Source organism: Limanda limanda, chromosome 13, assembly GCF_963576545.1.
Source record: "Limanda limanda chromosome 13, fLimLim1.1, whole genome shotgun sequence".
Lineage (NCBI taxonomy): Eukaryota > Metazoa > Chordata > Actinopteri > Pleuronectiformes > Pleuronectidae > Limanda > Limanda limanda.
Window position 1 is genome coordinate 18245674 of NC_083648.1, and position 144179 is coordinate 18389852.

A 144179-nucleotide genomic window follows, 5' to 3' on the forward strand; every position below is an offset into this window, starting at 1 on the left:
TCTCATTTGAGCAATTCCCAACGTTTTCCCACACACAGAAGTGTGATGTACACTTATATAAATGACAGCCGAAGCCCAGCTAATGAAAACAATTCAATACGCATCCTTTAACGCTGAGACTAACACAAGAGATTTGTGCATGTGAGTGGACACATGTGCTTGAAGGCGTGTCCTCAGCTGATAACTATTGGATTGCAACAATTGGCTGGACCGAAGCCCAGTCTTTAACAGAAGTAAACTGAGCCCAGTGGTTCTAATCCAGGAAACATCTCTGTCATTGAACTCCCCTCACGTAACACACGTTATTTCTCCGAAGAGCCCTAAGAGCTTTCAATCTGCTCATTAGTTATACTAACAGCCTTACTGTTCTTTTATAGTGACACGTTTGTTTGTTTGTTTTTTTTCTAGCTCAGGTTATACACAGGCAAGAACAGCATTATATATTTAACAGAATGTGGAGCCATGACCTAACTTCTAGCTTTACAACTATTACACACTGTCACCTGAAAGATAATCATTATGTTAGAGCATATTTTATTGTGTGTATATTTGTATGTGTAGGAATATAGCCAATGTATGTTGCAAACATATTTGAAACCATATAAAGACTAAGATGATAAACCCTGATTGAATTGACAAGACAATTGGTGAAAGAAACAATCTGATGAATACAAATAATTGGTACTTAAATAAATGTACCAATACCACACTATGCAAAGTCTCACAATCATCTATATATTTTAACAAATTACAACCAATAAGCAGTTCACAATGGTCTGTGTCTGTGTTATAATATTATATGTTGTAGGGTTGCATTATTATTAATGATGCATTATCATAGTAGTAAGCAGTGGAAATGTGTTTTTTACTCTGATCATATCCTTTTGGATGGTTTATTACAGCACGTAACAACAGCAGATTGTTTTCTAACCTCTTCAATAAACGTAGTGGAGTAAAACTATAAAGTAACAAGACGTAATCAAAAGTACTCAAGTGACCCTAAATTATACTCAAGTACAACAATAACTATATCGTTATGATTTCTTTATTATCACTGTATAAGACTGAAATAAAAACAGACGTTTTCCTTTCCTTTTCTTCCTTTAAATGATTAATTTCCCCTATATTAAATTGAACTGATACTCACCCCGTCCTGAGACGTTGAACAGGTTGTTAGCAGCTGGCGGAAGTTTGCTATTGCTATGAGCCGTAAGACTACATTACCCATGATACCCTGGTCTGGAGAACTCTCTCTGATGATGCTCCTCGTCAACACGTCCTCTTTGTTTGATTCCTGTGTGACTTTTGTATGTTAAGCATTCTAATAAACCAATGGAAGCTCATTAACTCCCTTTGTGTTTTTTTATTTTGTATTTACTGCAAGAAACAATAGCGTTAAAGGACAAAAGCTGAAACAGCCAATCAACGAGCAGCTTGTTGCGGTGTCGGACAACTCTGATTGGACGGCGCCGTTGGGCGTTACTTCTATTCAGGAAACTATTATTTCTCTGTTTATTTTCCTCTTTGCATCATCAGCTGGAGGAGCCGTAGTTCCACAGACACCGTCCGTGTCTCCGAGGTAAGATCGTGTTTACTCACAGACGTTTAAAGGTTCACTTCCGGGGAAACACACAGAGCAGCAGCACGGGTCGTTTGTCAACGCTCTCCCCGGAGGGGGCCCGGCCGTCACACTCATGTCAGGGGTCCTCAAGGTGGGGAGCGAATCTGCGGATGCACCGGTGTACGATCCGTTAGCTCATATTTATAATGTCTATAATGTCTATACTGTTTACTAACCCTTTACTACAGCTGCTGCTTCCTGTGCTTTGTTTCAGCAAGTGAGAAATATACGTGGAGTCGTGGGCAAAGCGTTGTTATTGTCTTTTCATGCAGTTTCACATCAGTGATCAGTTTTCATCACAATACTGTTAATAGCATTGTTGAGTGGTTTTACTCAGGCATCTACATGCTACAGTACCCGTCTGATCCATACACCGTATGTCTGGCCTGTGCGATGAGATCAGATCAGAGGGCAGATCGTGAAAATGATCCCAAGTGAGGGAGCTGAGAAATAGGACTTTAAATATTAGTCAGCACATTTACAGCCATACACAGTGAAGTACAACAACTAAGGAGTGCATGTCTTTAATTTAGGAAATGCATAGGTTCAGTGCATTGTGTTACATCGAGAAACTCAGGCCCAAGTTTTGTTTTGTTTGACATTCATATGAAAGTACACATCATTCTCAGAAATGAGTGCACCTGAGCCAAATTGCAGAATTTCTCTCATTTAACTCAACAGATAACATCACAGCACACCAGTGTACGGACATCAACAAAACATCAATGCCCAGTAGGTTACTGAATAGATCTATAACAGCAGCAACGGCAACAGCAAAGTATATTAACAAGCCAAACAATGTTTCTTATCTGCATGTGTTTGTTTGATAGTTAGCAGAATTACACAGAAATTACTCATCTGGTTTTCATGACATTATGTGGAGGGGTAAGGCATCGCTCGGGGAAGAAGTCATTGAAATCTGGTGCAGATCCAGGAATTCTTCTTCACTTTTTATTGCGAGATCGTCTAATTTTTCAAAATTTTCTCTGATATCTCATAAAAAACACCTGTATTTAGGGGTCAATATTTCTCAGTTTGCACAATTTGATGCAGCTCTAAATAAAAATCGAGATCTAGTGAAATTATATGTGGTCTCATAAGTTGACTGAGTGCCATTCTTGTTTCTATATTAAATCTGAGACCTCAATCATCAGTTCATGTGAGCCATAACAAATCAATAGATACATAAAGTGCATAATAGATCTTTGGTAAATTAATATTCAAACATAAAACAGCCTCATGCAACCTGCTCAATTCAAGCCATTAACATATCATGTAGCCTGTAGATCCAACTAATACGATAAATGTCTCTTTTTTTTATTTAGCGAGAATTCTGAATCTCTAGTATATATAAATAGACTGTATCTTTATAAAGCCTATAGTCTATCCTCTTGAATATTACATTGAATCAAATCTTAATTTAAAATGCATGATATGGTAGTATCTGTATTGGTCCATCTTCACACTGTTTCTCTTCCTCTGGATTTCAGGAGTGCTTCATGGTGACCCATCAGATACAGCACACCCATGAAAAGAAAAGCTAGTACTCCCCTGCGTCCCAAACGCAGCAGGTCGCTCAGTGCCGGCGGTGATTGTGCTCCAGAGCCGGGCTCAGTGCTTAGCTCCAATGCACCACCAAACTCTGACACCGTCCCAGAATCACTCACCCGACACCTGAGGATGTCGAGGCACAGTCACAACCTCCTCAAGTTTTTGGATGAGGACCGGAGCCGGGGGAAGTTCTGCGATGTGTCTGTGTCTGTGGGTGGAACGATCCACAGCGCCCACAAGGTGGTGTTGGCTCACGGGAGCAGCTACTTTCACGCTGAGCTGTCCAAGAACCCTGCAATGACCAACGTGACTCTGGACCACGTGGAGGACTCTGTTTTCCAGCACCTGCTCGACTTTTTATACACCTCCGAGTGTGCTGTCACAGACACAGACCTCCCGGCTCTAATTGAAGCAGCACGATTTCTGGACATGATGGACATACTAAAGATGCTGTGTAAAGAAGGGGAGGTCCACCCTGTAAGTGTGATCCAGGCCCAGGCGGAGATAAGAGCGTCTTCAGAGGTAGAAATGACCTCCAGTGACTCACCAGCAGGCAATGCTGAAGTCCAGAGCCCACTTGCGCAGAGCAACCTGTGCAATCACCAGTTTAATGCAGAGAACTCTGTGCAGAGCCACTTGGCTGAGAGTCATGCTGATGTACAGCAGGAAACCCAGACAGAGGGAGAGAAGACAGAAGGTCAGAGGACTGTTCTCACACGGAGATCTGCTCGTAGGAGGAGAACACCCACTAAGTATAAGAGAGATGATGTCGAGGGCATTGTCAACACATCTGAGGAAACACAGAAGATTTTATCACCAAACGAGCGGCAAAAAGCCAGAGTAGAGGAAGCAGGAAATGCAGTTGTGGAAAAGCAGACGTCCAAACCGAGCTTAAAAGAGACGTCTAAACCAGCTCTCGACGATTACGTGGTGGAAGAGGAAGATGAAGTGGAGGAGGGAGGAGACGTGAACGAGGATGTGTCTTCCCAAAAGACAGCCGCTGCAGACAAGAGCGCAAGTCAGCAGTGTCCAGAGGGAGAAGGGTCAGAGTGCCTCGGTGCTCGAGAGGTGGAGGTGCAGGCGCCGGCAGCAGGAAGCTCCAACCAGAGCCCGGTGTACCCTGAGGGTCTGGCCCCAGTCATCATCCAGACCTCCAGCAAGAAGATTCTCATGTGTCCCAAATGTGACAAGACCTTTGACCGTGCAGGTGGGAGCCATCGAATAAAGTCTTCATTTTAAGTGTTGGGATTTATCTCTCGCAGTGGCAGTAGTAGTAGCAGTCAGATGTTGAATTTACAAAGGAATACGTTTGAAAAAAGACCAATTCTTTGGATTTGATTCACTTGGAAAGATGGAATGAGCACAACGTCTGGCTTTTTCTTATTCATGACAAATATTTATCGGAATACTTGATATTTTGTATCAGCCTTTTCTTCCTTTCGTGTAAATATGCACAAGAGGTTCTCTTTAAAGCTGCATTTGGTGGGATTTTGAAAACATAGGAGTGGGAAGGAGAAAATAGAACATTTTAACAGATACAACTTCCAGACCCCTCCTTCTGCTTCCTAGCTCCAAAACCGTCTCTGAGCTTAGCATCAGAAGCAATCAGACCCAACATGAACAGGAGCTTGTGATTCCTCCAAATTGCCTTTACAAACAGTGGGCGGAACCAGATGTTTTCAGATATTAGATTAGATTCAACTTTATTGTCATTGCACAGTACAAGTACTTATACAACGAAGTGCAGTTTAGCATCTAACCAGAAGTGCAAAAAAAGCATGGAATATTTAAATAAATAAGATTTACAGTAAGAAATAGATATGGAATATTAACAGTATTAGGAGGTATGGTATGATTTAAGTACGATGAATACACTATGAGCAAGATAAATGTATAAATATATATAAATATGATTACACTACAGGTGGGATAATACAGTAGTAAGAAAAAAATAACAGTCTAGTGCAAATATTAAAATGTTCAGTGGCTGGAGGAGGGTGTGTGGCAGTCCAAGCCAGGGTGGAGATCGTGTTTACTCACAGACGCTGGAGGAGGTGTGTGTGTGTATGTTCTACCGTCACATCATAGAGGCAGTTTCAACAAATATTACATAAAGTTATTCTCATAGATGTTCCCTACTGCCCTTTTAAAAGGTGCTCTCCTCCAGTTTTGTCCTATTGACAAGCACAGTATGTTTCCTTTAACCTGATTGGACACTCAGTAAATAATGTAGTGCTATATTCCATGAGAGTGCTGATACAAATGTTTCAAATGTGTAATCAACTGCTCCTGCCTGTTCTCAGGGAAGTACGAGAGTCACACCAGAGTGCACACGGGCGAGAAACCGTTCCAGTGTGACATCTGTTTCCAGCGCTACTCCACCAAGTCCAACCTGACCGTGCACAGGAAGAAGCACGCCGGCGACGCCCCCTTCCAGAAGAAGGAGCACAAATGTCCCTTCTGCAACAAGCTGCATGCCAGCAAGAAAACCCTGGCCAAACATGTCAGGAGGTTAGTCACTGCTATAGCTCTACATCCAGTCTAATGTCACTCTACATTCCCATTCATTTTAATGTATGTATTAATGTAGCCGTCTAAACTTAAGTATTCGGTTTCCATCAGTTCAGATATAGTAATGACTGACCAATAATATTTGTATCTCCTGGTTCAGGTTTCATCCAGACAACATCCAAGAGTTTCTTACCAAGAGGAAGAGGAAGAGTGAAGGCTGGAAATGTGCTGTAAGGACCCGTGTCAGAATGAAGAGGATTTTTAGCGATTAATAAATATAATATTGTATGTAAAGAGAGATTTTAACAAACTGTAACCCTTGAACTTTGTGACCCAGATTTGTCTGAAGACCTTCACCCGCAGGCCTCATCTGCAGGAGCACATGATCCTGCACACACAGGACCGGCCTTTTAAATGCACCTTCTGTGATGAGCACTTCAAGTCGCGGTTCGCCAGGCTGAAGCACCAAGAAAAGTACCACTTAGGTGGGAAATGCACCATGAAAATTAAATCCTAAAGCTCTTAGATTTAGAGATATACATTTTCTTTGACAAATGGGAAAAAAGTTAAGTTCCAAAGATGTATTAACTTATTTGTTTGGTTCTTTTGTTGTCCTCGTCCCTGTAGCTATATGTCTATATATGTAAGTACACTCAGAGAAATGTAAAGTCAAACATACCTTCTGATTCTATGTGTCTCCTTTTCAGGCCCGTTTCCCTGTGAGATCTGCGGTCGACAGTTCAATGACACAGGCAACAGGAAGCGACACATTGAGTGTACTCACGGAGGCAAGAGGAAGTGGACCTGTTTTATCTGTGGGAAATCAGTGCGAGAAAGGTACGTCTGCTCCATATGGAAGAGCACTGTGATGCTTTGGCTGATGCCAGTGGGACAGTTCTGTATAACTAAACTTTTCCAACATGCTGAGCCTCAGATTTCTACTTCTAGGACAACGCTGAGGGAGCACATGAGGATCCACAGTGGGGAGAAACCTCACCTGTGTAGTATCTGCGGCCAAAGTTTCCGTCATGGCAGCTCCTACAGGTGGGTTCACTGAGAGTGGAAGAAGGTGTCAACTGTGATTGTGATGTGATGTTATGATTCAAGCTCTCAGTTTGATTGGCTCATCAATGTGCCTTGGACAGGCTCCACCTCCGAGTACACCATGACGACAAGCGCTACGAGTGTGACGAATGTGGGAAAACCTTTATACGCCACGATCACCTGACCAAGCATCAGAAAATACACTCCGGTACAGTAGAACACACATAACAGTGGGATTCTTGTGTGTCTTCCTTTCGACAATTTTTTATTTTGTTATAGAACATAGAAGATGGTAAATATCACTTGTATGTTTGAAAGTCTTCCGCACTAGTCGGATGATAAGTTGCCAACCACCAGCAGATGTAAGCGACCACCAGCTGATCTCAGGGACATCAGCTGTGTACCTCCGCGCCATTGGGTGTTTCAGCCTTTTAATCATAAGACTGCTAAGGGAGTCCCACCACAGGCTGGGTCTGGCCCGGACATATTGGGTCCCAGTTGGGGTCTATTCTCCTGATTTAGAGCGTTCTGCAGTGTGTGATTTTTCCTATTTTAGCAGCGAGGTCAACATTGGTTCACTCACAAAGATAAAGTGTTATTTCTTATTATACATAAGGTATAGTGAAACATACTGTTAATCACTCCTGTCCTGTATTTTAACGTAGCCCACATCTGTTTCAGGTGAGAAGGCCCACCAGTGTGAGGAGTGTGGGAAGTGCTTCAGGCGCCATGATCATCTGACTGTCCACTACAAAAGTGTTCATTTAGGAGAGAAAGTCTGGCAGAAGTATGTTGTCATATGACGGACAAAGAGCATGTGGACATTACTCTCAGTGGGCCCTGCAACCTTCACCAAATGCTTTTTTATTTCTGACTTTTCTCTCAGGTATAAAACTGCAGTGCATCAGTGTGAGGTTTGCAAGAAGGAATTTAAAGGAAAGTCCAGTCTGGAAATGCACTTCAGGACTCACTCAGGTAAGGAAACCGAGACGTCAAATGATTTGATGATTGAAAAAGCCCTATCCCCTTTATCACGGCTGCTCGGCTTGTTAAGCTTTCTGCTCTTGCATGGCATGGATACAGTTTACAATGATAAAGGTCACAGATCCAGCTCTCAAAGGCAAAGTGCTGCAGTGTTACCACTTGTCTGCGATTGTTCCAAATCCTTTTTGGCTTTCTGTGTGGAGTTTGGATGTTCATGTCTCTGTAGGTGCCTGTGATTCACTGGTGACCTGTGACCCAATGTCAGCTGGGATTTGCTCCTGCTCCACCGTGATCCTCAAAGGATAATCTGTATAGATAATAGATGGATTTGTTCACCTCTCGAAAATTATCACAAGATTTGAAATTGGGGGTGTATAATTAAATTACCCCACTTAAGAAAAGCCGTAAGGAGAGACGCATCCTCACACTAACATTTCTGCTCGTGTTGCTGTGACAGGTGAGAAACCCCACAGATGTCCTGAGTGCCACCAGACGTTTCGGATCAAGAAGACCTTGACAAAGCACATGGTGATACACTCGGACGCTCGTCCCTTTAACTGTCCACAGTGCAGCGCCACCTTCAAAAGAAAAGACAAGCTCAAGTACCACGTCGACCATGTGCACAGCACGCGATTCACCGGGCAGCCCGTCAGCGTCCTCAGCGAGGACAAAATAGTCTCCATCCCTTTTGAGGACACCTCGAAGGCGTATCACGCTGAGCCCAAGTCGGCTCTTCAAAGCAGCCCGCTTCCCGCAATGAATGTTTGCCTGCCCGTCACTTTAGTTCCTATCCAGACGGCAGGAGGATCACAAGGTGAGCTGAACACATCCGGGGCGTCGTCTCTCTCCTCCCAGAGTCATAATGTCGTGAGCATGCAGGCTCAAGGACAGCATCAGAACTCCGGCTACCAGGCCGCCACCGACCTGGCGTTCTTAGAGAAGTACACCCTGACCCCCCAGCCCACCAACATCGTCCACCCAGTGAGGCCTGATCAGATGCTGGATCCACGAGAGCAGTCCTACCTGGGCACGCTGCTGGGACTGGATTCATCTTCCTCTGTACAGAACATGTCCAACTCTGGCCACAGGCACTGATGCTACTTACTCCACTGAGTCTTAAAGGAACCCTATCATTTGAATCAGAAGAACAAAACTTCAGTATTCACCACTAAAATATGTCTGCATTTTGAGACGGAGCAGCTTTTTGAACTGTAAATGACTAAATTTAAGTTAATTTGCTGTCCACACTATTCCTGAGTTTTAGAATTAGAGCCACTAAGACTGAGAAGCCTGGAAACACTGCTGATCCCGTTTTAGTCTTTAGACGTTTGGAAACAAAGACGTAGACACTAGGGCTGCACGATATATTGAAAATGTATCATCGGGATATCAACCTGCGAGATATACGTATCGCAAATGAAAGCTTGAACTGTGATAACTGGTGTTCAATGGGCCACGCAAACTGGGTGGAACTGTGGATTTATACCAGGGCGTTTTTTAGGTTTTTTTGCACAGTATAATAAACCATGACAAATACCACTTTAACTGTAAAATCAGGAGCTAAAAGTGAAAATGACAAGTTTGGGAACAGCTTGATACCAGTTACATGGTCACACAAAGTGGCTTTAACAATATGCACCTCCCAGACACTGCACAAAGGTGTGAGGACCCTTCAATACTGCACACAGCTTAGATTACATTTTAATGGTAAATCGTATGAAATATGATTAAAGCAATTCTGAACAATTTCCAACTGGGAAATGATTGAATTCCAGAGTGTAGTTTAAGAAAGAGACGACTTAAAATCCTGTGTAAACGTATCAGTTGCACCTCGAGGAGGTGTTGCTGTTTTAAATTGTGTCGCAGCTGTTATTGTTTTTGTCTGTCAATCAACTGAGTTAATATTAATGATCTGTTACAGAATTGATTCTGTTCTGAAACTTCGCAAACTCTGTGTCATGATCAATAAAATCAGATGTGAAGAACGTGTGTGTCATTAGCCTTGGGACAGACTAGACAGATGCATGATGGGTTGATTTCAGGGGAGGATTTAGAAAAACACAATACTAGAAAGACAAGAGATTCCAGTCCAGGTTTTAACCAAGCCGACTAACAGTCATTTGTGTGGCTTTGAACCAACAGAAAAACAGTTAACTCCAACTTGTTGTAGGAATTTATTAGAAGCCTGAAATTGGCTTTAGAAAAAGCCGACATGATATAATGTTACAAAATATGTATCATCACAGGCATAACTTCAGTTTTCCAGGCTGGCATCTGTTTTCAGTCAGTGAACATCCTCCTCTTCATCAAAGTGTCTGAGCAAGCGTTCTGGTCAAAAGACAGAGGTTTTACAAACAACAAACCATGATAAAAAAAGATATACAATAATAAAGATTTTATTATGAACCCATAGTCATACATGCATATGAATATAGAAGAGAATTACTCACAAACATTGCTGTGAGCCAGCTACAACCTAAAAATAATCATATGTTAGCACAGCAGTGAGTATTGTTCTATCAATTGAAGTCATTGACGATTCACTACAAGAAATGACACATAACGTAGAAATGTAAAATTCCCGTTTTTAGTTCCACCACATTGACACTGGCGTCGCACTTAATCACCAAAATCTTTCGAAAAAAGAACTTTCTGGACTCCCCCCCTGACCACTATAATAAGTTTTACCAGACTCTACACACACACACACATATCATAGCTGAAAAGGATTTTATGTATTTAGTACTGAGCATAAAGTGATACTTACATTCACGTAACCTAATTATTCCATCATTGCAGCGGACCTCAGAAAAATGATCTGTCTTCCAGTTGTCCACACATGCCATTGACACCTTCTCACCATCTTCCACATATTTCAGTCCATCAGGATGTAATTGAGGATATTGACGACGGTCCACAGAACAGTAGGTAGCTGCCCAAAAGGAAAAAATAAACACTTGTATTTTCACAATCTCCTGGACAGACCATTGCTATAAAGTCTTGCAGTGCTGACTTCATACCTCTGCAGATGGGCAGATCTGACCATGTGCCATCTGAATGACACACCACTGTCTTTGGACCCACATATTTGTAATAGCGGTTGCACGCGTATTTCAAAAACATCTCTCTTGTTTCCACAATATCCCCATTGGAGATACTGGGTCGTATTCCACAGCTTTTAACTGAATAAGAAAAAATGATTTAGGAAAATGTCAGACTGTAACAGCAAAGTTGATCAACTTAAAATTTGATTTTAAATTCTTCAGTATAACTGATTAGTGATCTAAGGAGAAATAACTTATTTCTCCTTAGATTAGATGATGCTTTATTCTTTCACTAGAATGACTTTTTTATCATTAAATTTCAAATTTATTCTTAAAATTATTCAGGGTTTTTTATCGACTTTGTTCCTGTAATATTTTTATTATTTTAAAAATGTAAATAATTATTGTAAATTGTTTTCATTATAACTTTATTCTCCAAATCTCTTTTGTACTCTTCAATACGGCCATAATACTTGTTTTGTATAGTAATAATAATGAATATATCAATATTTATATATATGTATCTATATAGCCTATACATACAAACATACATCTATATATAGATATATGACATGAAGCATAAACGTAGAGGGAGAGATGGATCGACTTTACTTGGTGCATTTTGAATCTCCTCTTCATTTGATCCAGAGCTGGTCGATGATCCTATAAGTTAGAGTGGAAACAGCAGTTTGTTCAATTTTAGTTTGTTATCACACCAGGATGTTGCTTTGCTGCTTTTATTTTTCCAGAAATGTTCTTCTTCTGAATTTAGATTCGTAACAACTTTAATTTGAGACGCTATGGTCTTCATTTAAATCTAATATAAAGGAAAATCTACCTCCACCCACAGGCCGTGTCCCACTGCCAGCAGATGTAGTACCTGTCCCTCCATGTCCACTACCTGGTCTGCGGCCTGAGTTGAATAAATAGATATACAATATATTGATATAGTTTGGAAGACATAAGATGAATCTATTTAACATCAATACGTGTAGGCTGTGTCCCACCGCCAGCAGATGAAGTGTGCCCCCCACTTGTTCCGCCCACTGCAGAGCCACCAAGATCAGTACCTGGTCCTCTTCCTCTGACTGAGAGGGAGAAAAACATTGCATTAATAACAAACTGATCTTTTATGGATCACAAAATGTAGATCTGTTAAAAGAACCTAGGAGCAATGACAAACCAGTATTTATCTAGCATTTTCATTGTGGCTGCAGAGGGCGCTGTTGCTTAGTAAAAGTTGCTTTAATGCCAATTAATAATAACATCACATTGTCCACTTACCGCAGACGGGGCCTTCAGTCCAGGTTCCACTTAAGCAGGTTATGTTTTTTTTTGTGTATCCATCCTCACATTCGTACTGCACTTCTGAATCTACAGCGAACAACTCCTGATAGCCCAAACCAGTGATCACAGCATGGGGGACTTTGGGAGGCTCACTGCAGGCGGACATACTTTCTGTAAATACAATAATAAATCATGAAGAGGAGCAAGGAAAAGGGCGACTAGATGGGAAACTAATGTCTGACACTTACTCTCGCAGACGGGCAAAGAGGACCACGTCCCATTTACACATTTGCCTGTAGCGTCGTGGTCTTTGTGTTCATACGCTTCGTCACATGAGATCCTTATTACGGTTCCGTTCCCGTACCAACCATCTGAGCTCTCAGTGTACTTGCCATTGGGTATGGTTGGTGGGATACAGGCATTTTCACCTGGGAAAACAAAACACAGTATTTCTGTCGACATTTTCAGACTTGCCACAACAACCTTCATAAATATGATACAGATTCTTTGGAGTTACACAATATTGACCTCGCATCACAAGTGACAATAATTCAATAATTTGATTTTAAACTATGTAGATTGTCAGAATAAAGAAGAAGAAAAAACTTTTCATTATTGTTCCCTGTAGGGAAGCTGCCAACAACTTGCTCTTTAAATGTTATGAAGAAATAATGTTATGCAATCAAATGTTTCCTCTGAATTTTTTTTTTTTGCCGTTGTATTTGCACTCGCCAAGTTGAGGTACTTCAAATCAATATGTTTATAGTCCATCTAAGAAAGATGCTTTGTGTTGGTATCCGCATTCACTTATACATTATATATTGCATTTAAACACAGTACTTATTGGCGTCTTTGAAAAAGAGCAGATATGTGGCATGTGTAGGCTGCTCCCATGTAATTGCTGAGATACTCTGAACGATGAAACACTTACTTATACATTGTGGCGTATGAGACCATGTTCCATTATCACATGTGCTGGTCGCCCACCACCCCTCCACAGCCGGCTGACGTCCAGTGTCACAGGCATAAGTCAGGTTGGTTTTATGGGAAAACATTTCTTGTTGAGGGACAAAATAACCTCCAGCCAAGTTGGGAGCACGACATAGCTGAGCTGCACTTTGAGCTAAAACAACGAGAAACAACTTGACTTCACCAAACACGCACTAAATGAATTCAAATGTTTTTAAGTGACGGAGCTGAATGTTCTTACCGTGCAGAGCTCCCGGAAAACACACCAGCAGAACAAACCCAAGATGTCTCACGCTCATCATGTCAGGAATTGAATCACAACGAGGGAGCAGAGTGAAGAGGCTGGTTCAGGTCACCAACGGTTAATGATTACTAAGGGGATTTACCAAAAGAGCCAATAAGTGAAGAAATAGTCAACATCAAGTTACTGTCATTATGCTTGTTGTTCAGATCGCAAACAGACAAATAGGCCACGTCCTATCAGTCACAATTGCAGATGTGAGGTTGGTTAAAAATGTGACTCGGACCAGTGTTGGGTTCATCTGCTGCTTCCTTAACTGTCAGAGTTTGACTTCCTCACTTGATCTTGTAGTAGAAAATTAACTCAGCAAGGTTGAAAAAGTATTTTATATTTGGATAGTAAGTGTTTGAAGCTTCTCAAGAGACTATTATGACTTGTATTTACATACAACAGATGTTTGATGACTTGAGCTGTTTTCTGGTGGGAACTGTTTATGACGTCAATACAGTGAGACCTTTTGCGACTTAATTACCCATCAAAGGAAGGAGTGTATCTCTTCTTATCACCTCAGGAAACACATGTGAATCAGCTGTTATGTTTAGTTTCCTGTCCTTCCCCCACCTATGGGAACCTGTCTTGATTGGATCAGAGAGACAGCCCTATCCCCTGGTATACAAGATCTGTGTATCTGACTGTTCTGCATCTTCACTCTGAGTTCTTTGGGACTCCCTGTGTTGATCCTTTCTGCAGAAAGCCCCTTATTAAATACACGTATATAACTTTGTTGTTTCCAGCCTCTTGTATCTCCAGATTTCCATCACAATCTCAAAGCAGGTTAATGATGTGCAAGAAAATGCTCCCCCTGTTATTCTGTGTTTGATTATTTGTTCAGGAAAATCCCACGGTGATTCATTTGTTCCTTCATTTCTCACACAGTGTTTCCCAGAACGAATCTATGAGATTGTTTACGGTCCAGATTTTCAAGTTGATTCCCCGGACTGTCGTGTTCAGAGATCGGCGCTACGGTCACCTCAGAGGATCCACTTTAAGAACAGAGGGGAAAATCTGTGACCATGGAATTGTAAAGCACAAACAAATGCATGTTCCTTATGAGGTCATTAACTCATTTACTTTGTGTTCTTATAGTTTGTTATTGAGCTCCAGCTCACACTGTGATCACCGTCCACTGCATCCTTGTGCTCTTGTTCACTGTGTCACTTCTAAAGCGGGGAGTTGCTTCACTTTCAGGGTCCTTGTATGTTCATGTGCTGGACAAGGATCCCACTGGCCCACACTGTCATCTGGCACACGTACTACATGGAATGATGGCACCTGGGTGGTCTGCTCCACAGCAAAATAGTTTTGTGATTTGGACAAAATTCAGCATTTACTACACGGGCCACTTCAGGTTCATATTTAGATTGCAACTTGCTGAGAGCACCGTATGTTTGCTCAAAAAGACAGACATTTGTCCATGGATATTTTGGCCACATTTGCTATTTTACAAGTGGGCAACTTTAGGCTCACATCCATTTTGTACGGGTCACAAGAAAGCCAGAAGTATTGCATAATTGCCTGCAGTGGCCCATATCAGTGTCATAACCACTCAGTAAATCCCCAAACCACAAATAGGCACAAAACCCCAAAGGGTTAAAGTTTTATTTAAAACCACGGTTAAGTCAGTCAAACGTCTCCAAAGTCTACATATTATTTATATTGGTTGAAGTCACTGATCACGCACCATGCAGGCGGCCCATCGATTGGCCCAGAGAAGGGGTCCATGTCTGGACCAATGGTCTGTCCTCATCATGTATTTGACACAGAGATCCTTAACTGTAATTTTAGGCAGGTGGGAGCTGAGAGGCATCAACGACAGAGACGAGATGATCTGTATCTGTAAATCGTTATGAATACATGTGGTAAAATGATCAATAATGTCTCAAACAACTTACTCTTCTACACTCATTCTCGCTCATTGTAACATATGTGCTTCTAAAAACACACATGCTTAGTCCCCTATGTCACAATTGTTCATTTAAGATCACGGCCAGGTCCCAAATCTCTGACTAATCACTGTTCGCCATTTTGTATTGTCTGAATGTTTTGAGAGGATTTTTATACCCTGTTTGTTGAACTCGTTATTTTTGACCGGTGTAGCAGCAATTTCTATTTTACTGCTACTGGTGGTTGAGTTGGGTTTGATCCTGACGCATGTATAAAAGATGAGGAGTAGAGGTTTGTCCGGTTGGTCCCTTTGGCCATTTATTGTAGAAAAAAGATGGTTTACAAATTGCTTGAAACAAACTAATTACATTCAACTAAAGAGTCTCTCGTAGAGCACATTGAACGTCACAAAACATGGTCAAAAAAGTGTTGCCTCGCTCAGCCACGCCCAGATGCTCTTGTGGCTGGCTCTTTAAGCCTTTCCTCTTGGCTCCACCCTTCGCCTCTCAGGTTCAGTTCAGGCGTCCTGTAGGTGGGGTAAAAACACCTACAGACAGTGTCACTCTCACACACACACACACACACGCATGGCTAATAAAGAAAGATAACAAAGCTTAATATGGCTCCTACATACCGGCCCCTAATTGTGTTTGTAGAGGCAAAGACAATTATTTAAATTACAAATGAGCCATTTCTACTTGCAGTTTACTTATTTTCAATCATTTGGCAATCTTAAACATGATCTCAAAATATGAACTCAAAGTGAATAAATGAACTTATCTTGAACTCTTTTGGTGTTCAGGATTTTCCTTACAGGAACTGTCATCACCCTCGAGCAGTAAACAGATTTTGGACACTGGCCTCTCCAGTACACTCGTCTTTGTTTGCAGCTTCACCACGCGGACATGGCCTCTGGCATCAGGCTTGGCCTCTAAGACTCTTCCCAGTAGCCAGTAGCTGCGAGGAGCGTTGTTATCTGCTATTAGTACAATGTCGCCTGGGACGAAGTTTCTTCTGGTTCTTGACCACTTTTGTCTTTCCTGGAGGAGGGGGAGGTATTCTAGCAGCCATCTCTTCCAGAATAGTTCAGCTATATACTGGACCTGTCTCCAGCGTCTTCTGTGGTAAAGGTCAGAACTTGAAAAGACTCCAGGGGGCAGAAGTGGGTTAGTTCTGTACAGAAGTATGTGATTGGGAGTTAGGGCTTCTAAATCTTGTGGGTCATCAGATACCTTTGTTATAGGCCGGCTGTTGAGAATTGCCTCTACTTCACAGAAAACAGTGGTTAGGCCTTCATCATCTAAAGTTTGCTGCTTCAATACTGAACATAAGACATGCCTTATCATTCGGATGAGGCGTTCCCAGAACCCACCATGGTGAGAGGCAGTGGGGGGATTGAAGCTCCACTGAACTCCGTCCTTCCTTAGAGTTTGTTGGATCTTTCTGTGTTCCATGGCTTGAAGTGCTTCTCTCAGCTCTCTCTCTGCACCTACAAGGTTAGTGCCATGATCTGATCTCATGTGTTGTGCTGTGCCTCTTCGACACAAAAAACGTCTGATGGCATTGATGCAAGAGTCTGTGGTTAAAGAACAGGCCACCTCCAGATGTACTGCTCGGCTGGTCATGCAGGTAAAGATGACGCCATACCTTTTCAGCATGCTCCTGCCCCTTCTCACCTCAAAAGGGCCGAAGTAGTCAAGACCAACATTCGTAAATGGTGGCAAGTCTGTGACAAGTCTTTCCCCTGGCAGATCAGCCATCTTTTGTTCACCAGGTTTTCCTCTGTTCTTTCTGCAAGTCACACAGTGAGAGAGAACCTTTCGTGCAGCAGTGTTTGCCTTTACAATCCAGTATGTTTTTCGTACCTGGGATAGCATATGGTTCCTTCCTCCATGTCCAGTTTGAGCATGGATGTGGCGCAGGATCAGAGTGGACACGTGGTGGTCTTTGGCCAGAATGGCAGGGTGTTTCCTTTCCTCCGGCATTGCTGATCTCCTTAGACGCCCACCCACTCTGAGGATGCCACCATCCAGCACCGGATCCAGTCTGTAGATGCTGCTGCCTTTTCTCACACAGGATGCTCCCTCTTGCAGCATGCTGATTTCCTGTGGGAAACTTTGTCTCTGCACATAGGTAAGTATTGTATTTTCTGCTCTTTTTAGATCTTCAGCTGTTATTGATTCTTTCATGTCACACTTAACTGACCTTGTGTTTATTCTGGTTGCCTTTTGATACTGACAGTCTTTCTTTGAGTCCTTTCTTTTCTGCACCAAGTTCCTCAATGCATTCTTCACTTTCATTATCCATGCAACAGCTACTCTCAACTTCAGCCAATCTGAAAAGTAATTGAGTAACTTGTCTGTGGGCCTTTCCTCACATGTCTGCATGATGGAATTAACTGTTACAGATTTTCTGACCTCTGGGTCATCCATACAAAGCTGACTCCTGTCTATTGGTTCATTTGGCCAATCCTCTTCTGATGACCAGAGGAACTCTGGTCCACAGATCCATCTTTGATTCCTCATGAACCTCTCTGCACTCACACCTCTAGAGCAGTCGTCAGCAGGGTTTCGCTTTGTGTTAATATGTCTCCACTGAGACACTTGTGTGGCTTCCCTAATCCTAGATGTCCTATTCGCCACATAGGTGTGGAAGCGAGTGTGGTCATTTGAGATGTATTTTAACACAGCTGTACTGTCAGACCAAAACACTGACTTATCTCTTGTTGATGGTAGTTCTGCTTTGAGCATTCTGTCCACTTTGACTGACAAAGCTGCTGCGGCTAGCTCCAGCCTCGGGATGGTCTGCCTTTTTAATGGAGCTACTCTCGCTTTGCCCATCAAGAATGCTACATGAACTTTTCCCTTTGCGTTAGTCATTCTGAGATAGCTGGCTGTTCCATAGCCTAGCTCACTGGCATCAGAGAAATGGTGGATCTGGCTGTGCACTGACTCACCAAAATGACTTGGCTTGAAACAGCGTGGTACCTCAAAGCCTTCAAGCATTGACAGACTGCTGTTCCAATTTGTCCACTGCTCCGATAGAGTGAGGGGAATGGTCACGTCCCATCCAAAGTTCTGTCTGCAAAGTTCCTGCAACAACAGTTTAGCTGGCAAAGTAAGTGGACACAGAAAGCCTAAGGGGTCGTATATTGAGCTTACCATGGATAGGATGCCCCTTCTGGTAAGTGCACGTTCACTGATTGTGCTGTTGAACTTAAAGGAGTCACCTTGCACGCACCATTGAAGTCCTAAGGCTCTCTCCATGGGCAATTGATCTTTGTTCAAGTCCAATTTCTTTACCTCTTTGGCTCTGTCCTCTGGTGGAACAGTAGCAAGGACAGCTCTGCTGTTGCTTATCCACTTTGATAAATGAAATCCTCCTCGGTGACAGACTGTGGTGAGGTTTGAGATCAGCTCTACTGCTTCCTTTTCTGTGGACACAGATTTTAAACAATCATCCACATAAAAGTTCTGCAATATTGTCTTTGTTACCTCAGGAGGGAAGTTGCCTGCATTGTCCTCTGCAGTCTTTCTGAGTGCAAAGTTTGCAATGCTGGGTGAAGAGACCGCTCCAAATAAATGAACAGTCATTCGGAATTCTGCAGGAGCATCATCCACATTTCATGTGGCCACCAAAAGAAGCGCAAGAAGTCTGTATCACCTTCTGTGACCTTGACCTGATGGAACATGGCCTGTATGTCTGCCATCAGTGCTACTGGCTCTTTTCGGAAACGTGTGAGCACTCCTATCAGTGTGCTTGTCAGATTTGGGCCCTGGAGTAGTTCAGAGTTGAGGGATGTCCCCTGAAATGTTGCACTGCAATCGAACACTACTCTGATGGTCTTCTTCTTTGGGTGATATACCCCATGATGAGGGATATACCAAACTTTCCCATGAGTTCTGTTCACCTGTGCTGGGGGAACCATTTCAGCATAGCCCTTATGAATGACATCATTCAGGAACTCTCTGTACTCCTTTTGATAATTCAGATCTCTTTTGAACTTCCTTTTCAGATTCAAAAGGCGTTGTTCTGCAATCACACGGTTGTTAGGCATCGTAACTTTATCAGCTTTAAAAGGTAAGTTAATGCAGTAGTGACCCTCTATCACTTTAACAGATTCATTGGCAATGTTCAAGAACTTCTTGTCATCTACTGACATTTCACTCTTTTCATCATATGCTCTCTCAATGAAATCAGTGTTGTATTGACTCACCAGAAGTTCTTGCAGGTTAACCAGGGAGATCCTATTAACAGTCACTGTGGTCTTGTCCACACCTTTACTGCATCCTCCCAATGGACCATTGACTACCCATCCTAGTAGGGTTTTTACAGCATAGGGCCCATCTTCTTGTGAGTTGATCACCTGCCAGGGTTCCATCAAATTTGCTGCATTCATGCCAATTAGTAAATCAATGTCAGAGTCTATTTGTAGTAATTGAACTTCACTGATATAAGGCCATTTCCTTAAATCCGCCTGTGTTGGGATGTCGTCCTTTGTCACTGGCATAGACCTTTGAGTGAAGACCTCAGGTAAAGGAAAGAAATTGTTACTTTTCAGTTCGCACACTTCTAGACCTGACACCAACAAACTCTTGACAGGCCGTTCTTGTGCCATTGTTTTTAGCAAAACAGTTGTTGGTTTCCCTTCCAGACTCAATTTCTGCGCCAGCCTCTCCGGGCAGAATGTTGCTGAACTGCCTGGATCGAGAAAAGCATAAGTTTGAATGATTCTGTTGCCTTTCACAGACTTCACTTGAACAGGTAAGATTGAAAGTGCACATTTAGAGTTCCCGGCCCCATTATGCCGACAAACATTGGACTTCACCTCTTTGATATTCTTTGGTGACTCTGCTAACTTTGAGGTCTCACCTTTGACCTGAAAGTTGATGTGAAGCACACTGGGATGGCTTCGGTTGCAGATGTTGCATGACAGACGCGCATGACAGTCTTTGCTTCTGTGTCCTATACGCAAGCATCCAAAACAGAGTGCCTTTTCCTTTAAAAGATTCAACTTTTCCCTGTGTGTTTTCTTCTTGAAGTCAGAGCAGTGCTCCAGACTGTGAGCACCATCACAGCAGAGGCATGGGGATTTGACATCACTGTCCATTTTTGAAGTCACTGGAGTGGTTACTGCCGCCACATTAGCTGCATAATTAACCTTGGGCCTAAACATGGGCTTGCTTTCCTCTGGCCTTTTACTCCTACTAGCAACTGAATCTTGGATTTCTCCAAATACTGGGTTGGAACATATCTTTGCCTGTTTCTCAATGAACTGTACAAGATCTGCAAATGTTATCCTGCTGTTGCCATCCAGTTTCTCCTGAGCTTTAGTCCTCCACTTATCCCGAAACTTGTAGGGTAATTTCATGACTAAGGCTTTCAAGGTAGATGCAACATTCAGTTCACTCATGTAATCCAGTTTTGTCATGGCATTACAGCATCCTTTCAGAAACAGAGCATAGTCATTCAATGCCTTTGGGTCTTCAGGCTTCAGGATAGGCCAATTAAGAGCTTTCTTAATGTAAGCGGTGGAAATTTTAAACTCATTGCCAAAATGTTCCTGTAACAAGCGTTTGGCTCTGAGATAACCCTGATCTCCATCCATGTGCTGACAGCTCTTTACTAGGTCCCTAGCTTGGCCCTTTGTATATTGTTCAAGGTAAAACAATCTGTCTTGTCCATTGTCTGTTTTCCTCTCAATGTTATGTTCAAAAGAGTTCATAAATGACCTAAACTCTAAGATATCTCCATCAAAGACAGTAACACTTTTAGGTGGCAATGTAGATAATTGCTGCTGTCTGAGAAGCATAGACGTGATTTCATTTTGTCTATTCAAGATCGCAATTAGACTAATGGGATCTACATTGTCCTGTAATGACCTGTACTGCCCTTGTTCAGGCAGCATAGGACCTGCCATGTCTTTCCCGGAGTTTACAAGATCAACCAGCGGTCTGTATTCTGTACTGAGCTCAACTTTGTCAGAGTGATCAATGGATTTCTCCTTAATAAGTTTCAGAACATCATTACCTCCTTGAGTTGCACGATCTGCCTGTAGATTCAATGTAGACTGTGACCTTTGATCTGGACCCACGGCCTCTGGGGTTTCCTGGAGTAACCAGTGTCCTCTATAGTCACCCAGTTCACCTTGTCTGCTGCGTGCTTGAAACAAAGGTATGTGTTTCACTTGATCCTTTGGTCGAACAATCCTTTCCTCAAATATGTTGGTTGTGTGAGCCACTTGTTGCAGTGTGTCGATGTTGTCGAGTTCCAGGTTCCTTTCCTCGAAGTACACATTCATGCCATCAGCTGGGGTAGAAGCCACTTGCTCCTCAGCACCAGCATACACTGCAAGCCTGGCATTTGTAGCAGACAATTCAGCTTCAAAAGTCAAAGTCTCCACTTGCCTTCTAATTTTTTTTCCTTTTTCTTCTAAAGCTTGCCTTTCTTTCATAGCATCAGCCTTTGCTAAAAGTGCTGCCCTCTCAGCCTGTGCCACCAGACGAGCTGAAGCTGAACTTGATATTGACCTTTTAGATCCCCTACTAACTGAAGAGATGCTGTCTTTGGGACTAATTTCATCATCTTTCTCTGTTGGAGGTGCAACAACAGGACATGATTGAATCCATTCTTCAGCCCTTGTCTTAAACTCCTCAAAATGAATCCTCTTCGGTTCATACCACTCTCCTGTGTCTGTAACACATTCATCCTTTGATAAAAGCTCTTGATATCCTTTGTGTAATTCATTAAACTCCTCAAACATAAATATATATTCCTGCAAGTTCTTCTTTACTTGCTCCAGGTTTGCTGGATCAGACATGAGTTCAGTCATCCTATTCATTTTGCGAGTCAAAGCAGCCAATTTATTCCTTCTAACTTGTTTTGCTTCCTTTTTCTCAAACTCAAACATTTCTCTTTGCCTTTCAGAATCAACAGAAATATCAGCATGGTCAGCCATATTGGAAACTGAAGCTCTTTGTTCAACTTGACAAACTCAAAGTCCTTTTTTCTTCAAAAATATAAATCAATATTCAACAAAAATGATTCTTCTTCAGGCAATAAACAAGATTCCTTTAAAGTTTCTTCATACACATACCGATTTCTGCAGATTCAGTTGGATTCAATCTTGGTCCTCCACCACTCCCGAGTGGCACATGCACCTGAATTCAGACTTCAACCTCCTTTGTTCCAGTATTCATCCATCCAATGTTGCTTTTTTTTTTTCCAAGGTCATCCATCCAAGGCACTTTTTTGACTAATTGTAGCAGCAATTTCTATTTTACTGCTACTGGTGGTTGAGTTGGGTTTGATCCTGACGCATGTATAAAAGATGAGGAGTAGAGGTTTGTCCGGTTGGTCCCTTTGGCCATTTATTGTAGAAAAAAGATGGTTTACAAATTGCTTGAAACAAACTAATTACATTCAACTAAAGAGTCTCTCGTAGAGCACATTGAACGTCACAAAACATGGTCAAAAAAGTGTTGCCTCGCTCAGCCACGCCCAGATGCTCTTGTGGCTGGCTCTTTAAGCCTTTCCTCTTGGCTCCACCCTTCGCCTCTCAGGTTCAGTTCAGGCGTCCTGTAGGTGGGGTAAAAACACCTACAGACAGTGTCACTCTCACACACACACACACACACGCATGGCTAATAAAGAAAGATAACAAAGCTTAATATGGCTCCTACAACCGGCATGAGACAAATGTGTGAGTTGTGGTGGTAAAAGCACAAACTGCAGCAAACAGGTGTATTTCTAGATATCTACATGAATTGAATCTGCTTTTTACCTAAAAGGTTTTAATACTAAGTGTAAAATAAACATTCAGAATTGACTATGGAAATTCCCCTGGCTGCTGTTCGTTATGAGGATCAGAGAAACTCTATCAAGTAGTGTCAAAAAGTGTTTCTTTTACCAAGGATCTCAAAGTTCCCCTCATAAAAGTCCTTATAAAGTGAAGTATGAGTTAGTGAATGAGTTGGTGATTTCAGAAACAACCAATATTAACTCTGAGCAAGATTTTAAAAAAAAGTGATTAAACTATAAGCTGGTTGTCGTACGTATTGATCATGAATCATAAGTCATTGTTTGACACAGATATGTCTGATCTAAACAAAAGAATACCAAGGTTTCTGTTGGAATGTATAGTGGACATTTTATTCAAACTACTGTAGCCATACAACAGCACAGTGTTTACGTAGTATTGATCATGTGTTCCAGTTACGAAGATACACGCTGACTGTTCAAAAACATGTACATTGTCAGATCTGTTCTTTTTTTTTTTTTTTAATATTCTTTTTATTGGTTTTTAACCATTTTATAGAACAAACATTAGAAAAACAGAACAGACAACAAAACAAACAGAACAACAACAAAAATCCCACCCCAAACTAACAATGAGCACTGCAGTATATATCCTTCCACACATATATACATATATTTATATACACACATACACATACCCATACATATATACATATACATACATATACACATATATATATATATATATATATATATATACACACATACATATATACACACATACATCCGTGTATACACAAACATACATACATACACAATCAGCAGGATGACAGGAGATAGACAAGGGAATAGCGTATATAAAATAAAAGGAATGAAACAAATAAAATAAAAGAGCAGTTAGTCCTCCCCTTCCAGAAAAAGAATATGAGTTATGGCTTTTGTAAGAATGAATGCACCGGTTCCCAGATCTTCCAAAACCTGACTGATTTGTGATTGAGGTCGTGGGTCAACTTCTCAATGGGGAAAAGAGCAGAAATCTGCGATATCCACATGTCGACTGTAGGGACCTGAGGGGTTGACCACCTCAGCAAAATACATTTTTTAGCCAAAAATAAAAGAATTATCAACAAAGAATTAGTGTCCGCATCAAAGAGATTGTCTGGGGTATGACTGAGGAGACAGAAAGAGGAAGTCAGCAAGAATATTTTACCCGTGACCTCCTGAATTACAGAGTGTACCCCCTTCCAGAAAGTCTGTATAAGGTCGCATGACCAAAACAAGTGAATAAATGTACCTTTATGTACTTTACATTTATAACAAAGGTTAGAGGTGTCAGGGAACATTCTCTGGAGGCGAACAGGTGTGTAATAGGTTCTAAAAAAAAATTTAAAGTTCTGTTCATGTATGGAGATTGAGGTACATTTGGGGAAAACCCCACTACAGATCTTGTCCCAGTCTATAGGGTTAAACGTCACCTCCAGGTCGCGCTCCCATACCGGCTTCAAAGAGTCATAACCTGAAGATTCAAAATAAAAAAGTGAAACATAAATCTTTGATATCAGTTTTTTGGGAGACTTAGCCAGAATTATTGTGTTTTCCAACTCTAACAGTCCCATGCGAATCTTGCCTGTCCTCAGAAGGGACCCTATGAAGTGACGAATTTGGAGATACTTATAAAAGTCTTTGTGAGGAATATTAAAATCAGCCCTGATTTGCTCAAATGGTTTAACAGAGTCGGAGTCCAACAGGTCCATAAAGTTAGATAGGCCCTTAGATGCCCACTCCATCAGACCAATACTCCTAATCTGTGCTGGTAAATCTGGATTCAGAGCCAGGGGACATCGGAGAGAGAGGACAGGAGGAATATTCTGGTATTTCCTCACGTCTCGCCAGACTAGTAGTGTGTTATAAACAATTATGTTATTCTTGAGATGATTTAAATGATCTATATTATTGATGAATGGAAGGGAAGTAAGTTTTCTGGGATAACAAGATTGAGATTCAAGACCCAACCATAAGGAGTCTTTCCTATTCAAAAACCACTCTGACATCATTTTAAGTTGTGCTGACCAATAGTATAGTTGTAGAGAAGGCAATGACAAGCCTCCGAGATCCTTTGGCTTAGTAAGAGTAGAGAACTTAACTCTTGGATGTTTATTGTTCCAGATATAGCGAGATACATGAGAATTCAGAGACTTAAAAAATGCAGAGGTCAGGTAGCACGGGAGATTTTGAAATAAATAGTTCAATCGAGGAAGAATATTCATTTTTATAGTGTTGATTCTCCCGAGGAAAGAAGTTGGTATCGAGGCCCATTTTGTCAGATCGTTCTTAACCCTTTGAATTAGAGGTGAGTAATTAGTTTCAAACAGATTATTTAAATCAGGGGTGACAAATGTACCTAAATATTTAAAACCCCTCCTGGACACTTGGAAAGGAGATTGTATAGACATATCCTGGGGGATATCAAAGGGTGTAACAACCGACTTCCCCAGGTTGATCTTATAACCCGACAGGGCACTGAATGTGGCTATAGATTTCAAAACTGCCGGAATTGATTTCTCAGGTTTATAAATATATAAAAGGACATCATCTGCAAATAAGGAAATAATGTGGTTTTCCTCACCCACCCCAATCCCAAATATATCAGGGTTAGTTCTGATGGCCTTGGCCAGAGGTTCAATAAACAGTATAAACAGTAAAGGTGACAGGGGGCACCCCTGTCTGCAACCCCTGCGCACCGGGAAGCCATCAGACATCAAACCATTTGTATTAACTGTGGTTATTGGGTCTGTATAGAAGGTTTTAATCATGTTAATGAAATTAGAGCCCAGGTCGAATTTTGCTAACACCGGAAACAGAAAAGACCATTCAACCCGGTCGAAAGCCTTTTCGGCATCAAGGGAGACTATAAGTGCTGGATTTTTGTGTGCGTTAAGATATTGAACAATATTAAGAATGCGCAGTACATTGTCTGTGCCATATCTTGATTTTACAAACCCCGCTTGATCTGGGTTTATTATTTTCGGAAGGATGTTTTCCAATCTCCGAGCCAGTACCTTTGCCATCATTTTGTAGTCCACATTGAGGAGACTAATAGGCCTAAATGATGAACAATCTAAAGGGTTTTTATCTTTTTTTAGAAGTAAACTAATGGAAGCGTATCTCCAGGAGGGGGGCATGCCATCTCTCAAGATACCATTAACGGCAGGCATAAAAATTGTGCGGATCTCTGGCCAGAATTTCTTAAAAAATTCCATTGGAAACCCGTCGGGGCCTGGACACTTCCCATTTGGCATAGACTGAATTGCAGCCCAGACCTCCTCTGGAGTGAATGCAGCATCTAGGCTGTAGCGATCCTCCTCCGCAATAGTAGGTAAAGGGACATTGTTCAAATATGAAGCAATGTCAGCCTCGTCAGCCTTATCTGTACTATACAGGGATTTATAAAAATCCCGGAAAGTACTATTGACAATCGTTGGATCATGTGTGACATCCCCATTCTGTGTTCTTATCATATTAATTGAGCGATCATTATTTAGATTTTTCAGTTGGTGGGCAAGCAGGCGACTGGACTTATTGCCAAATTCATAGTCAGATCTGTTCTTGACACATATCACATTGTGTCGCTGTTACGTGTGTGGTTGTTTTCCTGTGTCTCCCCTCTCATTCTCTGCAGGTCTCACACCATTGGCTGTTCCTCCACCATCGTCCAACCCCCTGTCCAATCTGGGAGCTGTCTGTTGGCCAATTAGTGTCGTCAGGCCTTGATAACTTGCACCTGTTTTGTCTCCATGGGGAGAGGCCATTGTCTGCCTGTGTGTGGGCTGTGTGGAGCTGTTGCCTTTTGTTTGTGAGATGCCACCGGGGTTTAGGTGAATAGGTAAGACACCCTTGGGTTTACACTGCCATCACGTAGACCATACTCTGTTATCACATCAGGTTAGGAGCGGGGCCACCCTCTGTATGTATTAGCTAGGTTGTATGTGTGCACTAGTTAGTTGTCACTTTATCTTGTTTTCTTTGCTTTGGCTCCGCTTATAGTTCCCTATTCCCCTTGGCGGATCGCTGGCTAAATAAAACACACTTACTGATCCAGTTTGCTGTTGTGCCCTGTTTTGTTGTTCTCCGAGTCAGCCTAACAGTAACATGTGTTATGGTTCCCCTACTCCCCCCCCTAGACGTAGCAAGCTAACATCCTGGAGCCGTAACATATTTGGGGGCTTGTCCGGGATCCTCATTGTAGGACTCCACGTCGGGCTGGCTTAGAGGTGTTCGATGCAGGTGTGCACATAGTGTAGCTGGTTTGTGTGTATAAGATAGGCAGTAGTTGTTTTTGTAGGGCTCGTTATGGAGGCTTTTGATTTGGGTGTCTTTTTGGCTGATCCGTCTATGGATCGAATTGACAGATGCCGGAAGGCTGATTTATATGCCATAGCGGCTCATTTTGAGTTTCCAGTTCAGGGGACCCTGCTCAAAGCGAGACTTAAGGAGTGTGTCGTGGATATGCTGGTGGGCAAGGAGGTGCTTGGTGTGAATGCGGCTTCTCCTTGTAGTGATGATAGGGAGGACATGCAGGCTGGGGCAGAGGCTAAGCCACCCGCTACCTTACCACGCTTTAATCCGTTGTCACCTACTTTATTAATGTCGTCTCAGGACGCCCGTCTGAAAGTAAGGTTGGCCCGCTTGCAAATGGAGGCTGAGCGTGGAGAGAGGCAAGCTGAGCGTGAGCACCATCTGGAGATCCGACGGATTGAGGCAGAGAAGGAGGTGAAACTACGGAGGTTGGAATTGGAGGCTGCAAGTGCAGCACGTTCACCCCAAACCACCCTCTCTTCTCCACTAGCTAGCTCATTTTGCACATTGGATGTGACTAAACAAATGGCGTTGGTTCCGCAGTTCCGGGAATCGGAAATCGATTCTTATTTTGGTGTGTTTGAACGCATCGCAGTTTCTATGCAGTGGCCTAAAGAGGTGTGGCCCCTCTTGCTTCAGTGTAAACTAACTGGTAAAGCTCAGGAGGTGTTGGCGTCCATTTCATTGGCGGACAGTCTAGATTACGAAATTGTTAAAACCACTGTTCTTCGTGCGTATGAGTTAGTACCTGAGGCATATAGACAAAAATTTAGGAGTTGCAAAAAGTCTCCTGATCGTACTTTCATGGAGTTTGCTCGAGAGAAGGCCACCTTGTTTGATCGGTGGTGCACCGCCACTAAAACTACAGATTTTTCCTCTCTTCGAGAATTAGTCCTGCTGGAGGAATTCAAGAATAGTGTATCAGAACGTATAGTAACATACTTGAATGAGCAAAAAGTGGTGTCAATGTCCCAGGCAGCTGTATTAGCGGACGAGTTTGTACTCACCCACAAGCCCGCTCATTCGTTCTCTACCTCTCCAACCACTCAGTTTCGCAGGTCAGTTTCGCTACCTTTACGTTCTAGGGAGGAACGGGAGTGTTATTATTGTCATGAATTTGGCCATTTAATTGCTGACTGTCAGCTTCGTATGAGAAATCATCCACCGCCCGTTCAACAACAAAAGGGGGTTGGGTTGATAAGTACAGTTTCTCGCTCTGTGGCAGTTATGCCGAATGTGTGCATTTCTGACCTTCCTGACCCCAGCTACAAACCATTCATTTTGAGTGGTCTTGTGTCACTGACCGGTGATCCAAAGGAACAGCAAAAGGTTCAGATTCTCCGTGACACTGGGGCGGCCCAGTCGTTTATCCTCTCTGATGCAGTGCCATTGTCAGGTGATTCATTCTGTGGTTCCAGTGTTTTGGTTCAGGGCATAGAGATGGGATTTGTGCCAGTCCCCTTGCACCTGATACATTTAAAATGTGATTTAGTCAGTGGAATTTTCAAAGTCGGGGTGTGTCATAACCTGCCGGTAAAAGGCGTTCAGTTTATCATGGGCAATGATATTGCTGGAGGCAGAGTGCTGCCTATGTTGGAGGTATTGGACTGTCCCGAAGCTAACGCTGAGGATGAGTTAGCCGAGAGATTCCCTGGGATTTTTCCGGTGGGGGCTGTTACACGGGCGCAGTCCCGACCATTGAGTAATGTGGTTGACCTGTCTGACTCCTTTCTTGTCCCAGTGGGGGACGTAAATGAGGTTACTGGTTCTACCTCTGTGCCCCCTCCACAGCCGGATAAGAACAGTGCCGTTGAGAATGCTGGCCTTAGTCTCGACCCATTGCCTCTACCGATAACTCGTGATAAGCTGGTTGCTATGCAAAAGATAGATTCTACACTGGAGCAGTGTTATGGGAAGGCTGTTACTCCGGGTGGGGATATCGACGGTAAGGTGGGTTACTTCCTAGATAATGCTCTTCTCATGCGTAAGTGGACTTCATCTCTTGATTCAGAACGTGACTGGAGTGTGATCTATCAGATTGTAGTGCCTGTTGCATATCGACAGGATATTCTATCACTTGCTCATAGTCACGTATGGTCTGGTCATTTAGGTATCACGAAAACCTATGACAGGATTCTAAGGCACTTCTTTTGGCCTGGACTGAAACGTGATGTAGCTGCATTCTGTCGTACTTGTCATACCTGTCAGGTCACAGGAAAACCAAACCAGGTTATTCCACCCGCTCCTCTCTGTCCGATACCCGCGTTAGGTGAGCCTTTTGAGCACGTGTTAGTTGATTGTGTTGGCCCATTGCCTAAGTCTAAGACTGGTAACCAGTTTTTATTGACGATTATGTGTGTTGCTACACGGTATCCTGAGGCTATTCCCCTTCGGAAAATCACTGCTCAGGCAGTGGTCAAGGCTTTGGTTAAGTTTTTCTCGACGTTTGGGCTCCCGAAAGTGGTGCAAACTGATCAAGGAAGTAATTTCCTTTCTAACCTTTTTGAGCAGGTGCTGACATCTTTGTCTATTACACACAGAGTTTCCAGTGCCTACCACCCTGAGTCTCAGGGTGCTCTCGAACGTTGGCACCAAACGCTTAAATCCATACTGCGAAAGTACTGTCTCGAGACCGGGAGAGACTGGGATGAGGGTGTTCCTTTTGCCTTGTTTGCGGTTCGTGAGATCGTTCAGGAGTCCTTAGGGTTTAGTCCGGCTGACCTTGTTTTTGGACATACGGTACGCGGCCCTCTCAGAGTTCTGAAAGACCAGCTTATCTCGGGTAGTGCTTCTTCTCAAAATGTGTTAACTTATGTGAGCCGGTTCCGTGAACGGTTGCACAGTGCCTGTGCCCTCGCTAGGGAAGCTCTGTCCGCCTCACAGAAGCGGATGAAGCGTCACTTTGATGAGAAGGCTGTCCCACGTTCACTGCAGACGGGTGACCAGGTTCTAGTTCTGCTTCCCATTCCCGGATCCTCCCTCTCTGCCCGTTTCTCCGGTCCTTATTGTGTGGGACGGAAGTTGAGTGACACAGATTATGTTATACAGACCCCAGATCGGAGGCGCAAGACAAGAGTTTGCCATGTTAACATGCTTAAGTTGTATCATGCAAAAGTTACTCCTCCTGAGGACTCCGTAGAAGGGTCTACGGGTCCCACAGTCAAGTCTGCCGTTCCAGCTGTATTGGTTCCAGGCTCCTACCAGGTTCCTGAGGGTGACGAGGATGGATTGGAGTTGCGGAGTGCTCCTCAACAGACTCCTCGGTTGTTGAACTCTCGGATGCTGTCATCTCTGGACTCGCATCTGACCTATCTGGATGAGGAACGTAGGGCTGACATGGTAGCCCTAATACGTGGGTTCCCTTGTCTGTTCGGTGATGTTCCTTCCCTGACCAACGTTTTGAAGCATGATATAGATGTGGGAGGTGCAGCACCTATCAAGCAGCATCCATACCGCATTAACGCTACGAAAAGGTTGATCATGTCGCAGGAGGTGTCTTATTTAGTAGAGAATAGTCTGGCGTCTTCGAGCTCTAGTCCTTGGAGTTCACCATGCCTCTTGGTACCCAAGCCTGATGGCACGTTCCGTTTCTGTACGGATTATAGGAAGGTGAACGCAGTCACGGTTCCTGACTCGTACCCGTTGCCGCGTATTGATGATTGTGTGGACACCATTGGGTCTGCCCGGTATGTGACAAAGCTGGATCTGTTAAAGGGATATTGGCAAGTCCCACTTACTGCTCGTGCTTCGGAGATCTCCGCATTTGTCACTCCAGACAAGTTTCAGCAGTACTCAGTGATGGCGTTTGGGATGCGGAATGCACCTGCCACTTTCCAGCGCTTAGTGAATATTGTTTTAGCTGACGTCCCACACTGTGCTGCTTACCTCGATGATGTAGTTGTGTATTCGTCTGATTGGGCTGCTCATGTAGATACCTTGACAACAGTGTTCCAGCGTTTGGCGAGGGCTTCCTTGACGCTGAATTTGGCAAAATGTGAGTTTGGTAGGGCTACCGTTACTTACCTTGGTAAACAGGTTGGGGGTGGTGAGGTGCGCCCCGTGGAGGCTAAGGTGACTGCTATCACTGCCTTCCCAGTGCCCATCACCCGGCGTGAGCTGCGCCGCTTCTTGGGTATGGCTGGGTATTATCGTGGGTTCTGTAGGAATTTTTCCTCTGTTGTCGCCCCTCTGACTAGTCTGCTGAGCCCCTTGGTCCCGTTTGCGTGGTCTCCAGATTGCCAACACGCTTTTGTTTCTGTTAAGACTCTGCTATGTAGTACCCCTGTTCTGGTGGCTCCTGACTTTGAGAAGCCATTCAAGATGGAGGTAGACGCATGCAATGTAGGTGCCGGTGCCGTTCTTATCCAGGAGGATTCCAACGGGCTGGACCATCCGGTCTGCTACTTCTCACGGAAGTTCAATGAGTGCCAGACACGGTACTCTACTATTGAGCAGGAAGCTCTGGCTTTGCTGATGGCACTCCAGTTTTTTGAAGTTTATTTGGGATCGAGTTCTAGGCCAATTGTGGTCTACACGGATCACAATCCGCTGGTTTTTCTCCACCGGATGTATAATCAGAACCAGCGCCTCATGCGGTGGGCGCTGATTGTGCAGGGGTACAACCTGGTGATTCGTCACAAGAAGGGCTCCGAGAATATGTGTGCGGATGCCCTTTCTCGTGTGTGATGTTTGCTTTTATGGGTGGGGGTGTTACGTGTGTGGTTGTTTTCCTGTGTCTCCCCTCTCATTCTCTGCAGGTCTCACACCATTGGCTGTTCCTCCACCATCGTCCAACCCCCTGTCCAATCTGGGAGCTGTCTGTTGGCCAATTAGTGTCGTCAGGCCTTGATAACTTGCACCTGTTTTGTCTCCATGGGGAGAGGCCATTGTCTGCCTGTGTGTGGGCTGTGTGGAGCTGTTGCCTTTTGTTTGTGAGATGCCACCGGGGTTTAGGTGAATAGGTAAGACACCCTTGGGTTTACACTGCCATCACGTAGACCATACTCTGTTATCACATCAGGTTAGGAGCGGGGCCACCCTCTGTATGTATTAGCTAGGTTGTATGTGTGCACTAGTTAGTTGTCACTTTATCTTGTTTTCTTTGCTTTGGCTCCGCTTATAGTTCCCTATTCCCCTTGGCGGATCGCTGGCTAAATAAAACACACTTACTGATCCAGTTTGCTGTTGTGCCCTGTTTTGTTGTTCTCCGAGTCAGCCTAACAGTAACATGTGTTATGGTTCCCCTACTCCCCCCCTAGACGTAGCAAGCTAACATCCTGGAGCCGTAACAGTCGCTCCGCAGTAACGCTGTGGCAACTGCACCCCCCCAAACACTGCACAAAGGTGCGAGGACCCTTCAATACTGCACACAGCATATATTAAATTGAAATGGTAAATCATATGAAATATGATTAAAGCAATTATGAACAATTTCCAACTGTGAAATTATTGAATTTCAGAGGGTAGTTGAAGAAAGAGACGAATTAATTAGAAATTATGTGTAATCAGTTGCACCTCAAGGAGGAGTGGCTGTTTAAAATTGTGTCCCAGCTGTTATTGTTTTTATTGTCTGTCAATCAACTGAGTAAATGTTAATGATCTGTTACAGAATTGATTCCGTTCTGAAACTTCGCAAACTCTGTGTCATGATCAATAAAATCAGATGTGATGAACGTGTGTGTCATTAGCCTTGTGACAAACTACACAGATGCCTCATGGGTGATTTCAGGGGAGGATTTAGAAAAACACAATACTAGAAAGACAAGAGATTCCAGTCCAGGTTTTAACCAAGCCGACTAACAGTCATTTGTGTGGCTTTGAACCAACTTGTTGTAGGAATTTATGAGAAGCCTGAAATTGGCTTTAGAAAAAGCCGACATGATATAATGTTACAAAATATGTATCATCACAGGCATAACTTCAGTTTTCCAGGCTGGCATCTGTTTTCAGTCAGTGAACATCCTCCTCTTCATCAAAGTGTCTGAGCAAGCGTTCTGGTCAAAAGACAGAGGTTTTACAAACAACAAACCATGATAAAAAAACATATACAATAATAAAGATTTTATTATGAACCCATCGTCATCCATGCATATGAAAATTACGCTACATTATTGCATCATACAAGATTATTACTCACCAACTTAATTGAGATCCAGCTACAACCTAAAAATAATCAAATGTTAGCACAGCAGTGAGTATTGTTCTATCAATTGAAGTCATAGGGTTTAATTCTGCTTTAAAATTCCCACTTTTTAGTTCCACCACATTGACACTGGCGTCGCACTTAATCACCAAAATCTTTCGAAAAGGTGTTAGACCACGCCCACTTGCTTGCCTTGAACTTTCTGGACTTCCCCCCCTGACCACTATAATAAGTTTTACGAGACTCTACACACACATATCATAGCTGAAAAGGATTTTATGTTATTTCCGTTGTACTGAGCTTAAAGTGATACTTACATTTACTTAACCTAATTATTCCTTCAGTGCAGCGGACCACAGAAAAATGATCTGTCCTCCAGTCGTCCACACATGCCATTGACACATTCTCACCATCTTTCACATATTTCACTCCATCAGGATGTAATTTAGGATATTCACGAGTGTCCACAGAACAGAAGGTAGCTGCCCAAAAGGAAAAAAATAAACATTTGTATTTTCACAATCTCCTGGACAGACCATTCCTATAAAGTCTTGCAGTGCTGACTTGTTCGTACCTTTGCAGCTGGGCAGATCTGACCATGTGCCGTTTGAATGATACACCACTGTCTCTGGACCCACATATTTGTAATAGCTGTTGCACGCGTATTTCAAAAACATCTCTCTAGTTTCCACAATATCCCCATTGGAGATACTGGGTCGTATTCCACGTATAATTTTTTAAATATAAATTAATATTGGTAATTGTTTTCTTTATAACTTTATTCTCCAAATCTCTTTTTTACTCTTCAATACGGCCAAAATACTCGTTTTGTATAGTAATAATAATCAATACTTATATATATGTATCTATATAGCCTGCTATTGCAGGAAGGACAAAAACATTAAACAATAGAAGAAGAAAAGAAGGCTGAGGCATCTCAAGTCGTCACCTCCGACGACATAATGATCGAAGGACAAGGACAATCATTTTGCTGGTTGTAATACACAGGGTTTATTAGAATATAGGACAAGATGATGAATGTCCCTATTAATAAAAGCCATTCATTTTTTTTCTTTCCAACCAGTAAATTGTCCTCCATACATGATTAATTCATTTTTTTATAATGCTTAGAGTTTGAGGGTCAGGGGGAGAGGTGGAGCCATGATGACGATGGTTCATCTCAAAGAAGCGAATGAGTCTGAGTGACTTACTGGGTATAAAGAGAGGCCTGTTGGCAGAGGTGCTGGAGGATCCTGTAAGACACAGAGCACATGAAGACAGAATAGAAGTTTCACATCTCATTAGGATGTTATTTCTTTCTTATTCATTCAGATCTTGTCCAAGGACATTTTCACCTTTTTAAATGATAAAAATAAAAATCAATGAGTGGGATCTGCTCATATTTTGTCACAGTGATAGAAGAGACGTAGGCCTACCTCCACTGCCAGCTGTGTTCCTCTGCCAGAGGACGTGCTGTGTCCCCTACTTGTTCCTGCCTCAGCAGAACCACCATGTCCACCACCTCGTCCTGTGTCTTTACCTAAATGGACAAACATTAAATACATGTTTAATTATTGATAATTGACTGAAAATGCATCTTTAATCACAAAGTTACTGACTTTGTCTCCTCTGCTTCTTACTGAGGATCAGAGCTCAGAGATTCATGTTTGTTAGCTGACAATAAAAAAGGCAGAAACAAAAAGCACTGTGACACGCTGAAATACAAAGCACCGAATGTATTTATACTTACAGCCGGTATGAGTGATTCTACGATTGGAGCAATGAACAGCCAAGCTGTGATCCTGCCGAGTACATGGAATATATTCGGTCTCTCCTTCCTTTATAAACATAGCCAAAGGAACCTCTAAACCAGGAACATAATAACCAGGTTCCATGACACAAAATGCATCTGTACAAAATGAACAGAAACAAACACAAGGATACATATTTTGGTTTTAAAAATATTTCGAAATTTGATAGACTGAAGGAATTAAAATAAGTGTTGACTTCTTTATACCTTCGCAGACGGGTACTTTTGACCAAGAGCCGCCATCGTAACACCTCACAATGTCTTCACCGACTTGTTTGTAAAAAGCCGGACACTGGAATTTCAAATACATTCGTTCTTCTTCCACAACGACACCATTAGGAACAATTGGGCGTGTCCCACAGTGTTCGACTGAAATGAAAAAAAAAATGATTATTTAAGTCTGTCACAGTATCTAAGTGAAAGAAATCCTCTCATCAGCAACAACATAACTTGTGGGACTAAAATGAACATTGTGGAAAAAGCCAATTACACAGCACTGCAGGGAACTGAAAATCTGCTTTGTGCAGTAATGAACAAAGATTTTGACCCAAATCATCCCAAAATGTTTCTCCATGCTGAATTGACCATATTGACTTATATTTAGATTTCTTTGTAAGTGCAACTGGCATCCAGGTGGCACAGTGGTACAGTGATTAGCACAGGGGTTCACAGTCCCACCTATTTGTTTTATTAATTCACATTGTGCACGTGTGAAGATCAGGCAGATAAAGAGACTCCTAAGGGGCCTTTCACACAAAAAATAATCTTTTTGATAGTTTGGACCCACGGATCAATTGCAGGAAGGAAAAAAAAACACCAACATAGACAATAGAAGAAGAAAAGAAGGCTGAGGCATCTCAAGTCTTTACCTCCAACGACATAATGATCGAATGACAAGGACAATCATTTTGCTGGTAGTAATACACCGTATTCTATATAATATAGGACAAAGTGGTGAATGTCCCTATTAATAAAAGTCATAAGTTCATTAATTTTCTTTTCTTTCCAACCGGTAAAGTATCCTCCATCCATGATCCATTCATGTTTTATAATGCTCAGAGTTTGAGGGTCAGGGGGAGAGGTGGAGCCATGATGACGATGGTTCATCTCAAAGAAGCGAATGAGTGTGAGTGACTTACTGGATATAAAGAGAGGCCTGTTGGCAGAGGTGCTAGTGGATCCTGTAAGACACAGAGCACATGAAGACAGAATAGAAGTTACACATCTCATTACGATGTTATTTCTTTCTTATTCATTCAGAATCTTGTCCAAAGACATTTTGCACCTTTTGAAATTTGAAAAATAAAATCAATGAGTGGGATCTGCTCGTATTTTGTCACAGTGATAGAAGAGACGTAGGCCTACCTCCACTGCCAGGTTGTGTCCCTCTGCCAGAGGACGTGCTGTGTCCCCCACCTGGTCCTGCCTCAGCAGAACCACCATGTCCACCACCTCGTCCTGTCTCGTTAGCTAAATGGAAGAACATTACATACACGTGTAAAGACATAACTTCTAGGAGACAGATGTGTAGAAGGGTGATGTTTGCTTTCAAAGAACAACAACCTGTAAGATCCTATTTTAGCTTGAACGTGGCTGCGTCACAAACTCAAAAGCCTGCATCCACATGGATTATGTAGCACAGCTTTAGCTAGTATAGAGTTTCTATCCTTTCTTCATTTAAGAGCTATTTCTATTTCTTTCCCTCACAACCCTTTACCTCCTTTCAAACTCCTCCTGCTCACATGCAGATTTGCTCTGAGCTTCAGTTGGACTCGTCCTTGTACACTTCTCGTGAAATTAACCTGTTGAAATATCCCCTTCCAATAAGAATTCAGTTATACACCTGACAAATGAAACCATCATTGCAGACGTGTTTGCTTACGTCTCACGGCTTACGATGTGCCCTTGATCCTATCTGCATATTGTCCACTTACTGCACATTGGGCCTTCACTCCAGGTTCCAGCCAAACAGAAAAGTGTATAATTGTGTGATCCCTCGATGCTGTATCCAACTTCACATTTATATTTCACTCCTGCATCTTCAGGAAACATCTCTTGGTATCCCTGGTCAATGATTACAGCGTGTGGGTCTTTAGGGGGCGCCCTGCACGATTTGATGCTTACTGTAAAAAAACAACAAAAAAAAAACATTTGTCATGGATCAAACAGGCAGTTTGGTTTATGTAGCTTGTGAGAATTCATGGAGTAAGATTTAGACTCTGCACAAAGCAAAACGACTTAGGAATATCAAGGAATATCTCAAGATATTGTCCAAAGTGGGCTAAAATAAGGATCAAAAAGGTTGGAGTTTGTCATGTGATGTTCACAAGGATGAATTTTGTAGCGGGGTTTGTGTTGTGGGTAAAAGCTGTGAATGAGAAGACAGTCTTACATCAAAATATAATTTATGAATAACATCACTTTGCTCATCTTCTCCTTTTTTCCATACTATTAATTTTTATCCGAACCCTTATCTCTAACCCTAAATGCATTTTATCCATAAATAATATGTCAGTCATTTTGCAAGATACACAAAAATATATACACATTCATACACTTCTTTTATGATATCTCACAAACCTCAGTGTTTTTTAACATTCGCAGTCCCTGCGTGACCCTTTAACCCTTTGATACACAAGCTATGCAAACCCCCTCTAAGGCACAACATGGGTCAAAAATGACCCGTATTGACTTACAATGTTATTTCATGCACGGCTGAGTGTTTCTTTGCTATATTTTTGGAAATCGAATTATTTCATCATTTAATATTCAAAGTATTCATTAAATATCTTGTTTTTGATTACCACAAATCCTTATTTTCATTTTATCTTTCATAATTTATGAACTAAAATAGTTTTTTGTATTTTTAAATCAGGTTTACACACATGGGTCAAAAATGACTCGATGGAGTTTAAATTGTAAATATCTTTGCAATAAATTTATTTCATCATTCAGAATTTCAGGAATTCCTCAATTAACTTGTTTTTGATCATCACAAATTCTTATTTTCATTTGTCCTTTTCTACTTTTTTAATAAAAAACATTTTTGTATCACTACCCTTCCATGGGTCAAAAATGACCCGTATTCATTTCACATTCATTAGCACGCTTCTTTGCTATATCTTTTAAAATCTATTCATTTAATCATTTAATATTTCAAAGTATTCATTAAAATATCTTGTTTTTGATTACCACAAATCATTATTTTCATTTTCTCTGTCTTAATTTTTGAACTAAATTACCTCATCACGTTTACACACATGGGTCAAAAATGATCCATGTATGCAAATCTGAATTTGATAGGAACCTTTGATTTGTAAATGTTTGTAGTTAGGAACATGTTTACTGTGGACAACTTTTCACATGCCACACTTGTCAAAACTACTTGTCAGAACTAAATCATGTTGACCTAGCTATCATTAGCTAGAATTGACCTAGCTTACATAAGCTAACATTAGCTAGCTAAAAGAGAATATGTTAACAGCTAACTAATAATATTGGACATATTTATCTTTCCCACCAGTAGAGGGAAATAATGTTAAATGTTATGTGCAGTTATCTTTTCACAAGATATCAAATATTTTCTTAGGTAAAACAATTGTAAAATAAGACTTACATGAATTAGATGTGCAAAAGCAGCCCGTTTAGTTCTGACAAGTAGTTCTGACAAGTGTGGCATGTGAAAAGTTGTCCACAGTAAACATGTTCCTAACTACAAACATTTACAAATCAAAGGTTCCTATCAAATTCACACTTGCATACATGGGACATTTTGGACCCATGTGTGTAAACTTGATGTAGTAATACAAAAAACATTTTAGTTCAAAAATTAAGACAGAGAAAATGAAAATAATGATTTGTGGTAATCAAAAACAAGATATTTTAATTAATACTTTGTTATATTAAATGATTAAATAAATAGATTTTAAAATATATAGCAAAGAAGCACAGCCATGCATGAAATAACATGTGAAATGAATACGGGTCATTTTTGACCCATGTTGTGCCTTAGAGGGGTAGTGATACAAAAATGTTTTTTATTAAAAAAGTAAATAAGGCAAAATAAAAATAAGAATGTGTAATGATCAAAAACAAGTTAATTGAGGAATTCCTGGAATTCTGAATGATGAAATAAATTTATTGCAAAGATATTTACAATTAAAACTCCATCGGGTCACTTTTGACCCATGTTGTGTATCAAAGGGTTAATAACATGAGAGAAGCTTAAACGGTGCATAATGCCTGAGAGTGCTGTGTTGTTCATACCTAATATACAGAGTGATGAGATAACTTAACACTACAAATTATTTGATTTGTGAAAAACTTACCTATACATCGTGGCGTATGAGACCATACGCCATTTTGACACACGCTCTCTGCCCACCAACCCTGCACAGCTGGTTTACGTGTGTTTCTACAGGCATAGGTGAGCTTAGAGTCATGAGAATACGTTTCTTTAACAGGGAAGAAATAACCACCGTCCAGTGAGGGAGCAGGACAAGGCTGAGCTGCACTTTGTGCTGAAACAGAGATAAGCAAGAGAATAATATTTCTAAATGCGTGTGTCTTCAAAAAAACGAATTCAAATGGTTCTAGGGGTAAATGTGAGTCTCTTACCGTGTAGTGCTCCTGGAAACCAAACCAGAAGAATAAATCCCAAATATCTTAAGCACATTTTGACAATTCTGATGCTTCAGGACGAAGCCGAGCAAAGACCCAGTTCAAGTCCAAACAAGTTAGTGATTGTTGGGGGCATTTCCCCAAATAGTTAAAGAATGAGGAGTTAACACTTTCTGTGACTGTGCTGGACGCTGTCACTCTGAAGCCAACACACAAACCAAACACATGTTCTTTAAAGCCATACACACTGGAAGACACACATTGTTGTTGTTTCTTTATTACATTTTCTACATATGGGTTCAGAGACACATGTGAAGAACACAACTTCTAAAAGAATCAAATGAAATAAACACCCCCTATTATAGTGTCAAAACACATAAAGTAATGAAAAATAAAAAAATCATAATCATGATAGACTTTGGATTTTATGAGTTACTATCTCATTAAGCTGTTAAGTTATACACTATATCTTAAAATAACTAATAACAACGAGGGGCTAAAAAAACATAAAAATGTAATTGTAATTTTAGTAATATTTTAGATTAATATATAATTATAAATAATACAATTATAGTTACAATAACAACAAATCATAACCCTAACCCATTATTCAGTGTTCAACATTTATGATATTATCTCTATATTGTGATTTTATCTTTCAGAACAAATGTTTATTTAAAAAATTGAATCTGTTGTCATTCTGAATGCTGATGATACTGTAACTTTGGTACCTGCAGGTTTTAGTCTCAACTTTCATTCGGATTATTTTATGTGTGTCACATTCCAACATTCAGTTGTGTTTTGTTGTTTTACCTCTGTCATGGCAATTTCTACAATCCCACTACCAACGAAGAAACGAGTCTCAAAAACTCTTACAGCATCGTCACCTTTAATGCTCGAGCATGGTGCACACCACAGGGTTTAGTTGTAGTAATGCACACCAGATAGGAAACAGCTCACTGTCTTTATACATTTGGCTAACCACTCCCATACTGGATGGGGGGTGTTAAACAGGAAAAGGTTGAGATCCTTTGATCACATAAATACAAAGGTGCCTAGTTAAAGCAATCGGACCAATATGCATTCAGTAGTAAAGGGCTGTGTCTAGAGAAAATCAGGTTACAGTGGCTATGTTAATCAGGTCAATACACATTCAAATAGTACAGGATGCGGCATGATAAAGGTTACATCGTCATTCAATCATGATCAAACAGACGAGAAATACATGCCATTACACCTCCATGTTTGTTAACACAGAATTTGTTTACAGAGCAGATTTCAAAATGATTTCCCGGACGGCTGTGAGCAGAGGTCAGTGTTGCAACACAACAAACAGTCTCGGCCCCAACAACAGAGACGAGATGATCTGTATCTGTACATCGTTATGAATACATGTAGTAAATTGATCACTAATGTCTGAAACAACTTACTCTCCTATATTCATTCTCGCTCATTGTCACATATGTGCTTCTAAAAACCCACATGTTTAGTTCCCTATGTCATAATTGTTCATTTAAGACCACAGCCGTGTCCGTAATCCCTTACTAATCACTGTCTGCCATTTTGTATTGTCTGAATGTTTTGAGAAGATTTTATACCCTGTTCGTTGAACTCATTATTTTTGACCGGCATGAGACCAATGTGTGAGTTGTGGTGGTAAAAGCACAAACTGCAGCAAACAAGTGTATTTCTAGATATCTATATGAATTGAACATGCTTTTTACCTAAAGGTTTTAATACTAAGTGTAAAATAATCATTCAGAATTGACTATGGAAATTCCTCTGGCTGCTGTTCGTCATGAGGATCAGAGAAACTCTATCAAGAAGTGTCAAAAAGTGTTTCTTTTACCAAGGATCTCAAAGTTCGCGACATAAAAGTCCTTATAAAGTGAAGTATTGGTTAGTGAATGAGTTGGTGATTTCAGACAGCCAAATTGAACTCTGAGCAAGAATAATATAAAAAGTGATTAAACTATGAGCTGGTTGTCGCACGTTTTGATCATAAATCATAAGTCATTATTTAACACAGATATGCTTCATCTAAACAAAAGAATACCAAGGTTTCTGTTGGAATGTATAGTGGACATTTTATTCAAACTACTGTAGCCATACACCAGCACAGTGTATAAGTAGTATTGATCATGTGCTTCAGTTATGAAGATACAAGCTGACTGTCAAACAGCACCAAGCTCCAACACTGTGAGGATCTTTGAAATACATCCGGTTAAAATAAAATCCACTGTTGTTTTCTGCTGGAGGGATTTCATCAGTTTCCCGCTCGGCTTTGGTTGTCCGTTGTTGATGAGTGATCCAACAGGCAGGAGGAGTTCCCTCTCTGTGCTTTAGTTGCAAACTCCCTGGTTACAATACAGACAATTATAATAATGTTAGCCGTTAATGTAGAACTGCAAAGTAAAATAAAGTTTAAAAAGCATTAAACACAATAATGCAAAACACAATAATAACTAAAATGTCAAAAAGGCCCAACAGTCCGCTTATGAAACCACATTTATATTCACATGATCCAGATTTTTCTTTGGATCGGCACCAAATTGCACACAATCACAAATACCAGTCCCCTGAATATTTTTATTTTCATCAAGATCCATGAATTATTGTCAAGAATTAATGAAAAACATGAAAAGCCGACACCACATTCTTCCTCTATGTTTCCTGATTATCCAGTCAGTAGTTTTGTGTATTCGTGCCAACTAACAAACAAACCAACCAACAAACACAGGTGCCGAAGTAAATATAAATCAAGTTGTATCTGTAATTAAAGAAAAAATAATTATCCAAGAACACTTACCCTATCATGGTCATATCTGTGACAGCCTAAAAAAATTAAGTAAAAACAGTCGTGAATTTTTCAGTAAGTCCCTGAATTCACTTAAAATGTTGTTATTGAGATCTGATTCAAAACCTTCCTGCCTGACGACACCTACAGAAGAAAACCCACTCTGAACAACACTGGATTGTCAGTATAGTTTTTTTTTAATCTAGTTATGAACCTGTCTCCGAAGCCTGAGATTCATTCAAGAATGACAAATTGCATCCAATTATTGGTAATTGACTGAAAATGCATCTTTAATCACAAAGTTACTGACATTGTCTTCTCTGCTTATGACTGAGAACTAGAGCTCAGAGATTCATGTTTGTCAGCTGACAATAAAAAAGGCAGGAACAGAAAGCAATGTGACATGTTGAAATACAAAGCACCGAATGTATTTATACTTACATTGGCGGGAACGAGTGATTCTGCGATTGGAGCAATGAACAGCCAGGCTGTAATCCAGCCAAGCACATGGAATATATTTGGTCTCTCCTTCATTTATATAAATAGGGACAGAAACCTCTAAACCACGAACATAGTAACCAGGTTCCAAGACACAAAATGCCTCTGCACAAAATGAACAGAAAAAAACACATTGATAAATATTTTGGTTTTAGAAATATTTCGATATTTGACAGACTGAAGGAATAAAATAAGTGTTGACTTCTTTATACCTTCGCAGACGGGTACTTTTGACCAAGAGCCGTCATTGTAACACGTCACAGTCTCTTCACCGACTTGTTTGTAAAAATTCTGACACTTGAATTTCAAATACATTCGTTCCTTTTGCACAACGACACCATTAGGAACGACTGGATTTGTCCCACAGTTGTCGACTGAAATGAAAAAAAAAAGGATTATTTAAGTCTGTCACAGTATCTTGGTGAAAAAAATTCTCTCATCAGCAACAACATAACTTGTGGGACTAAAATGAACATTGTGGAAAAAGGCAATTACACAGCACTGCAGGGAACTGAAAATCTGCTTTGTGCAGTAATGAACAAAGATTTTGACCGAAATCATCCCCAAGTGTGTCTCTATGCCGAACTGACCACGTTGACTTATATTCAGATTTCTTTGTAAGTGCAACTGGCATCCAGGTGGCACAGTGGTACAGTGGTTAGCACAGGGGTTCACATCCAGTATGTTCTTGGTTTGAAAGCAGGTTGCATGGGCCTCCTCCCACAGTCCCACCTCTTTTTATTATTTATTCACATTGTGCACGTGTGAAGATCAAGCAGATAAAGAGACCTCTAGGGGCCTTTCACACCAACCACATGGTTAGGCTCCAGACCTGCAGACGTTTTAGTGTCTCGCACCACCGTCTGTAACAAGCAACCAAAATTCAGTTTGATCAAAAGTGGGGGAGTCAGGTCCAGATCAAACTGAACCATGGTTTGGTTTGTCTGCAGTGAAAAAAAAACCTTTTTGATAGTTTGGACCCACGGATCAATTGCAGGAAGGAAAAAAAAACAAAACATTAAACAATAGAAGAAGAAAAGAAGGCAGAGGCATCTCAAGTCTTCACCTCCGACGACATAATGATCGAATGACAAGGACAATCATTTTGCTGGTAGTGATACACTGTATTCTATAGAATATAGGACAAGATGGTGAATGTCCCTATTAATAAAAGTCATAAGTTCATTCATTTTCTTTTATTTCCAACGAGTAAAGTGTCCTCCATACATGATTCATTCATTTTTTTATAATGCTTAGAGTTTGAGGGTCAGGGGGAGAGGTGGAGCCATGATGAGGATGGTTCGTCTCAAAGAAGCGAATGAGTGTGAGTGACTTACTGGATATAAAGAGAGGCCTGTTGGCAGAGGTGCTGGTGGATCCTGTAAGACACAGAGCACATGAAGACAGAATAGAAGTTACACATCTCATTAGGATGTTATTTTTTTTATTCATTGAGATCTTGTCCAAAGTCATTTTGTACCTTTTGAAATTTTAAAACATAAAATCAAAGAGTGAGATCTGCTCGTACTTTATCACATTGATAGAAGAGACGAAGGCCTACCTCCACTGCCAGGTTGTGTCCCAGGGCCAGAGGACGTGCTGTGTCCCCCACCTGGTCCCACCTCCGAAGAACCATGTCCAATATCTGATCTGCTTCCTGAATGGAAAGAAAATAAAACCAGAGTCCTTACATACTCTTTACTGGGGTTAGATGAAGAGATTTACTGATTCATTTCTAATGAACATCAGTAAACTACCTCCACCTCCTCCACCCCCAGGTTGTGTCCCTCTGCCAGAGGACGTTCTGTCTCCCCCGCCTGTTCCTGTATCAGCAGAACCACCATGTCCAGTATCTGGTCTTCTGTCTGAATGGAAAGAAGATACAAACAAAAAGAGAGTCCATACATATTAGTCAGTGGGGTTAGATAAATAGATTTACTGATTCATTTCTAATAAACGAAAGTAATTTACCCCCACCCCCAGGTTGTGTCACTCTTCCAGAGGACGTGCTGTGTCCACCACCATGTCCACCACCTCGTCCTGTCTCTTTACCTAAATGGACGAACATTACATACACGTGTAAAGACATAACTTCTAGGAGACAGATGTGTAGAAGGACGTTTGATTCAATTGATGTAACATCTGCTTTTATTTACTGCTGGTGATGTTTGCTTTCAAAGAACAACAACCTGAAGGATCCTATTTAACTTGAATGTAGCTGCGTCACAAACTCAAAAGCCTGCATCCACACGGATTATGTAGCACAGCTTTAGCTAGTATAGAGTTTCTATCCTTTCTTCATTTAAGAGCCATTTCTATTGCTTTCCCTCACAACCCTTTACCTTTCTTTCTTAAAAATTGCTCCTGCTAACATGCAGATTTGCTCTGAGCTCATCCTTGTACACTACTCGTGAAATGATAAGATTTCAATTATACTATATTGACAAATATAACCATCATTGCAGACGTGTTTTCTTTACTTCTCACGGCTGTTTAACAAAGTTCAGCAGATCACTCACCGACTTCGCTCTACCAAGATCACAGATAAGTATTTTATGTGAGCAGCTTGTTTTATTTGAGCATAGTTGGAGATAGATGTCATTGATGTGCCCTTGATCCTATCTGCATATTGTCCACTTACTGCACATTTGGCCGTCACTCCAGGTTCCAGCCAAACAGATACGTGTATAATTGGGTGATCCCTCGATGCTGTATCCAACTTGACATTCATATTTCACTTCTGCATCTTGAGGAAACAGCTCCTGGTATCCCTGGTCAATGATTACAGCGTGTGGGTCTTGAGGGGGCACCGGGCACGATTTGCTGCTTACTGTAAAAAAATAAAAACATTTGTCATGGATCAAACAGGCAGTTTGGTTTATGTAGCCTGTGAGAATTCATGGAGTAAGAGTTAGACTCTGCACAAAGCTGAACGACTTACTCTCACACGAGGGCAAAGAGGACCATGTCCCATTTGTACATTTGGCTGTTGCCATGTTGTCTTTGTGTTCATATCCTTTGTTACATGTGATCCTGATGGTGTGTCCCTCCTTGTGCCAACCTTCTGAGTCCTCGGTGTATTTTGCATTGGCAATAGTTGGCAGAATGCAGGCTTCTTCTTCTGAAAGAGAAAAAGAACCAACGAAAGAATTTTTATCATTTTGATCATGTAGTGGTTGCACTGTAGATGTTTTAACCCCTCATCTTCATAGAACATCCTGGTGATATAGAAAAAAATATATCAAATTATTCTTTCAAGGAATATCTCAAGACATTTTCCAAAGTTTCTAAAGAGCTAAAGAGGGTTTGTATTGTGGGTAAAACCTGTGAGTGAGAAGACAGTGTCACATCAAAAAATAATGTATGAATAACAACACAGAAGTAATTTAGTATTTTATCACTTTGCTCATCTTCTTTTTTTTGATGCTTTGAATTTTTACCTGAACCCTAATCTCTAACCCTATATGCATTTCGTGTATATACATAATATGTCAGTCATTTTGCAAGATAGGCACAAATATATACACATTTATACACTACTTTTATGATAGCTCACAAACCTCAGTGTTTTTTAACATTCACAGTCCCTGCGTGACCTTTGTAGCACTGTGTTGCGTTTTAACTCCAAACTAACTCTGACCAAACCAGCTTGAATAACATGAAAGAAGCTTAAACGGTGCATAATGCCTGAGAGTGCTGTGCTGTTCATACCTAATATACAGAGTGATGAGATCACTTAACATCACAAATGATTTAATTTGTGAAAAACTTACCTATACATCGTGGCTTAGGAGACCATACGCCATTTTGACACACGCTATCTGCCCACCAACCCTCCACAGCTGGTTTAAGTAGGCTTTCACAGGCATAGTTGAGCTGAGAGTCATGAGGATACCTTTCTTTAACAGGGAAGAAATAACCACCATCCAGTGAGGGAGCAGGACAAGGCTGAGCTGCACTTTGTGCTGAAACAGAGATAAGCAAGAGAATAATATTTCTAAATGCGTGTGTCTTCAAAAAAACGAATTAAAATGGTTTTAGGGGTAAATGTGAGTCTCTTACCGTGTAGTGCTCCTGGAAACCAAACCAGAAGAATAAATCCCAAATATCTTGAGCACATTTTGACAATTCTGATGCTTCAGGACGAAGCCGAGCAAAGACCCAGTTCAAGTCCAAACAAGTTAGTGATTGTTGGGGGCATTTCCCCAAATAGTTAAAGAATGAGGAGTTAACACTTTCTGTGACTGTGCTGGACGCTGTCACTCTGAAGCCAACACACAAACCAAGCACATGTTCTTTAAAGCCATACACACTTGTTTTTTTTATCTCCATGTTTGTTGACACAGAATTTGTTTACAGAGCAGATTTCAAAATGATTTCCCGGACGGCTGTGAGCAGAGGTCAGTGTTGCAACACAACAAACAGTCTGAAGGCCAAACTTTAGAAAGGGGGGAGAGAGAGAGAGAGAGAGAGAGAGAGAGAGAGAGAGAGAGAGAGAGAGAGAGAGAGAGAGAGAGAGACAGAGAGGTGAAATTCACAGAAGAACGTGGATTTTTATTAAATTGACCCAAGTTGATGTTGATCATTAAAGTGTGATCGCACAGTTTGTATCTGAGCTCAGTGTTGGAGAGCCACTTTACTCACTCCTCATCTCTGACATGTATGAGCACTATACAGAAACTCTTTTCTACCTCCTTCTCTCTCTCTCTCTCTCTCTACTCTCCTCCACTTCCATCCCTCTTTCTCACTCTCCAGTCATTTCTTCTTTTTGCTCTCCTGTTGGTGGTTTCTTATTAAGGCCTGAATCAGCTTTTCAGCATCTGTCTGATTTATAAATAGCCAAACATTTGCTGTGTTTCTAAGGTTGAAAAATACGGTTGTGGTCCCGTATGTGGGCCTTAAAACTCAGATCAGAGATATAACACCTAGACCGATCACCTCTGTGTGATTTGACCCATTGACCCCTCTTCTGTAACATGACCTCTGAATAAAAGAACAATCCAGAGAAAAAAGTATATCTAGAGCAGTCAACGCCAGCCCGTCGATCGCGATCTACCGGTCGATCTCGCAGTCTTCACTGTCGATCCCGGAATTCTCTGGACTCACTGGCTGTTGCACGCTGCAAATCAGCTGTGTGTCAGTTGTCTGTGTGTCGGTTGTTTGTGTGTCGGTTGTCTGTTTTTCACACGCGCTGTGTGTCCGCTACTGACATTGGAGTTGCAGGTTTATCTCCTGCATTTCCTTCAAGAACAAGTTGGTTTATGTACTAAAGTAAATGTCAGGACTCTACGGCATGAAGATGCAAATCTTTCGTTCTGTCGATACAAGTGAGTGGATTCAGAAGGTGAAACGCTGGAGTGCTTTTACTTTGAAACGGGTTCGGAAAGTGTTGTAAATACATTTGTGTCATTAACAGATAAACATTGAGGTTCGCAACAGAATATACAGAGAAAATTATCTTTAACCTGAGTTTTAATGTTTATCTGATGAATTTATATCGAAAACAAATGGTTGCAACACTTTCTGTATGACTTTCCAAAAAATAAAAGCACTCCAGCGTTTCGGTTAATGGAATCCATTACCTTGTTTAAAAAGTTTTTTTTATTGTGAAATATTTGCAGGAGCAGAAGATGCACGGCTTCATACTGTGTATTACTGGTATTTATTTGAGTACAAGGGACTTCTTTCATACCGGGCAATATTCATATTTCTTGCCATATTCAAATCGAAGCCTATATGTAAAAACATTCTGCTGCAGAAGCAGCTCTTCTGCAGAATATGATGTGGAACAGATGCTACATATTTTGCCTTGTAAATATGAATTGATATTAATTTGAATATTGTTCAATGAATAGAAACAGTTGCACAACTACCCTTCTTTGTGTATATTTATTTCTTGTACATTCAGCCTTTAACAGTAATTACAAAAAATAATAAATATGACCCTCCTAAGTGGGTTTTTTGGAAGATATCAGGGTGGTAGATCTCAGCTTACGTTTGGAATTAAAAAGAGATCTTGGGCTCGAAAAGGTTGGTGACCACTGATCTAGAGCTATATAAGTGCAGACTTCTCAAGTATGAATATTTAACATTGAGAATAGACACATGCATAGATTCTGGATGTGTCATTGTGACCACACTCGTCCTTCAGATGATTTCAGAAAGTTTATTTTCTCTGGTTTAAGTGGCCACAAGGCTGAACACAAGCAGCTCAACCCTCCTCCCCCTACATACTGCCACTAGTGATTAACATGGACATGTGTTTCATCGCTTGCAAACTGAAAACTACACATTCAGTTTTTTTAACGAGGATGAATTATAGATAATGATATATGCATGATGTTGCATCCTCGCTGATTAAAAGCAAAAAATCTGTTGTTGTCTTTCGGGTTACTTTGATTAAAAACTCTTTTAAATAGGATTCTCACACATGCATGTTTTCCCTTTCTTCTTCCTTTTGATGAGTCATTCTCTTGGTGCAAAGTGTCTCAGATCTGGGAAGGAAGTTTTTTTAAGCCAAAATAATTCTCTTTGATTTTTCCTCTCCTCGCATGCATCTGTGTCTGCACCAGCAATAACAGAGGATTTCACGCTCCTTTGTTTCTCATATTGTCAAAAGATTTTTATTCATGAGAATATCCTCAGATTTACTGTAACTCAAACTAAAGTTGAACTCTTTGCAGACAGTAAACATATGCTGTAGCTTAATGATGGAACAACACAGGCAGCAGCATAAAGAGGCCATATGTGATACTGTGTTTCTCTGAGTTGTGAAAATAACACTGAAGAAAACACATTGTCAGGACCATTTCTGGACATTTTACTGCCCAAACACACACAACTTTTTGTTACAATAGTTTCACAATACAGTTGACTGGCACTTTCACATTAACACAAGTCCCTGTGAGATTTGGTTTTAATCAAATTCATCATATGACGGAGCTTAGAGAAAAAATTTTCTATGGTGTTAACAGAAATCCCTTTGATCCTCGACATCCTGTTATTTCTACACATCACTGAAGCTGTTATCTGACATACACGTTTACCACTGGTGCTGGTTTCATGCATGTTGTGTCTCACTAGGAGACAGTTTGTACAGGTTGAGCACAGTGGTGTGTTTATTGTTACGATGTCATTCCAGAAGCAAACTTCTGACTTAGCAGTGGATATTAATACTAATACTAATTAATCAATTATTTATTGTTGATCCCATTGATTGATTTGAGATTCATCCTCAATTTCATTCTAACTTAAGGATGTGATTGAATATTACAATCAATATTTTTAATAAATAGCCTGTCGTCTTCTCTCTGTCTTCTCTCTGTGTTCGAGTGAGCGTGTCTGAAAGCACGATTTAGAAAACAGTTAGAACAAAAAAACAACACTGGAGTGAACTGAGTTCTCAATTTTTTCTGAGAACAAGTTTTTTCCTGCAATTTGTTTTTCCTGAAATTTGGACGGGTGTGGCTCAGGATGTAGAGATGGTCGTCCACTAACCAGTGGTTTGTGGTTTGATCCCCGGCTCCTTTAGTCTGTTTTCCATAGTGACCTTGGGAATGGCGAATGGTGTATGAAGAAAATAAAAGGCTGCACACAGAAGCCCTGTATGACTGTGAGTGTGAATGGATGAGTGTGTTCCTAAAATGTTGCATTTTCTCAACGTGTTGTCATCTAGGTCATCGTGCAGATACTGTAAGTGAGTCACATCCGTTTTTTGCTACGTTCGCCCTTTCCGATCTGTGATTTTCTGCATCACTGCGTCTGTTAGTAAATTTCTCTTCCAGCTCTTGTGCGTTTATTTAACATTTCATCCTCAGAGCTGACATTTCATGTGATACTGCAATGACTGCTCAACTTCCATGTGTCAATTTGAGCTCCATGGCCACAAGTTCTTACTGGAAAACGTCTGCACTCGACAGATTCCAGGAGCTGAGCCATGGGGATTTTCTGCATCACTTCAGAAAATGACACAGGGTCGAAGGGTCAGATGGTGTAAAAGACGACTGAGGCCGGATGCTGATTTGTCTTTCTACTGTGTCATCATCCCCTCGCAGACGGATTTGGTTGCCAATTTCCTCTGGAGTTTTTATTTATCCTCGATATGTCACTCTACCCCTCACCCCGTATACCATTGGTTCTCACATGGTGGGTCGCACATTTGTGTGTAAAAGGGAAAATGTGAATGCTTTCCATGATGCAGAGCAACAGTAAGCACTAAGGTAAACAGTTGTAAACATTGAAAAACAAAAAAAACGCAGCAACCACATTAAATATAGGTTTTTGGTCGTAAAAGATGACAGATAGGGACCAAAACCTACAAAAAAATAGAAAAATGTGGTTTCTTTTTTGCTTACATGAGGTGCTCTATAGGCAAGATGTAAATCTGGATGTGAACCTAAAGTGGCCCATGTAATCAATGGTGAAAATGGACTAAATAGCACGAAAAAAAAAACATCCGGGCCGCCTTTGGCACCTTTGGTTGACAGGCATTATTTTTATGGCTCTCTTGTGTCCCAGATCTGGTGAACAGGAGCGGACCGCCCAAGTCCCATCATGCCACACGGCAGTGGGATGTGTAACAAATCTGGGACAAAACTATTTTTGCCGTGTGGGATGAAAGCATGAAGCTTCCAAAACACATGGGTTCAAGTTGAAAAGTTATCGAAAGCCACATGTATTACTGCAGTTGAGTGGTTCAAAGATGTGAGTCGCTACTCAATGAATCAAGCAAAATGAGGCTGAACTAATAGAGAATCACTGTCATATATGATCCATTCATTATCAAATGAAAACAAGTGAACTGAAAGAGGATTTAAAAAAAAAAGAAAGACAGTGTTTTGCCAGTGTGAAGAATAAAAAGCTTGCTGACATAATGAAATGAATTTGTCTGCTTTAGCTGAAGAAAAAATGAATCATATAATCTTGAAAAACATCTTCCATTTTATTTCGCTCCCTCCTAATTTGTGCAAATTGCCTCCAGATCCCTCATATCTGCTTTTTCCCCCAGTTTCAGCCAGAAGCCTGAACGCAGCTACTTAATCATCCACTGTGCAGAGTGAGCGCCGCCGCTAAAGAGCTCATTACTCTTCATTTAGGTAACGTCCCCCACACACATCAGCTGCTAATATACAGCTGCAGACGTACAGTAAGGACGCACAGGATCAGATACACAAACCTCACAGGCAACTTAGACTTTCCGAGTTTATTTTCCACCAGAGAAGAAGTTCACATGTGGGAAGTTCCTCCTGAGTTTCTGTTAGGAAGTTGTTTCACTGAGAAGACCGAGTTTGTCTTTATTCTCTGAAGATCAGAGAATCTGTGACTCCTGAGAAATGAGGAGAACACACACATTTGTAAAACACACAAACTCACTTCTTTCTCACCCTGAGTTCTTTCAGACACTGAGGGGTCTTATGGAAAAATTAACTAAGTATGTGAGAAACCTACGTTGTAGTTGGAAAGAAAGTTTTTGCAGCCCTGTCTAAAGACTTTTATGACCTCTATCTACATACTTATACAAACTGTCCAAATACTTTATGACCTGAGCTGTTTTATAGTCTCAACTGTGTTGAACTGGATGTATGTCTGCTTATGTCCAAAGGAAACTGTGGTGGCAATTTTACCATTTGGGCATTGATTTATGGAACGAACAACTTTAATGTATAGAAAGATGAGCAAATGGATTCCCTTACATATCAGAGTGTTGCTCAAGCAACTTATGTTATATGACTTCCTCACTCACATGGTCACCTAGCAATGATTTCGTCACTCACAGGGTCACCTAACAATGACGTCACATGACAGGGGATGTGAGTGGGTTGTAAAACATTGATAAGAGATCTTTGCATACAGGTGTTTCACTCAAGGGGCCTGAGACAGAGCAGAAGACAGGATACTGATCACCTATTTCTAATGATCAAAGAGGTTAATCGATAACATGTGTTTCTCTCCAGGAGGAGCTTGAAAATGTATAAAAGTGCTGTGTGTCCTGTATGTCATTGCTCATTGTATGAAATCTTTGCCATGGTTTTGTACGGTGATGCCCATCTGCAGATGCCTATCTGCAGATGTAGAATTAAACTTCCAGAAAGAACAATTGTAATGACTTGTGCTTGACTATTGAGAAATTTCCATGACAGAAACACATGTAAATCAGTCTGTATTTAGATTCCTCTCCCATCCAGTCTGATCTGGTTCTGAGAGATAGCCTTAGTCCTCCTATATAAGATCCTTGTATTTGACTGTCCTGCATCTTCACTCTGAGATCCTTTTGACTCTCTGTGTTGATCCTTTCTGCAGAAGCCCCTTTCTAAATACACAAAGACAAATATGGTGTTCCAGCCTCTTGTATTTCCAGATTTCCATCACAGGGGCCACCGAATTGTCCTTGGGCAAAATACTGTACCCTGCATTGCCCCTGGTGCTGCCCATAGAGGCGCTGTATGAATGTGAACACACAGAAACTCACTCACCCCCCATCAGCCACCTCAGACTACACATGTTCCTTACACACACTCAGAAACTCACTCACTCCCCCACACACTATCACACAGACACATGCTTTTTTTTCTTTACTTTCTAGTTTTTTCCATCATAAATATAATTTGTTAATCTCAAGTTCTCAATGACATCAGCTTCCCATCAGTCTGTCATGCTCTATCAGTTGGCTCGTGCACGTCTCCATACTTCTAGGACTTGTTTCAACTCACTGAAGTTCTATTTCTTATGTTACAGTAAGAAAGTTGTAATTTGTTGCCTGGGAACTTGTGAAATTCAATATGATGCTATTTGCTGCAGCCAGTCGATTCTGAGCAAGCTCTGCTGCTTGCTTCCACTGCATTTTTCAACAAAAGGCAGAGCCTGGTGGATCTCTCGCCTTAATTTGCAATGAACTCCATTCGGTTGAAGTGGGAGTCCATCACCTCCTTCGATGTGACCTTCTCCAAGTCCTCGTGGATCATTTGGACGAGAGCATTCAAGAGACGGCCCATCTTGATTTTGAAGGAGCCGCTTGCTGCAGCTGTGCATCAGAAACTCCTTCAAGCTTACCAGTCCGACAGGGACATGGACCTGGAGAAAACCAAAAGTAAACATTAAGACAGAAGCAACTCACATCCTTAAAAACAAAACACAGTGATATTTATAATTTCGATCGAACACAAAATGCAGTCAACAGGAATCAGTGTGTGAAGATTTGTTTTCCCCCTCAACTCAAATTCAACATCAATTTGAGCAAATGGAGGTTGGAACATGCAAAATAATGACGAGGTGCTAAGTTATAAAAAGATTATAAAAGAGGCTTCCAGTCATCCAAGCATAACTTACCGTCAGGGGCGTTGGCAAAGCTCAGCAGAGACTCCAGCAGAGCCTCCTTCCTCTCAAAGACCATCTCAACAAATTCCTGCTCGTTCTCCTCTGGGTCCATCATCTGGTCCTGCAGCTGAGTCATGGAAGCAGGAAAAACTTTCGGGGACAGACTCTGGATTGACCTACTCTTTCATCACAGGCTGTTGGGACTGGAGGGAGCTGGAGGCTGAGACTCTGCTTCCTCAGTCCTCTGCTCAGTGGAAAATCTGAAGGCAACATGTACTTTTGGATGCTCTTTGCAGGACGGGCTCTATAGAAGGTTTAGGTTTGAGCACATCCTGTCTTGTCGCCCTCAGGTCACGTGAGGCCGTGCTTCTTGGCTTCCTGGAGAGGGCCACAGGCACTACTTCCTCCTGTTCGCCATTCGTCTTCTCTGCTAACAACAGAGGAATTGGCATGAAGGTCAACGTGGTGTTTTCCTTTGCTCCTGCCACCGTGTCGGTGCAAAGAAATTAAAGAATTCTCCCAAAGAATTGTTTTTGCAAGCAAAGTAATCCAATCAATTCAAAGTGCAGCCAACCAAGTAATCCAAGGAAAACTAAGTGAGGCTTGAGCTGCACTCCCACACTTATGTGCCCTCTGCATAAAATAGGCTGCTCTTTAAATACCAGGGTTCCTAAATTTAATTGTTTGCTTATGATCTGATAGAAGACAGGGAGGTGACATGCAGTGAAATGCATCATAGAAATGCCAGAAAAGCCTAACATAGACATAATAAATCCAAATACTGCAGAAAAGGCAGATAGAGATACGAGATGATAGAGAGATAATAGAGAAATCAATAAATAGACACAAACACTCCCACTATTTCTCCCTTATCACAGTAGTATCACCTTTGCATTTTACATTGATAACTGCAGTGGGCTGAAGGTTTGACTTACACTTAGTTTGTTACATTACTACAGAATGTTGGTGAGGAAAAGGAAGTGAAAGTGAGTCTCACTCAGTCAGTGACCTGCATTGAAGCATTTGTTTTTGTTTCACCACTCAGGTGTTCACTGGTTTCTTCTCTATTTCGTCGTGCGTCTCTATGAGAATTGTTCTAATAATATATATTTTTTGTTCCTGTCTGGATGTGTGATGCTTTGCACACAGAAATTTATCAAAAAGAAGAAGGAAATTCAGGAATATATATATATATATATATATATATATATATATATATATATATATATATATATATATATATATATATATATATATAAATTTGAGCCGATTAAAATAAATTAACATTTTAAATTAAACCAAGTATGTGAGATAATGCCAGTAGTTTCTGTATGAATAGATGAGAATGCAATATCTGTGTGGAAACAGTGTATCTGTATCAATATTTCATTGATTTCTATAAATTAATATTTCTATGTATAGTGACAAAAGGATCTGCTGCACTCGCAATGCTTTAAGGCCCTGAAGAAATGTCACTACTGCTCGTTCACCAACCAATTATTGCCCTGTGGTTGTAGGAATATGCCGACCAGTACATTCCCAGTCCCTCCAGGGGCTCCTGAGATGTTGCATTGACAATAATATTAGGTCACCCTAACCTTTGACTACTACTCAGGTCCTCTTTGAGTCCCAGTGACAACTGGTCAAAGAAGTTCCCAGAAGACAAGACTTGATTTATAATTTCTAAGAGATTCTATCCAGGTGTTTTTCAGTTACGTCAAAGTTCACGAGGTAAAATAAGTTGACCACAATATAATCATGTTTATTTCTCCTTTGATCATGATTGAATCTCTTACAATGTAACCTTGATCATGCCGTTTCCTGTACAACTGAATGAATCTTGGCCTGATTGCTTTAACTAGGCATTGTTGTATTAAATTCATCAAGAAGAACACACCCTTTGACTATGTATCTACCCCAACCAGAGTGGGAGGGGTGAGCCAAACTGTTTCCCATCGGTGTGCATATTACAAACTAACCTTTGTCGTATGCACCATGCTCTGAGCATTAAAGTGTGGCAATACTGTAAGAGATTTGAGTCTCGTTTCCTCATTGTTAAGGTGGGATTGTAGAAATTGCCACGACACCACCAAAATCTAAATTTGAAGAAGTTCCCTCAAGGTGTTCTTGAGAGATCATGTTCACTAGAATTGGTTGGACAGAAAGAACGCCTCTGGCCACGTGGTCTCACCAGCAGGAGGCATAAAAAACCTCTAAGGCAGTGGTTCTTAACCTGGGTTCGATCGAACCCTAGGGGTTCGGTGAGTCACTCTCAGGGGTTCGGCAGGGGTCAGGACACACACAGTATAGCCCGGTTCACACTAGCAATGTCTGGCCGTTTTTGTCGGCCGTCAAAAAATTGGCTCCCCACAATTTTGCAGCACACAATTTTGCTTCGCCTGTCAGATTACAAATACTTAGTTGCTTAGTAAAAATGTGTTACACAAAATAAAATCAGCCCACTCGTATTATTCGTGACGTCACGCTCCGCTTGGCCGTCATTGGCTGCAGATGATCACGCCACATTGCTTAGGTTTGATATCTGTGCTGAGGGGAACTTGGTGCGCTCAGTAGTCGACTTGTGGCTGTTGTGATTGTACGTCATTCAGCAGAGACAGCTTCAACAGCAACTCTTCAGAACAACAACGCTCTCAACGTTTTGGTCTCACCAAATCGTACCATACCCCCTTATTGCTAAGAAAGCCCTTGAGATACTCACACCATTTGTTACAACGTATCTTTGCGAGCAATCCTTTTCAAGGATGGTAGACATAAAAATTAAGAAAAGGAACAGACTTTTGCGAAAATTATATGAGAGTGGCACTTGCCAAGGTCAAGACACGCATTTCTGAACTTGTATCTGAAAGGCAACAGCAGAAGTCACATTGATTTGCAGTAAATATTCATTGAGTTATGTTTTTGTTGTTTTTCATGGTTGTTTTTGTTCTTTGAACACAGTGATTTTGTGTGCAACTGATGCATGGTTAATTTTGTGCACTAACAAAATATATACCTATGTTTTGAAGAAATCATATTGAATTTTCCAATTACGAAGGGTTCGGTGAATGCACTGATTAAGCTTGCAGGGTTCAGTACCTCAAATAAGGTTAAGAACCACTGCTCTAAGGAAACTACCGAGAAAAAATTAAAGAACAAAGTAAACATTGACAAACTTCAAGAGGCAGCAGTTTGTTTCTCTGAGGCTTTATTGTCTATTTTTATGTGATGACTTAAAGCAATACTTGCATCATTTCTCTCCTCTAGCGTGACACCAACAAAGAAGAAAAAGAAGACTTAATCAGGGTCATTGCATGACCCAGATGTGCTGAACCGCCAAAAACTGATCCAGGAACTGGCTGCTTGACTGAGATTCTTTTATTGAGCCCGAGCAGAGTAGCTCTCTAAATTAAATCCCTTAACTGCATCTGCCTCTCTGCTCGAACAGGTTTCATAATTTATGTACATTCAGCCCACAAACACCCAAAATGGAAAAAAATATAAGTATAAGGGAGTCTCTTTCCTCAAACTGAGTGGCTGCACTGAGAGATCTTTTCACGTCTCTCAAGCTAAACATTTCTGAGCTGAATTCATAATAATCAGTTTTTACCACAGACAAACCCAGCTCCCCCTCCACCCCCGTATGTTGCTTAACATCTCATTTAAATTGTTTCCACAGTACGTTGCCTTTTTTTTATATAAAACATATTTTGGTATTTTCGTTTAACTACATGAAAACATTAGAAAACAATTACAACAGAAACACAAATCCCATAAATCTCCTCTCCAGTGTCCAGAGCAACAAATCCAGCACATTGCATTAGGAGTCCCAGAGGAAGTGCAGGAGGAAGAGCACCGGAGGATCTGTCCCCCTCCTCCTCCTGTTGTCATGGAGATCGTATTAGAAGATGGGATGGCAGCTTGGATGAGAGGGGATACCTCGGCGAGAGCCGGGTCTGGAAGAGAATTTATTGGTGGGACTTTCGGGGATGGACGCCGTGATCTGGGTTTAGAACCTGAGGTGAGCTTTGTGTTTTACCAAGTATCTGATGAAGGAGAAAGAAGGGAAGAAATGTTGTGATCAATACATCATCCGTTAAAAATAAGGCAAACAGTGGACAAACAGCTGTGTATGTAAGAAGGTGCATGAGATAAACACCTGTCAAGGGTTTCCCAAAAACGCAGGAAGACGGGCCGGTCCAGATGGCGCCTGTGGTGACTCAACTCCAGGACGGTCACATCCCACTTCTGCACGTTGGGGTCAATCTTTGCCTCGTCATACTTCAAATGAAAGGCTCGAACTGGAGGGAAAGCATCCGCACATTTACACAGAAGAATCCAGGTTGTGTGCAGAACTAAAACGTTCATCTGCCTTTTACTCCAGTGAAAATTGAGATGTAAAACATGTCCTCCTTGTACCTTTTATATAACAAAATATGTATTTTGAGCTAAATAAATAGTCAAGGTAATTAGTTGAGTTCTTTCACCTTAGCATCACAATAAACAAATATCAGTTTGTTAAAAAGGGATTTTAACAGCCAGAGTTTGTGATGTCAAAAACCTAAGAAACCAATCCTGTCAATCTGGGTGGGAAGAGCTCAGTAGCTGGAAAAGGCTCCTAAACTGCAGGTGTGAGACTTGGAGCGACCATATCAACATATTCATAGATCTCAGGAGGAGGAAGGAAGGTGTGGAGATACATCTGAGCCATTTAAAGACTGCAAGACAAATCTTTTGAATGTGTAATTTTGAGGAACAGAGAGAACTTTTAGGAGGTATAATAATTAGGGCTGGGCAAGTTAACTCGTTTCAATCGAGTTAACTCAAGTGATGAGTTAACTCGATTAATTATTTTATCTTGCATTAACTCAGGTTTGATTATTTATTGTTTTATTGTGAAAGTCAGGCTTTTATTTTGTGAAAGTCTGTTGCTGACTGCTGCAGAACAGGAAAAAATAAAATAATTGGCGGAAAAACAATCGAGTTAACTCATCACTTGAGTTAACTCGATTAAAACGAGTTAACTTGCCCAGCCCTAATAATAATCTACTGGTGAGGGACTTTGAAACATTTGACCCGCACACAAACAGGCTGACCAGGGACCACTATAGACTGTTTATATATTGCAGCCATTATATAAATAAAGCTAAAACCTTGCTGTCAGGGTGATAACAATTTCATGCGTAAAAAAAAAATGCTTACTTTTGGCAAAAATGTCGACAGGAGATCCATCGGGCAGCAGCCACGGCCAGCCCTTAAACTGCCAGGCAGGTCCCTGCACGAACACAGCCACCACTCGATCCCTGCAAGAAGAAACATCCTCCGGTTGGTGTCATGAAACAGAAGCAGATGTGCTTCACATCACAGCTGGATACAACTGGAATTACTGCCCAGTGGTTGGATGCCCCACTAACTAGAGCAATTTGTGTTTTTTCCCAAACTCATGAGGTCATTTTAAAATGAAAGGCAGACTTGGGTTATGTTCAAGAGGCCAAAAAACGTTTTTTTGACCTTGACCTTTGACCACCCAAGTCTAGATCAACTAATCTGTGACTGAACATTTGTGCCAAATTTGAAAGAATTCTCTGAAGGCGCTCTTAAGATAAAATGGCTAAAAATGTCAGCTTAGCCTTTGACCACAAAAAATCTATTCAGTTCATCTTTGAGTCCAATTCAATATTTGTACAAAATCCCCTCACACAGATCTTGAGATATTGTTTTCACAAGAATGGACAGGGATGGACGTCAAACCGAAAGCATGATGCCTCCGGCTGGAACTGGCGCGGAGACATAAAACCACGATACTTGCCACCAGTTCAAACTACTGGTGCAGTGTGTGACATCATGCTGCTTTTTCATGCTCAATGTGTTCGTCTTGGCATTGTACTGTTCCTTGTGAATTTGAATCATTTTGCAGTGTATGGTTAATGCACTGAGGTTTGACATTACAATGAAAGAGCAGCTAAGAGATATGCACAGGGCGGTGAAAACCCTGAAACACCACACCCACAGGAAAAAAGAACAGGATCTATTTCTTCAAACAATAATAAAATTAACTACTGGCTCTTTTTCTCTCTTTTATATCTAAAATCAATGAATGGGACGACAGAGCAGTAAGGGTTTTGTACCAGTTCAATTACATTAACACTTGTGGTTGTAAAACAGGCTGCACTTGTTCCCCTCAATCCTATGTGTCACACTGTAATTACTCAGTCTCATAGATGTCAACAGCTGAGTCATCTGAACAGTGTTCTGACAAGTGGCTGTTTCATGTTATGACTAGAGCGAACAACCGTCTGTTGAGACTGCTCACACCCAGAAAGAGTTCGGAGCTAAGAAGACCTAAACTCTTTCTGACTAGACGACCCAGGAGTACACAGCATGGGATTATATTTAGCAACAGATTCTTTTTTTTAGGGCATTTCATATGACAACCGAGATTAAGTTTGACACTTTGACGATATGCCATCTCTGGAGGCCTCGCTGGTTTTTCTGTAAATAAATCATGAAGTGCTAACCAGTCCTGTGGAGCCAGTTTGAGCGGCTGGTCGATGATACGGTAGGGCACAGTCACGCTCAGTGTCGTGCCGCCCGGCTGAATCTGGTCTTTACGTCTCTGGAGCAGAACCTCGTTGTCGCGCTGGATGCCGCCCTTCTTCTTTTCTTCTGATGTGATAAACCTGGTGAGACACAAACAACATTTTGAAATCTACTCATTTTCTTTTCCCACCCTCTACTTTGCACAATGTTACATGTTGAATAGTGATGCTCATTGAACAATTTCATGTAAATAACAGTGATTTGAACGAATGGTTCCACTTGTTAAAAACCACAGGAAAGCACAATATATAGCATCCAGTCTTTTTCTATAGAGACAAGTTAAAAGAGAGATTTAAAATGTTTAAGAATTTGTGAATTTCTCCCTCCAGTGAATCACTTCAGAACATTTAGTTACTGGCATCAACACATTATCCTATTGTTCAGTGTAAGGCCGACTGATCCTGTTCTGTGAGAAAGTTTCGGAATTGAGAAGGTGACACGTTCGATCATGTAACTTAATTTGTTTCCTCAGATTGGAAACAAAGTGATTCCCTGATCCTGCTCTGTACTGATGGTGACATTCTTCTTCTTTCTTGTATTGTTTTTCAGAACCAGCTGCATAATAATCTGACCTTTCCTGAACCAGCCTCATTTCAGGTAATAATACAGACTAGTAAAGTGAGGCGATAAACGTTATTACCATCTCAGTCAGGATTTTTTATGACTGAAGTGGAGTATTTAAGAGTCGTAGCAAAAGGAGGTTTACGTGATGTAATGCTGTTGAGGTATATTCTTTTTATAAAAGGTAGAGTAAATTGCTTTGTCTAACATGTAGATATAAACAACTGTTGCATTGTTGTTGCAAAGTGGTTCATGGAGTTAATTTACATGGACACTTCTCTCTTGTGGAAACAAACCTGATCCCAGTTGCTATGTGCATCACATATTATACTTCTTTAAAGTATAATGTGCAGGTTATACTGGCAATAATATTTGTCTCACATTTGCCACATTGAAAACTTGTTAGTTAATCGTTATTTTCATATTTTGTCATCTTGTTACATGAGTGAGTGCCAGTGAGTGGGAAAGAAATACTGACTTAACTTTGTACATTTTGGTACCTGCAACAATTTTATGCTTCAGTTGAAAAATGTTGTAATGTTGCTACGATGTTTTTGCTGTATAATGTAGTGAAATGCATTCTGAGTAGTTTGATGATTTACAACTTATTTGATACTTTGTAATTTGAGAAAAAAAGGATTCAGGTTTTACAGACCCATTCTTTGCTTAATTTATATTTTTTAAATCTAATTATCTTCCTAGAAATAATATTATAATATGGCAATTACTGTAGGTCAATTCGTTTTTGGACCTATTTAATCTATTTAAGAAATACTCATTGAAATTTTGGAATGTGCCCTCTGATCTCTCAGTATCAAGTTACTAAATAACGAGAACTAAGGTTGTTTTTTTTAAATGGGCACTAAAGTGCAGCAGTGAATGAAATAAACACAATTTTCTAAAGTGCAACAGGAGTGTATGCGTACTTCAGATCCTGCAGAAGATCCTTAGCATTGAGCATAGTGATGAGTGAGGTGGTGGCAGCAGGGATGATGACAATGGGTGTCCGGGAACCTGTAGGAAATAAAATTGATAAATAGATAAAAAATAGATAATGAGTCGGACAGACAGATCAATAAAGGAAATTACAAGAAGTAAATGCAAAAGACAAAATGTATACAGCAGCATTGTATATCTATGACACAAAAAAAAATGATGTACCTTTCTTCTGATTTGGTGGAGGTCTGGCTTGTGAAACTTGATAGGAAAAGACAAGGAAAATGTGAAAGGTTTATGAGCATATCCATGTAGAAAGAAATGTAATACAGAGCCAACAAGATAAAGGTTTAATACCTAAATTAACTACTCAATTACAGTGACTTTTATATACAAACATCAACATTCTAATGATTCTTCAGACAATATAGCAGATGCCTTACTTAAAGTGGTAAATAAAATTATACATGTAAAAGATCTCTTATCTGCAAGTAGTATATTTAAATAGTATCTGTGGACTTTTTATCAGTCATCTATTAATCTGTATTACAGCTTTAGGGGAAATGCATCCGAAATGAATCAGTCTTGCCATCAGTTGCAACACAAACATCAATGCTGCTATTTTGTGGTTCTCAAAATAAAATAAAAACTGTGGATGAGCATCTTAAGGCAGCGTGAGCCTACGGGTCAAACAGGAGAGGGATTATTTTACTGCAAGATAACGTCGCATTTAAAAATAACGTTAGCGTAAATAGGCCACGTGTAGCCAAACTCAATCTTATGAATCTATAACCTGGCCACTGGCAAGCCCAAGATAATTTTTTGAGAGAGGTAGCAGTCTGATCAAGGGCCAAACCCTTGAGGAAGTCAGACAAAAGGGGAAAGTATCAGCCTGACTGTGAAACATGAAGAGAAAAGCTGCTTTGTTACAGCACACACTGTAGTTATTCATCATGTGCTTGGACCTGCCCTGCATATCCAATATGCAATGGAATGCAAGAAAAAGATAAATAGGAAGGAGCAGATGGGGCATGACAAACAGCAACATAAAACAAGACTTTAATTTGTGTCTGAGAAAGTTACTCAGTCTGTTGTTGATTTCAGGTCCTTTCAAATGCAAATCATCAAGTTGAATCCAGTGGAGGAGAAACCCTTATTCACTTGTACATCCATCACCCATTACGGGTTTTCACAGTCACAGAAGATCCTTACACTGTTTTATTACATTGAACCTTAGCGTTAGCCTGGACTCTTCATTCTGTGCTGTTCTATAAGAAAACCACTTTTTCACGGTCCTTGTAATGTATGAGACGCCTTTATGTTAGTAAACTTTCCCTCAAACAATGTCAGGAAGCCTGTGCATGAAAGTATGTCGATATTTGGAAATAAACACCTACCAGGACGAGGGACAGGCTGCAGTGCAGGGGTCTGGGCCTTCCGAGCAGATGCTCCTTCCTGGAAAACACAACATCCCAAGGTCAAATACATGCAGCAAACATACTATACAGCAAATCATATATGAATTCAATATATTGCAACAATATCAGGCTGTGTTGGTGTGCGTCCAAAAGCCTAACCTGGTGCTTATGGAGTCTTTGAGAATTGCAAGATTTAAATTACCAAAAAATTGTCTAAGAGGAAAAGGTGGCTATGGAGAAAGTGTTGAATTGGGACAACTTTCAGAGGCTGCAACCCTGTTTCCTTGTTAATATAATTCTCCTTGCTGAGGGTGCTTCTCCTTCTCTCATTCCAAGTCCCTATTGATTCCCTGTGTGTTTGTGTATGTGTGCGCACACAAGCATGATTATGTGCCTGTGTTTGATGAGGAGGAGGATTTAAAAAGTGGCCACACTAGAGGTCAGAGTCAAGCAGTAATCTATCATCCAGTGACATCCCCTCAGGCTGGAGCTCACACTGACAGCAGAGACATGCAGACCTGGCTGACGCTGAATGATGTTCAGTGTCTAGACTGTCACAGTGTTGTGCTGCGCAAAACCACACCACCAACCAAATGCAGAACAGAAACACACTAAGGAGAAAACTTCTTAATACCGCAAAATAAACGCAATTGTGTCTAAAGTAGTGGTTTCACAGCAATATTAATGAAAAGTATATAGATATTTTATATGATTCATTTGCACGTCGTCCAGCATCATCAATTAAAACCCTTCAATAGGAGACAAGGCTCAACTCAATCTAAGATATCATGATGTCAAGAACAATACAGCATTGGAAGAGATAACATTTGCATATCGACCATAGGTCTAACGAGGCTTAGTTAAATGACTGAACTCTACATCAGTTCTCAGCCAATGACACCAGTTCTTTGTGGAAGGAACTCGTACTGATCACAATCTTCAAACCTCCTACTCAATGAATGACCTCCATTCAGCCTCTGGAGATAATTCGGATGCACTGCTCAACTGAAAGATATGCGACAGCCCTGACCACATATTCCATGACTACGTCAATCCGCTGCAGCCCACAAGCCTCACCTCTCTCACACTCAAATTCAGAATGTGGCAGTATCTGCACCAAAAAGCGGGTTGCTAACCACTAAAACACCAGTAGAAGAAGAACCTTTACCAAGTTGCTGAAATGGCAGATGTGGGAACATCCTGCGTAAGTTTGGAAGTTCTATCCAGTGAAGGAAAAAAGAGCCCCGCTGTCGGAAGAGACAAAGATGGCAAGAGGAAGAGTGATAGAAACCAAGGTTCAACAAGAGTGAACCTTGGACAAGTATTCTTGAGAGGGTTCTAACAAATGTTTCTCTGGCTTCATTTCCACGAGATCTTTAACTAACAGAACCTGCCTACGCAATAATACGACCAGGTGTGGTTGCTTTTCGAAAGAAGATGGTGTGCCACACACACACACACATTAGAGATAGATCTGATGACGTTCACTAGTTTGACCAGTTTAGCATTTTGACAATGTTTAGCTTTGTAGAGTTCGCCATGCATTGGTTAAAATTACCTTTGTTTTAATGTCTATATCCCAACATAAAAACAATACTGTTGTTTTGACCATCAAGTTCAAGGACTATCATACAGAAGGGACGCGATTCGGTTGCAGTAATCAACCTGTATATATTATCATGTTGAGATTTGAACTTCCTGCATCATTGAGCATTGAGCATGACTTGATTATGAAAATATGTGGAATCCTTTTTAAAAGGTGGGTAGAAGGCAACAAATGGGATTGTGACTATAACACAAAAACAAGCACCCCTCATCCCCTGCCTTACTCAGGGGCAGGGCTGCTCCCAGCCATACAGTAGTTGAATTAAAATGACAATGCTTGAATGTGAAAATTCAGGCAACAGTCCAACACGGCTCAGTGAGCACAGCAGAAAGATTGATTTAATTAAGTGTCCTAATCATCGCCCAACATGAGAGACTGGAACTAAAATGGGGTTTTGAGCTGCACTGTCCATGCATGCACAGGTTAAGAGGAAGGGGTTGTGGAGGTGGCGACATGATTGTTTCACATCCCTCTCCTATTAGTTCCAATCACGACAGATTGAGATAATGCTTTATTATCCTTTTTGAAGAGTGGTCAGGAATTCATATAGGTCAGGAGACCAACCCCTCCCCCCACAACGGAGTAGGCAGCAACAGCAGCAACAGCAGATACGGCATGACGTGGTAGGAGAGCGTACTGCCACCAAGCCTGGAGCTGCCTTGCAGAATGAATACACAATTCACAGCGCTGCCTCCTGCTCCATCTTTCTCCTCCCCCGCTGCTTTCACCCTCCTAGCCTTAGTCCGCTCACAGACAACGAGACGGCACGGATGGGCCGCTGAGTGAGGAGGGTTAGAAGAGGAAAATGGCATTGAAAAAAAGGAAGAGAAGCAAGTAGGGGGAGGGAAGATATCACAAGAGCATGTGAATCAGAGGAAAGAGAGAAGCAAGAGGAAACCAGCTTTAACCTGGTTGTGCATCATCCAGAGAATAACCCAATCTATCGACTGCTGCAGTAATATTCACAACACGGAGGGAGAGGACAGTGAAAGGACCCTCGCTAACTGTCAGCTGCTGACTTTCTTCTGCCTTTGGCCAGAAGAAGCATCGGCAGCAGCAGCATTAGCGTCAAGCCTCTGGGGACAATGCGCCAAAGACAGAGAGACTGCAACACTGGAGCTCTGACACATGTGCTGCTGATGCACACAGACGCACGTTTTCTTCCATGCATGTGGTAGATTACTACAAGTTCCTGGAAGAGGACTACTACTGGTAAAGAACCCCAACATTTTTACATTCTAATTATAAGAAAGGCTGATGTCAAAGTAAATAATGAGGACCTTAACTGTACGTGAGATCAATACCGATGGATATGAGAAAGAAATGAGTATTTAGAAGAAAACAGGTAGGTTTTTGATGTGAAGGCTTAAAAAAAAAAATGCATGCCAAGAAAATGCTGCCACGAAGAGATAATGTGAAGGGTGTTTCCTGTTTTTTTTACAGGAAACATTGGTTTCAATTTCTGCATTCAAGAGAGCCAACATACGTCTTTTCAGTGCTTCTGTTCTCACAAACCGGTCTTTGTCTTGTTGGGGTCCTCTAAGAGGGGAAGTGTGTAATTCAGTAAAGAACGGAGAGAACCCACTTCACTTCCTAGTCCAGCATGCAAACAAAGGCTGTTGTTTACCATATGGGTTCTGTTCAACACCAAAGGAATGTCGAGTTGTGAATGTAAAACATAATTCAGTTCATTTTTTCACTGAAAGCAACTATGTAAAAAAACGTTTCAGGATGTGAATCAGTCACCTGAGTAAGACAAAGTGTTGAAAAAAAATTACCTTTATAAAGTTCTACATTAGCTTGATGTAAAAACATGTGCACCATCAATTTTTCATGCATGGTAGTTTAGAACGTGCCAAAGACACAGAATAGTCTGCTGACTTGTCATTATCTATTGCAGTCAGTTTTCAAATCATCTGTAGAGCCACAACAGAACAGCAGCAAGGAACATGGATTTGACATCAATATTCAACCCATTAGTTTATAACAGTAGTCACCAGCCTTTTCTAGCCCAAGATCACTTTAATTCCAATCGTAAGCCGAGATCCACCACCCTGATATCTTCCAAAAAACCCACTAAGGAGGGTCACACTTATTATTTTTTGCAATTTCCGTTTAAGGCTGAATGTACAAAAAATAAATCTACACAAAGAGACAGTTTTGCAACTTGTTCTATTCATTGCACGAAATTCAAATTAATACTTACAAATTTTTACATAAAGGCCTTGATTTTAATATGGCCACAAATAGGATTATTGCCCTGTATGAAAGAAGTCCCTTGTACTCAATTAAATACCAGTACTGCACAGTATGAAGATGTGCATCTTCTGCTCCTGCAAATATTTCACAATAAAAAAAACTTTTTAAACAAGGGAATGGATTCCATCCACAGAAACGCTGCAGTGCTTTTATTCTGAAAAGGCATACAGAGAGTGTTGCAATCATTTGTTTGTGACAAATTCATCAGATAAACATAAAAAAATCAGGTGAAAGAGAATTGTCTGTTTATTCTGCTGTGAACCACAACGTTAATCTCTGTGACAATAATGTATTTACAACACTTTCAAAACCCATTTCAAAGTAAAAGCACTCCAGCGTTTCCCCTTCTGAATCCATTCATTTGTTCTAACGGGGCTTTGATTATTATCGACAGACCGAAAGATTTGCATCTTCATACTGTAGAGTCCTGACATTTAGTTTGGTACATAAACCAACTTGCTCTTGAAGGAAATGCAGGAGATAAACCTGCAGCTCCACCGCTAGTAGCGGACACACCGCGTGTGAAAAACAGACAACCGACACACAACTGATCTGCGGCGAGACGACGGCCAGTGAGTCCAGAGAGTTGGGGGATTGACAGTGAAGACTGGGAGATCGACCGGTAGCTCGCGATCGACGGATTGACGACCACTGGTGTATAAGATTCACAATATCAAATTTAAAAGTACATGAAACCTTTACACAGTATGAAATTTCATAATAATATAGATTGAAGGGGAACAGTCTTTATACAGTGCAAATCCCCAATTTTGTCGGGGATTTGCTGCTAAATGTGTAGCTTAATAGAGCTGCCTGATAAAAACAGAATACATTAACCCAAACAAAATTGCAGAGCATGAAACCAACAAAAATAACAAGGACCACAGAGTTACAGGGAAGTGCTGGTATGTCTCTGTGTTTGTGACAGACCAACACCTTTAACATCCAATAAGACACTCCAGCCATTGTCATTATAAAATTGTTGGTTATAGATGCTTCCATGGGGCTATGTGAAATGCTGTATCCATTTCATTCTCATTTATATTGTCTTATCTCCTATCTTCTAGGGCATTACTGGACATCAACAAATTCCACGTGCATATGGAAATGGGATACCAACACAGGGACCAAGTCCATTTGTCAATTCACCACGTAAACTTCCTTTTGTCTTTGGAATCAAGACTTGATCAAATGCTGCTGACAAGTGGACTTCAATGCCTACCGACTGAGTAAACTCCTGCTAACAGAACTATGCAGTGGAGGCGACGCCACTGCTGTGCACACACAGCTAAACTTTTGTATCTCCTTTCACTGTTGGGTCTACTGGTCTTTCTGGTCCACCAGGTGTGGCTGCCTAGGCTAACAGGTATGCCATGGTGGAGAGGCCATCCAGTGGTGTACGGAAGCGGTGGACTTCAAAACACCAAATCCAAACTGAATATGAGCTCCCAACATTCCATTTGGAGGTTTGACATCGGTCCTCAGCCGACTTTGAAGGCTGACGCCAACATCAGCCTCAATGAGAAGGAAGGCGTCTTCTCTCCTCGAGGCCCAAGTTCTGAGAACGCCCTGTCAGCTAACACAAGCCAAAGTGGAGAGGGAGATCATAGAGGCCTGCTAACTCAAGGGCCTTTCTCTTATGTTATCAATGAGCAAGACAAATGTGTAGAAAACAGACCCGCCCCATTTCTGGTGTTACTGATAGCCACTGAGGCTCGGAAAGTGGAGGCAAGGAACGCTATACGTCAGACGTGGGGGAATGAGAGTGTCGGTCTGACTCTGGGAATCATCCGTCTGTTCATGCTGGGGAAAAATGAGGGAGAGCTAGGACTTTTACAACAAAGGATAATAGAAGCAGAGAGCAAAAGGCATCATGATATTATTCAGCAGGACTTTGAGGATTCCTACAAAAATCTGACAATTAAAACATTGATGGGAATGAACTGGGTGGCAATGCACTGCCCACAGGCCAGCTATGTCATGAAGACGGACAGTGACATGTTCGTCAACACTGAGTACCTCATTTATAAACTTCTCAGGCCAGAGCTGTTTCCCAGGAAGAGTTACTTCACAGGAAATAACATGAGAGGCTTTGCACCAAACCGAAATAAAAACAGCAAATGGTACATGCCGCCAGAGCTGTACCCAAGCGAGAAGTACCCCACTTTCTGCTCTGGGACTGGTTACGTCTTCTCTGGAGACGTGGCGATGAAGATCTACCAAGCATCGCTCAGTATTCCACACCTGCACCTAGAGGATGTATATGTGGGAATATGCCTAGCCAAGCTCCGGATCGAGCCCACGCCACCGCCCAATGAGTTCCTATTCAACCACTGGCGGGTGTCTTACTCCAGCTGCAAGTACAGCCATCTGATAACATCACATGGGTTTCATCCCAATGAACTACTTAAATACTGGCATCACCTGCAGACCAACAAACACAATGCCTGCATCAACACATTTAAAGAGAGAGAGGGCAGGATGCACGCAGTCCAAAGGAATGAACGAAACAAGCTCAATAAATGACACTTTTTCACTCACAAGCTGCTGTTTAGCCTGTTCACAATGGACAAAAAAACAACAAAAAACACAAACAGCTGGGTTTCGTCTTTAGTGGGGAAGGTATAATCGGCATATTACTCTGCCATAGTCGCTGGTAACTGTCTACTCCAGCTCTGATTATCAGTCAGGGTTGGATAACACATTTTTGCCCCTTTTCTGATGTTATCACATGCGTCATGGCCGTATACTTGGTAACTCCTGTACCCTCTCAGACACAAATTCCACCGCAGTTCAAAACAGAGAGGCAAACTTGTCTCTTGGCAATGAGAAAGGAGTCAATTATCTTTGTAGTGGGTTTAGTAAAGTTTAAGAAACGTGCATATCCATGTTAATTTGGATATAAAATGGGGATAGGATGCAAATAACTATTTAACTCATACGAAAGATTTGTCCATACTTTTCATATGGGAACTCTGCATAAATATGTAAAAAACTGATGTGTGTGCTCCATTATTGTCGCCAATTTTGTACAAAGGAAGAACACAGTTTTTATGTCTTTAGTCAAACCACTGGAGAGCTTATGTCCACAGCTCTAGTTTACAAAAAAATAACCGGTGTGTGTAAAAGCTACTTTTTGTAATAACGTATGCGATACTACATGATTTATATGTGCAGATACAAGTTCAAAACTAGAGTCAACAAGGTACAGTGCCAATAAACTTTTCAAAACTTGCATAACAAATAGTCAGGGGAGTCATTTTAAAAGACTATCAACAATTAAGTAACAGCAGACTGGGAGTTAATGTAACACAACAGATCCTCTTGTTGGGACATGATGGTAGACAATGAAACCCTTCTAAAGACAATCTACAGAAAAATATTTCCTGTCTGTGGTTTTTGCTGATTCTCTTTGATAAGGTAAAAGGGAATCGGAAAATCCAGCAGAATTTCTTTGAAATAGAATATTAAAAGCTTTAATATTAAAAATAAGAGTTTGTGTACAAAGACAACAGGGCGTACTAACACGCAAGCCTATGCAGATGAAGGAAGTCTAACACCAACATACGCGAGTGCCAACTGAGTCAGGATCATAGCAGTATCTGTTAACTGTCATAAAACACATATGACTGACCAGTAAATGTCACACTGAAACTTGGTTCAGCGGCTTCCAGCGCATACCAATGATTAAAAAGTGTCTCTTTCTAGATACTAGCAAAATGAAATATAAACATGCGGTGTAGCTCTTAGGTAAATCCTCAGCAAACAAGAAGCCACATTCTTACCGTCACTGACTTCAGGGTCATGCCGTGGTAGGTGCCCATGGTATCGATCTTGAAACCCTCCGTTTCTGAGAAAAATACACACAATGAGTAAAGACTGCTGGCAGAATTTGTTTTTCAGTTTTTGTTGCATGAAAATATTATGCAATGTTTGCACTTTAATTGTTACACTTATTGTCCAACGCTTAAGAAAACTTTGCAAATCCTCACGTTATATATAAATAGAGTTTTCACTGTCTGTCCTGCAAGGTAGAATCAAGTTTACAAGTGTTAAAACAATTGGGCAAAGTACGCAGGGAGTTTAAACTGTAATGTGAATGCATTTGTGACAAATGGGGAAAAGAGGTGAGAGTGTAAAAACACCAATAAACCACAGTAAAATTCCTGATAGTTAGTACAGCTGTGTTGAACTTAGATTATTACAAAATCTGTGTTTGATTTCCACACTCAGGTAAATGTCCAGCATCAGCCAAAGTTAGAAACCGTTCCCAAGACACAGGGGAGCACGCGCAGCATGCACTTTATGTACATGGCTCCGGAGATTTTCAACCTTCATAGACAGAATGTAAAGCGTGGCCGTCTTTTGGTTTTGTAACAGAGCTGAGGGAGGCCTAATTGCAGATGCATGCCTCGTCTGCAAACATGCACAGAGTAAATCTCTGTGAATGGGGGCAACACTTTGAATGCAAGACAAGTTAACACCTGATGTGGGGGACTTCCTGAATGGGCGAAAATGTCATGTTTTGTCTGTATCACTTGCAAATTGCTTGTCAATGATGTAAACTGACTCTGTTTCCTAAACAATACATCATACTGTGCTGCTGTAAGCATTGTGTCTGCAGACTCTATTCGTTCAATACACTCACTAACACAACAAAAACACAACATTATAAATAATATAAACTTCCAATGATAATGAATTTCACACTGCTTATTCAAATTGTGGGACTATGTTCGTATGAAAGCAGCTGGGTTGGACATGGAGCCACACTGGCCCTCAGATAGCTGGTGTTGACAGTAGCTGGCTTAGCTCCAATAAAGATAGTATCTGTGACCTCTGTGTTGAAACATTTTAAAAAGGTCAGGAGATCATTAACATGCAAATAATTATTAAATCAAAAAGGTAGATGCCACTGAGGTATGGTATTTGGAGTTATCTCGTTTTAATGTTTTGTAAGCATCATCATTTGAGGTTCTAACTAGAATAATGAAAAAGGTTTTGGGATTTCTGGATCTGCCCCCTTTAATATGATCAGCACCCAAACAGCACCTACATTTAATAGCACTAAGAAGATGACATTATATAAAGAATGAATTCTGATGCTTAAAATTATTAATTTACATTATTCCATAAAAAACAGCTTTTCTTTTAAAATTGTGAATTCAAATGACGGCTTCATGTATTTTTTTGCAACTGATGATGCACAGATTAGCAGTGTAATGGAAATTTACTGTCTGGCATATGAGCCCAATGTATTTCCTCTCTTGCAGAAGTTGATCGTGACATCACCTGAATTCTATAGTGAACTTTGGCACTATTGTGGTCTAACTTGCTGTGTTCCAGGAATTCAGCTGACTGACACACCAACCTAACCATACATGACACTATTTCCTCTCCCACACTTTTAGCATGCATAAGTCACATCTTAACAGACGATATGTTTCCGACACAGAACAATAGTCACACTTGCCACCTCCAACTTGCCTGTGTGATCCTTTCTGCAGAAAGCTTTTACAAATGACATTTACAAGGACCACTTGGCTCAGAACTAGGGATGAGCGAGTACAGCATTATCTGTATCTGTAAACCATATGAATTATCCGTATCCGTACTCGGAGTGGGCGGGGCCTAATCCGGAAGTGGGTGTGATTTAACCCGGAAGTGGGCTGGTTCAACATTACTTTCTTTATTAACTTTGACATTTTTTTATGATTTTTTTATTTTTATTTTTTTAAATTTATTTCCACACCAGGTGTGTGTGTGTGTGTGTGTGAGTGAGATGCGAGGGACGTTCACTGTCTCCCGGAGAAATGAACACTGTGTTTTTAGTATAGAAAGACGTGAATTATATTCGTTCACAAGTCATACAGACTGGTTTTGTTATTTTCACTTTACATTAACACTTAAAGTTTAGTGCAGTGTAATTGTTTGCCGTGATAATTAAATGCCAGTGTGATAATAGATGACAATTTCAAACCATACAAACTGTCATGTTGTACTGTATTTAATAGAGGTTTACTTTACTGTAAAGTAAGTGTAAATGTAAAGTGAAAATAAAAAAAACAGTCATTATGACTTGTGAACAAATATAATTCAATTCACGTTTTTCTATACTAAAAACACAGAGTGTTCATTTCTCCGGGAGACAGTGAACGTCCCTCGCATCTCCAGCGCTCCTCTACTGAGCCAATGCAGGTCTCGTGAAAAATTTTCCAAAGACTCGTACCCGAAGACCCAGTCGGGAAATGAACGAATCATTTCTGCTTCCTTGACTGAGCCTATGGAACAGTCCCGATGCGCAGTGAACCTGAGTGACTGAGAGACAGAGAGCTGTTCTGTGAGTGAGTGAGCAGAGCCGTGTGTGACGGGAGGAGCGCTGTGACGCTGTGTGAGGATTTTCATTCAGTCCGAGCACAGATAATGACTCGATTACTCGTATTATACTCGTAATTGGCAAAAGTGCTTTATCCGTACCGGATACTCGTTTCAGCCGAGTATCCAGCTCATCTCTACTCAGAACCACATTTGTTGACCAAATTTCCACCACAGCAGCAAACACCCGTTTCAGACCTATGACCTTATATCTGTCTCAGTACCCACACTTGAGAGATTTAGTGCATGAACATGCCAGGTAGTAGGCAAGTGTCCCAAAATGCCAACACATGGGGAACTTAACCCACACTGAATTTGTTTTTCTCTTGATACTAATAAATCAGTGCCATGTTTATCTCACTATTCAGTTTTGTTCTACTGACAATAATCAGTGAATGAAATGCTGGCCACTGAAATGCCATTATTATTATTCAAGCAGAACCTCCACTGCTGGTTATTACACAATATGAATTTTTGTATTCTTCTTAATAACATGTATTAGACTGATATAACATATTGTCAACATAAACATTGAAGATCATATCATTCTAACAGCTATTCTTATTAAGTAATCTATAAACATACAAAATAATTTGTCATACATTCGGCCTACGTACATCAAGAAGGCTTGGTTTACATTGCTTTGTTAATTATATTATTCCTTTAGCTCCTGAATGTGTGATTTTGTTTCACTAGCAGCTGACTACGACTCCAACACTGTATTTATCTCAATAATGTGGGTAGAAATTAAACCGGCAATACATCAGGGCTCTATAAAACCATGTATTTATGTAAGGAGTGGGATGTCATTGTTAACCAAACACACTATAATAGTATCTCGATGGGCAATTACCAGAAATACATCATGGGAGAAAGCACTTCACTATTTGCGAATACCGCAAATGTGGGTATTTTGATGGACACCCTGAATACTTTGACATCTATCCATCCATTAGCTACACCACTTATTCCCTGAGGGTTGTAGGGGGCTGGAGTCAGTCCCAGCAAAAATGATCACAGAAATAAGATCTTGATTCAGCTTTAAAGACTAAATATAATAATCATTAATAGCTACAATGACATCAAACAAGTTCTCATAAGAAAGTGTGCCAAAAGTATTTTCGACAACCGCGCTCTACATTTCCTGTTTTCAAATGGGTGACTAAACCTACATCTGGTATTAACATGTGTTCTGTATCTGGGTAATTACCGTACCTATAGTCACTAGCCTTTATGTCTTGTTAGTTTGTTTTATAACCATTGTTGTAAAAGCTTAGGTACCTCAGGCAAAAGAAGCAACACTAATTCGTTAGCTCCATTTTTTGTTTACCTGCTCTCTCACTTATGTAGGAAGGCTGCTACAATGTGTTCAGTGTGAAATTATAGACTGCAATAAAGTGTTAGTCGATACCAGGTGTAATTGGGAGATCTGAATTTAGCAACAACTCTTTATTCCTTAACTACCACACAGCTTCTCCTTCATTGAGAGACTAGAGAAGCACGAAAACAACTCACCCTCTTTTCCTTTGAATCGCTCCTGATCGTATCTGTTGTAGGCAGCAGGGACAGGCTGCTTGTTCCTTAAGGACGGGTCCTGAAAATTGCATGAAACACGAACAATGAATTAGTGTTATAACTGTCATACTCTCTTTAGTTAATACCTCCGTAGCAGCTTTTTATAGGGTTACTGAAGCTTTCACGGGTTGAAAAAAGTGTTTCTACAGCCGCTTGATTTGATGCTTAATTTAAATCACACATCATTCAAAAGTCATTCCTTAGGGCCTGAGGGTAAAGCTATCAGTATACACACATGTATTTTGACTGATGTTTCAAATTGCCTTGAAAATCTGAAGAAACAGGAATGTGAGACACAAATATATAAAGCAGAGTAAATTCAATTTGTACCACTTGAGTTGTGGTCTGTGCTGGTCTCTGCTCTGGTGCCCGGCCTTCTTCTCTGGCTTTCACTGACTGAAGAATGGCAAATATGTTCTTGGAGAAGTTCTGAAAAGATGCAAGACAGATTTATAAAATATTATTGTTTAATTCATCCTGTGTATGCACAGCAAAGTGAGTCACATGTTGCTCTTCACTGAATAGAACCCTGTCTATTACTGGAATGGCACTCAGTAGAGCACATATCTTCACAAAACCCAAGAGCCCCATTACATTTTATCAAGCTGCACCTAATTTCCCACACACATAAATATCAGTCCCCAAAACAAATCAGATATTTTCATATCAAGATCCATGAATAATTCCCGAGGAAGAAAACAAACAATTAAAAAGGGACAGGGAGGAAATCGAAACCTCCTTGGCTTACGTTTGCATGATTGTCTTAAAGGAATAAAGGTGACTTTCAGACAATCCTGGGCCCGAACTCTTCAATGTGTTCAGGACAAAAAAAAACGTAAGAAGAAATGTTGGAAGAATAATTATCATGTTGTTCATGGCACAGTGGGGAGCTCTGTTTAGATGAGGTCCTCCAGGGCAAGTACAGAAAGTCAGACCAGTGCGGATCAATTTCTTAAACAGATGAGGTGGTTTCTAATCAGTTAAAACTAAGTTGATCATTAAAAACAGGAAATTAGACATATGACACTTATACTGTTTTATTCTAACACATGCAGGCAATCTATGGATTAGGATTTGATGTCAATCATGCAACATCTCCGGAGAAAGTTTCTGTGTAACTTAAAATCACAGTCAGGTACCTATATGAACATTGACACTGGTTTTGATGGCTGGTAATAGATCTCCTGTTTTCTAAAGTTGCAGTCCTGGTAGAATTTATTTCCCTTCGAATTTGAACTGCAGCTCTAATAGGAATTTGAGTGTGAAAAAGAGTGAATATTAAACTAGATTTACATTTTTATTTTTCATTGTAGCAGGGTTGGAATGGAAATTAAATATGGTAAGTAATTTATATTCTATTAGAATAATTACTCTGACCAACTTGCTATATTGTTGATTGACCTCATTCTTGAGTCCTTCAGTGGTTCATAAAAAAAAATATTTTGCAGTCAATTCAAACTGGATAGAACTCATGCCATTGCAGCCATCTAGTGGTTGTTATTGTCATGTTGCTATATATTGAGGAAGAGGTTTGGCCATCTGGAAATGTGCAATGTTTCCCCACACACACAAGGATTTTGTCCCTGGGAGCTCAGCAGGTTTGGTAAACTAGGACAGCTGCATTCAAACTCTGAAGGCTGTTCTTGAGTACAGTTCCAAAGGTCGTCCAACTCTTCCAGCAAGGTCATATTCAAACATGAAATCCTAAACCCAGTTCATGTCTTGTTACATTTGATATGGTTAGTTTTGGTTTCACAAGACTGCATAGCAATACTGCGAGCCTGGGTAGCTATCTCTGGAGAGAAAAGTTAGTCCTCTGTTTCCTTTTCAATTATTTAATGAGGTGAACTTCCAGCAATTGGTCAGAAAGTCTAAACTATCCCCAAAAAGTATTTTCACGCTGTAAATAAAACAAACTGATGATTCAGTTAGATCCGAGATCGAGAAAAAGACTGTTTTGCTCCACTTAATTTTGGTCCACTGGTCCCATCCATGGTCCAAGACACTTTGCACAGCAGTTATTTCAGTTGTGACTTAACTGAAAAGTCTGAAGGTCTTGCCAAACAAGATTCGTATGAAAGAGCCAGAATTTTATTTAAAATCGACCCACCTAAGTCTCGAGGTCTAATACTAAACCAATTTGCCAGCAAGGATAGAAGTAAACTCTCATCTGACACACACTGTGTATATGGGCCATTCTACCGAATTGGTGCAAAGTCAGGTTGGAAATATTTTGAAATTTTGTATGTTTTATTCCCAAAACTTTTTCCGTATATATATTGTACCATATCTAAAGTACACATATCTAGTAAAAGAACCGTCAATTTTTATGTTGTGTTTTCAGACTGTGTTGGAATGTTTTTCCTCTCCCAAAAATTGTCACTACCGAAACATAGTAATAAACTATAGTAAAAAGTATTATTATTAACCTGTTAAAATTGTGTTTCCTTCCTTTCTCTGAAGAGTATTTTTAAAAATATTTCTTGAAGGTTTTCACAATTGAATCAATAAAAATGAAATTTTTACCAAATTTCAAAGTTCAATTTATACAATTCATCAAAATCTAAATGCAATATTTCTTTGTAAAATGCATAATACTGATCATATTGATTCCAGAGTTGATGATTGATGAAATTGAACAAACATTAAACCAATCAGTATCATAACATTTTAGTTGATAACTCAATATACTTTATTTTTTACAAAACATCCAGTGTTTCGGTAGTGACTGCACTGTTTTTGGAGTGACCACAGTATTTTGTTTGCAAGGTTGTATCATATTTCCTCAACCTTATTGCTTAATCTTAACTCATAACATGCTATAGGCTGGGAATATTAAAAACACAAATGTTTTGTGGTCAATAGAATCATTTTAAATTTGAGGACATAACAATTGTTCGTCCAGAACCATTTAAAGTACAAACATTACCCAAGTGGGTTCAGTAAAATAGAAGAAAACATTGACAAATAACTGATATTATGTCGTACTGTATGTTTAAGGGGGTTCAGTGTCAGAAACCATCACAAATCCATTCACAAATTTTAACTTTTCACATGCTGCGGTGAACACTCTTGGGGTGATATGGACATGCCTCTGTGTGACGTTTTCTGGTGGAGGGATTAAGGTGACGACCTTGTCCACTGTGGACCAGATCTTGTCCTTTTGATCATAGAATTGGAAAAATTGAATAATGGATATGTAAAAATGGTCCTGTGAGCAGTTTGCAGCATTAAAGTATTTGTGCAGAACTAGCATCTCGTGATGTGGCAAATTGCAACAGTGAGATCGGCTTCAGACTGTTGAATAATGTGCAGTTAAACTAGGCCTGAAGTTGGAACTTTATGTTTCGGTAGTGACAGTATGTTTCGGTAGTGACTGTTTCGGTAGTGACAATAATAGCTAATTTTGAGCATAACTAAAGAATGCTAGCAAGCACATGGCTAGTATACACATCTTTGAAGAGGTGTACACACATACAAAAATAATACTTGCATAAAACCCCAAAAAAGTTTACTTAATTGAAGAAAATATGTGTTTCGGTAGTGACAATTCTTAAGGTTACACGCTGATTTTCAGACTTTGGAACACATTTATATCAAAACTATGGGATTTAGCTGCTTACCATTCAGCCATGAGGGACAGGCATGCAGTGTCACTGCCTGGTCAAAAATTCAGGGGTGTGGCTAAAAACCAGGCTCAGCCAATGGACTAAAACTCTTGTGTTTCGGTAGTGACATGAAAACTGGGGACATGATTTTTTGAGTATAGTTTTTTAATTTAAAAATTAAACCCACAATAAATCTAAATCTTCCAAGTTCTATTTAAACTTAATCATAAAGATCTTTGAAATAAGATCATTGAAAAATATCTAAAAAATTGAAAAAGTGTTATTTACAGAAATTGAAATTTAGATGTCAGGGTGGGGGACAGCTACTTCCCAATAGAAAGTGCCCTATAAATGATGATTTTGTATATATTTAGCTTATCCCTATCTCATTTAATGTCTTGGGTTTAAATAGACCATTACATATTCTTAGTAAATATCTATGTCTGAACACTTAATTGTTTTGTAAATAGTTTTTCTTGTTGGGGGACCATACTTTGCACCAATTCGGTAGAATGGCCCATAAAGGGAAATATACTTATTTACTTTGAGAACAGAAAAACCTGTTTGCAGAGAAAGCAATCTGTGATTGGATATCATTTGCTTTAAACCGACTGACCTTTCCACTGCTCTGGAGAATGGTTGTCCTGGTCCTCCAGACCCTCTCTCTGCTGACAATATCTCTGGTGACATCCACCTCTGCATCCACAAAGCTTCTCTGCTTCAAGGTTATGTCCTCATCCAGATCTGTTTTGATGGTGGAACGTTTCTTGGCCATAATCTTGGCTTTGATGGCAGCGATTTTCTCCACGGACATGGCCTCAGACAGAGATCTGGCGAAGGAGAAGAAGAAAATGAAGAGAAGCAAATATATTTTTCATTTAAATTGCTCATGAAACTGCAGGTGATAAACATGCCATTAATTTTGATCACTCCACACTGACAATGCAGTATGTTGAATGTTACCTGATCTGGTCAGTCTGCACGATGCCTTCCTTGTGGCCCTCCAGACGGGCAGCAAGACGCTCCTTGTCCAGACGCACCCGCTCCTCATCCTTAACAATCAAAGCCATGAACAAACTTGGTGAGTAAACTACAGAATAACCCACAAATTAATCTTACACACCAGTGATTGACCAAGGATTGTACAATGAAACCAATCCGTCTACAACAAGGATCCTCATGGTTATTTATTTACCTTCAGTTTATTTTGCCATGTATGCACGATGGTTATTTTGTAATTGCAACAAAGTGTACTTCATTTATCACGAAATCTATATTAAGGTTTAATACCATGTTTATGAAATGCATATAATTAAAATATTCATAAAAAATTATAATTTGGAAAGCATTAGACCAAAATATGCCGCTTGTTATCATTGCCATAATGTCATAAACAATACGGTGCGACCGTTAGGCAGTTTAACAATCCAAAATGGTATTGAACATGTGATTATTAATGTAATTAAATATTACAGTTGTTTTGTATGAAGAAATTATATCCCTTACCTCAATCCTTGGCTTTTTGGCTTCAGAAGAGACTTCATCAGCTGCTCTTTTGACTGGGCGGAGGAACAAAATAATTGCATTATGTCACTGTGTGTTTTGCTGCAACCATTCACAAGGAAATAGCACAAATAAAAAATTCAAAAGTCAGTAAAAAATGACAAATTTGAATGTACCAGCAAAGGTCATAATAAAAGCTACCATTTAGTTGTCATTTTTTCAAATAATAATGGTTAAGCATAATAATCATGAAGCTGCAAACAAAGAAGCAAGGTGTAAACTTACCCTGTGTTGGCCGTTGCAAACCTATCTCTATAGGTGCACTTCTGTCAATACTCGTTGATGAAGCTGTAATTGGAGACAATGTGATCACATGTTAGAATTTCTTATTAGACCAACTGCAAGAAGGACCTTATTTACAGGGCTTTAAACATGGCAACCTTTACTGAGTCGAAACCTACAGGAAATCAGGACAATATGCCGAAGCACAATTTACAAATCACCAGAGATGATATAAATGCTACTTACAACTATCGCCATTGAGATACGACAGCAAGCCCTTTCGATCAGGTCTTCTGACAACAGGAATGTTCTCTGTCTAAAATCAAAACACGTCAACACAGTCAGGTCAGCTGTAAGGGAGTCTGACAGATGTTGCATATGGGACTTACAAAAAGAGTGGCTGCCACAGGGCTATTGCAATAGAATTGACTTTGACAGTTTGGCTCAGTTTGATGGTTTGTCATGAAAACTTACTGCAGCTCTTCGAACATAGGATGGATGCGGAAGATGGACATTGTTGAGCAAGAACAAGATAGAGTCCAAGGTATAGTACTCTTTGGGCTGGCCCTCCTTACCAGTACTGAGGACACAGGAACACAGGAGAAGAACAACATAAGAAGGAAGAAGAAAACACACTCAGACCTCATCATAAATTGATCATCATTGCAAACTACTAAAATCAACACTGATGCCTGCAAGTTTGAGCTAATGCAAAATCCCCATAATCCATACACTGGTTCTACTGTCAAATAAGCAGGGAACTATCTGGAGGTATTGAGCTAGCTAATCCCTGTGCTAACGTTTCAACAAGGCTACTAATAGTCATGAATGCAGATGCTTAAAATAATACACAATTCTTCCTTTACCCTTGAGCCAGTGGACTCCTGACTTCACGCACAGACAGCTCAACATTAGCCAACGTCCCCTACTAGTTAGCAACACATCACTAATGCAAGTTTCGCTGGACGTCTCTCAAAACGTATTTTAAGTTGAGAAAAGATGAACTGACACGAATGAGTGCAGACACACAGACTCCGGAGTCTCTGCTGCACTGTTTAAATATAACTTCAGAGCAACTACAGAGTGCTTTAAGTTCCCAGTGCAGCAGCGAGTAGTGGAGCTGGGTTAGCATCTGGTTGCTAGCGATGGTTCGCGGTTCCCAGCAGCACAAGGCACCGAGGAGCTGCAGCCGCCGGCCTCCAGCCCTTCACATGCAGCTCCAGCGCGGACTTACCCCCAGATTATGTAGTTGGTCTTGACATTTTTCGGCCAGGAGAACTCCCCGAATATAACTTCATCTCCTTTAGCGACGATTTCCTTTTTCTGGAAGTTGTACTGACGAAGAACACTCAACACATCCGCCATCTTCACTTCTCTTGTTGTAGTGGGTTTGCGAGGCCCCCGGTTATAAATAGCGTGTGGCCTCGCAGAATGCCTGATCTTAATTGTACTTCTTTTAAATATTTTTTTACGACTCCCCCATGGTGACATATATGGTGCTACTCACCCATTCCAATGTGTTTGATTAAATTCCAACGCCAATATCATTATAATTATTACTGGTTAATTTACTAGTATTTGCCCACATGGTAAACATAGAACTGTGACAGCCCTGGTGCCTTGCTCAAGGACATGCCCCCTGGATGGCTACTTTGGTCAGAGGAAGGGAGGAACCAATAATAAAGTTATTAGGCAGTTATTTGTATTTAAAGTAAAGAAAACACAATTTGATGAGCAGCAAAGTGTTTATTAGGGGTTTGCAATGTTACTACAGTTAAATACGTATAGGCTATGGTGACCAGAATGGACAGAACCAACAATGGTGGTGAAACACATCCAAACTTCTTGTCATCTATCTCTTGTGTCAGACATTCAGCTACAAATGTTGTTTTAATAATGATAACACACACACATATTTCAGCGTTTATAGGATTTTGACCTTTGGTCAAAAATACAGTGGACATTCTCTTAACATTGAAAATGAAAGTCATCAGCATCTGTAGAGGAAAATCCTTCACAGTAACATGGTCAGGAGTTTGTTCTTCATAAAGTGTGAATGACACGAGAGTAAATAAGTGACATGTTTAGTGAATGATGGAGGGATATTGATAAAATAATAACATAAATTTAACTAAACTAAATACAAGAGTTACAAAAACAGGATTCTACAGGTTTTTATTTTATTAAAATGTTACTGCTAAAAATCTTCTGATCAAAATTATGAAATATTGAACAGAATTCTCAACAAGAATTCCAGTATTCTGCTTACTTTTGGTGCTTTGTTGTTTTAATTCATTTATATCTGTTGATATTTTATAATGTGCTACATACACAGGTTTTCAAATTTAACACAAATTTAACAATTTTACACATCAATTCTGTAAGAGTCATACCATCGATACAAACCAGGAAACTACAGTAAAACACCTTCAAATAAACCTATTCTTTCACCACTTTCACTAACATCCTGACTCTTAGACCTTCCCTCTTGTTTAATCTACAAACTTCTCGGTATAAATTGGTGACATTTTTAATTGACTGGGTTAGTGTCTCACTGAGTGCTGTTGGCCCATTAACTCCTATTCCCGTCCTTTTCTTTTTTTCATTTCTGAAAAAATAAATTCACATAACATTTCCAGAGTGTTTTCCAGCCTGCTGGACACTTTGTCAGTTAATTTGTAAGTGACATAATAGAAAAGGAAGAATTGGAATTGTAAATATCAACATCTTTTGGATTAGTGCTGCTTTAGGGCACTGTACATGCCGAGTAAGCCACACTGGTCCACTCTGTGCCTTCTCTACTCTGACCACGATTCCAAAACAAAGTCTCAATATTTATCAGATCAGATCCTGGGCAAGGTTACGAATGACGCTCAAAGCTCCAAGGTCAAAGCCACAGACACTGAGGAAACCCCTGTCATCTGTGTTTGAGAGGGCGTGTCCAATAGAAGTCAGCACGCACATCACCAACTTGGACTTAGTTCCTGATTTGTGTTGAAAAAATGCATATACAAAACAATTGTTGTTTTTGGAAAAATGCTTGAGTATGCAGGTTCACATTCACTTGAAAATTCACCCTAAACTCTGATTGCCATAGAGAAAAAAAACTGGGTAAGATGGATGTGCATGTGTTTAATTAAATCAAATAAACTGTGTTCTATCACCCAGCCATGTTAAAAACAAACATCCATCTGATCTAACATTACATGAATAACTATGTACTGGTCAATTGCCAATGCCATGGAAGAAATTAAAAGTCAGGGATAAGCTTTAACATAAATGTGAAATAGAACCTCATCTTTTTGTCTGATTAAGTCTGTAGAAACGGCAGAAGATTTTTTTCCTGGCCGTTATTTTCTAAAACAAGAGCATATAGGTCAATTAAAAAGAAGCAAATTATTTAGCGTACTTCTCTGTGCTTTTGTAGAGACTCCACTGGGCTGGCAGCAAACGTCCACAATGGTTTGTTGGTCAGAATAACAAACACATTGACAGATTTTCCTTTCTCTCTGGCCCACGTGACAGGAAGAGTGCAGTCTGTGATTCCACCTGGAATCTGGAGCATACGGTGGAAAGGTCAGAGTTCAAGGAGTAAAATATGTTCACCGAAGTCAATGTGAACACGACACCTAACCTGGGCCAATCATTTATTAAAGGACTGGTAAATTATAATGGTTCAGAAAACGTTCTAAACCCTTCAGTAATTTCGAACTCTCTGATGCTGTGACATGTCTCACCTTCACCAGTTCAACTGTTGCTTGTGCCAGAGTCATGTCAGCAGACACAGTGCATGGAACCACAGCTCCTTCAGAGTAGGCCAGCACCTCTGTCCTTGCAAAAATCTGCGCAGACACAAACGTCAAGAAAAGATCTGAAATCCGTCGCACATTCGGACAGATACATTTTTCTCGTCTCACAAATCTCTAAACTAATCTGAGAATCATCACTGTGATATACACACGACGTGGGCCTGTGTAAACTCATCTTCATTAGCTGGTTTGGTGTGAGAGAGCCGAAGCAGATCCTGGTGCGTCCATCCCTCTCTCTGTTTACATTTGGTCACAGCCGCAGCCAGACTCATGGCATCCTGCTCGTTATACCAGTCGGACACTGCTTTCCTTAGGGCGCGTGCCCAAATCCCACACCTCATGCCCTCTTTCAGTTCCTTCTTATACTGAATGAAAGAAAACAGGTGGGCAGAGTTCCGACAGACTTCCTTCACAGCTTTAAACGGTGCCTGCCTCGTCTTCAGCTCGGAATACTGGGAGCACAGGGCCAAGGCAAAGAAGGAGGGGTCGAGTCTGACAGCTCGGCCGTCCTGAGCGAACCTCTTGATCTCCTCCACCACCTCAGCACCCCGGCCCTGCTCCAGCCGGGAGAAGAGGGTTTCAGTGTTTTCCATGCTGACACGACCCTCCTCCCGGGCCGTGTATACGTCTCTTTCCGAGGCATAGCATAGGAATCGGCACAGTCTGACCTTATCGCTGATCTCCCATGGACAGCCACCGTCACCTGTTGAGTTCTGGGTGTGGTTGCTCGATGAGGCTAATATAGTACTTCCTGATGGCTCCTCAGTGAAAATGGACAAGGCCATGAAAAAATTAATGTTTTCAGACATGAGAATGTCCACACAATTGGTTCGAGAGCTACTCCGTTGAGTTTCCCTGGCACACATGAAAAACGCAGCAGGAGATTCTCTGGACAGACCATGTCCACAAAAAACATAGAAATCTGGTGAGGCAGGTTATGTGTTTTTGTTTACAGCAAATCGAAACCAGCGTTGACCTCTGACATGGCATCACTTTTTCAGCCTGAGATACTTCTATTATTTTTGTCATGATCAGTTTTGTGTTCATTTTACAATCATCATCAAAACGCCCACTTGCTGGAGGTGAGTCCTCTGGAGAATCTCCCACTAAGTTCTCATTTGCTTTCACTGGACATTATCCAGATATTTTACGAGGGGGCTGGCAGGAGAAACTCCAGAGAAATTCTGGAGTTTCTATTTCAGACATTTGCGTTCTCACATACAGAGAACATACACTCACTGGCCAATAATGATTGACAGCTGGTAAAGGGACACTGTGCTACTTCCTCACACATAATATACTAATAAATCGTGTGGAAAAATAATCAGTGGACTATCAACCACAGCTCAGATTCCAGAGTTCCAGTGATCAGCTGATAACCCAACAAAGCTGACTCCACCAGCTACTTACTCACCGCCTCTGAGCACCGACGAAAATAGTTTAAAGCCGATTACCGGACATGGTGATACACAGAAGACAGCCACCAGCCCCACCGAGCTGTTTATACACATAAAAACCATTCATAACGCTAAGGTTAGATACAGCTAGACACCTCAGCTGCTGACCAGCCTGTAGGGCTCAAGCTGGCCAACATCACCAGCTCGCATGGGATGGGCAGCTGGCTCCTCACGACCCATGCCATGAGCCACACTTTGTGGGTTCTACTGCTCCAGCCCCGGTGGTTCCTCCAAACACTATAGCTCGGCTACAAGACGATGGAAACACAGGGAACTTACCACGATGTACGCGCACACTGCTCAAGTTAGTGATGAGGCTAAAAGCACCAGAGGGAGAGAGGAGGCCTCCTGTCAGAACGTCCGTGAGCCGGTGCGATGCTGCAAAGGATGCTGGGATAAAAAGTACTGCCTCAGCATCCTCTCCACTGCTGAAGTCTCGCCGAGCACTAATTGACAAGTTATGTGTTAGATTTTTTAATAAACACCCTTTTAATAATACAAATTTAAATAATAATAATAATAATGGTAATAAAAATAATAATAAACCTTATTTCTATAGTATCTTTCCAAACTAGAGTTACAGAGTTGTGCAGAATCACAATCTTTTTTTATTGCCAGGCAGGTTTACACATACGAAGAATTTGCTGTGGTGTATTATAAGCATTCAAAAAAACTGACGTAAAGAACAACAATCAATCAGTTAATTTTGATTTGTACAGACCATATTCACAAATCAACAATTTGTCTCATAGGGTTTAACAAGGTGCAACTTCCTCTGCCCTTAACCCCATAACAAGAGTTAGGAAAAACGTCCAAAACCTATTGACAGGGGGGAAAAAAGAAACCTCAGAGAGAGCCACGAGGGAGGGATCCCTCTCCCAGGACGGACAGACGTGCAATAGATGGCACGTGTAACTGAGAACATAAACAAAATAACAGTATTCACAGCATTGATTAGAAGAAACAGTTTGTAACATAATGGTAAAGTGTGTCAATGTTAAAAAATGTTGTACGTAGGAAAATGTGTGCTAGAAATGAAGGGAGCAGCAATGACTCATACATTGAGCAGTTATTGTCAGTAATAGTTGAGTATGTAACAATCATCAGTAAAAGAACAAGCTTCATCTAACTGGACATTAAAAGCCATATATTTATCTCATTTCACCAAAACGTCTGAAAAAAGATTTTCCTCATTTCACTATTAATTACTAATAAATTATTTATCACAGCTATATATTTTTGTTTCTTCTTAAAATGTCCATTCCTCTGTGTTGCATTTGTGGACACATTATTTGTATTCATTCATACAGATTCTGATTCCTGATACTGCCTCTATTTTCTATAATCAAATCCCAAAATGCCTCTGGCCGGCTACAGAACATGAGAAGAGGCTCAGAGAAGAAGATGATGATGTTAAGTGCTGACCCAATGCTTACATTGCATGAAGACTATTCATGCCACTCTTCTCTCTATGGACGGCTGATGACTCACATAGCCCTCCTGTGAAGTCCTAGTATAATAATGGTTTTGATGGAGCCTGACCGACAGGCCTATTCCACAGAGAACAATTTAGCCTGTCACAGTAGGAAAGATAAAGATGGCTGAACAGTGCATTCGAACAGAATCCCAAATTGGACTGTCTTATTATTCTCTTTACAACCAGACATTTCTTTTTAACCGAACACAGAACGAATCCATCCACACAAATGTTTTTTGTGAAGAAATTGGCAGGAAAAAGGAACAGATTTACTGGAGATGGACTGAAATTGAATGCTTTTGGCTGAAACATATATGTGAATCCCAATTTGAAATATAAAATATATTGTGTCCATTTGTTGGATTTTGTGAAAATGCACAATACAATACACAGCTGTTGACAATTGAGACAAAGGCTCCTTTCATCCAGCCTTACTGTGTTTGTACATAACCACTGGGGGGCAGTAGCACACAGACTGTAATATTACATCATGCATTTTTTATGACACACGAGGACGCTGTCATCCGGTCAGCTGACTTGTTCAGAGAGTTGAGCAACTTTCATGAATTTAAAACAAAATATAGTCCATAGCCCTGCAGCACCTACTGATGCATATGTGTCAAGGTCTTCTAATACTTTTATAAATATCGCAAACTCACAAAATACACAACAGTCCTGCAGTCATGTTCATTTCACAAACACAGAGTTTTCAGTCCTTTCATACATTATGTTGTTATAAACACATTTTTAGGTAAGAGGAAGAGTCTGCTCTGGGTCTGGTCTCTCTGTTTGTATCTGTATCAGACTCCGACTGGACGAAGCGGGGGAAGGAGCCATTCTCCATCAGGCTGTAGATCTTCTTCTGTGCCTCGACAAAACACGACGGACTTGGTTGCTGGAGATTCTGGCTGATGATCTCTCGTGTGTAGAAGTCTATGTTTACCTGAAAAGATATAAAAGAACACACATGTAAAATGACTGGACACTAAAGAAATCTTAAGACCTACCTTTTCTTTTTAACATTACTGCTACCTGCATCATTTTATTTGATTTATATATGGACTGGTTTGGTTTAATTTAATGTGTGGTGCATATTGCACAGTATGTTCAGCCACCTGTATCATCACCACATCCGCAGAGTAACTGGTTGCTGTGGTTATTGTACAGTAAATGCATGAGGCTGGGCTGCATATTTCTTAAGACACATCCTTATTCTTGCTTTTACACATTAAAATGCATTGAATACTTTTTCCTTATGCCAAGCTTACATTTTTGGTTTGAGCACACATCACTGCACACATGTTCAAATGTTCACCTGTCTGGGAGACTCGTCGCTGATGAACTCTTCATTAATCCTGGCTGCTCTCCTCGTCAGCTCGTCTGGACTGTCACAGGTTTTGAACTCCTGACACGCGAGCCAAAAGTCCAGGTTTTCCTCACAGAACTCGGACTTCAGAAAGTCCCGGAATGCTGTTCGTCCAACTGTAACACAAGAAAAGCCTAACCTCATTATAAAGAAAACCAACCATCGCATTAGTGTTGTGTTGCTTGAAAGCAGAAGAACATTACATTTCTGTGAAAGTAGTGTCTCAAGTGATTCTTCCACATGGCTTACTTCATATGTTTCCTGTCTGTAGGTGGAAGAATAGTTAAGTTTTGGGATTTATTCACAAAAAATATCGAACAATACAATAGGAATATGCAGTTTAATCAAATTTAAACCCACCTGTTGGTTTTCCTCCATGATAATGGACCCCGGAGGAAATATTTCTGCACTTTTGACCTCCATGCGTTATGTCTAAAGAAGACAACTATGAGAATTCAAATGTTCAATACTAATTTGAATATTAATGCAAACAGCATTTCATGTCAAACACTGTACTTACATTCTCTTTGTATCCTCGGGGTCCAGAGAAGTCCTAGAGAGCTCAGTCATGGTTAGATTTGGATAACCCTCTCTCCTGGGCGAATCATAAATTGATGTCTCACTGAGCATGATGCCACTGAATCCACAGAGGAATGATCCTTAGATTTCAGATAGTTTTTAAATCTGACTGAAACATCCTGAACATCCTGAACATCACTCCACACCAATGTAGATGCAATCTGTGATCCGCCTCTGGTGTCTTGCTCTCTCTAACCTCTGCTGACATGCAGACTGATTGTTAAATACTGCAATTACAAGGAGCCACATGAATACTCATTGTACCTCAAACCTTGTGCTCTTCCTGAATGTTTAATAATAGAACAAAACATTGCTGTGTGTCGAAACCAGCCCCCATCACATTCTCCACACTTAAAAGCATCACATAGGCTGTTGAACGTCATCCGTCACTTAGCTCACATTAAAGTCTGCTCTATTCTTAGTCACAGGTCAAGTGGTCATGAGTTTCTTTGAGCAGTTTTGCTTTTTCTTTGCTGTTACTCCATCTTTCTTTCACAGTCTGGATAACCTCCTCTCCACCGTCATTGGTGGGTCTTTATATTTGCCTATTTTTTATTTTTACTTTTTTTTAAATCACATGAAATGAAATGAACAGCATTTTAAAGTGGAAGAAAAAGTAAAATGACTCTTTATAGAATTTATATTATAATGTGTTAGTACAATTGAAATAAGTGTGGTCGTGTATTTGAAACGTTGTTTTCATTTCCTGTGAAAGATCAGAAGTTGCAATATAGTCAAATGTGAGATATTTTAATATGAGCTTTAGAAAGTCAACATGGATTTACACTGGTATTTCTGCAGGTCCGTGGTTTAAAGTTTCCGTCTGTAATTGACAAGGGAGAGAGAGAAGGTAAATTATGGATATTCAACTTCAAGGTAATTATCTTTGGGGACACATGAAATAATACTTCATTAATAGGAAGTAAAACACCTCCAATTACTTTCTCACCAATCTGACAAGTACCTGATAAGACATTTAAACCGACACTAAAGCAGATCATCAAAAACCGCCTGAAACCACATGAAGCACAAATGGATGGAGATTACAAAATGGAGAGGACAGATTGCAAGATTGAAAACTCAAGTCCATGAATAACAAAGAAAAAACAGTTTTTTTTTTTTTATCTAGTTTTTCCTCATCAGTATGAATTATGAACTATTTGACACTTTTTCAGATCATTTTAAAATTAGTCTCACAATGGCTGTTCATCATATATCAATAAATCCTAAGATTTTGTCTCAGGATTATTAGAAGTCCTTTTTGGATGTTTAATCATTATTCTTGAATGTGTCATTATGTATAAAATAAAATAAAAATAATGCAATATTTCAAACCACTGCACTGCACCGCCACATAAATGTTTAAATCAGTCAGGTAATTAAATCAAGTATCAAATCTAAAAGCATCATTCTTAAAACAAATTAAAATATGGGTTTGCCAAAAGGCTGTATTTTATTTATACAAATTTCAGGACACCTTAATTACTTAAGTCCTCCCTCTAAACTTAAAAACTTACACAAAAGAAACACACCACTATTTTGATTTAATAGATGCAGAGCAGAGGAAGCAGAATATCTAGGTCTGCTTTAACACACGTGTTACAACCTCACCATCATGAAAACACTCTGATAACACTGGTTTCTAGGCCACAGGAGACTAGAATATTCTACAAGCCATTTGCAGTTTGATGTAATTATGAATAAAATTCAGACCTGGTCAGCATCGTCGCCTCTCACCACTAATGTGGTAACATTTTGCAGCTTATAAGACAGTGTGGTTCTAAAATAAAGAGACTAGATTTTCCGAATAGGCTTTGAAGATTATGGTCATGGGTATACTATATATATATATCTAGTATACCATTCATTTGCATTTCACATCAGGGAAGCGTGGATGTATAATTTGGTTTAATATGATGCTTAGCTCCCAGAGTGGTTGTCCCTGTGTGTTCCACAGCTTCCTCCCACACTCCACTGAAAAAGTTGGCTTGAAACTGTTGAAACTGATGGATTTACATTACATTACTTGTCATTTAGCTGATGCTTTCATCCAAAGCAACTTACAATAAGTGCATTCAACATCGATGGGCCAATCGGGGTTCAATGGTTTATCTGTCATTTATTGACATGCGGACAGAGAAAGTGAATGTTATAAATCTTTTGGGATTTTATGCCTTTGTGACGTCATCAGGATTAGAAGGGGGATATCCTCCCCGGCGTTTAGACACTGGTTGAAGATGATGATGATTCTGCTGAAGACTGGAGGAGATTAGGGTGGTAGCGGGTAACGCGCGTCACTGAATGACGGCTGACTGCGGAGGAGATGAGAAGGGATTTCAAGTTTGACAGCAGCTGCAACATTGGCTGGAAGAGACTGTGGCAGAATCTGATTGAACCTTTAGAAACGCTCACAATCAGCTGATGAATTAGCAAAGAGTGAGAGAAATGAGATTAATTGAATGGCGGAAAGTCTTCCTGATTGAACTTACGCTGAACTTCATGACTCAAGACACTGTCAACTGTCAGAATCATCCCACTTTCTCTAAAGTATCTCAATGGATTGCCATGAAACGTTCCTGGTACCAGGAGGATGAATGCTCATGACTTTGGTGATCACTTTGAGATCACTCCTCATGTCTTTTAGAGTGAATGCCTCAAACTATTGTTTGGATTATTGTATAATTTTGTATAGACATAAACAAACATTAGTGACCCATTGGAACAGTCATGTTGTTTATCTTTATGTACAGTGTATGGTTAACATGTTGATGCTAGCATTTAGCTTGAAGTAACACTGTGCCATTATATATATGTGTGCTTTACAGAGGTGTTTTTTTTCATTGCCCAGTCTTTATACAAATGTTCTGTATCCAACTCTCTGGGATGTCATTTCCCCTTTTATTTGTTCCTCTAAATTAAAGTTGTAATAAAAACAGACCTGATGTCTTTAAATGGTTTAAGAATTGTGATCTAACTGGTGACAACATCAACATTTCTTTAACCTCATGTTTGATTAAAATAGACTTTATCTGATGGAAGATTTCCTTGATAAAACACTTTTCACCTGGTTCTAACACAGGCCTGAAACAAAGCTTCCTCTGTTGAACTGGTCAAACAACTTCACTGAGTAATCCAGTGACCTCCTGCCTCCTGCCTCCTGCCTCCTGCCTCCTGCTTCCTGCCTCCTGCCTCCTGCCTCCTGACCCCTCCTGACCCCTCCCTGACCTGTGTCCCAAAACACACAATGCAGCTGTCAAATCTAAATTTCACTCTCAATTGTTGAGTCATAAATAGAGACTTGGTACCCTCAAAGTTTAATGTCAGAGATGTTTAGATGTCATATATATATATATATATGTATATATATTTTAAGTGTAATGAGACAAATTTTAATTTGTGAATATAGGCCATACAAATACAATTGGTTTGAGGATTGACTGATGATTGCGTGATAGCATTAACATCCACTCATACTGTGAGCTCAGCTATTCTGTTTTTTTTTTTTAATAGCTTCAAATGGTCATATGACTGGCATATCACAGGACCGTCTTGTTACTAAGGAACAGCACAGTGCAAATAAGGAAATGAGGACTTGTCAGGCAGTGATCCATCAACTGCATCTGAAGAAGAAAAAAAAAAGAAAAAAAAGTTAGAGTGGATGTCTCTCTGGTGCCACAGATAATTTGCATCTTTTACAGGCTGAAAGCACGAACAGGGGTTGGGAGGCATTTTTACTCTATTTGTGTATCCTCCGGTGTGTGTGTGCTCGCGCAAATGAAATTGAAAGAAGATGTGGTGGAGCAATTGGGTCTTAACACTAATTTCTGTAACATTAGCAGACTGACCTGTGATGGTTTCCCACAGACGGACTTCCTTTTGGGGTTTTGAGTAATGTCGTTTCAGACTTACACATATCTGCTCTGGACTTTTTGTGAAGGTGAGATCGGCAGGACTGATAAGTTAGGCTGAATGGTAAAACTAAGCCTCGAATGGCAGGATGAGCTTGAAACATATTCATATGCGGGAAAGGCTGACGTAAAAAACAGCTGTGTAGGTGGGAGGTTGTGTGAAAGTATTTCTTATTCATGTAGCCCCATCTGAAGGAGTTTCAGTAAAATACACGAACATCGGCATGTGTCATTACAAGTGCAGTTTTTAACATCGAAAACCACATTGAGCCTCATAACATACAAGTACATTGCATCTAAACAGACCATAATTTAATGTTCTAGTGGTTCTCAAAGTTACAATAACTTTGGGTAACTGGCACTACATGTACAATAAATATTCACATTTTCTTAATGGTCACCAAATTTTTCCTGAAGGTCCAATGAGGAGCAGAAAGAATGAGATTCAGAACATTATATAATTTTTCACACACAAGATTACAGGTTAAGAAAGGGAAATTGTACATTTTAGAGTTAGATGAGTAGATTGGCACTACTGTCCTGTAAAAAGGCTAAATATGACATGTAAAAGCTACTTAGCTTAGCACAAAGAAATGGGGGATTCAGCTTGCTTGGGCTTGTTCAGTCTTGAGAGTGCTACTCATATATTGTTCCTCTGAGTAAAGTTTGAGATTGAAAAACTAACACTGGTTCTTTTCTCTATTGTGTTAATGACTAATTATTAGCATTAATAGTCAGTATAAGTATTTACTAAGTTATCCTTGTACGGTGACATACTACTCATAAAAACTTTATGATGTTATGAAACATATTGTAACCACAAGTAGGTTTGAATCGGTGTGGGAGGGGGGGGGGGGTGTATACATTAATGAATGAACTGGGGAATAGGTGATTAGGTTCCTGGGATTTTTAAGTGACGTGCGTCAAAAGTTTCAGAAACTGGACCCAGTTTGTGGTCTGATAAGAACATATTTTAGCCAATGCGAGTCTCTACAATTCAAATAATGTGCTTAACACAGATTTCATTTCAAATAATTATTCTTTTATTAAATATGCACAAAACAATCTTAATATTCACGTTCATGATTCTTTCATAACACTGTGGAGAGTAGCTTATAACAGATTATGTTTGTTGTAACATTACATGACAGATATTTTAGCGTGACAGCACAGACGGCAGGATGTGAAAAAAACGGAAGAATCCACGCATAGATGCCATCTACTAATCTGTTGATTGTGTCATAACAACACACTTAAGATGAGACGTTGTGCAAATGTAGATACCAGCTCTACAGTCTTGGGTGGAAGGTGTGTAACACATCCACTTCCTGGCATCTCTCACAGAAAGTCCCTCTTACTGTTACTGTATCATCACTGCACCTCTGGGAAGTCTTTCGCTTTTCTTTACCGGCACGATCACAACAGGTGCGACCGCAAAACATGGCCTCTCTCCGGCTGAAAAGGAAGGCATGAATGTGTGGAACATTTTGAATGTTTTCAATGCTTTTGGCTGTGGTCATCCCAAGACAAGCAACCACACACCATAGCTTTTCTTAGATTGTCCAGAGTTGGTCTCAAGCTCACTGTCACAGCTTTGAAGAATACAATGTCCCCAGTGTCTATGTTCTTTACAACTTCCCTGTTTCCGGCTTGGAGTCCATTAGAGCTTGGTAAATGTCAGACTTGAGGAAACGTGGATAAGAGTCCCTTTCCATTAACCCATGCACAATCCTCTGTGCGTCATCGAAGCATACTGTGGTGGGCGCCTTAATGTTCCACTTGATCAGCTCCCTGGTCTTGTGATCAATGTTAATCTGGAAGCATGAGGAAACAGGATAAGGACCGATACACACTAAAACATTATCAGTTGTGGTAAATACAGTATTGTAAAACTCTGAATCTATCTGGGCTTACCTCTCTCGGAGCCTCGGCTTGGATGTAGCGTTTGAAGATCTTTTTGGCTCTCGACGACATCCTGAAGGACGACTTGATCTTCTTGTAGTCCTCACACACCTGCCAAAACTCAATGTTCTCGTCGCTGAACTCGGACTTCAAGAAGGCCTGGAATATTTTCGTGCCATCTTAACAGGAAGAAAGATGAGCAGAAGTTAGCCGGTGTAGAGAAAGGATACTAACAATGGAACCTATTTTTTGGACTGTGGACTGCATAACTTACATTTGGATGACAGAAGTCTCTCTAGTGATTGAGACCACTGGGACATATCCTCAAAACGAAACCTGTAAAATAAAGGTAAAGTGTCACTCATAAGTTTTATAAGTACGTCAACAGTTTGGATGTTTAGCTTCCAGGTTGGAGAAGTTTTCACTTACCCCTCAGAGCTGGCAGCTTGAGACCATCTACAGCGCAGTCGGCAGTTTCTTCCTCTGAATAAACAAACACTTATTTTATTGACGTGTTCATCGGAATTAAACAGTGTAGGATCCATCGTACATCAGCTAAAATACAATATTTACCTAATTACCCTCCTCTTCTTATCCTCCATGTCCATGTTGAGGTGCTGCAGCTCCCGTGGTGGTGATGTGACTACACTTGGCATGGCATCAGTTCTTTGTACACGTGGGACTGTTCGCTGAGTTGCTCCTAAGAACTGTGTATGAGGAACCCGCCCAGCGGTGAGTTATATATGTTAATCTGACGTGTTATGGGAGTTTGGTGGGTATCGTCACACGCTGTTCTGTACTAACCACAGAAAAAGAGGAAGCTGGGTATGACGCAGAGATACACACCAACTGCAGCCACTGCTTTGTGCCTTTGCTACGCTGATGATGTATACCTGCATCATGACATGTTTGGTTTTTAGGTCCGAGGATGCAAATAGGGCAGTGGAAAGTTCAACAGCAGATAAGCAAATGTTTTAGTCTCTGTCCCAGTTCGAACAGAGAGCTACTTCAGCCCTCCAATGTACATCAATAACATCTGAAACACGCAAATTAATGACAGTGGCAAGTAGGACATTGAACTTGAAAAGTTGTTGACAAACAAAAAGAAAACCTCGTTGGTTGAGTTAACTTGAATGGCACTCAGAAAACGAATTAACACAGCCTGTCTCCCAAGTTGATGGAGATCCTCTCCCTGTCCCACCCCTCCACAAGATTTCATGGAAATCACTCCTGTCATTTTTGAGTAATGCTACTGACATAACATAATAAAACACATCCTCTCTGAATTGAAGACACTCAGGGGTTTTAACGCTTCAGCCTAAACTCAGAAGAGAAGACTGACATCACTCTCATGTCTGTGTGCTAATTATATACTTCAGCCAAAGCCAGCATCCAGTTAGCCCATCGTCTGTGGGAGTGGGACACACGCTTGACAAGTGTTATGGAAGTTTTCTGGAAGCTGGTGAAAGGAGAACTCCGGCAGCAGCTGATGTCTTATGCAGAAGAGTTTAATGTAGACTAGATGCATCAAGGAGACCAGAATGTGGAACAATATACAAACGCTAACAGAGTAACATGAGCAACTGTGACCCCCAAGTGTGAAGATGTCTTCCACAGCATCCCAGTATATCTCCCTCACATCCATGAATGGGTAGAATTGCTGTCACCCTCTATATAACATGTATGTGTTTGCATCCTATTGGATAGTTATGGCTAAAGTTAGCATAACTAAATCACATTGTGTCCGTACGTCTTGTCCCTGGTGTAATACGCTAAAGAGTTTGAGTTGGTGAGAGTTGAAGTTGGTTCCTCTGTATCTGGAGCATCTGAGTTAGATATGAAAGTAGCTAAGCGTAGACACTACAATGGACTGTTGGTTGGGCCTTTATTTATAACCTGACCTTGGGCACTGCTTAGAGAAAGAAGGGAGTATGTGTGGAATTAGACAGGCACTATTCTCCTTTACAGATATAATATGTAATATACAGTATATAGATACTATATAAAGGCAATAACAGTAATGTGTGAGGAACCACATACAAATTTCTTGAAGGATACCTGATTTTACAGTTGAGAGCAACTTGGCCTCAAACCTTTGTGGCCTTTGGGTCAGTTGGATCTTCTCTTTCTTTCAATGGCTTGTTAGATGAATGCAATAATGTCTTGGTTACAATGTAACAGCTTCCTCCCTATTATTTTTGATCAGACAGTGGAGGCAGAGGGGAAGTACATTCGGAAAAGCTCACCCACCAGAATAACGCGACTCTGTGGTTCCATGGTATCTTAGACCACCATGTCGCCCTATGTGTTTCCATTGAGGTCATAGTGAGACGCAGAGGATTTAATGTCAGTTCTCTGTCTCAAATAAAATAGATGCAAATGATTGTTTGATTCATTTCCTCTTTCATATGTTGACAGGATGTTTTAACAAAACAAAAACTTTCACCCATGGCCTGGAATTTTCTGAATTTTCAAGAGGAACATAAAGAGTCCCAACTTTCAGTTTTCATTATCCTCGCTTTTATTAAGTTCATAAATGTGACAGCTTTAGTTCCTCTGTTTTATCCCTCTCAGTCGTTCTTCCCCTCCCAGTGATATAGCAATAGCCTGAACTTTCCAGCTTCTAAGGAAGAATTTTATGTATTTGTTTATGTCTGATCATTTTGGGTGAAAAGCAAAACAGCTGGTACACCAGCTTTTTTTTCATCAGCTAATCAAAATCTTAAAGATTAGTTTTTATTTCTGCTTCAGAAGGCCTTCATAAATTCTTTCCACACATCTCCAGTGGACTTATTTACCGTGACAACTGTTGTTCACTAAAAGACAGAAATATCAATCTGCTGATGGCGCTAGAGGTTAAAGTCGGGGGTCCATATAGGTCGGATTCGTCCTCTGGGGATCATGAAATGTAATGACAAACCATTCACAAGATGTTGAGATATTCTGGAAGTGCTGGACAGATGGACCAATGGGAATCCAGTATCATCTTTAGGGCCATGCAGCAATGTTGCTTAAACCAACCTGTGGAGATTAAGTCTGAAAAGGCTGTATACCTTCCTCCGACAATTTATTTCAACAGGGTAGTTTGCTGTGTCTCTTTTCACGCTATTTATTTGGTAACCTTTCAATTTGTGGTTTCTTTGATTCACCCATATTTCACCTAAATGTCTTCCCTCAGTCTGATTTTGTGTTTTAAATAGATGGTAAATAGACTTTATTTAGATATTAATCAACCTAAAAATGCTTTACAGTGCAAATCTTATGCACCAAGTCACGTACACCACCTCTTTATGCAACGCTTCTTCTATCGTTCTAAAATAATTTGGCTTTCAGTATCTTGCCCAAGGTTTGGTTTGGATTGCGAAACTGGGGGAACCGCAGATCAAACCAGCGACATCCTGGTTGGTGGACGACTAGAGCCACACCCGCCCCCTGCTGATGGTCACTGTGAATACTTACAGCATCTCAAGGGAGTTTAAACTCTCTTTTAGATGATTTTTATTGTGAATTTTTTTTTTAATTGGCTGTTGAAAGTCAAAAGAAAACATAAAAACATGTATATGTTCATGTGGCCATGACTAAAAGCAACAATGTATTCAAACATAAGATATACAAAATGAAACAATCTTAGTTAAACTCATAACTGTATGTGTTTAGTTTAACAAAATGCAGATATTTACATTTGAAGTAAAGTCTATAACTAAAGCAAAAGAGTTGCTTTTGAGCCTGCACTGTTACACTTGTCTATGCTAATGTTTTGCTTGACAGGAAATGTTTTGTGACGGAACGCAGCTGTTGCTGTGGTGACAGAAACATATCGCAGATGTTTTATTTATCGGTTGCAACACCCATCTGTGAGTTTCCTCCATCAGCCGTTATCGCACCGACAAGTATAACTTTGCACAGTTTCAGTCATTTTTATACCGTCCTCACTTCCTTCATGCAACGTCTTGTGCACAGTCTGAGTGTGCTTTGCTACCAACGCAGGTTAAACAAGTTTTTTCTACAGTACTCAACAAATGTAACCCTCCTCCCACAGAGAGTCGAGTGAAACCAGAGCTGTCGACGTTAGAGGAAGTTGCGGTGAACTGTCTGCACAACACAGAGCAGCTTTTGCCAAACATGTGAAACCCCTCCTAAAATAAATCCCCCGAACATTTAACACCAGCTACATAAACAGAATAAAGAGTGTGTCTAACGACCAGAAGTCACAAGGAGAAACCACGCTGTGACTACTTCCACTTTCCAAACAGGAAAAAAAACAAACACATGACACAACTTATATGTTAAAGTTTATGCAAAATGGAACAATGTTTTGGGAATTGAATGCCCTATGTTGTGTCAATTTTAATGCATTCATGAGTTAAATCCCTTTCTGAATCTGAACATAAAGTCTAATCTCAGTTTGAAAACCATGTGCTTTCTATTGTGCTTGCATTCTTTTTGAATTCAACATATCCTGAATAGAAAATGATAAAATAGTAATGCTATCTCACAATGCTGCCTAAAATTCTGTATGACACAACCTTTAATCTTATTTTGAAAGGAGATTTACATCAAGCCCAATGAGCTTAGAGGGAGAGGCTTTTACGTTTCATCAGATCCAAAGTTGTGACTTAAATCCTCTCAGATACTTTTTCATCGATCGTACCCACCAACATGAGAGCACACTCACATGCAACCAGAAGCACAAACCTAGTCCTCCGGGCCCGTGTCTGCCACGTTAAGCGGATTTAACCCCGAGGCCGGTTTGATTCATAAAGTTGCTGTTGTTGTGCTTTAGCTGCTTGCAGACATACAGTGCACAAAGAGGAAGTTGCTTCAGAAGTGACATTCTTAACTGAACCTCTTCCGTCGGTATGTCTTCTTGTTTACAAGATGATTGAGGGACTCTGTTGCCATCTGCTGTTTACGAGGCCAACGACCAGATCACAGTACAGACGACTCTTCTCTGACAACAACAAGGCTGATTTGCATTATATTCAAAAAGGCTGCACCCAAATGTCATATGACTGAATGCATTTAGTTTTTAGATGTTTAGATATAAAAAAAAAAACTACAGTAGAAATAGACAAGAAACCATTTAATAGAACACGCAACTGAGGCAGAAATTCTACAGCACACTCAATCAGAGAATATGATAAAGTCGATTTGCATAATCAATTAGATAAAGCGTTGATAATACTTTCCAATAAGGGAATTCTTTTACATTTCTAACTTCACGGAGAGAAAACAGATAATCAGAGAAGAATTATGTGCACAATATCTTTAAAGATTGTGTTTTAACCTTAACATAATTAAAGAGATAAAGTATAATACAAGCTTCAGATTCTCTTGAGCTGTCTACTGAATCAAACAGGTAAGGGGAAAGATAGCTCTGCTACACATTAGGGTCTGGATTGAATGGCATAAACCCGTTATCCACACTGAAATGAAAGAGCGCCGCAGCAGATCAGAGTCGGAGATGATTTCGCTGTCAGGCCGTCATTTTCTTTTGTTAACACAGTCACCTTGAATCAGCTCTCCTCAGGAGTCCTTGATAAAGATCCGATTTTAGGAACCGGGGGTAACAATCCCTGGCCATCAGGCTGTAGATGAGCTTCTGCGCCGTGTCGAACGAATTCAGGGTCGGCTTGGAGATGTTCTTCGTTATGTTTTCTCTGGTAGTGCAATCTATGTTGATCTGGAAACAAACAATTTTGCCCAGCGGCATATCACAGCAAGTCTTTTCATCTTCATAATGTTCTTTGGGATAACAACTTGAGTGCCTTTAAATCAAATCTCTGCACTTTCACCGCCGCAAAAGGCACAGACACACAGCTTTTATTGCAGCTACTATATCACAATAGGCTCAGTGAATTCAAATTACAAACAATGACCATCTCGGTGCACTGCTCCAATTTGAAACACAGATATTTTTTTTAAACCTTGCAGTGAATTACCTGTCGGGGGGCTTCTGTTTGGACAAACTCTGAGTAGATCCTGTTTGCAGACGAGATCATCTCTGGGACCGTCTTGATTTTCTTGTACTCCTCACAGGCAATCCAAAACAGTATGTTCTCCTCGCTGTACTCCGACTTCAAGAACTCCCGCAAAGCTATCTGTCCGGCTGGGGATCGCAAAGGATGCAGGTAAAAAGTGCATATTCAAACAAATGTCTGTGTGTGTGTGTAGTCAGAGGAGACTCTCACCTTTACAACTGAGGACTTTGTCCACGGACTCACTCCAAGTCTCAACATCCCCCAGCGGATCCTTGGGAAAGCAGCACAATCTACCCTTGAAAAGAGCATCAAGATCAATCACTAGCTCAGTTATCTGTGAACTCAGCACGCGGCGGCGCACCTCCAAACCAGACTGGCAGACCCATTCATTAATCATTTAAAGTGTGTGATAGGTTTCCAGATGACCTGTAAACATTCAATTTAATGAACTGAACATCCCCAGTTCACAAATAAAGGCACCATGCAAAAGTGTGACTTACAGTGAGCGAAAAACTCCTTGGTATTTTCCACATGGTTGCTGTCTGAAAAAAGGTAAAGGCCCAATAATCAAATATGCAGTAACTCACTTTATCGCCATCTCCTCGTCCTCTACGAAGGGAGACAGAGATAAGATCCTGCTAGACGGAAGATGGGGTTGTGATTGTTTGGAAATGAGGGAGTCAAGTGACTGTACAAATCTAAATGACCCCCCCCACACACACACACATCGATGGAATATATGGAAATCTGTATGCAAAGTGTTGTTGTTTCTGGGGAAGACGGGGCACCCTTCCATGTCTGTCACACCGGAGAGCTCGGCTGTGATTAAAGCTGACCTCATCTCCTTAACAGTGGTCACGACTAACATGGATGTGACAACACAAGGTGTAAGATTAACCTGAAGAATAAATTGGTGAATCTAATCGTGATATATTCAAACCACTGATAATCCTTAAAATCCACTTTATTTCTTCATGACTTCATTATGATTCAGCCCAGCAGTGAGGAATATAAATTATAGTGGGGACGCTGGTAACAGATTGTGCTTCTGCTGAGAGACCGACGTGTCATATCCAGGATATATCCTGACCATAAACAAATAGCAACAAACAAATTCACTATTAAGGAAAAGGCTTGTTCTCCTGCTATTTGCATAGCTGCAGTGTACCTTATTGAACCTGATTTGTTAATATCCATCCATGCATCCATTATATAAAGGCTATCGCTTTATCCTTTGAGGGTTAAGGAAGGTGCCGGACAGGTCACCTCTCATCACATGGCCATCATACAGAAACAACAATTCACACCTACGGACAATTTAGAGTCTAACCTAACCCCAATCTGCATGTCTCCGGACTGTGGGAGGAAGCTGGCCTACCCACAAGGACACAGGCGAACATGCAAACTTGATTTGTTAATATGCCTCGAACATTACCTCCAGTGGACTCGCTGACACTTGAAACAGAAAAGTTCAGAGTTGGACAAAAAATTCTCATCCATAATTTAGCCAACCTCTGGTGCGACAGAAAAGTAAAATGCAGCAAAACTCATAATTGCTCATTTGCACATGACTAAAGCCCCATTTAGCTGAAACTGATTTTTCTCTACAGGTCAAGGTTTACTGACCTGATTTCAATCCCATTTAAGAGTGTGTATGTGGGTAATTTTTCTCTCTCACTTCAGTAATACTCAAAGCTACAAGTACGCTCAGTTTTATTCCTGTAAAGTCGTCCTATTGGATTATTTGCTCTTTAATTGTGTCCTTATTTGTCTTTTTTATGCTATATGGGAGATTCATGGTTTTTCATATTAACACCAATATTGAGGCCTATTGGGAGCCACTACAATTATGGAAAAATGCACATGGTTAAGTCATCAGGAGAGCATGACCCCACAAAGGTACATTAAATGGGTTGTTGTAAAGTATCTTTTGGTTCAGCCTTGAGCTATATGTTAATCCTAATGAATGAATAACTCAAGAGCAATTATACAATGACACCGCAAACATGCTGATGTTTAGCAGAGAAATGCAATCCACGTCCAACATATTTATTTAGCATGTTATCGCCACATTTGCTAATTGCCACTTGACATAAAGTACATCCGAGGCTGATTGAATACCATTACTTTAATTATAGTCTGGTCATTACCCGAGGTATCAGGAAAATTATAGTTCTATAAGAAAAGACAAAGCATCACAGATGTTATGACCACCAATACAATCCAATAGTCGGTTGGGTAATTAGTTTACTCAAAAGCAAAAGTGCTTTCTGACATGAACTGAACTGCAAACCTTTTCCAGAACTTTTTCTCCCAGACCCCTGGAAAACTTTCTGGAGAATGTGCAAATGTCACAGAGGATGAAAAAGTGGTGTCACACAGGTAGAAAACGCAGAGGAAGTTTGAAAGACAACAAGCATTAATAAGGGCAGATGCAGAGGCATCAGCCTTCTCCAGCCTATTCCAGGCACTTCCAGACCAATCCCTCCAGTAGACATTCAGATGTTTCACATTATAAATGGAAGATTTGACCTGCTGTTGGTTCTGGATGAAGTTCAGGAGATTAACAAAAATGGCCCCCTCTGATTCATCCTCATGGACTGTGAATGTTCAAAATGTTAATTTAATTGTTGACAAACAGATGATGTATTTTTATGCATGTATGTAAACTTGATTAAGAGATAAAAACCCTGAAAAAGATTGGCTTGTTTGAAAAAACAGTTGACAGCAAAAGGCGTAAATTCAATTTTCATCAGACACACTCACCGCTTGAGCTAAGTAGGCGGCTGCATTTACATAAAGTCTACTGCGTACAATTCAATTTCCATCCATGTACATTAACTTTACTACAAATGTCACGGGCTGAATGTGTGGCATACTGTACCTTCCACAGTGCTGTACATTTTGTTCCATGTTTACATGACCTTTTATTCTATAATGACGTTTTCCTCTGATTTAGAACAGATGAACACGAGAGCGGTGTTTGCACGACACTGCACAGCGACAGAGAATCACATTATGCTCATCATATAACGATGAGCTGTGTGTGGAGGGCTGTCCTCTGCTCCGCTGGATGTACACAGGTCATGACACCCAGTCATTGGTAATGAATCACTGAAAACGTGTCTAGTGCATGTGAACCCGTCCTGACCTTCCTGACCACTGCTGGACAGACACAAACCAAGAATGTAAATTAGAGCAGGTGATGGAAAACACCCAGGCCGCCTCTATTTGCATCCAAGCTGAGGAATTTGTTTTTCAAAAAAGGCAGCACAAGGAACGAAATGAGGGCTTAGTCTCTGCCGTCTCTGAGCCGTCTCCGCAGACCATCAACAATGTTTGGTCTTGTTCTCATTTTGTCCTCCATGCTCCTTAAATCAAGTGTGAGCATTTGTGACCACCCAAGGACAAAAGTGACTCCATAAAACCCAGAGAAGATTTGTTTAAGGGGCAGTGAGTCATTTTCATGCATCCATGCTATTTCAACAATGATACAGCATTTTAATGGGACTTTATACCAAGTTGCACATTTCCCATCAAACACAGGGTGGCACTCCAGTCCTCTTCAGGCCTCCACACATGGTTTCCACAATACCGTCCCCTCATGTGTCCACCTTTCTCTGTAACTGGTTACAGCACTGAATGTGTGTGTTTCTCCTTGCTGCTTGTTTTAATTCATTTGAGTATGAATGGGGTTTTGACTGTTCAGCTGAAGCCGTACAAGTCCTGGACTGCAGGTGGGAGGTCGCCGAGTGAGGATGTAAGTGAAAACCTTCCTAAATTAGGTTTCGAGTCCCTGAGCACGATTCAGTAAGCAAGCATTTGATTTGATTAGAGAGTGTCTCGTCTCTTCCAGATCCTCAAAGGACTCTGATTTTTTTATCTACTCACTCTTTCAGCAGGTGACTCAGCAGTGAGAAAAATATTGATGAGACTGAAACAAACCTTTCCATGACAGTGGAAACAGCGACTCTCCAAAATTCACTGTGTCAAGATTCTGCTGCCTGACTTTCCTGCTGAGAAAGTCTCTCTCCTCTTTCTTGCTGCACATTGTCACCTTTTTCCTTCCTTTGCATACTTAAAAAGGTTTATATGATATGATATAACATTAGTGGCTGAAGAACTACAAGGATTATTCGTTTGAACTGACGGTAAAGACATTAAATGCGCAATACATAGAGGACGAATACCTGCGAATCATTGCTGTGGTAATCTTCAAACATTTGACCATTTACTGACAATGACCCGCTCCAGTGACGTTGCAGGATCCTTTGTTTTCCTGGTTCAGTGTTGTGATAAGATGTTGTGGCGAGTCGTGTGGACCCTCTGCAGGAGGCATGTGGGAGATTTGTGTTCTGTTTCAGAGCTGAAGTGAGATGACCTGACGGGGCAAACACTCCATCACTCCAACCAGCAGGTGCCAATTTGGCTTGTGTCTTGAGGAATTGTAGCATTTATGTACAGACACATAGTCTAAACTGCACACATAGAACATTGGATGGACCTGTTCACAGCTTTGTTTGTGAGCCTCACACGTTCTCAAAGTTTGTAGAGGCAGAGAACCATACACATTGATTAACAGAAAGGAAAAACACATCACACACGTTTACTAAGGTACTAAGACGACATAAATCAAAGTGAGATGACAAATTACAGTGCATTTAGCTTGTTTTGTTTAGCCACTGCTGCCTTCTAAGGCTCATTCATGCTGCCTTTACTTGCCAAAAGAGAAACATCGTCTCAAAGAATATAACCATCACTGCCCACAATCGTACATGCATCCTTTACATTGGCATGGTTGTTGAGCGATGCATCCACTACAGGGCAGAATCGAGAATTTCCAACAAAAACAAACACATCGGTGGAGGAAGTTGTGATAGTGTACTTCTTAGGAAAGAGGCAAAAGTGGCTGTTTTTCCCTGTTTCAGAGTGAGCTATTCTCAAAGTCTCTCCTCAAAAAATTCTCCCATTGTTGAAATTCCATAATTTTACTTGAACAATTGGCTACACTGCCCCCCCATGATTTCCTCTGGTACTGATCTGATTCGTCCATGTCCGTACACTTTCAGAAGACGTGCAAAATCTAACATTAAACGTAAATGAGCCTTTAATGTTTAAAGTCATTCACATTGACTGCCACTAGATGTCACTCTAGAGCACGAAATCCTGGATTAAAGCAAATAGTTTGTTGACCAATTTTTTTCTTCGAACAACATCTCATCTTCCCCTTATTGTTTTCTCAGCAAGAGGTTTTGAAGCTCAGTGAAAGTGGCCATTACACGTGCAAGAGAATAACAACTGAATAGAGGATGGCAAACAAAAATCATTCCAGCCACAACCATTAGCCGAAATGTTTACAGTAAGCCTTCTAGTAATAGCAACATTCATCGTCTTGGTTCACAGTCACTCATGAAAACAGACATGCAATATTATGCCATAGGCTAACTTAATATGGTTATAGGCAACCTAGCTACCAGAGACTGTGGCCACACGAGAGGAGTAAATAACAAGATAAATCCCAACAGGCACCATCTGATCCTTTATGGGACAGAAAGCTGCACTGAGGAGATCTCCACTTCGCTCTCGTTCCAATTCAAGTCTATTTTTAGGTTTAATTGGTCAAACACTACTTGCCTTGCATGTCCTGACAGCCCACCACTGTCCTGTTTGGCCTCACGTCAACCCCCGAAAAATGATGATAGAAAAACACAATGAGAAGCTGTTGCGTGTTATATTCTCTTTAACAAGCTGCTTTTAAAAGCACATGCAGAGTTCATACAGGTCCAATGGCTTTGTTACAGACTTGGTTTTAGTAGCTTTAAGCGGAAGAAACTGGCTTTAGGATTTATCTATAGCCTCCAGAAACATGACACTGATTTATTGATGGAAATAAAGACACCTTCAGAGTTGTGGGAAGATGTTCATTAGACATTGAGCTGGATCTTGTCCCCTGTATACAGGTGATTCTCTAAATATACTTCAGACACCGAAGTACAAACTCGTACCTCAAGTCTGAACACAGCCTCCTGTTTGCAGTTGCACTGACATTCATCTCGGTCTGTCGATATCATTGCAGGGCAACAGCATCTAGTGCAAAGGGTTTTGTGAGAAGTATTCACAGCTCAATATATGAGCCTGGGAGTCAGCAGATCTGTTACTAAATTTGTCTCACGTGGAGTCAATTAAAAGCTTGGATCGGACACAGAGGGTTTAAAAATGGAAACCTGTGGTGTAGAAGTTTGCAGACTTCAATTGATTTGGCTTCGACTGAGGGGTCTGTAAAAAACTAACCCACTTTTCTGGGACAATGTGCAGCTAGTAGACTGACAGCTTACATCAGATCTCTTTGCTTTAAACTTCTATTTGACTCGTATTCATCTTGTTTTACAAGCCTCATAACTTCAGGCAAACTGCCGTCTTTTTCTTTTGTTTCCCTTCAAAGATCCCACAATACATCCTTAACTTGTGATTTCAGAGGCTTTTAGCGCAGAGTGAGACACAAATTTTAATACCGATGGGGGATAAAAGAAACCTGCCAGCAAATTCTTAGTGGGCAACTAGTCTTCATCTGTGATGAGTTTTAGAAGGCAGCTGAGCTTCTCCCACTGCTAACACATCATTAGGGTCTGCCCCTCCTTTCCTGATTATTTGTGTCAGAAGACAGCGGGACCTGCAGTATATTCATGCCACTGTCGTCTACATTGATGCATAATTAATGGGGACTGTGAGGTATTCCACGCAGGTTTCCGTTAAATAACTGAGGTGGACTTTATCCCTCTGAAGGCTACTGGAAACCCTGACATCTGTGTTAATGAGTTAAACCGCCTTGCTTGAATGTACTAGGATGTGGTTTTTCTGCAGACATATTCAGGCGATCGAGGGGGGGGGGGGGGGGACTCACTGACGGCTTGGAATTAATACGTGTTTGTCTTGGTAAGAAGTATAGTTTGTGCATACATACACAGTAACATGAATAATTCTGTGCTAGAGTGGGTAGAGTTGATAAGGTCTATTAATTTTTCAGTGATTTGGAATAGGGAGCCGCACGCGATCACAATTTCCCCCACTAGTGTAATATGCACAAATTATGACTCAATTTGTCACATTAAGAAGTGGCTTTTCAAACTAAAGGCCTCATTAAAACAACTTTTATAAGAAAGTGTTTATTTGAATTATTTCACATATTATGATATGTACATTTACAACAGCAAGCCACACACATATGATCACAACAAAGGCATAAATAATGTTAGATGGTAGTAAACTGAAAAACAGCAATCATGATTAATAAGATATTAGTATTCAAATATGATACATGCATATTTTGTGTGTGAGAATACATTATAATTGTTAATAGAAATGAGAGATCGCTATCCCTCGTTAAAAAGTATCAGAGCTTCTCTACATGGCTGCAGGCTTCCACTGCAGGTGAGACTTGAGGCAATTTGGACAGTGCGAGGGCTAAAATCATGAATATGTTATAATGTGATATGGGGAATTTATATACACTAAATCAACTGTAATTATGTGGTATATGAGGTGCTGTCTCTGGTTTGAAAGATGAGGAAATGTAGCATGTCTGAGGTCAGTGTGGAGGCCTGTACAGTAGAGCTAGAGAGAAGCAGTAAGAGATTCTGTCTACCGCTGTCAATGAAGTTTTGTCAAGAGTTGAGAAACTTTAGAAATCATCAGGTTCAATCCAGAAACAGCTCAGTGCCTCTGAGAAAGACGATGACTAGATAGACTCCTCTGGTTTTATACTGATAGACAGACAGATACTCTATTCTCTGTGGAAACATACTTCTGACTGGCCAGAGGGCCTTCTCTATTTTCAGATAACCACAAGGCTGTGACGGAGCGGCCTCGTAACCTTTCTAAATGTATTCTTACAGCTGAAAGGCCAATGGTGTCATGCTGTTATCGAGCTGCGTAGTATAGAACTGAAAGAAAAACTACATCTGAGTATACAAACTCATTCGCTTGGTTGTCGAGATTTAGATGAGAAGATCAATATCACTCTTGTGTCTGTACGGTGGATAACAGTCAGTTAGCGTAGCTTAGAATAAATACTGGTAACAGCAAACTAAAACTTCCATGTATGTTGTCGTATGCGAGGTTGTGATGAAACCAGTGAAGACTCCAAGAGGTTACTGGAGAAGAAACTGTCTGGTGCAGATTAAAGGTCCAGTGTGTACAATTTAGGTGAAAGGGATCTATTGGCACAAATTGAATATGAAATAATCCTAGTGATGTTTTCACTAGTGTGTTTCACCTAAATTCAATGAATTTATAGAATGGGCCCCTTTATATTTAAATACTTTACAGAGAGCTGCAACATGCACCTTCGCCACTAGATGTCACTAAATTCTACACACTGAACCTTTAAATAGAAACAAATTTACGTGCTGGTGAGTGACTTAGTGAGTGTAGTGAGTTTCAGATGTGATGTTTTAATACTGGACAGAGCCAGGCTGATTTCCCCTTGTTTCCACCACTTAAAATAAGCCAAGCTAACCGGCTGCTGGCTGTAGCTTGTTATATACACACAGGAGAAAGGTATTGACCCTTGTGTACCACAGAGAGCAAATAGATGTATTTCACAAATTAGAAAAATCATTGCCTTAATTGTATATCCCTGTAATTGTTATGCATAATCCCCTATGACCCCTGGGGTTATACAAAAAAGAAAACATATGCACTTTACAGAAGCAAACCTGTGAATAACAAAGCTCTGTGCTACATTAACTGTGCTGCAAATCAAGGATTGTCTCCTGTTTAATCTGTTTCACAGAGCGACCGACTTCGCCCAGGACGTTACAGCTGCCAGGACGAGGGCTCAGTCGTGACCTCGCCTCGCTCATTGAACACACAGGAGCGTGACCTTCTGCGAAACATGTTGGCCCCGGGGCCTTTCTGCCTGGTGAGACGCATATAAATGTCAGAGTGCAGGAACCGAGGGTAGGAGTCCTTTTTCATCAGGCTGTAGATTTTCATCTGTGCGGCTTCAAAACAGCCCTTTGTGGGCTGTGCCATGTCCTTCTTGATGGCCATCTTGGTGTTGTAGTCAATGTTGACCTGAGAGAAATCGTCATGATTAAAAAAACGTAGTCGCTATCAAGACAAATGAACTACACACGTCAAATGTATAGTCAAAGGAGTGTTATATGTGATGATGCATATTTTAGTCCAGATCCTAATACAAGAGCTTGGGATTTTTGTGTCTTGAATAGTAAATTTGAGTAAAGCTCAGAACAACACAGATGGATTAAGGTTCTAGCAGATTTGTTTCTCACTGAGGATATATCAAACAGTGACAATGGACGGGAAATGCCAACATCCACAGCGAGTTACAGATGTGGATCAAATCTAATAGAAAAGATCGAGAAAATCAACATTTACGCACTCTTCTTCCAACTCAAACAGTAAAGTTTAGTTCTCTATAACCTCAGACGATCTTTCTCACAAGGACGCAAGCGTCGTCTGGCAATGTCAGATTTTCTTAAAGGTTCTTGTGAACCGAAGATAAAATACGTTATTTATGAATCTGATCTTTGGGTGAGGTACGACTGAGACACTGCTACAGGACTCTATTATTAATATAGAGACATTCTCATCCTCCTGGATATGATCACAGATGATACACATTCATCTTAGACTGAAAAGTATGTTAATTCTCTGGCTTTTAGTTTCATGAATGAGTGGTTTTTTTCAAAATTCGGAGTAGGAAATCATTATTATGACATTTATAGCCCCTGAATTAACTTTTTTCCTTTGATGGTCTAAAAACAGTGTTGAAGTGTCTCAGCCATAAAAATAATCACCACTGATACAGCACTCAAAATATTTATGCGTATGAAACGGCTGTGTCTCCCACCTACGATATTGGAAGTAATGTTCATTTAAATGGGTGAATTTACATTAATTAAATCACTTCTGCTAGTGAGTGCTTTCATGCCACTGCAGCATGCTCCAAACCAAACGTCCACATTCACATGCACAGTCATCTCAGACTGAAAGTGTGTGGGTGAGTCTCTCGTCAGTTCTGCAGAGGAATGTCAAACCTCAGACCTGACACCAACCTCTGTAACGGTCCGATTTGCTCTAGGCCCTGAACGCATATCGCATGGTGGTCGCATCATTGACACGATAACTGTCTCTCACAGAAATAGCCCAAAATATCCAGCTCTGCAGTGCAGCGTGCAGGAGGTGACCTCAGCGAGCTCCTGCACCTAATGACTGTTCACAAAGGTCAACCTGCTGCAGGCTCTCCACTGCACAGAGCTTTGCAATTTGCCCACTGTTATTTTCATTACAATGGCATAAATATTTTAAACCTCAAAACAGCCCACGTTGACAAGTGAGCTATAGAGAATGCTAAACCACCGGGTTATTTAAGACTATACAGCCGGTTTTGCGGCATTGCATCCATGTATTTTTATGATAAATAAGCATACCAAGTCTTACCTCTTTAGGGGCTTCCGATTCAATAAATACTGTATAAATACATTGGGCCTTAGACAGCAGCTTTGTCTCAGAATCGATGGTCTTGAATTCTTCACAGGCCAACCAGAACTGAATGTTCTCCTCACTGAACTCTGTCCTGAGGAACTGACTGAAGGTTTCTACCCCATCTGAACACAAAAAGCAGAAACAGACACAATGTTAGTTACAGAAAGTAAATCTGTAACTTTTCTGATGATGTCGGGGAATGAGGCTAAGAATTGAGGATGCTTCAAACGTAAAATATGTAACTTCCAGGGGAATCTCAACCCAACCAATGAATAATTTTGCCAATGAAAATCAACCTTGTTTTTAGATGTTTTTATATGTTTCTCTGGATTTGTTTTGAATGTTTAAGAATTGTTACATAACAATATATACATAAACCGTATATTTATACATATATATACATAAGTAATAGCTTTAATATGGTAAAACAGTATTATTCATATACTGTCTTCATCAAATAAATATTTCCTAAATGAGCACATTCAGGGGTCCACAGTGTTTCAATGTGGCACTGAAGTGCAACGTCTGGGACTATGAGGAAGTAGAACAGTTTCTGTTTTACTCTATGTGCCAACAAACATTAAAAGCTGTAGTGAAACTCTCGCTGCTCTTCTCTATTAACTATTTATTGCCTCAGGCACTTCTTAGCAGTTTACAATTCAAATGGAGCCAACGGCTTGACAGCAGGTGAAGCAGTTTTTTTTTTTGGGGGGGGGGGGGGGGGGGCAGCAATTCGACACAACGTTTCTGAAAAGTTTGAGGCATTAGTCTGACCCGAGTGCTTCAGCAGTTCTTCAAAGGAGTCGCTCCACTGCAAAGCTGCCTCTGGTGAGATGCTGGGAAGAAAAACAAATCAGAGATGCAGTCAGCTCTTCCTTAATGATGCAGCAAAAAATGTTTAGGATTCTCATGAGGTGTCAGGAAGTCATGTTTCTATAAGTGTGCAATGAGTCATGGAGAGAGCTGCATAACTGAGGTCAAAACAGGAATAATACTTGTCCCCAAACAACGTTGCCTGTGCATGATATTAATGGATGTTGCCTCACTTTCTGGTCGCCGGATTTGTCTTTTTATGGGGACTGACGTTTTCATGGGAGCCCGACTTGGTGAGAAAAAGGCTTAGTCGACTCTTCCTCTCCTTGTCTTTCTGGCTGCAAACAACAGAGAAAATACATCAAGTTCCACAAAGTGTGCGTGAGCTGCAGCTGCGGCGCTATTCACCAAATCAGCAACTTATCAGAGAAATTACTCCTCGCAGACGCGTCTCCAAAGTGGCTCACACGACACGCCATAAATCACTCACAAACCTTTGTGCCGCAAAATGCGAGACAAGTCACGTTGGCACATGTGTTTAAACAAAGAGCCAGTGGAGAGTCATCACGGAGGACGGCAGCTTTTTAAAAGTTTTCACAGGCTCAGATAGAGAAGTGGCTGTCACTCATACTCACACAAGGTTGTTTATAAAAGCATCCCACACTGTAGCTATTAGGAAAACCTGAGGTTGTTCTTGAGTAAAAAGCTTCTCCATACAAAACAAACTGCTGCTTGATCTCTTTTTTCGACATTTTAGTCCATTTCTAAGATTTCTGACATTTGCTGCAACAGTAACTCTCAATAAAACAACTCCAGAATCAAGAATACATGTTTAATTAACCGAGGTTCACGCACACCAACCTGCTCGAATCGTCCTTCATCTTTGGTGCCTGCAAGTGCTCTGGGCTAAGCATTTTGAAATATGCTTCCTCCTTTGGGGCCATGTAGTTGAATTGAGGAAATAGAAGAAGAAGTGTCTCCATGCTCTGTCTGTATGCTGCGTGTAAAGCGACAGGCCACAAATAGCTCGGCAACATTTTTAACCCATCATTTCTTGAACCGCTATGTGCTTTTATAAACCTCGCTCGCGTTTTCGTTTCCTATACCTTTTTGCGTTACTTCCTGTAATGATGCAGACACTCACAGCTTCATCGGTAGCAGAGAAAAGCCCCTGGGCTCAACATCCTGTCAAGTGGTTTACTCAGAAATTTGAGAAAAGTCGTCTGCTTACACTCATTCACAGGAGTCAACACTCCTGTGAATTTTGCTTGCGGTAACATGTTGACATTTTTTGAATGTTGGGACACATTTTCAACATTTTATTTATACTGATGCAATGCGCTTGTGTGGTTGACACATGAGTCACATCAAGCAGGTTGATAAATGCCTGTTTTACGTGTGACTTATTCGAGAGAGATTGAGTTTATTATGGAACTAATGCAACTTGCATCTTGAGAAAGGCCAGACACTGGATGGATTGAAAGAATAAATTATATACACAGAATCTGGGCTGAGCTCTTTCCAGAACATCAGAGCCTTAATGGAGAAAGACAAACTCACTGTGACATGGTGAAAAGCAGCAGGGAATAGGTGTGTTCTGGGCTAGATGGAGACAAATGTGATGTCTCTGTTAGAGAGACTGAAACCGTCTTTAAAGATACCAGTGGAATATCCCGACAGTGGTTCTCTAGTTCTGACAGAGAGAAAGGGAAAAATGTCTGTTGCTTATTGTTACCTCACTTGGATGTTTGACCTTTAACGTGCAGAGTGATCCATGTGTGGAGTTTGAGACTGTTTTCTCTGCACTTACCTTCAATCTGAGTTTAACATCATATTGTGACAAGTCTGATGTGGGCACTTGAAGCCTCCTGTGCAAATAGAATTATAAAAATTCCTTACTGAGAGGTGCGTTCAGACTGAAAACTAAGCAGCAACACTGCAGGTACAGGTTCGGTGAATGAATGTGAATTCGCTCTTGATGGAGGCAAAGAAAAAAGAGTTAAAAAACTTGGATGTAAATATTATATGTCTCAAACTTTATTCTTATTGTTAAAATATAGATATGGAAAGGGGTGAGGGGTCTGGAGGAGAAGGACGGAGTTCCTGGTAAGTTGTGTAAGGGATGTGTATGAGCTCCACACCTGTAATTAGTCTGTTGGTTGCTGGCCATAGCTGTTAGCTGTGGCTGTTATCCGTGGCTAGCAACCAGATGGGCGAATTGTCTGAAGACTTTTTCAGACATGAACTTTGGAAACTGTTTGGATAATTGGGTCTGCACATATAGATTCCACTGTTTAAATTATGTTTTTTTTTATATAGCATTGGTGTTGGGCCTTATCTCCAGAAGCTCTTGAATCTCATTGTCTTTGTCCCTGTAATTCGATTCCCTTCAAAACCGATCATCCGTTTGACTTTAAACGTTGCAGGTGTATTGCTAAGGACCCAAAGAAGTCCATAGCCGAGTGAGTCGCTGTGCAGATGATGCCCTCTAGAAATCTGCGATATGGATTTACACAGACTCAAGCAATCAGCCCCCACCGACAGGCACATTTTGAGAAGGCCTTGCACTAGTTGATTAAAAGAGACAAATTCTGCACTGCAAATGCGTGTGTGCAGCTCCAGCCCAGTGGTCCGATAAACTGAAGCTGCAGTATCCTTTCCCCTCAGGTAAACAGCAGACTGCTGAATCACTGAAACCAAATTAAATAGCAGCCATTTAGCTTCACTGTATGTATTTGCCTCTTGTCAACAAACCAGATGAGAGAACCAACAAAATCAATACACACATGCAGACAAGAAGGTGCTTCCACCAGCTGGGCACAAAAGATTAGGCTTGTTTTATTTGAGTATTTTGAAAGAATATTTCCATTTTCCATGATAATTTCCTAACTGTAACCTGCTCCTGTGGTTGGTTCTCCATACAATGAGAGCATACAAAGAGTGACTGTGCATATGACCATTCTTTCTAAAATGTTTCTATTTATGATGGGGTAACATTTGGAAATGTCGTCCTGTCTGGAGTGTCACTGAACTAAGCATTTCTTATTGCCTGCACACCGTGGTCGCACTAATCTGAAATCACATGATGTCTGGTAGACATATGTTCCCCAGTGTGGCTATCATCGCATCTATTTCCTGTATATCTGCATCTATAAACAGATATGTGCATTTGTGGGCAGAGATAATATGTCAGTTGATCTAGATGAGAGTGCTTTAGATGTTGTTTGGTGAAAGGGGAAGTGATAAAGTCCAAATAGCAAAGTGCTGACACGGGTGAAGGGGGAAGGGTGGCTGTCGTTACTTCCTGTCTGAAAACATCTGTTAACATGTCGGTCTACAGTCTGCCATGGCCTGCGGAGTGCAATCCCACCAGCGTCAGACAAAGACGAAAAAAAGAAAACGTACAGACTCCATTAAAGCATCCGACACACACACAGTCATGTCTCCATGACTTCAGAGGACATTACATTGACTAGCATTGATTTCCTGGATACTTACTCTAACCCTAACTCTTCCCATAACCTTAACCTAAACTTAAAACATGTCCTTAAAATGTTGTGTATGATTTATGTTGTGTTGACTACACATACACATACACAAACACATGCACTGGATCTAGTCCACAGCCTTAACCGTGAGCAATTCATGCTTTACTCTAAGCTTAACCGAAGCATGATTCACAACTTACCACAAACTTTAACCAGGACCTCGGAAATGATACTTTGCCTCTGATTTGGTCGCCATGAGGTCTACTGCTAATGACAAACTCAGTAGTATACCGGATTAGAGACTAAAAAAGATTAAACACACACACACAACCACACACAAATATCCGTAGAAACAAAGTTAAGTTGTGAAATCCCTTGAAACTGCCTCACATTTACATAATTTGCTTTATTCCCTTTATGTTCCTGCATTCAAATGCCAGATGAACAATATGCCTCTGCGGAATTGCTTTTATCTAAAAATGGGACGTGGAAGAGAAAGAAGTTGTGGGTGCTCATTGGAGAGGCCGGGCATCGATAAGGCCTTGATCTCTCCCAAAGACGGTACAGTATGTTAAATCAGGGCGGACGACTGGAGAACTACTTCCATTTCTTTTGTTATCATCTGCCATATTAGACAGTCTATTTAATGACATGAGCTTAGAATTATAATAAGCTTCTATCACACTCCTGATATAAAAATGTGCGTTATCTGCTCATTCATTCAGTAAATGGCTTTCTCCCCCCAAAAAGTTTTATCTGATAAAATGTATGTCAGCTTGGAAATGAAATTTCACGGCTTGGTTTTGTATTTCACCAGACTAATGGAGTATCTGGTCTTAAAAGGCTATTGTATAAGGATGATAAAAGTGAGGGTGGCCAAGATAGTGTTCCCTCGATGGTAGCAGGGCATTTGATTTTCATACCGGAGACCAGTTTGTGCTCTGGTGTTGCCTAAACCTTACTATAAGTAAACTATGTCATATTTCTCACTAACTGTACCATAGTGACCATGTACAGATTTGGTGTGATTAAAATTGTATGTATTGAATATAAGAGGTTATGCAGGGACATATACTATAGACGTTTTTGTCTGCTGATATAATTTGGGAGCGATATGAACTTCTACCTCTGACCATAAATATGAATGAAGCCTGTTGAGGCCGTACTCTAGAGACCTTTGCTGGTTTCATACACAGCGTCCAACTTTGGACTCTGACCCATAGAGGTACTGATGTCACTCCCTTATCTTTTCATATGGGGAGTGACCAGGTAAGTGATAAATAAATTATTTTGGTGCGGTGGCCACTTGGTAATCTTGGAAAAGCTAAAAAGAGCAGGCTACACTTTGGAAAAAGTGCAACCGAAACATCCCACCCACTCCCATTGGTCTTCTCGCCAAAGCTATGCCCATATTATTGCGCCAACTTTCCCTTGACCTACTCGCTAACTTCTGGCTATCAGTGTCTGTCTCTGCCGAAGACTGCGATCATGAGAGCAGAGGCAGGCAGGTTAGTGACAGACAGGTACGCCAAATTTAATTTGGACCAGATAAAATGGTTGGTTGTGTTTATTACAGTCCTTCAAGGGCCACTTAACTTTTCTTTATTTATTGATGGCTATTGGGACGGGAGGAGGATTTCCACGAAGAAGATAAAAAGTGTTTCAGGAACAAATGACCAACCCTCACTTTAATTAGCTACTCTTGTAAAAAACAATCCAATACAGGAACCCTGCCACCACATTGATTGTTACAGAGCTCATAATGTTCTGTTTTTTGTGATATTGTCAATGTGTGAATTCTATAATGTTATCAATAGAGGTCATTGTTCAACATGATTTTGCAATTCACTTTACTATATTTAGTTTTTTGAGACACCTCTGAATACAATGCCGTCAAATACAACATCATAATTACATTATATTAAAAGTGTAGCAGACTGTAGCAGAGCAAAACTGTTGTTTGCATTAGACTGGACAGGTGTAGCTATAATGAAATGTTCCAGTGTGTTCCTGCTCACGTGGTGGACCCTTGTTAGAAAATTAGAGAGGAAAAAAGGGAGATTTCCCTCGGTCATCAAGGGATTAAAAAGTGAGTTGGCTGAATTTCAAACCAACCTTTAGATGCAATTCTCTTGCACTCCCAACCCATGACGTATTTGCACAAGTGAAGCTCAGAAAGCTATCATGGTTGGCGCCTTTGTGCTGCACATTTGTCATGCGCTGCAGCAAACTGGAATCAGTAGTGTGTTGTGCTGCTTTTCAGCTTCAGGCTTGCTATCGTGCAGATGGTGTCGCTAGACTAATGACACTTATGGTTGGTTTTGTGTGCTTGTGCAGTGAATGCAAAACAAAAAGTATTGCAGGAAATTTAACCTGATGGGCATAACTGGGCTCTTCTTGTCTCTAACACGAATCCTGTTAAATGAACACAAAAGCAGTCCATTAGAGGCTTGGGGTCTTTTCATATGATCTCCACTCAAAGCTGTCTTTGGCTCCTAGACCGTTTAGGAGTGGAACCATGGAGCAAGTGGACAAACAGGACCAATTACACACATATTGGTTATCTTCCATGTAACAATATTGTATGATAATTACAGTTCAGAGAGACAAACAACCTTTCACAATGCTCTCTGACTAACATCTTCCCAATATGCAAGTCTGAACTGTGGGAGGAGGCCGGAGTACGAGAAGAGAACCCACACAGAAAACCTTGGCTGACCTAGATTTGAGCTGGGAACCGTCTTGCTGTAAGTAAGGCTACAGTGCTAACCACCTGTTAAGATAATTACACTTAAGTGGCACTTTGTATTTTGGCCTTCATGAAGAAAATTGTGCTTTCTTCATTCTTGTTGTTCTGGGTTTGTACCTTCATGGTTGAATGCACTTATTGTAAGCTAAATGAAATGTAATGTAATGTAGATACTATACACTTATGCTAACTAGACCTTGCACACACCTGCACTCCTACGCTCTGTAGTTTTTGATCATCTGGTTTCTTTTCTGTTCTTATGCATTTTTATAACATTTTTAATTTGACTTCCTTTTCTTTTCAATGTCATTTTTAATACGTCTGTTTCTTAAATTAAGTTCTCTTGTTATTTTGAATAACATTTTCACATTTTATTTTCATCTATTATAATTATCATTATGATATATTGATTTATAGTACTCTAGTAGTAATATATTGTAGTAATAATGTGAATTAATGTAAGAAAAAAAATCGAATTCTCATGAAAATATCACCCTATAAGCTGTGATATTATTTTACACAATGCTATTTTTCTACAATCTCTCCAAATGCAAATGCGAGTTCACAAACAGATTTTATGGATCCCTCTCAAACTCAAGAAAGCTTCTCTTTTGACATAAATGAGAATAAATAATTAGGAAATGAATAATTTGTGGAACAGAACAAACTCGAAAAACCTGTTAGTTTAGCTTATTAGTATTATTTGATAAGCTGGTTTGTTGGCTTGAAGTTCTAAATCTGTTTAAATCACACTGTGCTTTTAAAGGGGTTTCACAGCTTGGGCTGGTTCACAGCTCAGCACAGAGGTGTGGGATCTCCCTCATTAGACTTTACAAGAAGGTCGAGGGCTTTCAGGAAATTAACTTTAGCTGACGCGTCAGAGAGGCAGATGGCAACATGGCCGCGTGGGGGTGACATCATTTCCCTGTCACTGAGTCACACAAGTCCTTCTGCAAGCTCACAGCACAGCAGTGAGTGAGAATAGAGGATGCACAGGAAAGCCAAACCGCGTCTGCTCAGGTTTAATGTGAAACGGCTTTAGTCTGGGAAATTACTCATCAACATACAAAGTGTCTTGAGTCTGTCACAAAAATAAACAATATTTGAAGTGTTGGTGAGACAGAGCAACATCAAACAATAGCCTGATATTCAGGAGGTTGTCATTTATTTTATTTAACTACTTCCTGCTTTTATTTAGCTCAAATAAATAATCGATTGAGATTTAAAAACTAAACCAACAATACTGACTTAATTGTGGCCCTAATTGTAACACTATTATGGAACTGTGCTGCCCATAAGTGGCCATCTGGTTCCCATGAACAATGCTGCCAGCTGACCCTCACTAATGTGCACAGGCCAGCATCTGCTTTGTTTACCCGAGTCTTGCATAAGATCCTTTGACAAGCAAAGCAGACTCACCGCCGTCACCCGATGAGGAATCTTTGTCAAACCAAAAGCTCAACATCATCGAAACACACTCAAGACTGTGTTGGATTTTCATAATAGAAATGGAGCTTTCATGGCTTTCAGTTGCAGGGATATGAAAATGTATTTCCCTCAGGTAGAAGGTTTGGATGGAGGATTTTTTTTGTGTGTGTGAACAGTTATCATAAGACATGTACAAGATGTACTGTCTATACTTGCTCTGTGAGCCAGGAGCTTAATCAGACTGGGCTTTTCTGCCTGCTGCTGCAAAATGCTAACTCCTTCCTGATTACCATACCCGCTGCTGGAAAGATCGTTTTTCACATTTTATTTTTTTTCTTCTCTTTTTGCCAGTGTGGTGTTTCAAATCAAAACGGACCACCCCGCCTACTCTCAAGAACAAATTGGCTCTGCAACCGCCGTTTCAAAGGCGAAATCAAAAACGAGTCAGATTCCAGCACTCTGCCTCCTCGTGAATAGTACATATGTTTCTGCTGACAGTCCAACATTTTTCAAGACATTTATGTTTTAATGTGAGTTCAGTTCAGGTTCTCATCCAACTTAAGTTCAGTGTTATCCTGTTTAAGGACGTCTGTGGCCCATAAAGGCCTGCGCTGTTTGTGTTTAATCCCCCTTTTTAAATGCAGTGTTTCTTTGCACAGATACTCTGAGTGATGTGGTAGCAAAAGGGCTTGGACAGAGTTCTTTATCATAGGTCTATATGAGACTTTCAGAGTCTGTCCAGTATTCAGGTCCACATGCCAATAGTGATGGATTCCACTCTGCAGTGACTCAGTGCCGGGCTACACACAGAAAAGTGAATTTACATGGCCAAGTCTTTCTTGATCAATAAACATTTACCCCTGAGGAGAGGCATCTGCAAGTCTCTTTTTATAATCCAAAAACTTTTCTATCGATATCTAGGAAGATGCTCGAGTGGGACGACCTCACGGAAGGTCGTCTATTGTCAGGTATGTTTTGTTAGTTAATAAAACGCAAAATTTTATCTCGTCACATCCACATGTCTTGATTTTAATTCTTAGTCTAGTCAGACAGATGCGGCTAATACTGTTAGACACTAAACAAATGCTGACAGACACACAGCCGCTGCAGCTGCCAACATTATAAGGAGGCTAATGATAATGCTGTAAGAGATCATTTTAATCAATTTGCTGAAAGCATTTTGCGCACACTGATTACACTGATGCCGAGGAGGAAAGCAACAAATGACTGCGCTCTTCAGGTTAGATGAGGAGGAGGACGCTCCATTTCAGCCGTGACGGATGTCGCGTCACGCCTGGACGCAGGTAGACTGCAAAAACTTCTTGACAGATGCTTGATATTTCACGGTGGAGCCACTCCGGAGTCAGTGTGACTCCATCGCAGAATAAAAAGGAAAAAGTAATACACGTTTGACTGCTGGAGTATGAGAGGACAGACTCAAAGAGAGAACAGCCCCAAGGTGTGATGCAGATTGGAGTATTGACTGTGAAAAGGTTTCCAGCAGGACAATTATCTGTTGTCCTGTTTCGTGTCAGTGCGATATTTGTGTTTTATCACAACCAAAAAAATTAACCCTGTCATCCCTTGTCACTAATCATAGAATGACAATTTTAAATGTAAATTTATTGAATTATAACAGCATGTCATTATTATTATCTTTTATGAATAAATCCTGATGTTTGTCACGTACGTACTGACTTTCCTCTCGCCTCTCAGTGAATCTGTCGGACCCCTGTTGCTATCTCGCCTGTGCAGCCAGGGGGAAAAGGAGATAACATGTATCATGCCTGAAAGAAGTAAAAGAAGGGACAGTTTATTTTAAATTCACTTTACGACCCTCTGCAGGGAGGTCAGAGATCAGTGTCAGCCACGGGCCAGCAGTCCAAGAGCAGGTGGGGGTTTCAGTGTCAAGCTCAAGGACGTTCAAGATGGTTTCCCACAGCATCGTATTAAGGTCGCTGACCTTGCTCTATGTGCCACACTGCTGCCCAAAACTCACCTCTGAAACACCTCAACCAAATAAACAGCAATGAATGAAATGCATAAATAGTTAACTAATATTATCGCTCACAGTCCATCTGTTCCAGAAATAAATTTAAATAGATTCTGTTCTGCATATTCCAAAGTAACTGTTTAACCAGCACCCTGGAATATTTGCATACTTGCATCAGCACCGTAATAAGCATATTTCGAATATTTGCACTACTGCACAAATTGAACTATTGTTGCTCTATTTTTCTCTTCATCTGTAAAGATATATATTTAGATATATATATTTTATTTTCTATTTAAAATTTTTGATATTCTATTTTATTGTTATTCTATTTTATTCTTTTTTATTCTATTTTATACTATTTCTATTTTTTTTTTTTTTTTTTTTTTGGTGGAAATTACTGAACATTGCTTAAAGAGAGTGTGTGACCCAAGCATTTCATTGACAGTGACTGCTTCATGTTATCTCTGTGCATTTGACAATAAAAATCTTGAATCTTGAATCTTCAGTTATAAATCAAAGCAAGTACTAATTGATCAATATGGCTGTGCAAAGAGATCTGGGGTATTTAAAATAAAATATAATAAAATTAATAAGATAAATGATATAATATTGCACTGTAAAAAAGGTCAAATAGATTTGCACGTTGAAATGGTCAGTTGAGGACAAGTACTTTCAGATCTTTTAACAGTAATGTCATGTCACTTTCACCTCACTAGCCGCTATTGTTAACTAATTATAGAGAGAGCATCCTGATATTTTCATTCAGACTATTAATGGGAAATCCTCAAAAAGCAGCCTCAGTGCCATCTGCCTTCCCTCCTTCATCCCTACCTCTCTCTCTCTCCGAGTTAATCTGAAGGTCTGGAGGTTTCATGACTCATCACTTAGGTCCCCCCCCCCCCCCCACACACACACACTCTCTTCTTCCCTGCCCCCCCCCTGCCCCTCTTTCTCATCTCTCATTCTCTCAAAGTTCAGCTCCCCCTGCTCTCACTTTGTGTTGGGGCGAGTCTGTTTAGAGTGAATTATCTGGCTGATGGTCTGTGAAACGCTCTGTGGCCGATGATCAGCGTACTATAAACAGAGCGTTATCTGCAAAAAACCCTCTGCCTGCGAGCGTGCGAGGAGGGAAGCGTGGTTAATATGCAAAGAAACCAGGTCATAGATAAAACTATCCATCGGTCAAACTGGAGTCTCCTGCAGGGGGATGAATACCCTCTCTGTCTTCTGGTTGATGTTAAGTTTCAATATCACTGAATAAATGTAAAGGTCAAAAACACATTTCATACAGAGGAGGGAAAAGGTAAGGATACAGTCTGCAAAGTGTGGGGATAATGTTGAATTAAATCTTATAACAGTTCTATCATTTATTTAATAATTAAGCTACAACCATTTTTGTTCTAGTACTGATGAGCGTCTGTTTTCAATGAGTCATTAACGACTCCATTTATCATCTGCCACAGAAAGATAAAATTAGTCAGAGTGACTCAGGAGCCAACACTGAATATACGTCTCTATGCCAATTACTACAAAAAAGATACAATTATAGTAGCTATTTTCTTGTATTATTGATGCCATCAAGTCACTGTACAAGATCCTACACTGACAATGAATTGGTCCCAGGATCCAGATAAACAGACCATGGGATCTGTCAGTAAGCTGCTCCACGGTTTCACAGTTTGATAAACTCGTCTCCCAAACAGTTACAGTCTAATAATAGTTTTCCACCCATAAGTACGAGCGACAGACTTGTCAAGCCTTGGGTTTCTGAACGTATCGGAGCAGTGTGCATGTTCGCATGGAGATGGAATCAGAGGGATACTTGTCATCTTCAACTTTTGGTGGATTGCTTGGGAAGATGTTTTATAAGTTCATGAATTGTTTAAACTGTCAAATGTAAGCTGCAAACATTATTGTGTCTGGCTGCAACTCTAACAGGTTCATGGAAAAGTTTAGACATGTTTTCCATTTTATATATAATCATTGTGCATGACAGGTCTCAAATGAAAGTTGTAATAGTTAGCATGTAGCAATAGTAAGGAGTGCTACAAGGCCAAGCATATTTTTGGTTAACTTTTGTTTTTCAGGTTATGGACTATATTAACTGTTTGCGTCATCCAGCCAAACCTGTTGGTTTAACCTAGGCGGTGGACTAGTGGCAGAAACTTGGCCTATGGGCAGAAAAGGTCTCTGGTTCGTCTCTGGTTCGACTCCACGGAGAAACAACAAAAAGACGAACCTGGATTGATCTGTCCAAAAATCCAAGAGGATTCTCCCTACCCTGTCTAGTGCCCCTGAGCAAGGCACCTTACTCCCCCAACATCTGCTCCCCGGGCGCCGTACATGGCTGCCCACTGCTCTGTGTGTCCTGCACCAGATGGGTTAAAAGCAGAGGTTAAATTTCTCTCCTTGCATGAGTGTGCTTGTGCATGTCTGTGCATGTGTTTGGGACAAATAAATGTATCTTAATCTTAATCTTAATCCTACAACAAACACAAAGATACACAAAATCAAGGACAAAATATCATGTCATATATGTGTTCACATGTTTAGTATTACCAGAGGATTTTATACAAATTGAATTGGCCCCTGATGGAAAAAAAGTCTCCCCAACACATGTTTATATGATAAAAAGAAGCAAATGAGAAAACACTCAGCAGTTTCTCGCAGTTAAAGTCCAATGCATTTTGGCCTCCTGCCTATTTGGTCATTCTGAGACCGTGTCTCCTGAACTACCCTGTTATTGCCGTCATAATGACTATGACCACTAGAGGGAGAGAGAGAAAAGACTGATGCTTTTAGCATGTGGCTCTTTGATGATGCACAACAATGGAAAATATGGGACTGTATATAAAAATGGACGACATGACAGGTCCCCAAAAAGCCAAAGCTCCTAGATCACCACCTGGTGGCTGGATCCATTGCTGGTCATAAACCCCACCTCCTCCATGTTAGTGGATGGGACATTTACCAAACTAAAAAAGTCAAAGTAGATCAAATAAAATATTCTCAAGATGGTTGCTGTCAGTTTGGTTTAGTTCTTATCTAACTGGTTAGTGTTTGTTTTATTTATTTATTAGTTATTAGATGCTTTAAATAATGGGAGAAACATCATGATTGACAGCTGACAGCGCCTCACTACCGTGGCTCCATTCAACCATTGTTGCTGCACAGACTCCAAGATGGTACCATTCTTATTCTGTATATTTTAGCCGTATCCAGTTGCTGTCCCTCTCTGGGGTCATCTTTTTGGGGTAGTCTCGGATCTGACATCATTACCACTGTAAACTCCATGTGGAACCTGGTGAGGAGAAAGCTTGAAACGCGTAGCAACAGTAACTAAGGGGGTTTGCCTTCCCCCTCTCATGGTAGTCTTTTCCTTTAATGTGATTTAAGCAGAAGTGAATACTGACAGCTCCTCACCCCTGTCTATAATGAATTTGTAAACCCTAATGTCCACCCTATAGAGAGACATTAGATGCTACCAGCAACCTCAATTCCCCCACAACAGCTAACAACAGCAAACCTTATTATAATACACCATGATGGTTAACACTGCACTTTTCAGCATCGCCGGCCCACTATACGGCATTAAATCTTATTAGTAATTCTAAATAGCTTGTGCTCTAGTTAACACAAGTCACTGGGGTCTCATTAAAGTGTTTTTAATGAATAAAGAAGTGACTTACTGTGCTCCGGTAGTGACCTGTGAAGGTTTAGAACATCATTAGAATCACCAGACATCAAAGTGTAGGCTGATCCTGGCTGATTACCGGGGAATGTAAACAAAGCCCTTTTGAAAAATAATCAAATAAATATCGAGGCCCAATGTGGCTTCTTTACAGCGCGTTGCTTATTGTAATTATAGTTCGCATTAGGCAAAATACCTCCACACACACACTGTGTAGTTTCCTCCGCCGTCATAAAGCATCTTTAAGTAAAAGACAGGGACGCGTGTGGAGGCGGAGGCATGGTAATGGGTTCCGCTCCCTGTTGTATTACACTGATGACCCCCCCCCCCCCTCCGTGAGTGTGTCAGTCCGTGCATTCTGGAAAAAACTCATCATTACTCTTAATGTCTTCTGATATTTTCATTTAAAAAAACGGGCTAAATGATTCTAGCTACCATGTGTAGATCGCAGCAGCACATCATCAGCCTCGTCGAGTATTAATACATTGCATTTTGCATTAGGGGAATTAAAGCGCTCACTGACCTGACACTAATGTAGTTAGTTATGAGTCCGTTTCATTTATTTAAATTAGCAAGCTTCAGAAATATGACAAGAGAGAACACATAACTCTGTCGTTTCCTGTCAACCGTGTTAGATGTGGAAAAGATCCTTTGGGTTTTATTTTGGTGGCTGATGGGAATTAAGTGTTCCTGCCCGCTGATGAAAAATCTAAAAACAGACCATCAGCGCTGACTGATGAATCAAAGAAAGGTTAACAGAGTTCAGCAGGAAATGATCCCAATGCATTTGTGTCACAACGGGTAAAAACCACCTCCTTAATGTGTGATATCCAACACTTCTAATTTCCCTTTATTTACTCGGTAATTTCCTACAGCTTCATAACATGTGCACGATGATGTACCACGTTTGTTGTAATAAAAATTGCAGATGTTTGTAATAAGGTCGCAAACGAGCCTCCTAAATGAGAGTGCGATGGTTTTGATTGTGAATAATATACTTTTATGTTGTTCTGCAAATAGTGTTGAAAGTTAAGAGTTTCTGAGTTGATAAGTGATCATTTTCTGTTTGTACTCTGTTGTTTTGGCCTTGTTTTAAACAGGTGACCCTTCAGATTCCATAGTCTTACACATCAGAGGCAGATTTTACTATTCCCACTCACATACTCATGTAAGACTTACAGCATTTGTGTACTGACAAAGGTCATGGACACTTGAAAAATACATATAGGCCTGTAGAATTCTGGTCTGTAGGAGCCACATACACTCTTGAGCATATAACTGAAAGATAACTTTGACAAAATTAGCACAAATGTGGATGTTGTGAGACCTATCAACCTGTTTCCGTACAGCTAAAGAACAAAACAAAAAGTTTCTTTTCTGCAAAAACTCTGTATAGTTGCCGCTTGAACCTGACCTTTCTCTTCCTGTCGCCATCCATGAAGAAATGTCATGTTAATCGCTCCAACACTACCAGGTGAGAGAAGTGGACGACGGGTGTACGGAGGCTTGAGTCCTCCTGCAGAGCCCTCGGGTTTGGTTCCGCCCCAGCCCTTTGCTGCGTGTCCCTGTTCTCACTCCTCTCCTCTGAGTACAAATAAAGGAGGAAAATGCCCAGAAAGTTGCAGCTGTATGGATAAAAACGATGATCTGTCTTCACTTTGGTCCAGATTCTAAATTACTCAGCAAGGACTGCCATTCATTTTACAGACAACCATGGTCTGCAGGGGTGAAGTAACTGGACTTTTGTGATTGTCTAACATTAGTTTTGTTTCACGGGTCAGACACTGTCTGTCCATACAGCAGAAGTGGAAATGTTGTCTTTGGTCGTTTGTTATTTCTTCTAAAACCTTTCTACGTGAAAAAACATACAAGTTGGACCGACTTGGATTGACCAGGTGAGATTGTTGCAGCAGATCGACGACAACACTGCTGGACAAATGTTGCTTTCGTTCCCCAACATTTTTAAGATGAGATTTTGAACTATCTATGCAAATCACCCCCATAACCATGCATCTCGGATCCCGCCCTTGCCGAAATGTATCAACACAACATCTCCCCCGCGGTGGAAGGAGTGATGTTTTGCCCTAATTAACCCACTTAGATTATATCCAAGGCCGAGATTAAATGATACCTTTCATTCTGTGCCAGCGGTCTGTCTCATTTGTCTTCAGGACACAGTCTTCTCCGTTTTAAGTCAAGGGTAAAAGAACAACACACTGGGTGGTTTACCGTTTGTATAATTCAGAGTCTGGCCAAAGCGCACTTTTGAATTGATGATTTATGCAACACTCGTCCAGATTCTTTTTCTCTTTCTTGTATTTGTACCTGTGTGTTTGTGTGTGTGTGTGTTGTGTGTGTGTGTGTGTGTGTGTCCATCCTTGGTATTCATGTGTGTCCACGAGGGACCTGTTGAGGAACCTCCCTCCCTATATTCAGAGGGATTAACTCCGGGTGTGATAGAGGACGCACTTCCTCTCCATCAGTCCCCTTAAAGGAACTAATTAACAGGCAAGAAAAAAAACGTTCAGTCCTGAAAATTCTTTCTATTCAGTTCAAAAGACTCGCAGAGACCCACTCATCCTGAAAATGTCAGTTTGTGCCCAATAGATTTTTTTTTTTTTGGCAAAGTGAATTAGTCAGTAATTCAAACTGTGTGTCAGTCAAGCACTTGAGTAATGAATAAGTAATTGTGCTGAAGGGGGAATAGATCAATTGCAGAGATCTTCAAAATGCAGCCATATCACTCACTGACGGAAGAAGAAGAAGAGAGCAATAGACAGATGAGCTTTAAACCTAAATCAGAACAGCACGTCTCTGCCTCTCTGTTTTCTCAGCCAGGACTTTCTGACAACTGATAAACAAGACATGTTTTGCATGCAGTCAATAATGATCGCTGGGTGGTGCGACTCAGCCGGACTGATACAACAATTAACTGTTCTTCAGGCGATATACCGCACACTTATATAAATTAAAGCAATCTAAGACATCTAGTTAAGCTTTCAGCAAAACTGTAATAAATCGTTCCTGCTGTTATTTTCTCTCATACCTTGCTGCTTTAGATTCCACTCACAGAAAACCTGGGCTTTAGACAACAAGGGGAGAATGATCCGCTGCAAGTTAACTCATTTAGAAGAAACCTCCGAGTCCAAACCAAAACACAGGGGAAGTTTCCATGTGTGGTTTGTTCTACAGAGAAATATACTCTGAGGTCATTTTTATTCATATGAAAACTTGATGCTGTTTAGATATGAAGACATCTCGAAAGCAATGAAACACCGAAAACCATAGAAACAGAGTGCAGCAGATACAGTATCTGTGATGGTATCGATGCCACATTTAAATAATCACTGCATTATGATATAAAAAAATATAAGTGTGGGATTAATGTCAGTCTCTTAACTGAAAAATAAAAGTTGCTTTAAGGTCACATTTCTAACTTTATCCAGAGATTTATAACAAAACAAAAGCTGAAAATAGTTTGACCTGTTATATCATGGTGCAATTTTGCTATTATGCAAACTATCCGGATTTATTTATTTTACTTAGGCTATTTGTTGACTTATTTGATAGGGACAGTGCTCAAAATACTGTAAATGAGCCACAGTTAGCTGTATAGGCTTAGTATAAATCTGACGTCTATAATAAGGGCTATACAAATACAATTTGATTGATTGATAATTAGACGTCCTATATGGATATTTCATGTGCAATATGCCTATCATCTCAACTAACTGTTCCACACTGAATTAAAACCTACATTTGATAAAAAGCAGGCAAGTAACCCATGATCAAGATACTAAACCTGATCATAAAAACACTGCAACTGATAGGGGGAAAAAAGTAAACTAAGAAGAACCTTTCACATTCACTTTCTGTTACGGTTCTTTGATGTCAAAGTTGAGAGATGACAGGAAATGAGTGAACAAGAGATTCAACAAAAGGTCGGAGTCCAACTCAAACTGGGGATGTCGCAGTTCACCTAACTTGGATCTCCAAATAAAGTTTCTTATTGGATCAGGGATAATTCTCTATTCTTCTGGAACACAGAGACAAATCGTCAGTGTTTTGGGCAAAAATGTAATAGGAAAGTTTGCTTGTTGAATGGATGGAGTGTTGTTTGAGCCCCTCTGTGTCATGTTTTGTGTCATGGCAGACAAAACGGAAATGCAAGTATATGATGTGTAGAAGTTTGTTAAGACATGTAGACCCTAAACTAAAGGAATGAAGGCACCTGATAGTGCAGATTCCTCCGCTGAGGCCCAACAGTCCCCTTTAATTCAATTGAGCTGCACCAAGTTAAACACACAAATAGAAATCTATGGTCTGAATATGCCTGATCTTTTTTTCATCAAGATCTATGAATGATTTCCTGGGAAAATGTTGAAAATTCTTGCATGTTGGAGAAAAAAATCCCTGGATCCACCAATACATTGAAAAAGTTATTTCCTGACCGTTATCTGCCACCAGTCTCAGTTCCTCCAGTTGTTTTTGTGCAACTTCGCTCTAAAACTATCTCTTTTTATATAATCTTGTTAACAAACAACCCAGAAAAGCGAAGAGGGTTGAAAACATAAGCTCCTTAGCAGAGGATACAAACTAGGAATGAAATATAGCAAGCAAAAACTGAAACACTGGCAAAAAACAAGAGATGAAAACAAACCAGCAAAACTGAAGCCTGAGGAAAATCCAGGGAGGTAAACAGACCAGGGACTCGACGGAAATCGATTGAAGTGAACTGACAATCAAGGTTCGTGAACATATATATATATATATATATATATATATATATATATAATACCAATATATTAGTTATATAGAAACCATAGGCTACACAAAAGAGGTGGGCAGCGTTGCCAGATGGGAAATGCGGAAGTATCATACCAGAGTTTCAAAATTATTGTATCTTGAGAAAAGATTCATACGCCTGTCATAACAAAATAAATGATTTTGATGCCGCCAAAAAAATATGTATAATAGCTTATAAAACTGACCACACGACTGGAAAGGCCACCAGTTAGTGTAATGAAATAAATAACTTACCTTAGTGAGAAGGTTCAAGCTCCACCTCTGATCCGCTGTCTGTGGCTACTACATCCTCCGTCAGTGTGCCGGACGTTGATGGGCCTTTTTCCTTTTTCGGTTCAGATTCGATGATGTCACGGAGCGCAGCATATTGCTTGATGGTTTTTAAACGGGGCACATCCACGTGCACTCCTCACACACTCTGATGTGTGCACGAGCCCAATAAGCGTGTCTGTGATGAGCCGGTTTCATGGTTTTGTTTTGATCAAGTTGACTTTGGAACAAACCCGTTCACATGATGCATTTGAATGTGGATGCATGGGTGTGTTCAGGGCAAACCTTCCCAGGTCACTGAACACCTTCCCCCCAACAAAGTTCTCCAAAGTAGAGATATGGAGCCAGAACTCATCCAAGTCCATTGCCTTTGTGGCTTCGTCCAATCAACTGGTCATCGATGGGTTGGAGACGATCTTCTATATAAATTAACCGTGGCACTTGCTGCATGAGTGGAAGCAGAGAGGGATGCTCTGCTCGGTCGCTGTGGCAGGAGAGAGGCATACAATGTGGGTCACAAGGGCATCGTCAAAGTCCAGGGGTTTCTTGATTTCTCTGCATGCATCCCGAAGAAAACTTTGCCAATCTTTGATCGCTGGACCTGCTGCATCATTTTTTACACCCAGGTACATCGTGTTGGGTGGTGTGAGCTTTGAGGTGTCATTCGTATCGATCTGATCCACTGTGGTGTGCAGAACATAGTCCCTATATGAAAGTCAGCAGGAGATCTTTGTGGTCTGGCATATTTTGCTCCTAAGTGAAGTAATTACCAACTTTTTACTCTGAAAATATTGATTCAGGTCTGTAAACTTTGGCAGAACCCACTAGGGAAAGTGATTATACAGCCGGGGAGATTTTCGTCGTTCAGCGAATGAAAAATATTCTGTGCAGCGTTCAATCTGTCCTCAAGCCACTTTTCAGTGAACTAAAGCCAGAGAGCATCCGACTGGGCACACACATGGTTCACAACTTCATTCAACTACAGCCATCGTGTCTGTTAGGGCTTCAGATATTTGAGAGGTTGGACATGGCACAAGTCTTGGAATTCGTGGACCTTTGAGACACGTTTAGCGTTGTTTTTAAAGTATCCATAGATTTCGCTAGCTAAGTCCTCGGATAGGCGAGGCAGCAGTTTACTGGCCTCACTTGCACACTGGTGTAGCGTGTGACAAATTCAGCGCCGCACTGTGATCCCTGAGGAGTTAATTGTTTCTGAGACGACTGGACACACAATCCATCATTGTGCTACACGCATCAGACCCAAACCCCAATATATTTTCAAGTGGCACTCCTGACTGTGAATGACTTCATTTCATCATAAAGCCTTTTGTCTGTCACTGCCTCTCTATGTCTTTGTTCATCTGAAAAGATTTCCAAAATGGTGTCTGAACCCTATTGGTGACCTCATCAAAAAGGCGGACAACAATGCAGAGGGATTTAATGTTTCCTATGTCGGTTGAATCATCCATTTTCTACAACGGTACCAGCATGTGACAGGTTGTAGCCACCCAGTAAAATTGGGGCTGCTTTTCCATTCATACCTGTGTATTTTTTGCCGACCTTTTGGTTTGAGTTCATCCAACACGACTCTGCCCCCCGTTCGCGTCTCTCCTGTTCTCACCTTTCCCTCCAGTACTCTTATCATCAATATGTTCACCTTTCTCTTAGCCACAAACACTTAAAAATGAGGAAAACGCAAAGGGTGCACGTGAGAGGTGGGAGAACGTGATCCTAAAGCACAAATGGCAAGAAGATGCCTCTTCAGAAAGTGATGGCAAGGGATGTCCTGGGCATGTCGGGAAGTACATTTAGACCAAAAACAATGACGGGAGCAAAGACTAAATACCATTCCTTATCTAAAGTGGCGCAAAATGACAAAATTATCGTACATTATGGGAATTTTTGTCATTATTGATTGTACAGTGGGCAAAATATCGTACAAATATGATAAATGGCTACAGAGTATCTCGGCAGTTTCCCTTTCACACAGGCGCAATGCAGTGCCAGGTTCTCTGCACAGATGCATACACAACAGCATCAAATCCCTTATTCATTATTCCTGTTCACAGAAGCCTGACACTGTCGCCAGCTCTTATCACCACAAACGTCCATGACATCTTTGTCGGAGGTCATCTACGTGTATGGCTCTGGTTTTTCACCGAGAAGTATTTTTTTTCTTTTTGTCTTTTCTTATTTTGCACCTGTAGCTTAAGTGAACCGTGCAAACAGACACCAAAATGCTAAATTATTATATATCCAGCAAGAAGCATTTTAGATCTTGAAGGACGTCCCTGCACTGGACAATTGGTATTAGGAGGAATCAATAATTCTCTCTATTGAAAAAAAGGGACTTAAACCCTTCACAGCCCTTTCTCTAGACTGAACTTTGTCCTATGTATTTGACTACAGCATACCTTAGTTATTACAATAGAATATAATGATTGTCAACCTGGGGATGTCTCTGTTCTCAGTTTTTCCTTTTGTTTTGTTTTGTATTATGCTTGTAATGTTTTGACGCCTGCTGTGCTCTGCTAAGATACTTCAAAAACAGATGAAAAAGTGCCTCCTTACGTGTTATAATTGTTAATATGTGTAATTGTTACCATGAGCTAATTAAAATATGAACATAAAATCAAAAGGGAAAAAGAAAAATTCTTTGAAAAAAATGCAGATTCAAAATGGGCACAGTAGTAAATCTTGGGTAAGAGGGGGTTCAAATAACATCTAAAGCATAAGCTTCCCCTGCTCAGTGAAGAAAGCAAAGGGCTAAATCTGGAATCAGCCCCCCCCCCTTGTTTTCTACTCTTTGTTCCTCATGAGGGAAAAGTTGAAACAAAAGTGTTTTCTATTCTTGCAGTAGGCCGTAGTCTTTTTGATCTAGGAAGGAGCGCGCGCGTCCCAGAAAGGATCCCCACTGGGAACGTGTTGATTGCCTCATGCTGGAATGCGATACCCATGAATAGAGAATGCGCCGCCGATGACTGACAGCCGCCTTAAGGTGAGAGGAGCCGGATGGGGACTTAAAGGTGTTTCAAACCCTCAGACTCAATGGGAAAATGCGCGCAGCCTAAGTGAACGCGTAATGTTCTCCACCCTCCACTCAGATCATCAAAAAGGCATCGGCGCCGCAGCAAACACAAAATCCCATTTTACATTACAGGCTCGAATCACCGCCGTGTACTCAGTGCCGCCGTCGTCTTGTCAGTCAAATGATGAAGCCTGAGCTGTTTTGAGGAATCAAGTGATGAAACCTTCTATCTTGTGCTGAAACGGTCGTGTATTCTCCTAGATGGGTGTTGGGTGTTGGGTCTCAGTTGACATTATTGTTTCAACAACACAGTATAAAAGGCTGCGAATGAGTCTTAAATATTCACAGAGCTGCTCTGACCGGCGTCGACACTGATGCTCCTCATTCCAGCGCAACGAGCCGTCGACAGATGAGCGAGGAAAACATTTGAGCTGCTGTCACTCCCTCCGTCGGAAAAAAAAAAGGTTGAGTCTGCTGTTGTGCATCAAAGGAGGGCCACATCATTCGAAAGTAAAAAAGATTAAAAAAAAAGCTCTGATTCAAAAGCGAAAAATGTTTTGAGATCCCAGGGCAGAGACAGGAACTGTGGTTCAAGTCGAAATGTGTGTGTGTTTGAAAGAAGTGCTGGGAATAACACGCATGAACACACACATTTGATTAAACGCAAGAACATATGTAATCATCATGTAATGAGCAGGATTTTCAACATGGACGAGTTTTCATTGAACCATCATCCATTTCAAAAACCACTCAAAAGTAAATGTGTGACAGCCAAAAAGCTAGAAGTCGTAACACAATTACTTTGCTACATCTGCACTACTTTGTGCCTCCAGCTTCACCGATTAAGTAAACATTAAAATTGAATTAACAAACCACAAAGCTCATTTACTGAAATTATGATCAGAGCTGCTCTTCACTTGCTCTCCATCTGTAGATCCAGGGTGTACCTATTCAAGTTTGATCTTCCTGTGAAATTTCCCAGACTTTCACTAAAATGTTACAGCTCTATTAAGCCTTTTATGGGAAATTCTGCATCAGGTGGATGTTTTCACTGATGTATGAAAAATTTGTTTTTTATATCCTAATTACAAGTTATTTTAAAGAGGTGTTATTTCTTGCAAATGAATGATGACCTTCACAAAGGAGCTCCTGCTCTCGGCTGGGTAACTAGGAAATAACGATTTCCATGAGTTTTTGTGGAAAGTTAGACTGACGGCAGCGGAACAGTGAATATCAGATCTGAAATCAATGGATTTAATGATTGTTTGTCAGCGTAAATAGCTCATAACTCAGGGTTCACGTAAATTTTAATGAGGCGAACTTAATAATGTCGGCTGATATAAAGAGCAGTGAGGGAACTATATAAGAGAGAATAAAAAAAGTTTCATTATAAGTAGCTTCAAAAATAGATCTTCCTAGGTTTGCATTCACTAATGAGACAGGATTAGATCATAAAGATATGTTACCTTGAATACCGTGTTTATTTTTCTGGTAAACTACTGAAAGTGAAGGTGAAGTAACTGTAGCACAAAAGCTTTCAGCACCAACTATTTTCTTAAGTTTTGCAAATGAAACTTTATGTGCCCCTCTGACCCTTGGGCCCATGGATCTACAGGTTATGGTGCTGATGGTACAACCATGGGGCTATTAATGAATCATCTGAATAAAGATGGTGATATGTTAGTATTGTGTTAAAAGCATAAAAGTATATTATAAACCTTCAAATGAAAATTAAAAAGTGGTACATCAAATTTTTGGATTGTACAACACTATTAATGTAATTTGACAGAAACTCTAACCTGCCAAAATATCATGACATTTCACCTGAGGATGGTAATACAGCTTGATAGGATATGACTGGTTTAAACAGTCAAATCTCTGTGGTGAGTCAAACTCAGTAAATCAAGGCAGGACAGGACAGCACAGGACAGGACAGGATACGATACGATACGATATGATCGATACGATACGATACGATACAGGAAAAGACAGGATAGGATATTAAGGGATGGGATATGACAGGATAGGATAGGATATTACATAACAGGACAGGACAGGACAGAAGAGGACATGATATGATACGATAAGACATGATAGGTTAGAACAGGATAGGAAAGGACAGGACAGAACAGGACAGTAGGGATAGGACAGGACAGTAGGGATAGGACAGGACAGGATAGGATGATAGAAAATGAAATCTATTAACACACTGATATATCGAATTTGAATTCAATATGTAGGCATCTAGTCATTCATCTGCTAACCCTTCACAGTCATGGAATTTAGATATTCTGCAAAAATCTGCATGATGCAAGTTTGGGTATTTTATTGCAGAGATTGTTTCATATGCAACTGTCGGACAGGCTTATGCAGGACAAGCAGAGATATGCACTCTGTAGTTAATAGTGGTTGAAGTTAGTTTCAACGAGTCAACAAGCAGTCTCAAAGAATCAGCTGACCTCTCAAGTATGTGGTTGTGCAGTGTGTTGCACCCTGGGAAACCAACCGGGCCACAAAAATTCCTCTCTTTCACTGCCCGTGTCATTTATCTCCACTCATTAAAAACATCATTTTGAAAGCTCCTTTATCTGACTCTCATTGTAACAAATCTGGACGGTAAGGTTTATTGAATGAAAAATTCCTCCCGAACGCAGAGACCAATTACGTGAATGTGCTGTGCAGGTATTAATCACTGACCTCAGAAACCTGAACAATAATGACCTTAAAGTAATAAGTATTGAGCAGCCTGGAGAGTCATTGGCCTGTAATGCCCCGCCTGAGAAGGGTAAGAGACGGAGGTGAAAGAGAAGAGGGACAGAGAGCTCTCTGGGCTGCAGCTGCCAGCCCAGCACCTATCATGGAATAAAAAATGCACCTCTTATCTCGGATTCTGTGGCCTCGGCTTGATCTAAAGTGACTTTGTAGTTCCAGAACATTATCCTGCCTCTCCGCAGCCATCAGTGGCATCGGCCAACACACAAGCATTAATTATAAATCCATTAAAAGGGCCAGTTCGTCAGCAATGCAGCCATTATCAGATGACATGTCATTATTTTCCCTCCTCACTGCAGCAGCGAGCGGCGCGGGCGGCTGGCGGGTTCACAGACAAACAACTCGTCGGTTTAAGGGGGCTGGTGTGGGAACACATAATGCATGCTGAGGGGTCTGCAGGGTTAATGTCTGACAGTGTGATGACAGAGGTTGAAATATTAATTACATACATAGATTTTCAAATCCAAGTTGCTCATCTCACAGAAACCTCAGGAAAGAAACTGGCAAGGGGACAAAATAGAGCAAAAACTAAAACATCTTCCACCATGTAGAATACACACTGCAAATGAAAATATTATGTATAGAAATGCAGCTCAAATATAGACAATACAGGGAAATGATGCAAGGTGTACACAGCAGAATACAGTTTCTATACCTTAATCAATAACAAGCTAATTCTAGGTGTAGTGCAAATGTCTCAAAATGTCAAACTAATTATTCTCTGGAGTCTTCAACCATTCCATTGTCTTGATCTATTTAAGGCATTTGTTCTGTCGTCACATGGACGGATATGTTGACATTCCTGTTCAAATCATAGCATCTACTGCGATCACATGTCAACCACAGACTGTACATTAAGATGGAGGACACGTCTTCATACCGCTATCCAGAAATAAGGCCAAAATATTAGAAACCTTTGACTTACATTTCTTTAGTTTGGCCCATGTCCAATTTGATAACAAGGGGAAGGCAAGTTAATGAGCAATGCTGCAGACGGCCACCAGATAGAGATAGAGAAACCTTGGCTTCACTTTTATGGAGCAGTCATGTCGTCCATCTTTAAATGCAGTCAGATACTGAGGAAGAGAGTTTGTGAGACATTTGAAAGAGCTTAACATTTTGACCTTTAGTCAGGATCAAGGTCACAATTGTCAAAATGAGGTAATGAAGTAACAATACAATGAAGTAAGCAGTCAAGTTAAATTAAAATTAAATAAAACACACCTTTCACTAAAGATGGAAATATCATTTGTTGAAAAACAAACTAGAGTAAAGTGCAGTGGCACAAAATGGCACAGCAGGTGAATCTTAATACAAAGCCAGCATAGAAATACAGAACTTGTTTTAACATGATTTGTTACTGTTAGTAAAAACGACTTAGGATCAGAAATGAAACTGTTGTTCCCACATCACTGAGCCTTCTCATGTGTTAGTTGTCTGCTGTTGGAGCTGCTCAGATACAAGGGCTCAGATGTTCACTACATCAACTGGGAAGGGATCATATGTCGGTGCCAAATCATTCTGCAGCTTGTTACTGTAGCAGGTGGACTGTGTGCTAACAATAAGATCCAAACCAATCCAATTAGATTTGTGTTGTTATGCAGCATAGATGGAGTGGTGCAGCTCCGGAAAACAAGGATTACGCCTCAGGAAACCACGTACAGAAGGTTTTTGTGCAGATAGACGTTCATAACAGTGTTGTCCGCTGTTGGGTAAACAGCTTTATGGTGTTTATACTTGAAGGACTTAAAAGACGCAGACATAAGCATTAAAATGCATGAAAAGTCATTTCAACCCAAGACGACTCGAATGGCGTCGCCACTCGACAAGATAAAAATGAAAGGACTAATTAGCGCTGTGCAGATGGCCACCTAAAATCAAGTCCTTCCTGATAATAAAAATGAACAACTACTGGGTGGAATTCAAATCCCCTCAAATCTTCAGCACGCCATCCTTCCCTCCTCCCTCCCCCCCTCCTTCTATAAAAACCACGGCATAAAACCACGATGAAACAGGAAAATCGGCGTGTTCAAAATTAGCTCCAGGCTTATCATAATTTGCCCTGATTCATACTGAAACATCTGAGCCTCGGGGCTGAGCGCAGGTCTGAAGGCACAGAGAGAGGCCGTACAGCGTGCACCTGAACCTTCAACTGCCCTCTATTTATAGACTTCTGTTCTGTCAATGTTTAATATATGAGGCTCTGATGTGTACAGTAGGTGCCACTCTCTGCTTTGTTTTATCATTTCCCTGGTGGTGCTTTCTGGAGGGACAAATGTTACCTACAGTATGTATTGGTTTCTGTTTTCGTCATCCTCCCTCCCTCTGTATGAGCAGTCCCTGTTATCTGCCACCTGAGCCTTGATTCTCATCACCTCTGCTGGTCTTCATCATGTCTTCAACATTTTTACTTGTTGAGTTTAAATAGGACTGATGCTTACATTATTCAGCATCCTTGTTTTTTTCAGTATCCCAAAAAAATGTCTCCTCTTTCCCTACCGGAGCTATGGTTATTCACAGCAGGTGCACCACACATTGAACATGTTGTGAAAACAACAGCGCCACATGTGGACACTCTGTTTTAGAGTAGATCCATGGACATGTTTATTTAAATATAAAGAAAAACCAGTACCGAGATATGATGTATTATTTTGTATACTTATAATCATAAGTTTCATAATACCGTGAATACAAGATTTCAACGATTGACTTTTACGTATGCAGCACTTATTGCTTGTGAGAAAAGAAGATATTGATACCATGCTCTGTGGACTAATTATTTAAAGGAATTACTTAGCATAAATACTGGAAACCGGGGTAAACAGCAAGCCTGGCTCTGTCCAAAGATAGAAACCCAGTTTGAAGGCAACCAGCCAAGTACTAACCACAGATTGTACATAAAGACAGACGGCATGACTGCTCCCCAGGAGTGAGGACAAGGTGTAAAACCAGGTACATTTAATAATAAGAATAAAAGTTGTGATGCTTCTTCTGCTTTTTGAATGTTCTTCTTTTACGGGTTGCCAGACTTCTTACCTTTTGTCAAGAGCGATGCCAGCTGTAACAGGCGGCTGACTCCAGACACATATTTACTGTAAAAACAGGAAAGTCTCCCAAATATCTGTCAGTAAGTAAGAAAATAACATCTTTCCCCAAATGTCAAACTACTTATCTAAAACACTACTCAACAGGTAATGGATGTTACTTTACCGTAGAAAATTACCATAAGGACAAAGCACTGAAAATCCATTCACCCATTATCTAGGGATGCAGCTGGAGCCAATCCCAGCTGACATTGGGAGAGAGGCAGAATTGTAAAGTGGACACGTTGCCAGTCCATCACAGGGCCGACACAAGTTTTCAGAGATGAGTGAAAGGCAAAGTCCGGGTAAAGTCCGGACCCAATTCTATAGATCTTACCCGGACTTTGCGTTTCACACATGGACAAACGCAGCGGGAGTTTCTCTACACAGATGCGTTCTCAACAGCAACAAACCATCCGCATTACTCACGGCAAGAGGTGGAGCAACCGGGCGCAGCAGACAGAGGCAGGAAGTAAAGTAATCATTCTGCTGCAGAGATCACATGATCAGGTTTACAGCACCCTTTACATCTTCGTCAGTGTCTTCTACGTGTGTATCTCTGCTTATTCACCAGGATATTTTTCATTTTTCATTTTTGCGTCTGTCACGTCTCGGAAGCATCATCGACACCCCCACCCACTCCTGGTGAATCCAGACGGGGACCCCCTGCTGTGTTCTCACAGCGGATTCTTCCCCCTTCCTGTGGACTTTATATTTGGAGGCCAGGCAGAGAAAGTCTGCAGAAACTGACACTGACTGAGCGTTCACCCTTATCTCCAATCTGCATGTCTTTGGACTGTGGGAGGAAGCAGGAGTACCCGTAGAAAAGTCACACAGACACTGGGGAACATGAAAACTCCACTGGAATTTGAACCAGGAACCTTCTTGCTATAAGAGGACAGTTGTAACCACTACCCGTCGTGCAACAGAAAGTTAAAGTCATCCAGAATTCACCCTAATATATGAAGGACGTACCAAACTATATCAGTGGTATAGATCCAGGTGAATCCAGATGTGTTTTAATAGACTTTTGTTTACACCTAGCCACATTAGCCAGAGGATAACAATGATTGTTCATCGTCCATTAAAGTTTTCTTTAGTTATGTGAGAAGCAAGATCACCTCCGCTTTAGTCCTGAAATTGCAATGCAATTTAAGCTGTTCAGTAATAAAAACAAACAAAAACAAATAACTTGTAAACTTAAACTCTTCATTTACATTTTATTAATTAACTGTGTAATTTACAACAACAACAGTTTACTAACAACTACACTGAAACAGGAGGAGCAGTGGCTGTGTGACTAAAACTGCAATCATCACAAAGGACAGACCCTGATGCAGGAGAAATACCAGATACTGTAATGACTGGTCTATGTAAGGGTTACTCAGGGGTTACATAGAGTGTGATGCATCTCTGTTTCAACATCTGCGTATAATTTAGCAAGAAGTGTAAGTGGAGTATGATGGTCCACCCGCTGTTTCTCGCTGTTGCACTTTACAAACACGCAAAAAGCACATTTATTCTTTTCCTGTTTTCAATTTTTTTCCCTCTTACATTTCATAATTGCAGCACTCCCTGGTGACTCACATTAGTCAGGGATGATTAGTTGAGCCTCGTGCCAGTGTGCTCTGACATTAAGGCTGAAGTAGAATAAAATAAAGCATACAAGAACAGGACAACTCGACCAACAGAAGGCCACCTGGAATATTTCATGTACTCTGAGCTCGTTCTGCCTCAGTTTGTACCCGCAGCTGACAGCATGGCAGGAAAGGTGAGGAGTGTTGAGCGCACAGGGACCACGGAACTGTCAGATTGGGTTACGGCTGCTCCTCGACATGAACTTGGAACATCCGGGCGAACATCACGGCCAGCCTACACAGTGCAATAAAAAAAAAATGAGAACATGGCTGTTTAGCTGCGGATCCACCTCTAATCACCGAAGTCAGCCTGTATTTGACAGTGTCTCCAGATGGCAGTAGGTAGGGGGACGCGGCCACATGACCACATCTTTTCTCTGCGGCCCTCACTGCCAGGAAGACGGCAGTATGCTTGCTGTCTGCGGTGACAGATTGCGGAATAAAAAGCCTGTCTAAGTAAAGCACAAATATCTGTAATGAGCTCCAGCTTGCATTTGGCATACAGAGAATGTTCTGCTCTTTTTCTGGGTGATCAATGTTATTTTTTAAGTTTACCAAATCCCTGCAAGGAACGCTGTGTGTTCGGCAGATTCCTCTTAATATATGTGGTGCATATTCATACCATATAGCATATCAATGAGGTCTAAACCCGGCGCTTGCAAGGGGTCTTGAAGGATACTGCCGCTTTCAATCTCCTTGTGTCCTGATATATAATTTTGCATGTCTTTTCCGCTCTTGATTAATCGCTGATTATTCCCATGCAATTTGAAGAGTTTCTCCGGCACAGTCATTATAACAGTGAACTCAGCCATAGAGGCACGTGACCGTGGATGTGGAAAAAGAAGCATGCAGAAGAAATTGCAGGGTCAAAGCGAAGAAGGTAAAAGAAAGAAAAAGGAAAGTACAGGTACAGCAGGAACCGAGCCAAGCCGGTGTTTAAAGGACAGTCTGCAGAGAACATGTCCTGGAGGGCTTAAGTGCTCTGCACGCATTGAAAGTGTTTCTTCTTTTATATTAAGATTCACTTCTGAATGATACTCAGTGTGAATGTTGTTTTATTTCTCTATCACCAAAAACCCACAAGGCTACATGACCCACTGGGTTTATTGCATTCAATCTGCAAGAACATCATCTCCTGTTGTAGAAAATAACCACTATCAGTCGTAATGGCACGCTGTTGTGCGTTTACATATTTTATTATTGGAAAACCAGAGTTCAAAAAAAGATATTGAAACAAATATATCAGGCTAGTAAATAATAAAAAGGGTGCACATAAAAAATCTCATTGAAAACAGCGCTGCATGTAATCCATGTGATCGCAATAAACAGAAACAAGTGTGGAACTGTGATGAGACGTCTCCTCTTAATAGAGACGGAGCCATCTGGGGAAGGGCATCAAGCAATCAGGACCTTGTTCTCAGCTGCCCCGGCACACTGTACGTGGAGAATGTACGCAGACGCAGATCAATCCACCAGCCGGGAGGTGAGCATTGCACGGGACGCGGGGTGACAAGGCGGAAACTGACATAGAAAGCAGATGCCAATGTGCACGCCAAGACGCGCAGCAGGAGAACATCAATTGTGTCGTCTTGGCTTTCATCAAAGTTTGTCAGGAGAAGAAAATGTGTCCTGTGCTTCCTCGCGGCCCCCAGAGATTTATTTGTAAATGTCACACTTGTCAAATCCTCAGCAACTGTGTCTCCAGTGGATGAAACGGAACAGAGAAATCCAGTGGAGGCAAATTACGAGCTAGCCTGCTGATATTGATTTATTTATTTATATATTTATTCGGTTCATGGTCAGGCAGGAAATAACATTCAGAAGATGCACACACACACACACACACACACACACACACACACACACACACACACACACACACACACACACACACACAGTGATGTCTTCATGACTTTAGAGAATGTCACCGTTAATCTAAACCTAAAACTAAAACTAAACTAAACCTTAAAACATATCTTCACATTATAATGGAAAAGTCCCCATAATGTGACTGTGTCCTCACAACATGAGCAGCACCTGCCACACACACACACACACACACACACACACACACACACACACACACACACACACACACACACACACACACACACACACACACACACACACACGCACACAGATGTTCCAAGAACAACCTTTATGCTACACATCAGCAGACAGGCAGTATTCACTTCTCAGCCACATCTTGTCTTGTCTCTC

At 40.6% G+C, this 144179-nt stretch overlaps 9 protein-coding genes and 1 long non-coding RNA gene across 15 annotated transcripts; 2 read left to right on the top strand and 8 right to left on the bottom strand.

Moving 5' to 3' along the window:
- The first annotated feature begins 1529 nt into the window (after positions 1-1529).
- On the top strand, positions 1530-9250 carry zbtb41 (zinc finger and BTB domain containing 41). Its single transcript, XM_061084999.1, has 11 exons — positions 1530-1579; positions 3112-4379; positions 5476-5683; positions 5844-5913; positions 6021-6168; positions 6391-6520; positions 6632-6727; positions 6829-6935; positions 7409-7514; positions 7614-7702; positions 8169-9250. Exons 2-11 carry the CDS (start codon positions 3149-3151, stop codon positions 8804-8806), a joined length of 2823 nt encoding a protein of 940 aa, XP_060940982.1. The 5' UTR covers positions 1530-1579; positions 3112-3148; the 3' UTR covers positions 8807-9250.
- Positions 9251-9872: 622 nt separating this feature from the next.
- Positions 9873-47474, bottom strand: LOC133018605 (complement factor H-like). Of its 6 annotated transcripts, none has more exons than XM_061085006.1 (13): positions 47240-47469; positions 46951-47142; positions 46119-46298; positions 45819-46007; positions 45155-45229; positions 44935-45042; positions 44739-44834; positions 44515-44556; positions 43390-43551; positions 35203-35361; positions 34889-34992; positions 34664-34705; positions 10758-10893 (listed from the first exon to the last, which is right to left on the bottom strand). In XM_061085006.1, exons 1-13 carry the CDS (start codon positions 47295-47297, stop codon positions 10825-10827), a joined length of 1476 nt encoding a protein of 491 aa, XP_060940989.1. In that variant the 5' UTR covers positions 47298-47469; the 3' UTR covers positions 10758-10824. The 6 variants fall into 6 exon arrangements, with proteins under 6 accessions (XP_060940994.1, XP_060940992.1, XP_060940989.1 ...); XM_061085005.1 differs by having other exon boundaries at positions 45149-45229; positions 47240-47468; XM_061085007.1 differs by lacking the exons at positions 10758-10893; positions 34664-34705; positions 34889-34992; positions 35203-35361 and adding exons at positions 41944-42239; positions 42692-42717; positions 43121-43282 and having other exon boundaries at positions 45149-45229; positions 47240-47465.
- On the bottom strand, positions 33137-34204 carry LOC133018606 (uncharacterized). The gene is made up of 4 exons (XR_009682817.1): positions 34027-34204; positions 33770-33934; positions 33447-33472; positions 33137-33303 (listed from the first exon to the last, which is right to left on the bottom strand). It is a non-coding gene; the product is annotated as an uncharacterized LOC133018606 (long non-coding RNA).
- A 10204-nt stretch (positions 47475-57678) lies between the features above and the next one.
- Positions 57679-82581, bottom strand: cdc73 (cell division cycle 73, Paf1/RNA polymerase II complex component, homolog (S. cerevisiae)). Its single transcript, XM_061083951.1, has 17 exons — positions 82445-82581; positions 81685-81790; positions 81457-81526; positions 81214-81276; positions 80932-80984; positions 80389-80477; positions 80042-80255; positions 76148-76246; positions 75758-75836; positions 71653-71717; positions 63982-64039; positions 62810-62845; positions 62575-62662; positions 61006-61167; positions 59690-59790; positions 58647-58788; positions 57679-58533 (listed from the first exon to the last, which is right to left on the bottom strand). Exons 1-17 carry the CDS (start codon positions 82573-82575, stop codon positions 58497-58499), a joined length of 1593 nt encoding a protein of 530 aa, XP_060939934.1. The 5' UTR covers positions 82576-82581; the 3' UTR covers positions 57679-58496.
- Positions 69119-70393, top strand: LOC133018136 (beta-1,3-galactosyltransferase 2-like). The gene has a single exon (XM_061084451.1). It carries the CDS (start codon positions 69119-69121, stop codon positions 70391-70393), a length of 1275 nt encoding a protein of 424 aa, XP_060940434.1.
- A 1467-nt stretch (positions 82582-84048) lies between the features above and the next one.
- On the bottom strand, positions 84049-85804 carry ro60 (Ro60, Y RNA binding protein). Its single transcript, XM_061083643.1, has 4 exons — positions 85172-85804; positions 84948-85052; positions 84620-84766; positions 84049-84201 (listed from the first exon to the last, which is right to left on the bottom strand). The coding sequence occupies exons 1-4, from the start codon at positions 85802-85804 to the stop codon at positions 84049-84051; spliced, it is 1038 nt and encodes a 345-aa protein (XP_060939626.1).
- Positions 85805-88686: 2882 nt separating this feature from the next.
- Positions 88687-89898, bottom strand: LOC133017536 (regulator of G-protein signaling 21-like). Its single transcript, XM_061083644.1, has 5 exons — positions 89840-89898; positions 89680-89751; positions 89523-89584; positions 89269-89435; positions 88687-88896 (listed from the first exon to the last, which is right to left on the bottom strand). The coding sequence occupies exons 1-5, from the start codon at positions 89887-89889 to the stop codon at positions 88687-88689; spliced, it is 561 nt and encodes a 186-aa protein (XP_060939627.1). The 5' UTR covers positions 89890-89898.
- Positions 89899-94826: 4928 nt separating this feature from the next.
- LOC133017770 (regulator of G-protein signaling 13-like) lies at positions 94827-96429 on the bottom strand. Its single transcript, XM_061083952.1, has 5 exons — positions 96282-96429; positions 96138-96191; positions 95983-96044; positions 95721-95887; positions 94827-95620 (listed from the first exon to the last, which is right to left on the bottom strand). Exons 1-5 carry the CDS (start codon positions 96362-96364, stop codon positions 95435-95437), a joined length of 552 nt encoding a protein of 183 aa, XP_060939935.1. The 5' UTR covers positions 96365-96429; the 3' UTR covers positions 94827-95434.
- A 4785-nt stretch (positions 96430-101214) lies between these two features.
- On the bottom strand, positions 101215-102222 carry LOC133018508 (regulator of G-protein signaling 21-like). Its single transcript, XM_061084880.1, has 4 exons — positions 102190-102222; positions 101900-101984; positions 101651-101817; positions 101215-101391 (listed from the first exon to the last, which is right to left on the bottom strand). The coding sequence occupies exons 1-4, from the start codon at positions 102220-102222 to the stop codon at positions 101215-101217; spliced, it is 462 nt and encodes a 153-aa protein (XP_060940863.1).
- A 6680-nt stretch (positions 102223-108902) lies between these two features.
- rgs18 (regulator of G protein signaling 18) lies at positions 108903-114032 on the bottom strand. Its single transcript, XM_061084333.1, has 5 exons — positions 113873-114032; positions 113245-113349; positions 112973-113034; positions 112154-112320; positions 108903-110764 (listed from the first exon to the last, which is right to left on the bottom strand). Exons 1-5 carry the CDS (start codon positions 113992-113994, stop codon positions 110504-110506), a joined length of 717 nt encoding a protein of 238 aa, XP_060940316.1. The 5' UTR covers positions 113995-114032; the 3' UTR covers positions 108903-110503.
- Positions 114033-144179: the final 30147 nt, after the last annotated feature.

What these genes read in the sequence shown, in the direction of transcription:
- LOC133017536 (XM_061083644.1), bottom strand. Translation starts at nt 89,889, where the DNA reads ATGACTGAGCTCTCTAGGACTTCTCTGGACCCCGAGGATACAAAGAGA. An exon ending in CCCGAGGATACAAAGAGAAT is followed by an intron (nt 89,752 to 89,839) that starts GTAAGTACAGTG and finishes TGTCTTCTTTAG; the next exon opens with ACATAACGCATGGAGGTCAA. An exon ending in GACACTACTTTCACAGAAAT is followed by an intron (nt 89,436 to 89,522) that starts GTAATGTTCTTC and finishes CTTGTGTTACAG; the next exon opens with TTGGACGAACAGCATTCCGG.
- ro60 (XM_061083643.1), bottom strand. Translation starts at nt 85,804, where the DNA reads ATGGCCTTGTCCATTTTCACTGAGGAGCCATCAGGAAGTACTATATTA. An exon ending in AGTTTACACAGGCCCACGTC is followed by an intron (nt 85,053 to 85,171) that starts GTGTGTATATCA and finishes GTGTCTGCGCAG; the next exon opens with ATTTTTGCAAGGACAGAGGT. An exon ending in CAACAGTTGAACTGGTGAAG is followed by an intron (nt 84,767 to 84,947) that starts GTGAGACATGTC and finishes CGTATGCTCCAG; the next exon opens with ATTCCAGGTGGAATCACAGA.
- zbtb41 (XM_061084999.1), top strand. Translation starts at nt 3,149, where the DNA reads ATGAAAAGAAAAGCTAGTACTCCCCTGCGTCCCAAACGCAGCAGGTCG. An exon ending in CTGGCCAAACATGTCAGGAG is followed by an intron (nt 5,684 to 5,843) that starts GTTAGTCACTGC and finishes CTCCTGGTTCAG; the next exon opens with GTTTCATCCAGACAACATCC. An exon ending in GCATCAGAAAATACACTCCG is followed by an intron (nt 6,936 to 7,408) that starts GTACAGTAGAAC and finishes CATCTGTTTCAG; the next exon opens with GTGAGAAGGCCCACCAGTGT.
- cdc73 (XM_061083951.1), bottom strand. Translation starts at nt 82,575, where the DNA reads ATGGCGGATGTGTTGAGTGTTCTTCGTCAGTACAACTTCCAGAAAAAG. An exon ending in TGACCCTGAAGTCAGTGACG is followed by an intron (nt 64,040 to 71,652) that starts GTAAGAATGTGG and finishes TGTGTTTTCCAG; the next exon opens with GAAGGAGCATCTGCTCGGAA. An exon ending in TTTTGGGAAACCCTTGACAG is followed by an intron (nt 58,534 to 58,646) that starts GTGTTTATCTCA and finishes CTCCTTCATCAG; the next exon opens with ATACTTGGTAAAACACAAAG.
- LOC133018136 (XM_061084451.1), top strand. Translation starts at nt 69,119, where the DNA reads ATGCAGTGGAGGCGACGCCACTGCTGTGCACACACAGCTAAACTTTTG.
- rgs18 (XM_061084333.1), bottom strand. Translation starts at nt 113,994, where the DNA reads ATGGAGACACTTCTTCTTCTATTTCCTCAATTCAACTACATGGCCCCA. An exon ending in ATGAAGGACGATTCGAGCAG is followed by an intron (nt 113,350 to 113,872) that starts GTTGGTGTGCGT and finishes TGTTGTTTGCAG; the next exon opens with CCAGAAAGACAAGGAGAGGA. An exon ending in AGAACTGCTGAAGCACTCGG is followed by an intron (nt 112,321 to 112,972) that starts GTCAGACTAATG and finishes TTTTGTGTTCAG; the next exon opens with ATGGGGTAGAAACCTTCAGT.
- LOC133018605 (XM_061085005.1), bottom strand. Translation starts at nt 47,297, where the DNA reads ATGTGCTCAAGATATTTGGGATTTATTCTTCTGGTTTGGTTTCCAGGA. An exon ending in TGGGGGTGGAGGAGGTGGAG is followed by an intron (nt 44,835 to 44,934) that starts GTAGTTTACTGA and finishes CTTTCCATTCAG; the next exon opens with GAAGCAGATCAGATATTGGA. An exon ending in GAACACAGCTGGCAGTGGAG is followed by an intron (nt 34,706 to 34,888) that starts GTAGGCCTACGT and finishes TGTGTCTTACAG; the next exon opens with GATCCTCCAGCACCTCTGCC.
- LOC133017770 (XM_061083952.1), bottom strand. Translation starts at nt 96,364, where the DNA reads ATGCCAAGTGTAGTCACATCACCACCACGGGAGCTGCAGCACCTCAAC. An exon ending in GAGACTTCTGTCATCCAAAT is followed by an intron (nt 95,888 to 95,982) that starts GTAAGTTATGCA and finishes CTTCCTGTTAAG; the next exon opens with ATGGCACGAAAATATTCCAG. An exon ending in AAGCCGAGGCTCCGAGAGAG is followed by an intron (nt 95,621 to 95,720) that starts GTAAGCCCAGAT and finishes TCATGCTTCCAG; the next exon opens with ATTAACATTGATCACAAGAC.
- LOC133018508 (XM_061084880.1), bottom strand. Translation starts at nt 102,222, where the DNA reads ATGTGGAAAATACCAAGGAGTTTTTCGCTCACT. An exon ending in CAAAGTCCTCAGTTGTAAAG is followed by an intron (nt 101,818 to 101,899) that starts GTGAGAGTCTCC and finishes TGCGATCCCCAG; the next exon opens with CCGGACAGATAGCTTTGCGG. An exon ending in AAACAGAAGCCCCCCGACAG is followed by an intron (nt 101,392 to 101,650) that starts GTAATTCACTGC and finishes GTTTGTTTCCAG; the next exon opens with ATCAACATAGATTGCACTAC.